Here is a 114,601-nt window from a genome sequence, read left to right as displayed (position 1 = left end):
ATATCAGTTAGACACAAATAATTTTTAAATCCTTATTACCAACACGGTGGATGTCATTAAAAGCAATGCAGCATATATCTGTGTGTGAATTACTTTTCTCCTTTCTATTTGATATTTGAAAGTTGTCAGCTTAAGAAGTAAAGGATTTATTTTGGCTCATGAGAGTATCCCATTCATTGTGATGGAAGAGGCCTAGGGCATGAGGCTGTTTTCTCACATCTGGCTAAATGAAGACACACAGAATGTTGACGGTTGCTTGGTACTCATCTAGCTTTCTTTTGGCTCATTCACTGATTCTAGATCCCTATCCCATGGGGTAGTACCACAAATTTTAGGGTGATCCTTCCCTCCTATATTAATCCTCTCTAGAAATGCCCTCACAGACATACTCAGAGGTGTGTCTTCTAATTGATTCTAAGTTCAGACAAAATGACAATGAATATTAACAATGTAAAAACTGCCAAAAGAGTTCTGCCAAGGCATGAGAAGAGCTGTCCTTCCTGCACACTCATCCTCTGTGAAGTCATCACTGCCATGCCTTCTCCACTATGATGGACTGTAGAAGAGTCCCAGCACATGACTATCTTCTACAAAGCAAGCTGCCACCATGCCTTCTCCACTTTGATGGGACGTATCTCTTCAAATATGAGCCAAATGAACTCTGCATCCCTCAGATTTCTTCTTGTTTGGCATTGGTCACATCGATTAGAAAAACAACCAATACAGAAAATTGGTACCAGGTAGTGGAATCATTGCTTTGCTAAAGCTGATGAGGTGGGTCATAGACTTTCTGAATTGGTTTGTAGGAGAAGTGAGAAAGTTTGGAACTACAGGCTAAACATGGCCAAGAATGTTCAAGAGTGTTGATCCTAATAGCTTGGAAGCTGGAATGCCAATAAAAGACAGACAATGCAAATTTGCTCATGAGCTTTCACAGGAAAATGAAGGACTACATCCGGACCTGGGATAGAGATCATTAATGGATTATGGCAAAGAATCTAACTGTGTTTCTGTCCCATATCTTAAAATTTTGAGAGAAGCTAAATTAAAAAGTAACTAAGTATTTTGGCAGAAAGAAATTTTAAGACAGCATAATATCCAGGCTGTGGCATAGTTTGTACTCACCTCTTTTAACCAGATTATGGTGAGAAAAAAAGAGCAGATATATAGGGAAATTGTGACATTTGACAAGGAAAGATATATGGACCTAAGTTAAGGACAGTGTAGTTAGTAGATGTGGTTGTTACAAATTTTAACCACTGTAGCTATAATCTAAGAGGCCCACATACATCTTGAGCTGGCACCAAACTTGATGTAGTGCTGTATTTATAGGCATGCAAGATGCAAAACTGAGGGGGCCATATAAGCTTACATCAAACTTCAGAAGCCCTTTGAGATGAGACAATATGTAGCAAGGTTAGATTCTCTACAAGAGTTCTTGAGTAGACTGTGTGTGAAGCTGTGGATATATAGCCTAAGCTACTGTGGAGTTCCTCGGGTAGTGGAGATGCCAGAAATTTGAATATCTGCTGAGGAAAGCTGAAAGTGCCACCTGGAGCTGGCCTGCAGGAGGCCATGTAGGATGCAAGCAAACTAGTTGAAGGGGAAAGACTACCTAAGCCCATTAGTGCCCAGGTGATACCACATGACCTGGACCAGGAGCTGCAATGCCTGGTACTTGCCTAGCTGTGTTCCTATCTTCCTTTGGTGTGATCTTTTCTTGTTATGTCTTTTTCCTCTCTTTTGGAATGAGAAAGTTTAGTCTGTGCCATTGTTTGATGGATGGATATGACATGTTTTGTGATTCTTTTAAACATAGGTTCATAGTTAAAAAATCACCTTGAGTCTTAGATGAGGCCTGTATCAGAACTATAAGACTAAGTTGGACTAAATACATTTTTGTATGATGAGATGGCCATAGTCCATAAGGGGCAGGGATAGAGTACTGTGATTTGAATATAAGATGTACCTCATAGACTCGTGTCCTTGAACACTTGTATATTTGAAGACACATTTGAACAGCTGGTGCTGCTCTTCTGAAGGTGGTAGAACTTTTAGGAGGTGAGGCTGAGCTGGAGGAAATATGGGGGAATCTTGAGATTTTATAACCAGGTCCATTTTCCTAACCTGTGTCTGTTTCCTAGCGGCTGACCTAGTGTAACCAATCCCTGTGTTCTCCTGCTGCAATGCTGCCAGCCATCAAACCTCCCCCAACATGGTAGACTATACTCTCTCAAACCATAAACCAGAACAAATTCTGCCCCCCAACCCTTCCCCAAAAAGAGAAAGGGCAGTTTAGATTTTAGTTATTCTCATCATAAAAAAAAAAAGTCAGTATGTGAGAAAATACATATGTAGATTGACTCAATTTAGCTATTCTACAATATATACACATTTAAAAATAGCATATTCTATATCATATATATATATATGTAAATATTTTTGTCAAATAACAAACGTTTAAAAAATATGGACTGCTTTAGCACTCTTAGATGAAGCATACAATTACATCTGATCATTAAGACAGACAGTGATCCAGATTGAATCATGCTTTGCATATTTTTAGCTACTTGATTTTGAACAAGATATAAGCATATCAGTCATTACACATACATAAAATAGGTGCATGAGAAACCTGATTTCCATTGTTATCACAGAGTGATAATAGAAGTGAAAACGTTCATCTTAAGATACAAGACTACAATGTCATAATGACATCTGAGATTACTCAAACCTATGTTATAGCTGTATGTGGTACCTCACTGTCATCTCTAAATATTTTGACAAGATTCACAGGATGAAAGCTTAGAACAGAACTTTTGAGCCTAGCACATAAAAACCTCACATCTTCTTTGGTTTTATGAAGCCCCTAGTCATCTTAATTATTGCCAAGGGAGCAAAGGGCCTTCTTAGGGGTAGAAATATGTAGGAAGAGGAAGAGCAGACTCATTTGACCTCAACAACCCATGTTGTATAACTTTAGGGAGTGCTGGGGATGTCTGGGGATTTGCTGTTTTCATCAGGAGACAGTCTAGTAATTTGAATCGAGGCACTGGAAGTGCCTGAGTTCTAACATTGGACTGACTAGCAATTCTATCATGGGGCCTGAACAGGAACACTCATTCTGCACTTCAGATTCCAGTAACAAGACAGCCATTGCTTTTACCTTGTAAGTTGTCCCTGCTGAGATCTCTCCAGGAGATTCAAGCTAAAGTGTTCTGGAAGTCGCCTATGCTATTTAAGTTAGGAAGTGTGGGAACATTAATTGGGACAGTTATATTTGAGTTGAGTGAGTGGGAGATGCCAATATCCAATTCTTTCTGTTTGAGGTCAAGTCTATGTTCTTTTTGCAAACACAGTATTTGTTTATACTCTGAAAATTAAGTGAGTAGACATGGTATCTAGGGTTTGGCAATCTGTGTTCCTAAATGTCTGAACACTTCTGAAAAAATCTAAAACTAAATTACTTTAAAATTATTTTAATGCAGCAATATTTCTAAACACTTTTGATGGGAGGATGTTAACATTTGCTTAGACTTTGCTTTGACTCAGTGGAACCCCTCAACCTGCGTTCTGGCCTCTCAATGGAGATGCTAGAGAAGCTAAAGGGGGACTTCATGTTGAAGGATATCCTAATAAAACCTGAATATCACTTATGCAAAACTGTATAATTTATGATTATCAGATATCTGCTCAAAGGAAAACAATCCTCTTATAGAAGGCGTGGTGGCATTTACCTATAGTCCCTGCACTTGTGAGGAGGGTCATGAGTTAGAGACAAGCTTGGCTTATTTACCAATTCCAGGCTAGCCTATGCAATGTTGTGCTGTCTCTAAAATCTTAATAAAAATAGTTTGAAAAATAACAAATTCTTAGAAAGTGAATGATTTCAAAATATTTAGAAACAACAGGCTTTGCCAAGAAAGAGTGAGAACCCCAAGGCCATGGAAGATCATAGATTTTCCAGCTCCTCCAGGTACCATCATTTGTCCCACAAACGAGAAAGGAACCTTGAACAAACCTAACTCATTCTATTACATGCTGAGAGACTGAATCTGTGCAACACCCTTCACTTGTCCTGTGGCTCACAGTTCACAAGGTCCTTCACATGTACCCATCACTTGATTATTATTCCTACTCTAGAAACAGATCAGGACAAGGGTTAATTATGTCCACTCCATATAAGGAAATAGAACATCCAATTAGTTAAGTTTGTAAAAACCAGAAGTAAGACTGTACCTTAGCGTCTTGGCTCCAGATGCAAAGCTCCTTCTATAGCATGCTGTTTGGTTCATCAAGAATCAAGAGCCTATCCACTAAAAGAGCTCAAACAGAACAGCTAGCTCAGTGTTCTTCAGTAGGATATACACCAAGTGGTGAAAAGATCTTCAGTCATGTCCCCAACTGGGTGAAGTTCCAAAACATAAGGTGAAATGAAAAAGCCAGGTAACTGTATGGTTACAGTTATTTATAATAGTCAAACATGGGTAATATACACAGACAGAAAACATGTTAGTGATTGTCTGGGACTGTGTGTTAGGAAGAGGGTTAATTACAAAAGGACAGAAAGAATCTTTTCGAACCTAAAGAAATGTTCAGAACTTGGTTTTTGTTGATGGTGAAACAACTTCGTTAATTTACTTTTTAAAAGAAAAAGCCACCGAACTTTAAACTTACAATAGGTGAGTTTCATAGTACATAAATTGCAACCTAAAAAGTCACTTTAAAAGAAAGCCCAGGTGGAACACATTCATCTCTGCCAGAGAATGACGGCATTTATAACCTGTTCAGGTGCCTGTCTAAACAGTGGGATCTTGTGGCTCTGAGGAAAGTGCTTGGTCCTTGTACTGGTAGCACATAATTTATTTTTTTTTTTTCTGTGCTGATAAGACCATTAAGAGCAGAAGATGAGACCCCTCAAGGGCAGCAGGTGCCTGCTGCATTCACCAATCCCATTGGTACCCAATCCCAGATCAACAGAAATGGCTTTGCTAGCCTTTGATTTGTTCATACTTGTTCTAAAAGGACATTTACATACACACACACCACCACCACCACCACCACCACCACCACCACCACCACCAAACACACCCTAATATCCAAACACGTATACATTGAAAATCTCTAAGTGAGGGTTTCCTGTCCTGTGAAGAGATGGACTGGCAAAAAATCATATAATAACCCTGAGAACCAGCTCCACATAGGACACAAAGGAAGTCGAGGATTACAGGAATGAGTGTCTGGGGAAGGATCTGTGAAAACTGGATCTCAAGAAGTCAGGAGAACTTCGGAAGGAAAGGTCGGTCACAGCTGTGAGTCTGAAAATACAGTGCTTTGGCTTTTCCTGACAGAACTGCCAGTGAAGGGCCCCGGTGTCTGTGGAGCACAAGCATTCCCCACGTTCCTGTCCTTTGGGCTGACCCCAGTGCCCTCCCACTCTCTTCACAGCAGGATCAACATACTTCAGCTGCGGGTTCCCAGCTGGACTGACTTCTGAGCAGAGACTGTCCTGAATCTGAGGAGAAGGCTGCCCAAGGAAATCATCCATGGTGTGGACAACCCATCCTCCACGCTTTCTTCCTGACACCACAAAGGAGCAAATCTGTTGCTAGGGAGATCGATGAAAGAGCTTCTCCTCCACCACAAGCAAGACTTTGTTTATTAGGACTTCAGCTGATGAGTGTACAATCTGTTTCCTGTCTCCAAAGTGGAATTTCACACGCATGGTTTGTTGTACAAGATAAAAGGCTCAGTTGGAGGAATTCAGTTACTTCTTTCTCATTTTTGGATTTTTCCCCCCTCAAAATGTTATTTTTAGCTTCACAGTTTTAATACTGTTAGTTCATCTTTTCATTTGCGTACACTACAATTACTTACATATGTTTGAGTCAGATAAACATAGCATCAGCTATATGTGACCAACTGTAGAGGCTCCATTCTAATGTTCCGTCTTTCATTGTGTCTGTCTTTCCTTTTGATACATTTTAAAATGCCAAATAGCAACACCAGAGTGTGAGAAGCAGCTTGGAGCTAGAGGACATCATCATCTATCACTTGTTAGCTGGAAGAGTGCAAAGATATTTTTTTAATTCTCAGAACCCATTTTATCTTCTATAAAATGGAATAAATCACATTTATTCATCAAGTGTTATTTCACACACAGTATTAGACTAAACATTAATAGAGGGAAATCATATTATGTTCTACTGTCTGGCACACTGGCTATAAAATCATTTTGTAAACTATAACTGTTACACAATTGTGAGATGTTATTATAAATAGCCCTAATAATTTTAAATTTGACTCACACTCTCTGCCACAAGTTGGCATAGCTGGGAGATTTGCTTGTCTGCCAAGTCTGAGAGTACACAGGCTTGATAAGGGAATCACCAGTTCTCATCTGATCCCTGGAGTATGTGTTTGCCCTCTGTCTGTCCAGAGCTTGGCTGTTCCCTGACCTTCTCCCCTGGGAGCCTTTCTCTGGTCTTCTGAAAAGCTCCAACAAACAGCCTGAGCAAAGTCGGAAGCTTCACTTCCTTAGGAACTACTACATCACTTCAGCCTGGTAACAAACCATCTGTGAGAAATGTGGAAACTGCAAGCCCTTCGGTGTAAGTGGGAAACCTGTTAGACTTATTTCAGGAGGCAACTTTGCAGATAGAAAAGGCAGGATTAGGTAAAATTTAATTATAAAGTAGGCAAAAATCCTTGACATTTCCTTGTGTTTACAAATGACAATATAACATGATTTCTGTGTCTCCAAAGCAGCTTAGGAACAATTAAAACAAAACAAAAAGTTAGTCTGGCCTGGCCAAAGTTGCCTGAACTCCCAGGTATGTAGGAAGCTAATGCACGAGGCTCACAAGTTCAAAGTCTATTGAGGCTACAGAGTGAGTTCATCACCAATCTAGAAAACTCAGTGAGATCCTATCTCAAGAGAAAATATGGCTGGGGGTGTAGCTCAGTGGTAGAGTGGCTCTTTGACATGAACAGGGTCCTGGATCCAATTCACAGACTCACTATAACATAGAATCACTATAAGTAAATAAACAAATGAATAAATAAGGCACTCATGAAATGATCAAATATACCACTCCAAGGTTGAACTGCCTACTAGGCAGCTGGGCTGGCTCTTAGCTTTGATTCACACACGATAAAGGAACAGTGACCAAAAAGCATGGACTGTGGTCCCTGTAAGTGTTTGGGTATCCAGGAGCAAAAGAAACTTAGGGGTCATTGAGATACAAATAGGCTTTCTCTGAAGGCAGTTCTGGGGGTTACACAGTGGGGGTTACAGTGACAAACACACTGTTAGTGTTTGCCTTGCAGGCAAGAAGACCTGAGTTTGATAAACGAGTAGTCTCACAATAAAATAAACAACAAAACAAAAAACTCTGAATCACCTCAGACCCAGTCATTGTCATGATGTCTGCCATTTTTAAAAACCTATGTTTTCACTTTCATGACTAATGACTCCTGTCCCAAGCTTTATGGTGCTTTGTTGTTGAAATACTCCCTGAACACTTAGTAACCATACTGGGTCTTGGAGACAGCAAGTGAAGCAGACTCCTGCCTTTGGAAAAGCATTCTTCCTGTGAAGGCCTGTTTAAAACAAGCAATCCCAAGAGCAATGTGTCTGTGAACTATGTTTAGCTCCACCTGGCCTGGGGCCTGAGCACATGTGGGCCCCAGTGCAGCCCAAGAGGCAAAAGCTTTGTAGGTGGAGAGGGGGCAAGTGCAGTGGATAATGGGCACAGCAGCTAAGAGGGGTTCAAGTTCACTCCAGCATGGCTCAAGTGTGGGTTCTGGAAGGTGATCCTAATGAAGCAGGAAAGGTGAACAGTACTCGTGGCTAGAGGTTCAGTCTGAGGAACAATGGAAGGCATTCAGGAGTTCTAGGTAGGATGACCTGGTGAGATATGTGCTCTTATTTTTTTTTCTTTTTTACTTTTTTTAAAAAAATAATTTATTTATTTATTTATTTATTTATTTATTTATTTATTTATTTATTTTTCATTTTATATACCAACCCCAGTTCCCCCTTCCTCTCCTTCTCCTGCCTCCTCACTTCCCTCCCACTCTACCCCCATCCACTCCTCAGAGTGAGTAAGGCCTCCCATGGTAGTCAACAAAGTCTGGCATACTGAGTTGAAGGAGAGCCTAGCCCCTCTCCATTGTATCAAGGCTGAGCAAGGTATCCCACCACAGGGAATGGGTTCCAAAAAGTCAGTTCATGCACCTGGGATAAGTCCTGGTCCTGCTGCCAGGGACCCCACAAACAGATCAAGCCACACAACTGTCACCCACATTCAGCAGGCCTAGTTCTGTCCCATGCAGGTTCCCGAGCTGTCAGTCCAAAGTCAGTGAGCTCCAACTAGCACTGGTCAGCTGTCTCTGTGGGTTTCCCCATCATGATCTTGATCCCTTCTTCTTCTTCTTCTTCTTCTTCTTCTTCTTCTTCTTCTTCTTCTTCTTCTTTCTTCTTCTTCTTTTAAATGCCAAATGCCGTTTATTGTAGGAGGGAGGAAGTCTTAAATACAAACTTACAGCACAATGGGAGAACCCCAGAGGACAGAAGTTTGCTTCTGATTTTTTTTTTTTTTTTTTTTAGCTGAGGATCGAACCCCGGGCCTTGAATTGAGCTAAATCTCCACCCCCCCACTCCTGACGTTTTACAATCTTGCATCTAAGCTGTTAATGCCCAATATACTGCATACACAGATAAGGAGCTTCTCTTAAGCATTCAGGAGGGTGGAATCTCGCAGGGAATTAGCATAGGGAGGATATCAAGATCAAGGTCTGCAAGCAAGTCAACAGTTACCCAAAATGAGGGCCAGGGACCTACAGGTCCCCCCTTTTACTAAAAAAATGAGCTTCTGATTTAAGTTACATGGGACATCAGCAGGTCACCTTACCCGTCATGGAGACACCTGTCCAGGCCACACAGGCATTCTGTCTTAGGTTGGTGAGCACCCCCCAGACATTACCCATCTCTGAATACTCATTATCATACAGGCTCAATCGAGTGAGAGCTGCAGAGTTAACTGTTACCAAAGATCTCTAAGTGGTGCTGGGCTTGCAATCTGTGTGTTTGACACAGAAAAGACCAACAGAAGTCTTAACCCACCCACAGCTGGTAGGCTAAAGGCAGCTGAGCCATTCCTTTCCTTAATGAGCCTTCCTGCAAATTGGAGTCCTTTTAAGATGGTATCCCAAGAGCAAATGGAACTTGAGTTTGTAAATTTATAACTTTCAAAGCCAATCAAAATGTATATAACTATTGATTTAAATTTGTCATGCCCAATAGAATGAAAGATTAATTAACTGTGGTAGCTATTTTTGCTGCCAGGGTCTCCACTGTGCTAGCTGTAGTAACCAGTTATGAAATGGCAATCCCAGAAACAGTAGTAGCGCTGGTCATCACTGTTATAACAGCAACAACAGCAGCAGTGATGTCAAATTCTCTTCTGGAGCATGTGGGTATCCATTGGCATGGACACAACTCCAGGAACATGAACCGCCGAGACCCATTATTCTTGATCCCAGCACGACTTAAGCTGGCAGCTCTGCAAAAGAACAACTAAGAATCATAAAGGAAAAACAGGCAGCTCACAAGCAGCAGAACTAATGGCCTCATAATGGCTATATTCAGACTCACAAATTTTAAGGTATCTTCAAAGGGGGCTAAATGAGTTTCAGGAGGCTAAAAAATGTTTCACAAAGCCACTCCTGAGAAGTAGGTACTGCTCCAGCATGAATAGGATTATGAGAATGAAAATGTTTAGCTGGTATGCTACTGTTAATAAATGGAGGTCAGTGATCTTCAGTGTTATCCTTAATCTCCTAGGTGTCTGGGTGACAGGTTCTTAAACATACTTGACATACTTGAAAAAACAGTTACCTCTCTTTCTCTTCCATCACTCTTGTTCCCAGGTACTGGTCTCTGCTCTCTTCTATGCCCCTTCTTTGCCCCTTCTCTCCCATCCCCTCAATAAACCTCCCACATGGGCCCTGTTGTATGGTGTGACACTTTCTCTGCTGGTTTAAAAATACATTTGGTGCCGAGATTTAGATTCAGTCTGAGACATGCTGGGACCCTGTACCTGGCCCACTGATGACAGCCCTACTTTTTTTTCCCACCTAATGAATAGCTGGGTCTCTCCATCCAACACTGACGATTGTTTTTGTTAGCCCCAGGGAGTTGACTTGGATCCACCTCAAACAGCCTGATGGTTCCACAGAGCCTGGACAGTGAAGTGTCCAGCTAGCTACCCCAGGACATGGCCAGCACCCCAGATTTCTCAGGTCCCCCAAAGATGATTGATGTCCCCCAGACCAGCAGGAAGCAGTCTCCCAAACACGATACCCTCATCCCTGCCTCACCTGCTACCCCTTTCTAACTCCTCACCTTTTATAATAAACAGAAGGGAGGAGTGTTGTCATTTAGGCGTCTGTACTGGCCTGCCCTTAGGGTCCTGTCAGGATACATCCTCAGCTGCAGACACTAAGAGCACCCCCTGGGCATTCGCTATGTTTCCTTATAAAAGGGGGCCTTGTACACCTCCCGGGATCTGTGTTCTTAAAAGTTCACTGTGACTGTGCTGTGGAAGATGGGGTTTGGGGTGGGGTGGGGCAATAGGCAAAAATGTAAGAGGGACTTTAGTCCATTGCTATCCCCAGCCAAGAAAATGGAAGCAGTGTAGACTTATGCTGAGAAAAAAGGGAATAGCCCCAAATAAAGCAGGAGTTCAGAGGCCCTTAGAGCAGAGGAGCCTAAACACCACCACACTGTGAGAGAAGCAGCTGAAACACCAAGGCCCCAGCGAAGCGTGGCTGAGGATGTGGAGCCTCCTTTGGGGTGAAGAAGCTGCAGACAGAGAATGCAAGAGGCTGAACTTAGGCAGGTTGAGGTGCTTGGAAATTATCTGGGTATTTTCACGGAGCATCGTCATTCAGCTCAAAGATTTTCACTGAGTAAGATGACACATTGGTGCCCATCTTGGACTTTTGGTGCCCCTTTGCGCTTACTAAAATGAAATACCATAATACTAAATCTCATATGATGCGGTCTATTGTACCATAAAGCCCAGGGCCCATAGAAATGGGTTTTAATTAGTAAATAGATATTACATGTCATATAACATAAATATTAAATATAATTTAAAATTAAATGCACATAATGCGTATCTTGAGCTGGTTTTTATAGTTTCAGATAGGAATGCCTGTACCAGAAATTGTTTTGAAAGATGAACAATTCCTGAAATTATCAAGTATTCCCTAAAATTTGAGCCTAAAATAAAAAGACAAACAATAATACAGTCTCTTAACACCCTAAATATAAGTCACCAATAGTACAGAAACCATCATCCAAATAGTCTTTAACAAGCAGAATTTTCCTTTATGTAGTGTCAGGCTGAGGTAGTTCTATACACATGGGTGTTTAGGAGAACAATGCTACTAACTTAATATGAGGAATCCACACTAAAAAGCAAAAATGAACACAGAAGGACTGGTGGTCAGGGGAGGCAGGAATATGACCAAAGCATGCTATGCCCATGTACGAAAATGTTATCATGGGCACTAGAAAGCTGGCTCAGTGGTTAAGGGCAGTAACTGCTCTTGCAAAGGACCCAGATTCAGTTCCCAGTACATGGTAGCTCACAACCATACTAAAAAAAAAAAGAAAATGTTACAATAATCTCCACCATGTGTGTAATATATTCAAATAAAACTCAGAAAGTAAAGAAACAAAATAATAAGTGGAATATTGGCCTTCTGGAAAGACTGGTACTACTGACTTCTGGTGGTCCTGATGACCTCCGCTCCCCGTCTCCTGGAGTCCCTATGGGTATCATGGCCCTTGCCTATACAATAGACTTTCAGGCAACATGACGCACAGCAGCTATGTAGGGTAATGGTAGAGATAAGCACACAGTGCTAGTTGATAATAAAGACCTCCTTAGCTTGACCCACAGAGCTCTTCACATCCATCAGTCAACATGTGTGAGCCCTCAGCACCGGTAGGGCACAGTGTGGATAATTAGCAGAGAATGTGGTGGGTGGCCACTTCCCAGCAATTCCTCTAATCAATTAGAGAAGTTTCTGCCTCGTTTCCACCTCGGCCCCGCCCCCACTCTCTGCCCAATGGTGTCCACTCTTGTTCTCTGTCTCCTGGGCACTTTCTCGGAGGCTGCTCGCTGCCTGGAACCTTTTCCCACCTCCCTGCCTTCTCTGACTTGGCCCACATCTTGCTCTGTGCAGGGCTCTGGCGCCTGGCTGGGCTGTTGGGCGCTGCTATTGCCAGCTGTCTACTCTTTCTCTCCCTGGAATCTCAACTCCTTGAGGGCAGAAACTGAGTTGGTTTCTATTTTCCTGTCCGCAGCCCTAGCTCTCAGCAAGTAGAGAGTGAGTGTGTGGACAAGCAGCCGGGAACATTACCAGGGAAAAACTAGAAGGGAAAAAAAACCAACAGGTTGAAAGAGAAAACTCAGTTTTCCCTTAACAAGGAATTGACAGTATCATGAGACATTATATATCTTAGTGAATCGGTAAATAAAGAACAACAAAAAATTCTCACCAAGGCAGTAATATTTTTTTTAAAATAAGACATACTAATCTTGAAAAGGTTTTGTTGTCTTATATTATCATTGTTTCTAAATACAATGAATACATTGTTTCAAAATACACCAAGTGAAAATTCCAAAATATAAAATGCTGACTCTCAGAACACATGTACAACTGGATTTTTTTCTTTTTTCTTTTTTGTTTGTTTGTTTGTTTTTCAAGACAGAGCTTCTCCTTTGGAACTCACTTTGTAGACCAGGCTGGCCTTGAACTCACAGAGATCTACCTGCCTTTGCCTCCTAAGTGCTGGGATTAAAAGCTTGAGCCACCATTGCTGGGCTGGATTTTTTTTTCCTTGATGTTAAAAAGAAAGAAAGAAAGAAAGAAAGGAAGGAAGAAAGAAAGAAAGAAAGAAAGAAAGAAAGGAAGAAAGAAAGAAAGAAAGAAAGAAAGAAAGAAAGAAAGAAAAGAAAAAAGTTTCAAGAAAATGTATACTATCCATTATAAATCAGTCAAAGTGAATGATGGGTAGCAAGCAGTGTTCAGTCACATGGCAGAATTTTAACAAATGGACTTAAAGTTGGTAGAAAATACTTCCGAGTAGATTTCATGAAGTCTGGTTGGGTGTGAGTTATGATTGCTACAATCAGACTGACTGACAGTAACTGTGCTAAGATGTTTTAAGAGGTCATTGTTCTTAAGAGACAGGTATTATCAAGAGGCAAGTGTTTTTCAGTAATGGTGCCACATGGTAAGACATTTTAATGCTAACCCTTTGCAGTCACTTTCAGAGTTTTTTACAGGACACTCAAGACACTCAAGAAACTCATGCAAGGCTATATTTATTCTGGGTCATTCAATGAGGAAACAAAAAGTAAACGGAGTGGTTTTCTAACCATTTTCAGTCCAATATGAAGAGGAGTTTTCCATAGAGCTGAGCCATTTGTCAAGGAATATTTTTATTGATGATGTTCAAATACAATACAGATAGAAATGACAGAGGATTGAATATTTCAAAGATCCTTTGAAATCCAAGTCTATTATTCTAAAGAATATCTGCAATTATTTCATAGTCACACATCATGTGTGTTGTAATATGCATGCATAGAGCCCTTTTCCAGATGTGTCCAAATGCCATCTCATTATAGAAGTCTTCTGGAATGAAATATTGCCCTCTACAAGCTTTGATTCCCCTCCAGTCTGCTGTGGGGTGTCTTCCTGTATGTTGTGAATATGTGTTGCTCTGATTGGTTGATAAATAAAGCTGTGTTAGCCTATGGCAAGGTAGCTTAGAGGCAGACAAGAAATACAAGCAGATAGACAGAAAGAAGAAAGGCAGAAGGAAAGAGATGCGAGCCAGCCGTCCAAGGAACAACATATAATGGGACACAGCTATGGAACATGTGGCAATACGTAGATTAATAGAAATGGGTTAATTTGAGATAAAAGAGTTAGCTATCAAGAAGCCTGAGCCATTAGGCCATGCAGTTTGTAAGTAATGTAAGCCTCTGTGTGTTAACTTGTTCGAGCGCTGCGGGACGGGCAGAACACAGGAAAACTTCCAGCTACAACAGTCTGATCTTCTCTGTAGCTCTTCTATTAGCTGTATTCTGTTGTTTATATGGTTATACTGTTCTCTATGAAGAACAGGACTCATATTGTTTCATTCATTGCTCTAATCCAAGTAAATCAATTAAAGTATAACATATGATGTGTATTCAGTAAGTTTCAAGACAAAAATGAGTTAAATATATCAAAAACACAAAGGAAAAGAGTGAAACACAGTTGTCCTAATTTTACGTAACTATTTACTCCCAAATATTCTGACCAATGTGCCATTTGTGTAATTGTCATTAATAATGAGTTTGTGCTACAATCTATACACATTTTAATGTCTTAAATGCAGTTGTTTTGCTGGGCAGTGGTGTTGCAATGCCTTTAATCCTAGCACTCAGGAGGCAGAACCAGGCAGATCTCTGTGAGAGTTCAGTGCCAACCTCGGCTACAGAGTGAGTTCCAGGACAGACACCAAAACTACACAGAGAAACCCTGTCTCTAAAAAACAAAACAAACAAACAAAAAAAGCAGTTGTTTTTTATTTCAGCATACTTGTGATTTAAAAAACAAAACAAACAAACAAAAAAAGCAGTTGTTTTTTATTTCACCATACTTGTGATTATTTTTTGTGCAAAATGTCATTGTTGAGCTGGATAATTCATTTCATTTACCAGATTTAAATATCTATACTAACAATGGCACTGTCAAAACTCAAATCCGTCTTTTAATTTAAAAAAAAGCACCATGTGTTCCACAAAAACCTATGCTACTGGTTCAAATACGAAAAAAATCCCAGTGCTGTTAATTACTTGACTTGACCATCACTAGGCATGTTAATGAATCACAACTACATTGACCCTCAGAAATAGGAACGAATACTCCCTGTCTTCAAAATACAAAGTAATTTTAAAAGGTTAGTTAATCATTTATCATTTCATTATTCTCTTTCTGAATATCATTTCTGGAATGTGTCCTCTGATTCTGAAGGCAGAACACTATGAATTAAACCAAAACATATTTAACTGAATCACGCAAAAGAATGGAGTTAGAGAACTCACACGCTCTAACTTCAGCTGCATCACAAAGCTACAGAAAGTGAGATGATGGAACTTTGGTAGAGACACAGATATCAACAGACCAGAACTGCCCAGAAGATTTCCTTACATCAATGCTCAGTAAATCCACAGAGGTGTCAAACAATTTACCAGAGAAGAAAGTCTTCTGGACCAATAGTGTTAAGATGAGTAGATATCTATATCTATCTATCAATATCTATAATGTATCTTACTTTACACATAAAAATTTTAATCAAAATATGTCATAAGCCTAAACCTGAAAGAAAATCTGAACTTTTGAGCAAAACATAGGAGTAAATCTTTGCACCCTGGGATTAGGAAATGGTGTTGTAACTATAAACACCAAGAAACAGCTGATTGAATAAAAAATGATAAGGAGAACTGCATAAAAATTACTCTTCTAAAAACACTAAAAGACAAAGCAAAGAATGAGAGGAAATATATACAAATCTTTTGTCGCATTAAATATTGTTTCTCAAATATATAAACAACTCACAACTGAGTAAAAAAGTCAACTTAATTTACTAATGAGCACAAAATTTGAATATTTTACCAAGGGCCAATGAACACGTGAAACTACACTCAACATCTTTAGTAACTAGGAAGCTGAAAGCCACCATTTTGTCCTCACTAAAACGGCTGTGACCAGGAAAACAAACAGTAACAGGTGCTGTAAGAAAACTGGAACTCTCCTCACTGTTGGGAATTCATGGATGAGCCATCTTAGAAAATGGTTTTGTAACTTCACTAAAAGTGAGTTTATCCTACAACCTAGTGTTTCTCCTACAGAGAAATAAAAACCATATGAATACTTAAAGACTTTCAGGTGTTACTGGCAGCATTATTCACAGCCCAACCCCAGAAATAATCCAAATATTCACCAGCAGTTCAGTTGAAGGCATAAGTATTTTATGTTGTGAAAGTGTTGGTATATCTGTATTCCTACACACACATGTTACTGTAGTTTTATACATCTGTATTCTAAAATTAGTATGAAATTCTACAAACTCCATAGATAATATAACATCTTCACAAGAATGAATGCATATGTGTAGTTAAAATTAATGTCTTTCTGACTTTCAGCCCAGATACCAACTGGGTTGAAATTCTAAACATTTCTACTTCTTAGCTTTGTTTTCCTAAGCTAGTTACTCAACCTCTCAGGGGTCTTTGCTTGTCAGATATGGGCAATAATAATATTCTTCATATGATTTGGGGATTAAATGATATAAAATAGACAGAGTGTTTAGCTTTGGGCTGTCACAGTATCAATCTTTAATAAATTAGAATAATCCAGGTTCTACTCACACGCGGGAAGGAGAAGGCAACCATTTGGTGATGCGGAGAAGACATTTTCTGCCCTTCCAGCTGTCAGCCTTCAAGACTTTCACTTAATCTCTCAGTCGCAAATTGCCAAAATCTGTAAATGAGGGTCAAACTGTTAGTCTAAAGTACATACAACTAGGGAACTGTATGGCAGGGCTTTGTATACTGCATAGCACAATAAATTATAAAATTCTGTGTTATCATAGCTTCTGTCCCCATCACACCACCCAGGATATGTTTCTAGAAGAACCAAACTACCCATAGGGCATTGTGGAGTTGTTTCTCCACCCTCAGTTCATAATGAAAGAGTCGGTTCATCACCGCAGTGTCTGTGGCAGGACATTTTCAAAACAAACTTTACCCTCCGTTTGTTTGAGCACAGAGTAAGGAGAACCATGTCACCTCCTATCTGAAACACCCTGCCTGTCCTCACCAGCTATCAGGCTCAGCTAAATATGGCTCTGGCCACTGTGCGAATAATCCCTGCTGGTTCTGAGACCTCCATCCACCACTGATGTGACATTCTTTGTGTTCAAATGTCTAGCTGACGTCTGATGCTTAAAACAGCCCATGCTTTCACCCTCTCCACATTGTCACAGCCCTGCATCACCACTCTCAAAAGGCTCCTGAGGCCACTCCTCACACCAGCTGCCGAGCAGCCTGACACTTGCCTCCCTGTCAGCCTCTGCCTGCCTTGAATGCCTGGTTCTTCAAGCTCTTGGGGGGTCTGACGAGGCTGGGACCATGTCTACATTTGGCTACAGAAGGGGACTTAGTAAATATGAATCCATCGATGAGGATGAACTTCTGGCCTCCCTCTCGGCTGAGGAGCTTAAGGAGCTTGAGAGGGAGCTGGAGGACATTGAGCCTGACCGGAACCTTCCTGTGGGCATGAGGCAAAAGAGTCTGACGGAGAAAACCCCCACAGGGAACTTCAGCAGAGAGGCGCTGATGGCTTATTGGGAAAAGGAGTCCCAAAAACTTTTGGAGAAGGAACGGCTTGGGGAATGTGGAAAGGTAGGTTCTGAAGACTGTGCCCTGGCTGTGCCCATCATCCTTATTCCCACCCCCACTCCGAAGTCAGACACCCCTGCTTTCTGTAGTGTCTCAATCTTCATCACTTAAACTTTCTTATAGCCCAAGTGTATCCATTACCGAAATATTTTCCAGGCCCAAATAGTCTTGGTGAGAGTGGTTTTACTGATTAAAAATGGGAACCTGGAGAGGAAAACATTTCACAACCAGAGTATTGGTTTGAATGAGTTGTCAAATACTCTAAAGTACTGATGTTGCATAGCACGTTTCTGGTACAGTTTTCTTTCAGTTAAGTACATTTATTTCCTGGTACTTTGACAGCAATAATGGCAGCAGTAAAAGTAGTTTTATATTTGCAGTGCCCAAGTTCAAGGCTGTGAGGAGAACATGAGAATGAACATCAAGAGTCCTCGTTCTTCCTCTAATTTTGTTTTTAAGTTGTCAGAGTTTCATAGACAATCATTCCTTCAGGATTCTCTTTCTATTTGTCCATCGAAAGAGTTCAATTTGTTTTTCTTTTGTGAATTAAGACTCTCCCACCCTATTGAGAGTTCAACAAGTTCTAGAGTTTTCCCCCAAAGAAAACACATGCTTTAGCATAGAGTTCTAAATGACAAACCCCTCCAAGGATGCAGGTTAAGTCTGTATGTACAGATGCATCTCTGAGAACCTTCCTACTTGATAGGGATTCTGAGACTAGGAAGCACACTTAGGATGGAGAACTTGGGTCTGGGAAGCCCATGTATGCTGCCCAGGGAAGAATCATTTTGAATTTCCCAATGAGTCATTGAAAGGAAGTTCAAACAACTAACCTCTGGGAAAGTCATTATAGCAGTAGAATGTTATTATAGGAAAGAAACCCTGAGTTCATGGAAGAAATCAGGATGCAAACAACTATTTACAAGCCTGTGTGCTCCACTGAAATCACTTATAATCAAAGTAAGCTGGCTCAGAGTGACCAGCTTTCCACAGTACTAATCTAGGGGCTGTGGTGATCTTGGTGATAGCTGTGTGCACCACATTTGCAGTAAGATATGTCTGAGCTTTGCCCGTGTCAATCATCATAGGAAGGGCCACTGGGACCAAGCCAGGATCTTCCAAGGCCACTGTGGCTGCAGTAGTGAGGAACTAGAGGGAGAGATGAAGAGGGAACATCTATAGCCGGTCAAGATTTGGGCTAGTCAGATCTTCTGTGACCATCACTTAAAAGTTGGATTTGCTTTCATTGGTTTCCTTATTTGTTTTTTTTTTTTAATTTGGAATGAAAATGAGCGTCAACAGTCTGAGGAAGCAGAATGACATCTTCTTATGCTTACTAAAGAATTTCCCTCAAAACAAGAATGCAGCTATCTCTAAGAAGCCAGGACACAGAGGCACCCACAACAATAACAGGACAAAGGCATCTTAATGTCAGAATGTTATGACAGCAGAGGGAACCAAAGGGCAAAGCCTGTTGTCAGCTGTTGTTGACACCCACCTCACGCTGCCAAAGGTTTTGCTGATCCTGCCAGTGGCTTATCGGACCAATTAGAGAGGCTGTCTTCTTTGCGAACTTAGATTCCTTTCCAGGCTGGTTCACTTTCCTGCCACTTCACAGTCCCAGCCAGCTGTCTCTGTAGTCACAAGGGTGCTGAGCAGAAGCCGGCTGACAGAGGGAGTAAATCTAGTCCCACCACAGGGAAAACTTCCAAGCAGCTTAGGGGAGAGGGGAGCAGGTGCTTGTCTCAGTGATGATGGCACAAAGAGGTTCCATGAGGAGGAGCTGGGGTCTGAATGGGATGGGGGTGGTGAGGCTACTAGCTTTGTGAAGGTTTGGGAATATTCTGCATAGCACCTGGTGAGAGACAGCCTTTTTTCGGTCCATCTTGGTTGACATAAGTGTGTACTACATCAGCTCTAGGCACCCTGGACATGCAACAGTTCAGCGCTCCTAACTTGAGTAGTTGCTGGGCCTAAGGCACAGGTGCCAATGACTTTTCTCACATTATCTCATCTTGGCTTACCTTTTGTCCCTTGAGAGCTGGGACCAGGAAAAGTTCAGGAACTTATGTGAGGGTAAAAGCTTGTCAGTCAAGTTGCAATTGAAACTAGAGACCCTTGGCATGAAGGCAGTTTTTCAGACATGTAGGTGCCCGCCCAGCAGGAGGAACATGGTCTGGTACTTCAAAAGGCACAAATTCTAAGCCTCTTCAGGAGGCAAACTATCAGGGTAGGCCTAACTAGCTGTGGTCTAACAACTCCATCTGGCAATTAGGACATATGCTAATGTTAGGACTATAAAGAATCACACAATTTCTTGATACCCAGAAAGGTTTAGTGATTTGTCTAAAATCAACCAGCTCTTTGTAGGGAGAACCAGGACCAGAGCTGAAAGCTTCCTTATAGATTGATGATGGTGCTGTGGACATAATCAGAAGAGGCTGGCTATTTCCTTGTTGGTGTGTTTACTCTCCATGTTCACCAGCATTTACATTCTATCTGTTCGGTCCCTCCTACCTCATCTGCCACCTCTTCCTCTATGTCACCTTTCCACCTCCATTCCCCAAAGGACCAGACCTAACTCCAAAGCAGCAGACTAGGAAACCATTGACCACTCCCCTCTGGTGTAGGACTGATCCATAAAGGAGCAGGGATTCTCCTGTGGGCCATCCTACCTCTCCCTTTCCCTTTGCTGATATTTTTCTCCTATATGCTCCCTTACTGGGGGTGATCAACAATCTCAGATTGCCATGGCCTGCTTTAGGAAATTCTTTTATCCTGGTAAAGCCCTCAGGCTTGAGCAAACAGCCAGGAGACTTGGTCACCTTAGCCCACCTGACTAAGTGTTTTCTTCTATGTATGGTCCTATGAGATGTTGTTAACCAATGTCAACTTAGCTCATCTATCCAGTAAAGAAATGTTTACTGAGTCTCCATAACATGCAAAGCACTGTGCTAGGTGAGAAAATAGACCGAGGTCTCTGCCCACTTTTAACAGTCTATTGAGAAAATGGCAGACAAGCAGTTAAAGTGTGAGCCTAGATTCTTGGGAGAAGTGTCATGTTAAAGAAGCCCTCCCAGAAGAGGACTCATTAGATATTACATGACAGCTCACATTGCTAGATAACTTACATGATTTTCAGCTGTATTTTTAAGTGGAACAGCTTTTGTAGAGAGAGACTAAAGATCTTTAAGTACTAAAAAAGATGAGATTTCATGATTGTATAAATTGCAGCATACTCTGGATTTTGAGACAGGCCAGAAAACAGGCAGGTACAGTACACACCCTTAGATAGCTAATGGGGACTCCACTTACAAGAATTTGTACATGGGGACTCCACTTACAAGAATTTGTACAAAGCAAAGGGACTTCAGTGGGAGTGTCTGAACTCTGTCTAACTGATCCATTTACTTCTTTGCATGGTGTTTTGTATCATTGAGTTATAGCTCCTGTCCCTCCAACCCTTTGACAGACAAATAGACAGACAGACAGGCAGACACACACACACACACACACACACACACACACACCCTCCCTTCTTCTTCTCCTAATACACCAAGTAAATCGAGACTGGGCAGGTCATCCCAGGAGAGGCTGACCCTTTCCCAGGCCATCACTTGGTGCCTGCCACTCCAAACAAGTGTAGCTAACTGGTAGCTATTTTGTGACAGCAACTGGGCAGACAAACCTGGAGACCAACACAGTGTTTTCCAAAGCTCCATCCACATGCACATGCCGCAGACAGCAACACCCCTTGAAGTTAAAAAAAAAAAAAAAAAAAAGTGCTTCCAGTGTAGAGGATGTGGGGGGAAGCCAGGGCCATGGGCTTCAAAAGAGATAAGGGGGGCTCACAGGATAAGGGAAAAACAGACACTTTCAGCACTTCCAAGGCTTTTGCTAATAAAAGATAACACGAAGAGGAGAAAGCACTCTCTTGGGAGTCTGTGCAGAGGGACTAGTGACCGGACGTGACAAAGCTAGAATCAAATCTTGTTTACCTGAAAGCCTTTCACAATTGATGCACGCTAAATAAGTTTACAGTATTAGGCCAGGCAAACACCTGCTTTGAACTTATCTGCTGCTGTGTGCTAATGCACACTGCTCGTTGGGTCCTAGGGAGGCTAGTCTTCTGCAGGCTGTCATGTTTTACCATGGCTTCCACCAAGGGCCTTGTTTGTTGTTTTTCCAGAGAGCAGGTTTTGATCTGCCCTGCTCAGCAGCTCTATGGGAGTGTGGCCTTTCTACATTCTTGTGCTGGGTGTCATCACACAACAGACAAATGCTAGAGGTGCAAACCTCGTGCATCTGCTTTTCTACATGGAGACAAACAGGACAGAGGGCACCTGCCTTGGTCATATCTGCGATGGATTGAACATTTGGGGAATAAACTCTCTGTTGCTTGTCTATGTTCCCAGCCCAGCAGGGCCTTCTCTTTGAGACAGAGTCTCACTAAGTTGCCTAGGCTGAATTTGAACTCTTTCTATCCTAGACAATCCTTGAACTCATTACCTACTTGCTTCAACCTCCCAATTAGCCAGGGTAACAGGTGTGTGCCAACAGGCCTGGAGAAATTTTGAGCATTAAGGACAGGGAATTCATTACCATATTGTTTATTTTTGTCGTACTTGTTTGCCGTGAAGAAATAGAGAAGGACAGTGCACTGATTTCAGAGGTATAGATTTGCACAACTGGAACAAATGAGTCATGAAGCCAACGTACTAAAGTTTTCTTATTTTATTTTGTTATTTTATTTATAATGGCACATGTGTAGGTCAAAGGACCCAGGGGTTAAACTCCACTGGGCTAATGCTGCAAGTACATTTCATCTGCTGAGACATCTTGCTAGGCCTAAAATGTTGAAAAATTTATCCAGCCTTTTCTGAAGCTGAAGCCCCGACTTCTGTGTTCAAACTAGAAAAATAACCACAATATTTTATCCAACAAATGCCTGCTACTTTGTAGAAGACAAATGTTTACAGAAAAGCCGTGAGTGGTTAAGCAATAAAATGCTGACCTTGGTCACTTAAACTAGAGATGAGGTCAGAAGCAAGGGCCTGCTAATCCTGTTCACTGCCGACCTTTGTGGTACTTACGTTACCTTTGTCAACTGATAAGTGTGCTTCCGGCGAAAGCCTTAATGGTGTCAATACACTCACCCCCCAGGTTGCAGAAGAAGACAAGGAAGAGAGCGAGGAAGACCTAATTTTCACAGAAAGCAACAGCGAAGTCTCTGAGGAGGTATGTACAGAAGAGGAGGAGGAGGAACAAGAGCAGTCTCAAGAGGAAGAGGAAGAGGAGGAAGAGGAGGACAGCGAGGTCGAGGAAACTACAACGGGAGCCACAAAACGTATTAATGGAACTATAAACCACAATAGCGTTAATTCAGATAACGCTAAGCCAAAAACATTTAAAAGTCAAATAGAAAATATAAACTTAACCAATGGCAGCAGTGGAGGAACCCAGAGGAACACAGAGTCGCCAGCTGCCATTCACCCCTGTGGAAATCCCACTGTCATTGAGGATGCCCTGGAAAAGATTAAAAACAATGACCCTGACACAACAGAAGTCAATCTAAACAATATCGAGAACATCACCACACCGACCCTATCCCGCTTTGCCGACGCTCTCAAGGAGAACACGGTAGTGAAGTCATTCAGTCTGGCCAACACACATGCCGATGATGCCGCGGCAATCGCCATTGCAGAAATGCTCAAGGTCAATGAGCACATCACCAGTGTCAACGTGGAGTCCAACTTCATCACAGGCAAGGGGATCCTGGCCATCATGAGAGCCCTGCAGCACAACACGGTGCTCACCGAGCTGCGCTTCCATAACCAGAGGCACATCATGGGCTCCCAGGTGGAGATGGAGATCGCCAAGCTGCTCAAGGAGAACACGACCCTGCTCAAGTTGGGCTACCATTTTGAGCTCCCAGGACCAAGAATGAGTATGACGAGTATATTAACAAGGAATATGGATAAACAGAGGCAAAAGCGCATGCAGGAGCAAAAACAGCAAGAGGGGTATGATGGAGGAGCTACTCTCAGGACCAAAGTCTGGCAAAGAGGGACACCAGGCTCTTCTCCATATGCATCTCCCAGGCAATCTCCCTGGTCATCTCCCAAAGTCTCCAAGAAAGTCCACACTGGGAGAAGCAGACCTCCATCTCCTGTAGCCACTCCCCCTCCTCCTCCTCCTCTGCCTCCTCACATGCTGCCTCCTCCTCCACCTCCCCCTCCTCCTCCACTCCCAGAGAAAAAGCTCATCACCAGAAACATCGCAGAAGTCATTAAACAACAGGAAAGTGCCCAGCGGGCCCTACAAAATGGACAGCGCAAGAAAAAAGGGAAAAAGGTTAAGAAACAGCCAAACAATATCCTAAAGGAAATAAAGAATTCTCTGAGGTCAGTGCAAGAGAAGAAAACGGAAGACAGCTCCCGACCCTCTACCCCACAGAGATCAGCTCATGAGAACCTCATGGAAGCGATTCGGGGGAGCAGCATAAGACAGTTACGGAGGGTAAGTCACACCAGATCTGACCCTAAGGTGGAGCTCATTCAGTGAATCAGCCTCCATGGACGGATGCTATCAAACCCACCTCTCCACATTCTTACTAATCTTTTCAATATTCGTGCCTGTGAGAGCAAGTTTGCCAAGCGTCAGCATTAGGAGCGGGTCCATTGAGTGAGAGAATGAACGCATTTCCATTGGTGCCAACTTATTGTCTCAGCCAGGATCATTTTATGACACCCCAACATACAAAAATTCCGATTTTCCTAATTAGGAACAAAACAAAGTATTATCTGCATCTAAAAAGATCCATCACTTGTCAGAATTTTCACCACACAACTGCAAGTGATTCACCACTAAATTTATAAATGTGATGCCACAGAGGCATCATAATCTACATCCAAATTCCCCTCAGGGAATACTGCTAAAGGTCAACCCTATAGGTGGTGGTGATGATGGTGGGAATTTACTTTAACATGCTTGTTGCTTTATTGAAAGGCAATCCCGTTTTTGTAGGTGGAAGTTCCCGACGCTCTGAGATAGAATGGTCTGTAGAAGAGGACCTGGAACTGCTTAGTGGTGTGACCTGAGGTGCATTGTAAGCTGTTTCCAAAATGCCTTCTTTAATTTGAAATATTCCCCGACTTCAAAGATAGTGTCACTATGGAATTCCAAAGGGAATTTTAAGACACAATCGGCATGTTTCTTCTGTAAATATGAAAATAAACTTTTTTTTTAATGTTGTAAGTTCATATGAGCAGAAGCCTCGGAAGATCTTTTTGCATCTCTGGAGTCTCTGTGACTGAGCTCAAGTCATTTAAAGAAATGTGCTATTATTTTTGTAATCCCAATAACCTTAGGTTAAAGTTTTTTCTTTTTTAAAAAAGAGAAACTAATATTTTTCTGTGAGTTAATACATCTGCTGGCTATGTATGCAATATTGCTAAATATTAAAATCATTACGTTCTCACACCAAAAGGGTTCATGCCTTCTTTCTTCATGCCCAAGAAACTCTGGCCAAATCTCTTTCCAGAGTATTAAGTTAAATAACTTTCTAAAGAGCCTCTTTGGGAAGTATGAGTCAGGTTTGGGGAAAGATTCCCATGTGGCTATTTCCCTGGATTTATTGATATGCAAACCAGATGGCAGCACTGGCTCCTGTGTTTTCATAAGTCCAACGGACAGCCAAAAGTCAGTCCAATCACATTATTAATCAACAGTTCTGGAAAAGATAAGGTAGAATGTTAGGAAGTTTTGTTAGGGAAGAAATGAGTGCGCAGGAAATGATGGAAGGCAAACATGCAGTTATCCTGGCATGGATGCTGAAGAGGATCTTCAGCTCTCCCTTTGGCACTCTCCTTGGACATCCCTGGCTCAATGAATCTCAGCTTTGTCTTTTTTTAAAAGAAATTTTGTATTCATTTTACATACCAACCATCCTTCTCATCTCTCCTCCCACTCCCCATAACCTACCCTCTCATCCCCACCTCGGAAAAAGGTAAGGCCTCCCATGGGGAGTCAGCAAAGCCTGGTACATTCAGTTGAGGCAGGTCCAAGACCCTCTCCATTGCATCAAGGCTGTGCAAGGTGTCCCATCATGGGTAATGGGCTCCAAGAAGTCAGCTCATGCACCAGGGGTAGATCCTGATCTCACTGCTAGGGGCCCCTTAAACAGACCAAGCTACACAACACTCTCCCATATGCAGAGGGCCTAGTCCAACCCCATGGAGACTCCACAGCTGTCGGCCTAAAGTTTGTGCGTTCCCATTAGCTGTCTCCGTAGGTTTCCCCATCATGATCTTGATGCCCTTAGATCACAGAATCCCTCTTCCCTCTTTGCCTGGACTAGTTTTGTCTTTTTTTTTACCCCCACCTTCCCCTTGCTCTCCCTCCTAACCTTTGATTTCTCCTTTCCCTTTCTTGCCCCATCCCTACATCTCTTCCTTTCTTTCCCTGTCTCTTTTCTCCCCATGTCTCTCTCTCCTTCTCTTCCTTCCTTTTCTTGCCTAACACAAAAATGAGTGATGTCAACATCCCATCCATAAAATTACACTTGAGAACAGAGTCTTGTTTGTTCACAGTTCAAACTACCATCCCACCTCTTCTAGTCATCCTAGAGGCATCTGAGTCTAAGTAAGAGAAACATGCTTTCCAGATCTCCTTCCCTCCAGTCTCCTGAACCTCTTTGTATTAACTCTGATTTGTGGTACCACTCATGGCCTGAAGGTACTCTGAGCCATCTAGTCAATGTTTTGCTTCCTAGGAAGATCTTTTAATTCTTTCCAATGAAGACGATCATGTTTTGCATTAAACGATCTCTAGTAATTCTCAGGATTATCTCTTCTGCTCATCCCCTCTCTTAGTAAGAATAACTGGAATCAAAGAAGATTCCACAGGCTGTAAGTTTAGTCAGTGTCTGAGATTCACATGACAAGGCAGTAGATGAGAGTCATTTGCTGAACCTAAGCTATTTCATGTATATTTCACAGCATTAAGAGGTGCTATCTCCACCTGATAGGTAAGAAATGGAGGAGCAGAGGTCAATGTGAAGCTGGGCATCATTGACTGCAAAGCCTAGGCTGATGTGTACTCCTCCTCGCTGCTTTTACCCAGATGCTAGTCTCCTGGTGGCCCTCACTCCCAGACACTCAGCGAAAACTGCTGTTTCCTGTGGTGGTGTCTTCACTATTTTTACCCTTTCTACTAGTGTGCAAAATTATGTCTTATTTAGGGTTAAAGGCATGTGCATATACATTCAGAACAGAAAGCCAGGCCTTCCTTTATTTTTACCTTTGCTTGAAGAGACAGGCTCTGGTACACCTGAGGTAAGGAGTGAGAGGGGAGAGACAGGAGGAAGGGGTCCTGCTAAACCACATAATTAGGAAGAGCACACAGGACTTCCCAAAGGAGGAGGGAACAGCTGCTATCATTTGTGTCACAGGAAATGCTTAGCTTGTGGAGGGCAAGTCTTCTCCCAGAAGCAAGGGACTAGATGCTAAGTTTCCTCTTTGCACTGCAAAAGCCTGCCTTGCTGGATCTTTGTGAACCTTGGGAGAATACAGAATGACTTATGGGGCATGCCACAAAAGTGAAATATATGGATATGGACTCTCACAGCTCACAAAACAGTATATTACAAAGTTCAGACTGAAGACAAGTATAACGGAGTTAGGCATCCAGTGAGCACATTAATTATTAGTGAAAAGTACTTGTAGAACATGTCCTATCAGGGTGCAGTGCTGCAAATAGGCAGGGCATTATGACTATCATCATTCAACAGCCTGAAAACCCACAAAGCTGGTGTCAAAACTAATTAATTCATCTTCTATAAAAAGCATTCAGCTCACTGAGGGAGATTGCCCAAGACCAGATGAAGTGTTTAGGTGGTGATTTATACGTTCACATTGGTCTCTGAAAATACACCTCATCCTGATTTGAAATGGTGCCCCAAACACCGTCTCATTCTGGTTCCCAGGCAATGCTCCATGGCCGCAGGTGTTTAATAACTCTATGTCAGCAAGATCTTGACTTACCACCTGCCCTGAGATACTTACTACCAAGGAATGAGAGAAGGCAGTAAGAAAACCCTGCCATATCTACATTGAGATGATTCAAAGGCTGGAGTAAATCAGCATGTTCTTGTAACGATTTCCTAATGACTTTCTTTTCTGAATAAGCCTTCCAGGTGTGGAATGTGAGCTTGTGTGTGTGAGTGTGTGTGTGTGTGTGTGTGTGTGTGTGTGTATGTATAAAGTTAACAGTCTCTTCCTTCTATCAGGGTCTTCAGGCAGACTTTTATTTCCATTAACCACCAAATAACATGATATAAAGGCTAAGGATTGCTCTGAAACTTAGAACAGTGGCACCACCATTGATGCACTTGATTTCCACAAATATTCTCCAAGTGTTTATTGCATATCCAGACATACTTCCAAACACTGGAGTTAGGAACCAAGAAACTAGAACCTGGTCTTGATGGAACCTGCATTCCAGTGCCTGTATTGCTTACAGCATTCCTCACACACTGTGCATTTATGTACCCAATGGTTCTAAGCATGAGCTACTCTGTTATGTGCTGGGGATATCTCTGAGTCAGAAACACCCTCTATATCAAAGCTGTGGAAATGCCAAGGACATCAACCCTTTCAGGAGGGTCAAGCCCTTCTTCAATTGACAAGTTGTTCAAAATCAGACTTTGGATGGCATTTGTTGGTGAGCCACGTTTTACCACAGACTCTTTACCTGAAACAGATAAGGAGAGAAGGAGACCCTCTCAGGCAGGATGACAACTTGAATTTTTAAATACAAATGTTACCAGGCTTAAAACAACAACAACAACAAACCCCCCACAAATGTTCAGTGATGTGGGCCGACACTTCAGTTTGAGAGTGGTATAGAAAGGTCCAGAAATCAAGATTTAACGTTATTTTGTAAAACAACAACTTGCTAAAAAGTTAGTGTTTAAGTGGATTTTCCCCCACTTAAACTTTTAAGGGAAGGGGGTAGAGTTCAGTCGAGAATGTGGTTTGGAACTCAGAGCCTGCATAAAGTCTGGTGTGGTTATCCCAGCACTGAGATACAGGGAGAGGGGAATCCTGGAGGCTTCCTGGCCAGCCATACCTACGGAACCAGCAAGGCCGTTTGCTTCTAGGAAAACGTTCACCTACAGGCATAGAGTCCAGAGCAAAACCCATCCCTGTTTGGGTTGTTCAAGAGCAAACAGCTTTGAGCTCCTTGTAATAGCTCGGTTCCTCACAGTGGAGGTTGGAATGGTACAAAAGGAAAGGAGCATAGACAAGTCTTGACACATTGTGATGAGCTGAAAACAGGTTAGTTGTGTTCAATTCACAATTTATTCAGAGCTGTTACCCTGGTTGAAAAGGATCACGATTGAAATACGAGGATGTAGCACTGGTCCCACAGTCCCACACAGAGTAAAGCCTACTGACTCCCTGTTAAGTTTTCAAGAGATTGCTGCTCGGGAGCAGCCTGGTAGGCATTCTCTGCACATGCGCACATGCGTCAGGGCCCTCTCAATGACTCCACCCTGCTTCCATGTGTGGTCTAGAGCAGTGGTCAGGACACAGCTAGGAAGCTGGGTAGGCTCCACTAGTGGAGCTGGGAGGGGCAGGCACTTTTAACTGGAAAACGAAAATCTTGTTCTCAAATGAAGCCATCCTGAGGTATGTTATCACAGTCTTTAAAGCCTTGGGTTTTGAGGCCATTCAACAAATTTGCACCCAGGGCTGAGGCTTTTGACACTGGCTCCTCTGCACTGAGTTTTGGAAGTTAACTCTGTTCCCAACTGAAACACTGTAATTGCAGGAGGGGGATTACACCAAGTTAAGTGTTTGTTAACAACATAAAATTTTGGAGTCATACATTTAAATTTGAAATATTGGGCTCCCAATTGAAAAGCATTCCAATCCACTCTCATCAGAGTAAGCAGTCATTGGCATGAGTACTAAATTTCTCTTCCTGAATGAAATCTGATGATCCATTACTCACTGTTACATAAACAGTAACAAATAGTCTAGAGTCACTTTAGGTTACAAGTTCACCAGTTGTCTTCTGTAAGTTTATCACAGAACAATCCTCATTCAACAGAGGGTTTGGAGTGCCATTACCAAGATTAAAAAGCAAAATAGGTAATAATAATAATAATAATAATTACAACAACAACAACAATAATAATAATAATAATAATAATAATAAAATATTAACAAGACCAGAAGACTCAACTAGTAGCCCAAAGTGGTCCTTGACCTAGAAGGAGAGTTGGAAAATAAATTACATTAAAAGAGAAAAGTCAGGGGAAAACACATTGTTTACTCCTATTTGTGAATATCTTCCTAGAAGTTGCTTTAGCCTTCCATAGCTTCTGCTTTTTCTTTTCATTTTCTAAGATTTATTTCATGTGCTTTAGTTCTTTGCCTGCATGTATGTCTGTGAGGTGAGGACATCAGATTCCCTGGAACTGGGGTTACAGGTAGGTAAAAGCTACCATGTGGGTGCTGGGAATTGAACCTGGGTCCTATGGAAGAGCAGCCAGTGCTCTTAACCTCTGAGCCATCTGTCCAGGCTCCAGCTTCTGCTTTTTCAACACACCTCTAGTTGAGAGATGTTCAGGCTACAAGAGACCAGCAGACAGCAGAAAATCACTCAGGAGAATCCAGACTCTATTACCCTTTCTTCTCTGGATGCCACCAAGAAGCCCTGTTGACTCTTTTCAGACACCCAAAACATGTGACTGAAGTCTTTTGTTTGTTTGTTTGTTTGTTTTTGTTTTTGTTTCTTCAAGACAGAGTTTCTCTGTAGCAGTCCCAGCTGTCCTGGATCTTACTTTGTTCACTAGTTCATGTTATAAAGGGAGAAAGGGAAGAGAAATGGAATAGGAAGGATTCAATGGCATAGGGATTGGGAGGTTAGTGTGGAGGAGGAAATGTATGAAAGGATAACACACCACTAAAGGCCTTCTGAGAAAGCCGTATGGAAAGCTACTACTAGAGAAGCTTCCCCAAATATACACATATGTAAAAGTATTTAAATGGAGGTTATAAAGTGGGGAACAGTACCCTAAGTAGATATCATATGCTGTCCCCAACCAAAAGCCTACTACCAATGGGTTACCTCTTTTTGAGTTGCTGACTAATAGGGTTCCATAGACCTCCAAACATGACACACTATTGCCACCACTACTGGAAACCCTCCAGAACTTGATGGTAACACCCTGCTGCTGAAGACACCATGTACTTGGATCACAGGGAATGGAGAAATCTAGCTGGTACTCAAGTAACTGAAAGTGCCATCCCTACTGACTATATACAGTGTTTATAGTGCTGGAATGTGTTATGCAGGCAACAGGAGAAAAGGAATCATCATTCTCAGCCAGTTATAGCTGTGAGTTACAAAACTGATCAACATGTCAAACTGTGCTCACGAGTGCAATAGTGGCATGGATGTTATGAGAATAAACAACCACTTTTTGAACATATTTAAAGCCTGTTCCATGAGACTGAATTCATGCATGAATACTGCCAATTAGGCCAAGAACCTGTTAGTAGGTCATTGGCCCCAGGGGAAAACCTACTTACTATTGTTCTACTAAAAAGACATAGATCATACATAGTTCAACCCTCATCAGACAAGCTCATTTTTCCATCAGATGGCAACTAATAAAGCAACTCTCAACTGGCCAACATGTAGAGAATGATATAGAATACTCAGCCCTAAATGGAATGTCTACTCCCCACCCCACAAGGCTCAGGGATCTATGTAGAAGAGGGGGCAAGTGAGAGGTGGTAAATGACTTTAAGGAAAACTGTTTTCTAGACACAACAGGGCAGATACACCTATGAACTCACAGAGATTATGGTAGCATGCACGACAAAAGCACACCACTACAAAAGTCCTACCCCTAGCCAAGGAGCTATTGGCATTTTATTGCTGCTGTAAGAGGGAAAGCTGGTTTTCAGTGATATGGTATCTGGTACATTGATAACCCGTTGTTTAGTTAGGGTTCCTATTGCTGTGAAAACATCACGACTAAAAGCAAGTTGGGGAGGAAAGGGTTCACCTCACAGATTACAGTCCATCGCTGATGGAAGTCAGAGCAGGAACTCAAGGCAGGAAACTGGAAGCAGGCCATACTGAAGCAGAGGCTATAGAGGAGTACTAACTTGCTTGCTTTCCATGGCTTGCTCAGCCTTTCTTAGGACCCTGAATCACCTTCCCAGGGGTAACACTGCCTTCTGTGGGATGCAATCACTAATCAAGAAAATACCTAATAGGCTTTCCCACAAGGCAATCTGGTGGGTGCCTTTTCTTAACTGAGGTTCCCACTTCGCCGATGACTAGTCTATGTCAAGTTGACATAAAAACTAGCCAGCATATCAGGACAGGTCCCATGCACAGGAGCTGTTGGCCAACACAAACTGGACTCAACAGGTTTACAAAAGGTTATGTGTATGAATATGAAGTTGAGTTGGAAGGAAAGTAGGAGGAGATCTGGTAGTTGGTAGAGGGGCATGAATATAATCAAAATACACTGTATGGGATTCTCAAAGAATAAACAAAAACAGTACTTAAAATACTTAATAATGGTGGCGAAATTGAATTTTCTGGGGAAAAGTCTCAAAAATACTCTGTAAAGGCTTTATAAGGAAAGGCCCATTTGTAAACTCCATTTTGTAGAAAATCTAATCAACATGCATATTCTGTTAAGTTTTCATAAATTGAAAACCTTCCAAAGTTTATTAACATGCTATGCAGCTAATAAGTGGAACCATAGATTACAAGCACCAAGATAAACCAATATTAGAGTCTCTATTAGCCACACAGTAGAAAGGATGAGCACATTTTTTATGCACATGATATTCTAATCTTCCCAACCCATTAAATATGATTTAGCAATAATGATTAGTAAATTAGGCTTTGCAGAATTAAAACAACTTAAGTGCACAATATATTTGTTTCTCTTAATTTACTTGGAATAATGTGAGGTTCAAAGAGATTTAGATGGTTGGGAAACAAAAAGAAACAAATTTGAGAAAGATAGGTCATTCTCTTCAAAACCTATTTTTCTGCTGTTTGGGGTCCTGGATAAGGAGATAAAAGTGCCCAGGCGTGGAAATGCTCAGGGAAGCAGAGTTGCTCTTTGCACATGCTGACTGGCTGTTTTCTTATCTAGCACACATCAGGCATACTGGATAAGGAACTAGTGGGAGCTGTGGAGTCCTGAACCATCTACCTGGCTCTGAACCTACAGTAGATGCCTACACTAGGCAGCCAGTGTATCATAGCATGTTCTGAAGCTTGAAACATGGGTTCATCTACAGACAGGTGGAGTCCACTAAAGCATTATAGGGCACCCCCATTTGCCAACAGCTTAGAGAGCAGCTGGACTTCTGTGACTATGCTCACTACACTCATACTTATCTGTTGACGTTCAACTATATCGCAACCTTAAGTACAAAAGTTGTTTGAACTTTTGGTTGGGGGAAGAACCAACATAAAACACCTTTAGTGTTCTATGGCCTGGTATCGATTAAGCTTTAACTAATAATATAGTACAACTTTAAAAGCTGGCCCTTTTACATTCACATTCTTCCTCAAACAAATCATTTTACTGGATTTTCCCTGTTACCTTTCAGGTTATAGATTCAAATACATTTTAAAATTTTATTTGTTTGACAATGTTGGGGGGGGGGACTTACAAATTCTCCTGTCAAAGTGGAGAGAGGAGGAAATGGAAGGAGGGAAAGGAACAAGCAAGTCTACTTGCTTGTAAACACAAGTCTCCTGTCTTCTAAGAAAGAGCCTAACAACTTCTAGCCCAGCTTAAAAACTTAACAAGTTTTTTGCTTTTGTTTTAAGGCCAGAGGTGATTCAGACACTATTTACACTTGCTGTCTAGAACAACATGCGAGCTACACTATCAGCACTGTTTCCTGGTAGTCACTTTCCATGATAATAATCCCTTCAGTCCACTTGTTTCTTTCAATATGACAAATACAAGGTATAGTTTCCTTCTCTTTTCTAATAAACGTGAAATGCATGCAATCAACTGAGAAGGTCCTTCTCTCAGTAAAACTAGGACATTGGGTTTAAATGCCCATGTCGCCCTTGGAAGAGCTCCCAGTCTTTGACAGTGCCTCTGCTGCTTAAAAAATATTCAGATACCCACATTTAAAACTATCTTTCTTTTAGGTTAAATTTATTATAAGAGTTCATAAAATAGTGAAGCCCAGGTAAAAACAATGTCTACTAAGAAAATAATTTAATAATTTGGATGTACAATCAAAAGCTCAACCTCATGTCAACCCCTAACTACCTTGTGATGACTGAACTTCTGGGCAATGGGGTGACCATCATCAAGCCAAAACATTACCACATGTCCCAGGAAAAGGCTGATTCCTCCAGATTTTTTGGGCAGAGATGGGCACAGGTGCTGGTGGCTTCTATCAACACGCAGTAGATGAGAAAGGTGAAATCTGTAGCCACACACCTACACAAATCAGTGTATGTGTCCCATCATATCCATAACAAGTGCTTACCAAATCTTTCTCTAGTGGCTTCCTAAATTTAAATTTCTTAAAAAAAAATTTTTTTATTTAGTCTTATATGTGTATGGTGTTGTTGCATGTATGTCTGTGCAGCACATGTGTGCTTGGTACCTGAGCAGGCAAGAAGAGTTTGTCAGATCTCTTAGAACTGGAGATCAGTTCTACGGACAGTTGTGAGCCTCCATGTGGATGCTGGGAGTTGAACCCGGGGCCTCTAGAACAGCCAGTGCTCTTAATCTCTGCCACCTGTCTCTCCAGCCTTGCGCCATTCCTTTTATTTTAAATCACAGATTAAACGACAAGAGATAATGAGAGAAACCTGTGTTGTACAGGGAGCTGTATGTCAAGCAATGTAAAACTTCTCAACTTTTCTGCAGAGGATTTCCTCGTTGGACCATTCCTTATCAACAAACTTGCCCTTCAGGAACCCCATTCCTAAAGTAGTCACTTTAGAAATCTTCATCTAGATAAAGAGAACAGGATAATTCTAAGACACACAGCCTTTGTAACAATTCTTTTGTACATTCTCAAGTGTTCACATTTGTACAACAGAAATGTTTCCACAGAACAAAGCTCTTGGAAGTTGTTCTGCAGCATCCTACACACTGGATATACCAAGCACAGCTTCATCTTCAGACTCCCACTTGGGCCAGGGTCGGTGGACCAAAACATCCCACTCATCAAAAACTAAGCTTCGTTTAAATGAACATGACCTCTAATACTGTTTATTAAAAACTATGTCCCACATGAACTACTGTGTTTGGTATTAACCTCCAGTAACCTCCAATATCATTCCAGTCTGGAAATCTTGAACACTGACATTTCGCTGTGAATGTTGTTGGAAGCACTGCACCGCATAGGAGCTCCACAGTAGATGCTGAGCAGCTGTCAGGTTTCCCAGAAAGGTGGCAGCGTTCTTTCACTCACCATGTTTATTACTTCACGGGGTACTCTACCTCTCAGGGCACGCAGTGCAGGAAATTTCAACCGTTACCCAGCACTGCTGTGCACTCTTGGCTAGACTCAACTATTAAACATTTTTGTTCTAATCTCTTGATAAACAAATAAGGCATACTATTTTATACTATTTGGGTCAAATTAATTTTATTATGCTCCATGATGAATTGCCACCAGTGCAACATCCTATTCACTATACATTTCAAAAAAAATTCACATACTAAACAAAATTTCAGTTGATAAATGGAATTGAATGATTGAAAATCTTTATGAATTTCATAATACAATATGTGGCTAGCTGAAATTGTCTATCACATAGCATTTAGATATAAAAGGCCTCATGCTAGTTTGTTAAATGCACAGGCTACCAGACAATCACGTAGCTGGATCTATCCATGAGGCTTCCAGACGATGCACAAGTAGTACCACCCACAGGGCAAGATGGTGGAGGACTGAGACGTACAGCTGATGCCTTCCTCGGCAGAATGGATTTAGTCTTCATGCCTGGACTGAATTCCACAGCTCTGTCATTTAGACTTAGCACAAAAAATAAAAAGCAAAACAAAAACAAAACCCCTCTTCTGTATGAGAAAGAAGAAACTCAATTATCTTTGGCAAATAACATACTCCCCATGTATACACAACTCAAAGAACTGAAAGTCTCTAGACAAGCTCCTGGGCAAATACCAAGTTAGTTGGATAAATCCCAAACTTCTTGGCCAAATGGTATGGGACATCAGAATTGGCAGTATCTCCAAAGACATTTCTAGGAATTTAGTTTTTTTTTATGTTAAAAAGAAAAGGAATACAAAAGCCTGATGTTATTTATTTAAAATAATCACTATTTGACAAACTCCTAATTTTATGGGTAGTAGTTGTCCAGCCTCAGGAACCCAGTCTCACAGATCTCAAGCCACATGAAGATGACAGTAAGCAGAAAAAGGCTCCCAGCAGCAGACAGCACTGTTTTTACAAGAAACACAAAATTGAGAACCTTTCCAATGTGCTGTAATTACTCTCGCAAGGAAGGTAACATTCTTTGAATAACTTAACTATCTTACTGTACCACTTAACTGCTTTCAGCAACTAAACCTTTTAAATTACTCCTGACAATAACTAGATGCATGATCACTAACGATTATGTGATAAACTGGTTAAAATTCAAGCCATATCTTGCAGGTCCAGCCTGTCAAGATCATGTCAATACTAGATTTTGGTCGGTATACTTCTAGACAGCATAATTTTTAGTTGGATATTATGACTATAATGAATACATTTGAAGCTACATTCTGCATACAACTCAATGTGAGAAAAATATGACTGTATTTAAATCAGATAACCGTCTACCTAAAATTTATTTAAAGTAGGTAGGTAAGATAATTATCATTGTAAATATGAAACAGCCACCTTTAGGCAGATTAGTGTACTGTAAAGAGGCAAGGAAAATCTAATTTTATCATACCATCTAGTATGCATAACAAGTGTACAGGCTGTAAAGTTTTATTTCTTCTTTAAAAATCTATCAAATCAGTTATGTGTTCTAAGAAATTTGCCACTGGGACCATCAATCTTTTAAGAAATATGTAACTTTTCATCAGATATTTGACAAAAACCCGGAGAAACTATCAAAGTAAAAACATACAGTATATGTGAGGTTTAGCATTTGTGCATACTTTTGCCAAAAAATCTGACATTTACAATTCGTATTTCTGAATACAACAATGCACACACTCTGCAAAATACAAAGATAACTTCATACCATTTTAGCATTGTTTTGATAACGCTTTGAGTCAAATATGGGCATGACTACAATTGTTTCTGATGCATGAAACAACCTCCATAAGTATTAACTGACACTATTTTTGGGAGTGATACCAAAAGAGTTCAATTCTTTGCTGAGAAGATCCTGTCACATGTGCTGTAACATAAAAGCAATCTTGGTCAAGTATAGATATGTGAGGGCTCATCAGGATTCCTGCCTGCAGATGCCACTGCTTACCGGTGGCAAGCAATACTACAGAAGAGGTGTGCTACTGTCTCTCTTCACTAGTGTCCTTGTAGTGATTTTAAGCAGAACATATTGCTTGAATTTGTAAAACTGCAACAGTGTAGTGATGTCTAGAGAATTGTGCAATGTATCAGCTTCAACATTCATATGTGGCATCATATTCAAAATAAAGGGGCTAAAGAAACTAAAGTTTACATCACTTGAACAAGAATGTAGTGCTATGCTAAATTTTATTAAGAAAATTTAGGTACAGAAAAAGTAGGGTATGAAAATAGTGTTCTCCTTCTGGCATTCTAAGTAAATTACATTAAGGTTTGTGTCAGTCTCACACATTAAACTCCCTTGTTGATGGAATGAAAATATTCACAAGTCACGTGAGCATCCTGCTGTAAACTTGCACACAGTAACAGGGAGTAGCTTTGTATAGGATTACAACAAACCTTTACAGATTAAATGAGGTATTGCACAGATTAATTTAAAAAAAAGCAAAAACAAGGCAACAAAAATATACAGCAAATTGGTAGAACATTTACATGATAATTTTACAGATCCATAGACAGAAAGTAGTGTTTAGTATTTCACCTTAAAAATATATATATATATATAATATATAGATCAGTCTTCCCACTCATCATCATCCTCAAAATCTTCTTCATCATCATCATCTTCATCTTCATCTAAAACCCAAAACCAAGAGTTAAACATACATAAATAAAATCACATAATTCTCCAGTGACTTCTCCCAACTAGCTAACTCCTGAAACAAATGTTTAACTTCTAAAATCTAGTTACTGAGATGGTTTAAAATTAATCCAATAAAATGAGAATAGGAGATCCAAGATTTGGGTGTTAGCCCCTTAGTACCTGTGTGGTTCTAATGAGTCAAATGAAACTTAGGTTAGCTTTTCTAGATTTTGGGTTCACGTGGTAAACACAACTACTTTCCCATTCTTTACATAAATTTGTAAGCCTGGAACTTTCGTTTTTTCTCTCTTCCCACAATCTGCTTTTCTCCATCTTAATGACATCATCATTCTGTCAGGTGAGCAGGCACGAGCCATTATTAACTCCTTTTCCTCTTCCTCCATCAAGTGTCTTCCTTTCTACCACAGTCCACACCTACTGTCAGGATTTGCCTCAACTACTGCTGTTCTCCAGTAGAGCCACCTCAGAGAAGACGGAGGGACACTTCAACTCTTAACTTTAAAGGAAAGGCCTCCTGTGGCTGGCTACTGCTGTCTAGACATGCTCCCTCTGAAACATCACACGTGACTTGGCCAGTCCTTCTGCCCTCTTTTAAGTCTTCCACCTTCCTCACCCTCCACTTTCTGCCTCTAGTGCAATTGTCTTCCTTTCTGCCCCTCACCCTCACCACACTTTTCCTCCTTGTTACAGCATTTGAAGTAGCTCTTTCCTCTTTCTGGCTGACTCATCATTTACATCCCACTCAGAAACCACCTCTTGAAAGAGGGTTTTCCTGACCATCCTGTGTAACCCTTCTCCAGAATCAGTAACTATCTATTCCATGTCCCTCTCCTTGTAATCCTACCACCTCAATTTCTTAGACTGCCTATGAATTTAATGTCTTCATAGTAGAACACAAGCTCCACAAAAACTAAGTCTTGGTCTGTTACATATCATAGGATCCTGAACAGCAGAGGAGAGCTGTACAGAGGTTGATCAGTCATTATTCTCTAAGTGTACTCAGGTTTTGATGGCATCTAGTTCTATGAGTGTACATCCACATTCTATCAATTTTCCATGACACCTATACCTCACAAAACCTATAAAAGCCAAATCTGTAAAGAAAGATGGGATTGAATACTTATGTTTAAAATGATAAAGAGCCATAAAGTAATGTGTATGTGACATTATATATGTGGGCTAGATAAAAACACAGAATATCCTCTGTTCCACCCATAAGACAGATTTCCTATAAGGAATCATTTCAGTACTAATACCAGAACTTGAAAAGTTTGAAAAGTAATAGACGGTAGAGAAAAGCAAAAGAAAGCTAATCCTCTCTCCCCAGCATTCCAAGTTTTAAATTAAGGTATTTTGACCTAGTTTGGACTGATTTTCTGTGCAGGGAGAATGGAAATAGTTTAACTCCATTTTTCTGCAAGTAGATATCCACTTACCAACATCTTTATTTAGTAGACTGCCCTTTTTCCAGTGTGTATTTTTTGTTTATTACTGTGTGTTTATGTCTGGATTCCTCTATTGTGTCCTATTGGTCTGGGTGTCCATTTTTGTACCAGTACCACACTGTGTTGTGGAAAATTAGTTGAAGATTGTTACACTTGTTTGGGCTGTGGAGTAATTGTTTAATGATGGAAAGATGTGTCGCATTTTTTTTTTTCAAGACAGGGTTTCTCTGTGTAGCTTTGTGCTTTTCCTGGAACTCGCTTTGTATACCAGGCCGGGCTTGAACTCACAAAGATTCACCTGCCTCTGCCTCCCGAGTGCTGGGATTAAAGGCGTGTGCTGCCACCACTGCCACCACCACCCGGCGTGTTGCATTCTTTTATGCTGCATTTATTTTACTCTGTGAAGCTTTGTTACTTTGCCTGTCTAAAACACCTGACTGGTCTAATGAAGAGGTGAACAGCCAATAGCTAGGCAAGAGAGAGAAATAGGTGGGGGTGGAACACAGAGAGAATAAATAGGAAGAGAAGAGAGAGAAGAAAAGGAGAAGGGAGGAGGGTGCCAGGGGCCAGCCACCCAGCCAGACATGAAATAAGAAGGAAAGAAAAGATGGACAGAAATAGAGAAAGGTAAAGGCCAGAGACAAAAGGTAGATGAGATCATTTAAGTCATGAAAAGCTGGCTAGAAATAAGTCAAGCTAAGGCTGGGCATTCATAAAAAAGAATAAGTCTCTGTATGACTATTTGGGAGCTGGGTGGCAGGCCTCCCAAGACTAGAGAGTAAAAAACAAAACTACAACACTATCTTTGTCACTATAGCTCTTATTAGTAGACTATCACAGAAATGGGACTAAGAAATCTCTATTTAGAGACTGCTTGTCAATAATTCTATAGTGTTTTACAGCACAAACAATGAATTTATCACTATATACAAAGTTTTTTCTTCTAGCTGCTGTATGGCTGTGGTGTCCTGGTGTCTATCAAATTTTAGGCAGACCAGTCATTGAGAATATAATGTGATTAAACATGTTGTAAAACTCATACCGATGAGCTGCACAATGATCAGACAAAAGGTAACAAAGAAAATCATACAAATAAACGGAAATTGCAGCACTTCCTGGTTCCTGTGAGCACACTTCCACTCCCACCCTGCCCGGGAGCACACCTGAGGAATGAATGGCTTTGCTCCTTTTCTGCATCACTTCCATCAGTGCTCCCACAATTCCTGAAGTGGGGGCAGGTGTCGGGGGCGTGGACTCTTGACCATCAGACACCTTGGAGAAGAAAAGTATCATAACTCAATTATAAATCCTTAGCAAAGAACCTTGGTGGGGCTGGGGATGGCTTGGAGGGTAGAGTACTTGCCAGCGAAGCATTTGGACCTGAGTTCTGATCTCTAGCCCCCACATACACCAAGGTAAGAGCTTATCTGCAACTAAAGTGCAATGTGGGGAGCTTTCTTAACCGTTAGAAGATGAAGAAATGATCAATTTCTCTAAGACAGAGAGTTTGTATTCCATCACTGTTGTGCATTCTAGTGCTGGAACCTCTTTCAATTTTCTGTGGAGTCTGATTTTTTATTATTTTTAATTTCAAAATGCAAAACTTCAGTGTTTAAGAGTATGCTTTCATTTTCATAATGTTACTTGTTTGAACTTACCAAGATTACTACAACTGCTTCTAAGTGGGCTATTTGTTTTGTTTTTTTGGTTTCTCAAGACAGGGTTTCTCTGTGTAGCTTTGCGCTTTTCCTGGATCTCGCTCTGTAGACCAGGCTGGCCTCAAACTCACAGAGATCCTCCTGCCTCTGCCTCCTGAGTGCTGGGATTACAGGCGTGCACCACCACCGCACGGCCCAAGTGGGCTGTTTTTAATTCCCCTCAGTTTATTAAGTAGTTTCTTTAAGGTATCTTTTATTTAAAGTCTAGAATTGCAAACATATTGTAAGATTCCATCTATGTGATATTTAGAATATACAAAGGTATCACATAGCAATCAGATTACTGACTGTTGGGAGGAAACATAAGGTGGCTTTCTATGGCGACAGATACTTCACATTTTGATATTAAGTGTGGACTACACAGCCTCAGAATGTATACATCCAAAATGTGTACATTTCACTGTACACAGACAAACATTTAAAAAATTATAAAAAGTAAAAGAATAAGATCAAAGACAGACACCTTATAATGAGGTATAGTAAAAGCCCACAGTACTAAAAAAGTCAAAATAAAAAGGGCACATTACTTACAGATTTCAGTTGAATGCCTTGTCGTATCTGGTCTAAAAGCGCATCCCTTCCTGAGCAGGACACAGGCCGACTATTCTGTTCTACTTTTTTTAGCTGAGCACCCTCTCTAATTTGATCCAAAAGAGCTGCTTTGTTTCCTGAAGGAGCTGGAACTTGATGGTCACCATCAGAAGGGAGGCCAGGGGGAGGTGGTGGCCCTGGTGGAGGCGGAGGTGGTGGGGGAGGTGGTGGTGCTGTGGACCCTGCCATAGTCAGAGGTGGAGGTGGTGGTGGGCCCGAAGGTGCCGATGAGGGCAGTGCTGGTGGTGGAGGGGGGTACATCCTGTTTGGAGGGGGCGGAGGAACAACACCACCTGGCCTGGAAGGAGGTGGAGGTGGAGGTGCAGCAGTGGGAGCTCTTGAAGGTGGGGGAGGAGGAGCCCCCCTTCCACGGGCAGGTGGGGGAGGAGGGCCTGAGCTATGAGGAGGGGGAGGAGGAGGAGGAGGTCCACCTCTTGAGGGTGGAGGAGGTGGTGGTGCTGAAATAGGAACAGAGAAAAAAAATGAAATCATAAGCAGACTAATAAAGCAACTTATTTTAACACACATAACCCCAGTATAAAATGAAGAGCAAAATTAGCAAAACTTCGCAATATATTTTACAAATATCTGAGCACTGGTAATACTCTACAATTTTATTTGGAAACAAGTATTTAGCTTAAAGACCACCTTCCTGTTGTCAATAAACAACAATAGGATCTAATTATGAGGACTCAGTACTAGTTCTGAAGCCATAAGTAAAAAACATTGTTGGAGAGACAGCTCAGGAGTTAAAAAGCTGTGCTTGCTCTTGCACAGGATCCACTGAGAACCCAGCACCCACATCAGGCAGCTCAAAACTGCCTGTACCTCAGCTGTAGAGCTTCTGACATTCTTCTGGACTCTACAGGTACCAACACATGCACACAGCACACACACACACCCCACAAATTTAAGCAAATATACATTGTTAAACACTTTGTAAGAATTATCTTACATTCTGATAGTAATAATACGTACCTTCCCTTTAGAAATAAATACATTTAAATTCTGTATAATATCAATTTAGATACAAATTCTATAGTGTGGCAAAATTTATTAGAATTTATTAATATTAATTAGAGTTAAACCCCAACATAGTGTACTTTCTTTCAAAACGCAAAGTTTCATTACCTAATTTACATAAGTCCTTCTACTTTATAATACTGTGTTTTTCATTACCTAGAACTGGTCAGTAGTTCTAGACATGGCATGACAAGAGGGTGGTTGCTTAGTTAAATGTTCAATTATTTATTTAGATCTGAATTACTATAAAACTAAGACTTTTTTTTATAAACTACAAAATTACACTGCAGTTAAGTAAGTACTACCCTGTAGTTAATATTTCTATTCTTAGTTTACTTAAGTGAATATGTAAGACACATTAGGAAAACAAATCCAAAATAATATAAGAACATACTGGGGAATATGAGTAAATCCTTTAAAGATTAAATCTTGTGTTTCTGGAGATATGAACTCACTGATGACATATACAAATCCATGTAACATTAAGCAGTATATCATTCCCCACTCGTTTACAGACTGATCAGAGACACTGACTTTATGGGTACACAGAGATCTATGGAAAGTGTACCTGGTGCTGAGTAACATTAGTCAACGCACTGCTACAAATACCTGCCTTATCACAATGTACAAAAGGAAAAGAGCCCTTACACTGCGGGCACTTCTATTTTCTTTTGTTTAAAAAAAAAAAAAAAAATTATTTACTTCGTTTCACGTGTATGAGTGTTCTGCCTACATGTTTGTCATACACCATGAGTGCCATGGAATCCAGAAGTGAGTGTCAGAGTCCCTGGAACTGGCCTTACAGCTGTGAGCTGTCACGTGGGTGCTGTGAACAAACCTGATTCCTCTGGATGAACAGCCAGTGCTTGCTCACTGAGCCATCTCTTCAGCCCCAGGACTTCCGCTGTCTTAAGCGGAAGCAAACTTCCCTGCATTTTCTTAAGGAAATAATCTATTACCAATCCTCAGCTTTTACCGTCTGTATTCTATCTACCACAAAAAACACACTACTTCACAGGGACAAATGTAAAAGTATGAACACAGGAGAGTAAAGACACATGACCCACTGTTAGGACAGGCCCAAGCGTCATCAGTGTGAAGGACTTGTAAGAGTCATCACAAACACCACAAGGAAAATGACAAGTGCTAGTTTCAATTTTTAAAACAGCAACAGAGGAAACATGAAAGATAAAATCATAAAAAGGATACTTTTATATTATATATAAAATATAGATTACATATTTAATATAAATAAATTCCTTGGTTAATCTACAGGAATACTGAATCTTATAGGGAAAAAAACTTGTGTTGATGTACATAAAAAGGCTAATGTATTTGAAAATTATTATTTCAAATCAAGATCAATATTATTAAGAATATCAGTAATTATATTTCTTATATATAATTATAATCATATAAGAATTATAAGCCGAAAATATGAAAAAAAGGCATATAGTATTATAGGAGTCATAAAACATTTAGGAATAGATGTCACATTCTCTCATGAAAATATAACAGACAAGTGTTATCTAATATAATTAAATTTATGGGAATACCATCAAGTCTCTAAGTGGATATATGTATGGCATTATGCTCACTAATATTATTCTATCCTCCTTTATCCTCATCATTGTAAACATATTTTTTACAGGTTATTGAAACAAGTATATAAAGCAATTATAAACTAGTATAATTAGTATCAGTGAAAACAACTAGAGTGCTGTGGACAAGAGGTACTGCCTAATAAATACAGAGAAGTTCAATAAAATAATCTAGATTACAGATATTTAAGCTCTGACTCAGAAATACATATATTTCTTTTTATTAAAAATGAACATTCAAAACATTAGTTTTTTTCAAGGCAGGACATATGAACTCTAGCTACTCCAAAAATCAACACAGCAAATCATGCAAAACTCAGAGCAGTGGCTCAAATACTGTTCTACATACATACCACTCCACTGTGGTGGACCTAAAGAACAGATTATTTTAAGTTAATGGACTTCAATAGCTACACACAGAGATATGGAAATCACAAATTTGTTTGCCTTTATAAATCTGATTCCATGATTGTATAAAACAAATGACAAAAGATTTAATTAAGTAGGTTAAGACAAATTACATTAACTTCTGTGTTTTCCATACTTTTACTAAAAAACAATCTATCTGGTTTGGAGAGACGAGCTCATTGGCTAAGAATATGAACTGCTTCAGAAGACCTCAGCTTAGTTCCTAATCCATGTTGAACAGCTCACAACTGAGGGATAAAACTTAAACACATAACCACACCCACCATACATAAGCACATAATTACAAATAAAATACAAAGTCCTTTTTTAAAAAAAACTTACATAAAAACATAGGTTCCACAATAAAAAAGGTTCTTGAAATATAAAAATCTTTTATCTTGACATTTTGGTTCCAATATGATTTTCTAAGCTTGTGACTTTTTGTTTTTAGGGTAACTCAATTAAGGAAAGGCCTTGTCTGTCTTTAAAATAGCTGTAATAAAGTTTAAAGAAAACCTAGTCTACTAAATATGATCCACTTTTCTTTAGGCATGAAGGACACAGGATAGCAGTGCAGCTAATAATGCTGAGTGTAATTACACACTAACAGAGCTGAGTAGCCCTAAGCACCAGTGGGTGTGGCAGAGAGCAGTCCTGAAGACCTTCCTTCACCTGGACATAACAGTCATCATGACCGTACACACTTAAAATGACACTGTATTCTTAGTATGCTTTAAAATCCCAGCATTTTAAGTGTAATTTGTCTGCTAGTAAGATAAACGAGCAGAATGCTACTTTCTGTTGAACTAGCTGTGGCTGAACAGCAGCAATGGGAGCCATAGTTGTTAGCTTCCACAGTTGGCTCTAAAGACTCTGAGACCTTACTGACTACATGAATGGGAGGAACATATTCAAAGATCAAGTGAGTGTCAGCAGTAAAAAAGCAGACAAAACTAAGTTAAATACCCACTTTCAAATGACAATCAGAATCAAGAGCATTAGCTGGAGCTCTAGCTCAGCCATACTGGTGTGAGTAGACTGGGAGAAGCTCGGTTCCAACTGCAGATGGTTCTGAAACAGGACTTGTGACTGCAAAGGCTCTCTATGCACCTGACTGTCACAGTGTTGAGTAACAACCAAAACACAAAGTTTTTTAAACTATCCAACATCACAAGGTTGGAAACTGTGGTCACAGGAACCAAGAGAGTCATAGTCTGGACAAAACAAAGTATTTATAGTTCAAAATACAAAGTTTTTACATAGTTTATATTCTGAAAATGTTGTATTACAGATTATAAGGTAACTTTTTATACCAATAATCATGTCAAGTTTTTATCTGCTTGTTGTAAAGACAGGGTCTCACTATGCAGTTATCTATGTAGTAGATGGGCTGGACACAAACTCAGAAATCTGCCTGCTCTGCCAACAGAGTACAGGGATTAAAGGCCATCTTACCATGTCTAGCTCAAAGCCAGTGATGCTGGACCAAATTTATCATACATAAATTTAAACATTCTGTTCAAGGAAGGGTGCACAGTTGTCCAATATAAGGTTGACTTTAGAAAATTCAAAAGAGAAAACCAGCCAAGTGCCAAAATAGACTGAAAGTTACCTTGCCTTCGGAGTTCATTTTTAACAGCTTCTACACCTCCTGTCTTTTCAATAAAGTCATAAATAACTTTTGATGTTTCTCTGTCTTTAAGTTGGGCTTCAGAGATCCCACACATATCAAAAAGATTCTTCAATTCTGGATCCAAATTATTAAGCTACAACAAATAAAACAACTTCTAAGTAGGCAATTCTGTTCCAAAACAAACCCGGTAAAACTTAGAATTTACCTATGTCCTTCTGAAGTTAAGTTCACAGACTTTAAAATGGTTATTTAGCTTAAATGCTAACACATTTTCTTTTATGAAAAGATAAGAACAAGAGAGATTTTCTATTTTCTCATCTTTTCCATGCCTTAAGAGAGCATTCTATTCCTATTTGTATTAATCCACTCAAGACTAGATCTTGTGTTCATCTATTCCAACCTGTCTTAAACAAGGTTTGGCTTTAATCTTGAATCACCACAGTTGGTTTGAAGATTTGAAGGCAAGGACCTCTGTGGTGTCCCAGTGCTAATCCAATGAGTGACAACAGTATTCCAAGAGTAATTAATTACAGTGGAGAAACAAATCCAACGAGTCTGTAACTGCACACTAAGGCTTGGTTATACTATTTTTCCAGTAAGTTGATAGATTATTATTTAAAATTATTATTGAAATTATTACTTAAAAATAACTTTCTCTCTGCATTCAAAACATAAAACGTACTTATTTAGCACACAATCAAGGAATAAAAAAATTTTGTCTTAAGGAACTTAGCAACTATGACAGAGTAATATTATGGATTCAAACTTCAGCAACACACACAAACACAGCTCATTCAAATTCTAATACATATTAAGCCTTAAAACTGTGAATAAAACTCCAAGGACAAGCCATAGCATTTCTATTTAATTTTGGTAATAAGAAATACAGCTTTAAAACATACTTACATCAAACCCCGTATTTGGATCCCATCCAACATGTCCAATGTGCCTAAAGTAGAAAATAGAAAAAAAATTAGAAAAGTAAATGTATACAAGGGCTTGTGAAATAATGCATAAAAATACTTGAAATCTCTTCTATACAGTTCAATTTCTTTTGCTTCTAGATACTTCCTGTAGGTGTCTTCCATGTTATTCATACATCAAAGTTAAAAAAAAAAAAATCACCTTCGCCAGGCAGTGGTGGTGCACGCCTTTAATCCCGGCCCTCAGGAGGCAGAGCCAGGCGGATCTCTGTAAGTTCGAGGCCAGCCTGGTCTACAGTGATTTCCAGGAAAGGCGCAAAGCTACACAGAGAAACCCTGTCTCGAAAAACCAAAAAAAAATACCAAAAACCAAAAAACTAAAAACAATTAGTTGAATAAAAAAAATAATCACATCTAACTTTTCTTTTCAGATGGGTAGAAAAGTAAACTGTCAGATTCATGGAACAAGCCTGGCTTGGTAGTACACGCACTCCTGGACACTTGGAATTCTAGGCCAGCTAGGGCTACATAGAAGATCCATGCTGTCTTGAGAAACAAACAACACAAACACTACCACAACATCTGCAACTATTAAAAAGAGATGAATGTGGGTATTCTTCCCTGGAAGCCTGCCTGGTCCTTCGGAGATCCTTCTCGACTTTCCCTAATAAGTCTATTCATTCTCTTTGTGTAAACAAACAAACAAACCACCAATGAATATTCACATCCTTCCTGTTGTAGTTTGAATGTGAAGTGTTCTCCATAGGCTCATGTATTTCAACACTTGTCCCCAGTGTGACAGACTCAGGTTTTACGGACTGGCCCCCACTTCCTGCCCTCTCTACATCTCTTCCACTCCTGCAGCCATGCCTTCTCCACCATGATGGCTTACATCCCCTATGGAAATGTAAACCAAACAAACACTTTCCTTTTTAACTTGCTTTTTGTTGGGATATACTACCAGAGCAACAGAGAAGTGAGTATTACATAGAACACCCTCAAACCAAACTTTTCTAACAGGTTAAAAATAAAGAGCAGGACGGAATGTGTGAAAAGAATGGAGATAAAGTTGGGTGCAGCAGTGCACACCATCAATCCCAGGTACTGCTCTGGGAGCTGAGGCAGAGGATCCTAAATTCAAGGCCAGCCCAAGCAATATAGCAAAAGCTGTCTCTTCTAAGTGCTGAGAGGACAGAAGAGAAGTCTTACTGGAAGTTACTTGGTGTTCCAATATCTGCCTTGGTTAACCTCTTCTTTTTAGCTTTTCCTTTCTTTTTTTCTTTGGTGTGGGAGATGTTGTTGACTTGCGAACCATAAAACCTATTTGTTGTGATTTCTGGATTTTTTATGTCAACTGTAGCCATGGGTAGATTGGGACCTACAAAGAAAGCCAAAACGGTATGACAGGGATACAATTTAAGAAAATAATCTTATATAAGATAATCATAACTTTTTAACTTATGCCTGCATACTTATATCTTAACATTAAATATCACAAAGTACATTAATGTCTAAAACTTTAACCCGATCCTTCAAGATTTTTTCTTTTTTTACTGTAATTCTAGTAAAATGATATACATAACACAAAAGAACAATTATAAAGAGAGTGATGACATCCTTCATCATGTCTTCTTTGTTTGAACCTTATTTATCCATAAAAGATCCTTTAAAATATTTTACTACCATCGTCCCCCAAACTGCCAGATTTAACTCCACTAATATTCTCCCAATAGTACATATGTAAGTTGTCTATCAGAAGCACAAAGCTCAAATAATTAAAGTGGAAGAAATTCTAACACTCAGAACTCCTTCAAAAGTAAAAATACCCAGGGACCTTCAGAGATATCTGTCAGTAACATCTTCAGGAGCAACACTAAATGATCTATTCCACAACTTGCATGTAATAAAAGATACTCTAAAAAAATAAAAGTCTCAATGCAACAGATTCAATTTAAAGTCTTTGCATCCCTGAACTTAAAGTCAACACATATTCTTTCAACATCCCATTTTAAACACATAATTCTGACAAAACTTCCTCTCAAAACAAGTTTCTTGGCAATCATTCCACTAACAACTTTTAAAATGTATCAAAATATCACTGCTGCCTATAGACAATTGTGTGTTGGTTTGAATGAAAATGGCCCCCACAGGCTCCTATGATTGAATACTTAGATCTCCAGTTGGCAGAATTACTTGGGAAGGATTAGGAGGTATGGCCTTGGAGCGGGTGTGTCCCTAGAGGAAGGCTTTGAGGTTTCAAAAGCCCATGCCATTCTCAGATAGCTTTCTTTGCCTCTTGCTTGTGGATCAAGATGTAAGCTCTCAGCTACTGCTCCAGCACCATGCTGGCTTACTTGCTGCCATGTTCCCCACCATGATAGGCATGGACTCTCCCTCTCCCTCTACAGTTACGAGCCCTAAATTAAACACCTTTTATAAGCTGCCTGGGTCATGGAGTTTTATCACAGCAACAGAAATGTAGTAACTAAAACAGACAGGCGGCATCTTAGCTGGCTAGTGGGGATATAAACTTTGAAAGGGCTTTCATCATTCCCTGTGAAGGTGGGCTCACTGTGCCCGAACTCTGTGCCAACAATTATTATACTTCTATTGCTTTCTTCATGTAGGAAGGGTCTGGAATTGTGGTAAAACGCTATGTGAAAACACTAGGCAATGAATCTCAAATGAGCTTTGCTAATGAGCCTTTCCTTTAGACAACACTACACACACTTCGACAATTCGCTACTGGAAGATGTAGTCCATGTCTGTGGCTCCAGAAGGAGATCTATAAAATTCATCCCATGTAGCTTTCTGTGTTTAATTTGCTTCCTATCTCTTCACTATACTGGATATTTCCAGTAAGAACAACTACATATTTAATCTTATGAGTTCTAGTAAGTCCCTAACCATGGAAGTTTTCTTGGGAATCCCCAACAGAATTATAAAACATCAAATAGAAATCCTAATAAATTACAGCAGTGGTTTTCAACTACTAATGCTTCCTAATGCTGTTACCCTTTAATATAGTTCCTCATGTTTTAGTGACCCAAACCATAAAATTATTTTTGTTGCTACTTCTTAATATTGCTACTGTTATGAATCGTAATGTAGATATATTTGTAGAAAGGTTTGTCAAAGGGATCACAACCCACAGGTTGAGAACTTCTGAATTATAGGCTGATACACAGCAAGTGATCATTTAATATCAACTTGACTGCAGTTCTTCAATTATGTTGAAATCTCAATTGTACTAGAATCATTAAAGTTTTCTGACGGCCTGGTTTATATCTTATTAGAAAGAGCAACTAGGCCGGGCGGTGGTGGCGCACGCCTTTAATCCCAGCACTGGGGAGGCAGAGCCAGGCGGTTCTCCTGTTCGAGGCCAACCTGGGCTACCACGTGAGCTCCAGAAAAGGCACAAAGCTACATAGAGAAACCCTGTCTCGAAAAACCAAAAAAAAAGGAAAGAGCAACAACTAGTGTATTTCTGAGAATGTTTAAGAAGAAACAGGAGGCTAGGAAGGCCAAACCTGGCTACATCTTGAGTTTAAGACCAGACTGTTCTACATGAATAATAACAACAAACACATAAGAAAACAAAAGCAAACAAGTAAAGAAGACAGGAAGAGGCCAGGCAGTGGTGGCGCATGCCTTAAATCCCAGCACTCGGGAGGCAGAGGCAGGCGGTTCTCTGTGAGTTTGAGGCCAGCCTGGGCTACGGAGCGAGTTCCAGGAAAGGCGCAAAGCTACACAGAGAAACCCTGTCTCGAAAAACAAACAAACAAACAAGACAGGAAGATATAAACCATCCCTTCCTAACACACAACTGTCACAAGAAAAGGGTTTAAGCATTCTTATGAACAACAGATAATTTCATTTTCATATTAATCTTAATTTCAAATTCAAATCTAAAGGACCAAGTTTCCTTTTAATTACAGTGAAAAAGAATCATACTAAGGTAAGATAGCTGAGAAACAGGTGGCACAGAGGCCTACTGAGATAGATAAGCAAATTACATTTTAGGAATACATGTAAGCTCTATATAAAGTATCTTTTTAATAGTCACAATCTGAAAAGGTCTGATAAGCTAATACATGAGAGTGCCAGCAGACAGAGCAAACCATGGTTAAGGCATCCACTGCCACCTAGTGGTGATACATCAAAACACACTAAAGCTATAACTGATCAAAACGACAGTTCTCCCACAGTGGAGAGAGCAAAACTGGTAGGACAAGGCCAAAAAATTACTAAAATTCTCATGATACACCTCATCACTGACTACTATATTGGTGATATATAGATACATATGTTTTTATAAACTGAAAAGTATTAATATATTGGCAATAGTGGATTCATAATTTCCCCCTTTAACCATACTATTTAAAAAATCCCCATTTATTTAATGAAAACAAATTAGGACTATTACACCAAAAGACTGAAAGTATAAAACCAAGGCTTATCAAGAGCAGCCGTTATTTCCAGCCCTGGAAGGCAGAAGCGGGAGGACTTCTGGGAGGTCGACATACTGAGTTCCAGGAAGTCAAGGCTGTGCAGAGACTCTTGCCAAAAAACAAAAACAAAAACAAAAACAAACAAAAAACCAAAAAAGTAAAAACCGCCACCCACCAACCCAAGCTAGACAAACAAACAAAACTAAGAGCAATTCAAGAAAGACAATTGTGAGCAACTCAATAAGAGTATTAAAATTGTATCTATTCATAGCAAGTGTTTGTTCACAAATACATACTGTGCATATCAAAATAAATGTTTCTAAAATTTTAAATATAATCCATAATCTACTTACTTAATATTTCAAGTTATTTTCTCAAAAATTAGATGGTACACCCAGAAGACCTTTACCACTCGTACTCAATATATGCTCACCAAACACAACATAATAAACATCCCAAACACTAAATACTGGTACGTACCAGGAAAGCCTTCTAAACTCCATTAAAGGTTCACAGATGAACAACCCTGATTCAGCTGTTCCTTTTGTCTCTGCCACATACCAGCTTCCTATCTTGAGATGTGTTATTTACTCTTATAGGCCTGGGTTTCACCTTCAAAGTCATCTTAACATAACAATGACTAAGGGCAACTCTTGGGTCAGGTCACTTGAGAAAGAGGCCTGACCCCAATCTTGACTGCACCATGATCCGGAGCAAATAACTTATATATTCCTATTCTTTATCTATTACATGGTAGTAAAAAAGGGGCTACATTTCAGAAGATTATTGAACAATGTCTGGCAGGAGGTAAATGATAATTAACTGGACCTGATATTATTGTCATTATCTTTATGATAATTAACATTTCTTAGCCATTATGCTAAGTATTTTGATTATCTCTTATATCCCACAGCATTCCTGTAAATTATTATAAGTAATATTTCCATTCAAAAGGCAAACTATGTCAAACTTTGTTACAGAGTAAACAATACCAAAGGTAAAATCAAAAGGTTAAGTAATGAAATTTAATACATCTTTGGTTCATGTTTTGTGTCTGGAAATTTTAAGACAAAATTAAAAGGCAATCTATCTGTGTAAAAGACACAAACCTTAATAATTATCAATGGTCATCCTATATTAAGAACTTTGTATTATGCAAATTTTCCTGAATAATTTTCTAAGTTCTGAAGGGAGGATTTGGAATGCATTTAAAAATCAGCAGTTAGGTCTCCTCTTATAATTAAGGTTCTTAGAGCAATAGGATTTTACTTTTACGGTTCATATCCACATGTGAACAAAGTAAAGGAGCCTCCCTCCAGAGAAAAGAACATGGAGGATGAGGAGGACAAGGAGGAGTTTAAGAGTTCACTACTAAACTCTAGAGGGCCATGTACATAATAGTTAGTACTAAACATACTTACACAAAGTGTGTCACCTAACACATGACAAATATCAAACATTATATGTTATATACAAAATAAAATGCAATACCTTTAGTAGAAAAGACTTAAACACATGAACTTCCTAAACAACCAACTTGGGAGTACAGAATGGAATAATACCCACCTTCACACTGTACTTTCACTTTGTGTTAGGAAACAAATTAGGAACAGTAAATTTCTACATTTTGCCTATCATTCCATAATTGAAAATAAGAATAAACTACAGTATTTGATCATAACTATGAAGCATTAACCCATGGTACACATTTCTACAATAATTAAACCTTAATTTGAAAACCTTTTATGTCAATAATCATTAAAAGCTTACCATTTGGAGCATCTCGTCTTTTTTCTGTTTAAAAAAATCAGAACATTTATTAGACACATAAAATACATCAAAACACATATATATACCAAATAAAAGTAAAACCTTGATAACATACTTCATATAAATTTTTACTCTTGAGGTGATGGCTAAGGAATCTTTTGAAGATTAGATAATTATGCAGATGTCCAAACAGAAGAAAAACTTATGCAAACGCTTAAGATTATAGTGTGAGGGAATGCCATGACAACAGGACTGGAGAGAGCAGAGAAGTCAATTAACAGGTCAGGGATTTACCAGGGTGAGACCCATAGCGGAAGGAAGGGTGAACTGGAGTTTACTCAGCACACGACAGAAAGCTCTCAGGTGGTAGAATAAGTGGCATGATAAAATCTACATTTCAAGTATAGTTTCAGATATAGCAGAAGAAATGGATAGCAACACGGGGAAACTAGTGATATGTGGATGTTAACTGTGAAGTCAATGATAACCAAGCTACAACCTATACACAGAACCACACAGGGTAGGTATAGAGTAAGGGATTAAAGGGAACAGAGAGATCTCATTAGGAAAGACATACTTATATGAGTTTCTAGGAGGATCAAGTGGGAAGAGGAGAAGAGGCAGTGGGAGGGAATATGGGGAAAGACTGCTAAAATTAAGGGGTAGGGGCATTTAAGAGGTATACAAACAAAACTGTAAAATAATGGGGATGACAGAGGACGCCCCTGCTCCTGCCCCGCAAAAAGCACTTTTAACAACTTTTTGTTTGTTTGTTGGAGCACTGGCTGACCTAGAAATTGCTATGTAGGTCAGGCTGGCTGCAATTTAATGGACAATTCTCCTGCATCTGCATCCCAAGTGCTGAGGTTACAGGCATGCACCACCATGACTAGCTGTGTTTAAAGAATTTTAAACAAATGTAATTTCTACATATTTTTCTAATATAAACTTGTCTGAAATTGTGAAAGAAACATTAATGACTAATGTAGTAAAATAATTAGCTTGTAAATAATAACAAACACAATCAATAAAATTCAATTGGTGGACAAATTAAAAATCCTACCAATGGGAACCACAGATATAACATTCCATCTTGTGATCAGATGAAGTAACAATTTGATCATTTAAAGAAAGCAATTTCTATGTTGTCAATCTTTAGTTTTCAAAATGTATTAATCTCTGTATGCATAGTGGTGACCACTTAAAATATAAAATATATTGAGAGAAATAAAAGGTTCAAAATGTAAGTGTTTCACTTTGTTTGAGACAGGGTTTCTTTCCTCTGTGTAGCTTTGGAGCTTTTCCTGGAACTCATTCTGTAGCCTAGGCTGGCCTCGAACTCACAGAGATCCACCTGCCCCTGCCTCCTGAGTGCTGGGATTAACGGCGTGCACCACCACTGCCTGGCCTCAAAATTTAAGTTTTAAGAGCAATTCCTGAAGAAATATATCCTTGGTTAGAAGTCATTTCGGTGAAAGAAAAAAGCAGAAAAGTTTGGCTAAAGAGACAAAATCTGAGGTTCACCTGAAACACTTACTAAAAATATTAACAGAACAGTGTGTCTGGAGTTTGGGATGCTTTAGTATCATAGGAATAGTCATACTACAATGTGGAGTACTATGTTCAAATCCTAATACATACTGAAAAAGACATATAACCCAGTGAACTGCACACACAGTACTCAGGACAATTTAATCTATACACTGTATCACTACTTCAAAAACCTTAGAGTATGTGATCAAGGGCTACAAATGGTATATAGTGAGGGAAAGAAAACATATCAAGGTATAGGGAGACAGAGTTTGACTTAGTATGAAGAGCCAGCCAAAAGTGACCAACACAGCTATGTCCTTAATGTCATGTTCTCTGTGCAACTGAAACATTTTACCTAAAAGTTTAGATAGTCCACTATATGCAGGAGAATATCCTATACTAGGTAAAAGGCATCGTGAACTTACCTACCTGCTTCAAAAAAATTATTTTTAACAAATGCTTTGCATTCTTTTTCTTTTCAGAAATGTTACTTGTTCTGACTAAAGGTTTTCCCAAAAGTACACTAGATGACCACCACAAAATCTCACTAAAAATGACACCAAAGGCCCACAGAGATCGAACTCTGGAGAACATGCTTGCCCAGCTAGTGTGAGGTCTGGAGGTACGATTCCAGAATTCATAAAAAAAAAAAAAAAAGCTTTGCAGGTGTGGCTTATAAACCCAATAGTCAGGAGGCAGAGACAGGGGAACCCCAGAATTAAACTGGTTAGCTGGACTACCAGAACTGAGCAGCTCTGGGTTCAGACAGAGACCCTGACTCCTAAAGTAGAAATGATCAAGAAAGCCTTTAATCCCAACACTTGGGAGGCAGAAGCAGGCAGATCTGAGTTCAAGGCCAGCTTGGTCTACAAAGTGAGTTCCAGAACAGCAAGGACTAAACAGAGATACCCTGTCTTGAAAAACCAAAAAACAAAAAAACCCCAAAAAATACCAAAAAAAAAAAACAAACCCAAAACACCCAACGTCACAAGACACCATTTTCATGCCTCTACACACCAGGTACATCTGGGAACAAATATGCAGCCCCCCCACACACACACCCATACCCACGCACGAAGGGGATGTTTGTGTGAAAAAGCAAACAAACAAACAAACAGAAAGAAGACAATGAGCCATAATGCCTAAAAGTTAGGTTTCAGTGTCAGAATACTAAATACTTTCTGAACCAGAGACAAGTAAGCTGCTTTTGACTGTACAATTGCAGGGCCCTGATTAACCTACTTATTCATCATAAATAGAAGATATAGTGAAGCAACAGCTTGGTTTACTTTATCTCAACGGATTTTTTTTTAAACTGTGTGTGTGTATGTGTGTGTGTGTGTGTGTGTGTGTGTGTGTGTGTGTGACAGAGAGAGAGAGAGACAGAGACAGAGACAGAGAGACAGAGGGAGAGCATTTGTAGAAATTAAAGGAAACTTGGGGAAGTTCTCTCCTTATACCAAATCAGTGTCTTCCTTCTTGGAACTCATTAACGAACAATAAAAATACATAAAAGAGTGTTTTCTTTTCTACTGCTATTTCAGATCCAGTGCGTTCCTCTGTCTATTGGGAAACACATTTATCTTCAATCTGGGGTAACATGTACCCTTAGAAGTACACAAAGATGTTCCGAGTGGTTCCTCTTAAGCCATCTGCTCAGCTGTCGCTCCTGTGAGACCCCTAAGACTGATATGCTTAGCAGGGTAGTTTTAGGGAGGCTCATCTTTTCTTCAGCCTTTATTTCACTGCAGCAAGGCTGGGCACAGCTGTCAAACGACGGCTCTATGCTTATTAAAGCTCCTACAGTACCGTGAATTACTCCTAATTGGAGTATATATGTTAAGAGTTGTCTTATGCATTAAATTAAGTTCCTTATGACTGTACAGTGTATAGCATTTGTGGACTTAGTCTGCAATTCTGATAATTTGTTCTTAAGCCTCTTAAAAGTATTTGCTTACCACACATAAAGTATTTAAATTTGTTTAAAAATAGCATTAATAATGCAAATTTAAGAGTCAGTGAACATGGAATTTCAACAGCAAAAACATTATTAGAGTAAAAATATTTCCTTTGAGGTATTGTGGAACTTTGTTGTAGAGAGGGCTAGACAGTAAATATTTCAGCCTTTGATTATTACATGGACTCTGTCACAATACCTCAACTGTGCTGTGACAAAAACTAGCCAAAGACAGTATTCATCTGAATGAATGGAGCCAGATTTCTATGGTTTATACAGTAACAGCCAATGACTCACATTGATTGGTAACCGGTGTGCTGGCTCATTTTATGTACAGAAAGGAAAAAGAAGAGCAAGGAATGTTTACCAGACTTCCTCTGTCGTCGGCCCAACAGGTCTGTAACTGCTTTTCGGAACTTTTTTGCTTCTTCTTCATTGGCAAAATTAAGAGCAACTTGACAAGTCTGAAATATTTCCATCAAAAAGAATAAAGTGCATGAATTTAGCTTTATGTAATAACAATAATGGCAACCCACAGAAGCACACTTCAAAGAAGAAAGTTTTGCTTTCTGACAGTTTAAAAAAAAAAAAAAAATCACTGTATGATTTAAGTAACTTTTAAGCAAAAAAGCCCAGAGAAGGGCTTCTAGACTATTAGAAGGACTTTAAGACTATTAGAAAAGCCTCCTTACATGGCAGAAACTGAATAATTTGTCTTCACGAAAAACATCATTAAGTTTGATTTCAAAAGAGCTTTATAAATAATGTAGATTGAAAAAGGGCAACTGCGGTGGTATGAATACAAATGGCCCCATAAGCTCATAGGTTTAAGTGCTTGGTGCCCAGTGGGTAGAACTGTTTGGGAAGGATTAAGAAAGTATAGCCTGGGGCTGGAGAGATGGCTCAGAGGTTAAGAACACTGACTGCTCTTCCAGAGGTCCTGAGTTCAGTTCCCAGCAAACACATGGTGGCTCACAACCATCTGTAATGAGATCTGGTGCCTCTTCTGGCCTGTAGTCATACATGCTGTGATGAAATAAATAAATGAATGAATGAATGAATGATTGAATGAATGAATAAATGAATAAATAAATAAAAGAAAGTTTAGCCTAGTTGAACAGGCTGTGATACTGGGAGTGGGCTTTGAGGTTTCAAACGACTTGTGCCACTCCCAGCTTGTTCTCTCTGTCTCTTGCTTGTGGGTCAGATACTGCTCCAGAGCCATGCCTGACTGCCTGCTACTGTGATCACTGCCATGATGGTCAGGGACTCAACCTCTGAAACTGTAAGCTCCAAATAAACTCTTTCCTCTACAAGTTGTCTTGGTCATGGTGTCTCTTCACAGCAAGATAAAAGTAACTAAGACAGCAGCCTGTACAGTAATCATTATCAAGACAAAAAGAAAATAGGACTTACATCTCCAGCAAAGGTATGAAAATATCCTCTAGGACTATTATATACAAAATTATTGTATAGCTCTTGTTCCCACAGTAATTTCCCATCCTAGAAAAAGAGGAAAAGTTAAAATTTACTAAAAAATACCTCTAGGACTAAAAGTAGACAACTCATTAAAGGAACTGTTTCTATAAACAAAGATTTTTAGGGACATATATATGCCATATACATATAACATAGATAATACAGTATCATACAATTTAATGAACTCTGTATATAAGGGGTTCATTCAATAGGGCAAGCATTTCCAAGTATACCACATAGCCAAGTGCATAACTGTGCTCACTAGATTACCAATACTACCATGAACAAGTGAGATGCACCCATGACCATTGTGTAGCTCCATTAGCCATGTTTTGGGCTATGCTTTATCAAACACTGCAGTAATATCTTTTGCTCTTTTCCTCAATTTACAAATGTAGAATAATCAAAGACATCTTCCCTGGGCTGTGCAACAGTAAGTTTAAACAAGAGATGAGAAATCCACATAATACTGTCATATCTATAGCCACAGTGTAAGAAATATATTTATTCTTCATGCCAAAGGTGGCTGGCTAATTGTGAGTGGTAAGCAATGGCTACCTTCAGGCAGAATAGTGAGAAAAATGTAAACACTGCCCAATTCTGAAATCTAAGACTCTACCTACAAAACAAATTTAAAATACGAAAAATCGACAGCTCAGGTTGGCTAGTGCTTAGGAGCTTTGCCCATGTACATATGTCACTGTTTCTGGAGGAATGTACTGGGTTTAGCAGCTGCCCAACCTGAAGCTAAGGAGAAGAGCTGCTGAAGAAGGCAGGCAACAAGTGCATCACTGAAAAAGAACACTGTGGATATCTCATTGAGGCCCACAGGAGTATACGAGTGCACTGGGATTTAAGATATGACATGGTGGCCTACTTTGTGAATGAATACTCCTTGAAGAATGAAGATTAAATATTTTGGAAGTTCTTTGATGAACTTTAGTAAGTGGATAAAGTATAATTTATTCAAAAATGAAAGGAAAAATATGAAAGAAACTGCTCTAAATACATTAAGACCACAATAATGGGCATTTCTTCTTAGTGTATTTGTGTAATAGTCATTCTATTTTGAGACAGTACTTCCTGGTGTTGGTAAGAAATATAAAGCTACTTTCAGGACACTGCAGTCTACAACATTGGAGGTATACAATCTAAGACATTTCCCTCATGTCTAGAACCTATATACAGCTTTCCCTGTACAAAACACACTTACAATAATGTTTAATTATACTTGAAGTATAGTAAGAAGTGCAATAATACAGACTAACTACAGTAAAGGTCTGTAATAAAAGTTATGTAAAACTAATGAATTGTTTGCTTCAGGATTTGTTCTTTCAGTTTTATGTCAAGACCATGTCTAACAGCAGACAACTAAAAGACAGAAAACAAAGTCATAGGCAAGACGGAGGTCACAATATCCTTATCTGGGTTCCCACTCAGTTCCAACATCCTGAACTATCTACAATAAATTTCACTCCTCTAGTGTATCAATTTAAACACACACAAGACAATCAGAACATCTAGACTAAATTATAATCAAGGCAGATAGTCAACTACAAATTAAAAGGAAGTCAAAACAAAACTTACCTTAATGTCAAATATTCTTAAAAAATAAGATCTCTGAGGATTGTCCTTAACAAGACAAGCAACGCCACTGCACTTCTTTGACCACATACAGTTCCGATCGGCTGCATACAACTGCACCACTGCCGAAGACATAGTCTGCAAAAAATACCAAGTGCACAACCATTACCTTCAAAACAACTGGACTCACAGCCCCTGCTGATGTTCTGACTGCAACCTCCCAAAGCACCAAGCCAAGACCACCCAACTGAGCTAGCTTCCAGGAACAGAACACAATGAACATTGCATTATCTCAATTACTTTTTTTTGAAGTCGTAACTAATATAATACCAATAATTATTTAAAAAGTAACATCTATTGATTCTTAAAATGTATCTAGAAACATGCATAGAAAAATACTAACCCAATGTAATTATTACTGTTATTCTAACTTCACATTACACTAAAAAAAACCCACACCACTAAAGAGGATAAATAATACGTCTTATAGAAAAACTGCTAAGTGAGAAAGCTGAAATGTGTGACTTAAGGAGATACTCTAACATCTCCTTAATCACACTGCATTTTGAGGACACAAACATTTAAACAGTGGAACAATCCTATCAGGGGATGGCTAACTTCCATAAAACAACTGTCCCTTTATAGCAAAGGAACTAAATCAAGCCTGAAAGCAAGATTCAGGATTACTAATAATAAGCACACCAAGACAGATGATATCTCCTTTTTTAAAAATGGTAAAAGCACAGCAAGGATTTAAAGTGACTAGCATAGGTAGGACAGGGATTAAAAAGCTATTCTGAGGGTAAAAACCAATCTGACTGACCACTGAATCTCCCATGAACCAGATGCAGTGGAGCTCTCAGCTGACAGAAGAGGAGTTATCTCACCACCTGCAAGGGACATCTTGGGCTGACAGGTACTCCAGGGCACCTGGTGCCATCTTTCCTGTGAGTATGAACCAATGCAAACTCTCATTTCTTCTGAAGTAAGTTTTTTTTGAAGGCAGCTATGTAATCTATTTCTCTTAAAGTGGCACTCACAAAAAGACAGCACTAACAAATGAGAAAATAACAAGTAGTTTCCAGACCACTAATCTCATTCCTAAACTAAAATTTAAGGAAATAGTTACCCAGTTATATTTCAATGTAAATATAAAAGTAAATTACTTCATGAGCCTTCCTTAGTTTTAATTTGCATATATTATATATAATAATGGGTTTCACTGTGATATTTTCATATAGGCACATAATGTACTTTCCTATTTACCTCCTATGGCCCTTCCTTGCCCTCCCTACTCCCAATGATGCTCTTCTTTCCAATCAGTCCCCTTCCATTGACATGAATCATGGGATTTTATACATATACAATCTAAATAACCAAAATTATTACTTAGGATCTGATCAAGTAAATGATATCTAAATTCAATAAAATAGTGGCACTGTATTAATTTAGCAGACTATATTAAGACTTGGAGGTGTGGTATTTTGGTATCATCTAATTATGGCAGGGGACTGCCCTCTGGCAAAAGAATTCCTTTGAACTGTTATATAAATAAATCTTTAATTATGTCAAAATCAGGAATGTAAGATCAGTATACTACTAGGGACGAAAAGTTCATAAACATATTCTGGGTTACAATGTTCAATGTTGTATTTTTAATTAAAAACTTTATTTTTTTTTTAACTTTTAAAGCTTCATGGAAGGAATTGGGAGATTTCCACAAGAAACATTATTAAAAATTATGAAGATACCCTAGGAACATGAAGAATCTATACTCTGGGACCCTGGTTTAAATGATGACACTGAAGAATAGGGGTAGACACTAGCCCAATGGGGACTTGCCTGCATTGCTGTGTAGCACAATTACTGTTGTCTGGTTAACAACTCCAGAGGCTGCTTGCCTCTACACCAGCAGTTCTCAGCCCATAGGGTCACAATCCCTTCCTTTGGGGGTCACACACCATATTGTGCATATCAGATATTTACATTACAGTTCATAACAATAGCAAAATTACAGTTATGAATCAGCAATGAAATCATTTGATGGTTGGAGGATCACCACAACATGAGGGCCGCAGTGTTAGGAAGGGTGAGAACCACTTGCATCCTCAGCAAAGAAAACTTCAACAAAGGAAGAGCACAAAATACCAATGGGGGGGGGGGGACCCAAACCAAATTAAAAAAAATACTAAAATTTGTGTTCTAGTGAAAATTTAGAGATTACAGCCTTGTAATATAGCGCTGCCCAGACATATTTCTGGAGAAAACAAAACCAAAACCAAAACAAAACAAAACAAATCGGATACCAAGACTGTAGTAAGTAGCCATTCCAGCCTTGGCCTGGAAGTTCCAACCCCCACTAAGGCTTTGGTAACGGTCACACCTACAAGGCGGGGCTGAGAGAGGAAGCTGAAGACACATGATCCAGAGGAGAGGCTTCTCTTTGGTTCCTGGACCCCTGGATGCTGGAGGTAGATGGAGCAGAGTTCTCCAAAGAACACCGCGGACTGTGCCATACCTTTGCCAGACCCTACAACCTACCTATCCCTTCATTTGTAAGTTATGCCACTAAATAAACCTCCCTTTTAACTATGTGGAGTGGCCTTAATAATTTCACCAATACAAGACACTTGACACTCTCTCTGTTTAACCTGTTACCAAAAAGTAACAGCTTTAGAAAAGTAAAAAAGAACCTTCTACCTGATGCTGAAATTCTGTCAGAACCCTTTACTGAAGCATCAGTACTAACACTGCAGGACACTATCTGGATGTGGATGAAAACACAAAGAAAATAACAAAAGTTTAAAACATCTGCTTATGCAATCAAGACTCAACTACGCTGTAAGTTTCTACACACAGTTTGACACTTTAAAAAAACTAAGGAAAACCCAACAATAAGCAATTTTCAGAACTATTTCCAAAAGTTTGCAATCAATATAAATTTACTGACTCCATCTTCTATTTTAAGCTGTCAAAGCTTGAAAATGACACACTACATGCATAACTACAGAATATGTAAAAGCAGTTTGGACACAAAACATTTAATATATAAATTTTAGACAATAAGATAAACCACCAAGTATCCCTCTTAAAATCAGATTGACAGTGCCTTAATTAAATTTTTATAAACATTCCTTCCATTCCTTTAAAGTAATTGAAGTTAATCAACTATCTGACTCTTGTCTTTCACAATCGAGAAGATATTAATGAAAAACAACCTAGGGACAAGTGCTTTGGAATAAGAAATCCATTTCTTAACAGCCCAATAAAGGCCATGAATCTGTTAAGGCGAAGAAGACAAATGTACCACAATCATGTTTACAGAACCAGAACCATCAGACTACAGGCACTCCAGATATCTCAGCACTGAGTAACTGAGCAATGCCTTCCCACTCAGAACTCTCAGTGTCAGCGGCAATGAGAGGGGAGGTATACCCTGGCAAGTGAGGCAATTCCCTTCCCACTGCCCTTCAGCAAAACACTATCATACTCCAGGGTTAGCTTTGCAGGCTCCCATCATTGCCTGCCTGCTTTTCCTTCTGTTTCTCCAGAAATTTGTTATGGACCTACTCCTATTGTTATACCACAAATCTCACCCCAAGGTAGACTAACTTTCCATATTGATTTCTTACCCAGTAAAATATTATAATTTCCCATAGCACCTGAAATACTTTTGCAAACCTGTATTTACAGCCTAGCCATACTCTGTTCCCAAACAAGTATTTAATTAAAAATTAGCTTTCATTTTGATACTGATACAATGCTTGACACCTTCACATGAAATAACCTCATCATTGTTGAGAATGAAACTTTGCTCTATAGTATAGAAGTACAGAAGAAGCAGAAAAGTAAAGAAATACAAAATATTTGGTTGAATTCTTATAATTTTGAAGTGATCTCAATGAAGAAGTTTTAAAATAAATATTACTTTTGTTCAACATCAACCTCAAAACAGAATCTGGAAATTTAAAACATAAACAAAAGTAAAGCTGAAACTATGGTGGGAAGAGGAAAAACAGGACAACATGAACAAAAATAACAAATAGAATCCCAAATGAAGAAAATGAAGCCAGATGAAAACAGCCACTAACTTAGGACCAAACACCATGGGCAAAGTGACCTCCAAACACTCAATCACTGCATACTAGCTATGTAGAAACTACTGTGGAAGAATATTGATGTATCAAATGTTTATTAAGTATCTACTCCATATGAGGCATGGTAACAAGAGTAGGTGAAGGTAAGGCTCAAAACAGAATTGAGAAGAGAAATGAACGGGACAGACTTGGTCTTCATGAAGCATGCAGTCTAAGAGTACCGTAACTGTTAGAGGGAAAATGTCGTAATGCAAGGAAAAGACAAAAACCTAAATATCACAGAAGGGCTTCCTAAAGTATTATTTTACCCAAACATGAAAAGAGATGGATCAGGGGCACAAAGCAGGGAAGGCACTAGGGCAGTCTGGGCACTGTGTGGGGTTGGGTATGAAGGAACACGGAAGGGAAACTCCTAGACTTACTACAAAATAACATCAAACTCAGTTCAACTCCACGATTCTGACAGATAACCAGCCCTACAGTTTGGTAATCTTAGCTGGAGATACAGTGTTCGTGCAGTGGCCCCTGGTGCCTCGCTAGTCAAGCTCCCAACTGTCTTCCTTCATGCCCACTCTGTAACTGTCTGTATCATTTGCTTTGACCAAAAGGACATCAGCAAATAAACCAGTCTGGAAAGTGTTTATACACTGATCTGTTTTTCTGGAAGGCAGGGTTGCTCTAAAGACCTGGGATCAAAGTCTAGAAGCCACCAGTGCTGAGCTTATTTGCCAACTGGTGAGAAACCAATTTACACTGTTTTAAGTCATAAAGGAGTAAGGTGGCTTGTTTGCAGCAATGGGTGACAGACACTCAAGATTGCTTACACTAAAGAGCCACCTGTAACAAACAGTTCTAGTTTTTTTGTTTTTTGTTTCTCAATTTTAGTTATAACAGACATATACTTTAAATTGGCAGTAAAAGACAAAAATTTTAGGCTTTACTATCATTACCAAAGCAGATTTGTGGAGAGAAGGCATTTTAAAAAAAACACTGAGGCCACCATGGTCTACAGAGCTAGTTCGAGGACAGTCAGGGCTGCACAAACCCTGTCAAAGTAAAACAAAACAAACAAACAAACAACAACAACAACAAACCTCAAACACTTTATAGACAAAAAAAAAAAAAAAAAAAAATCACACTGACAGGAATATGTTGAGTAGACCAAGATCACTCAAAAGTTACAATCCTTACTCAAGTCTCAGGAGGAGCCTAATATGCAAATTCATAAACTACAAATCATCTGCACAGATTTTTTAGAATTATCTGAACCCACAATGACAGTCACTATAACTACAATTGGCAAGGCTTGCTGTAGTCTGGAGTCTCCCTCTTGAGGTCTGTTGGCTTATGGTAAATCCACATACTGGGATTAGAAGTTTCAGGGAATGAGGGTGGTCTCCTAGGGTTCCAACTCAGCTCACCTAAGGTTAGCATTACCAGCTAGGATTTAAATCCGATAATACGAAAGGAAAATAGGCTGACAACACATAAGTACTACTGCTTCTCTCATTCATTCCCTGTGGGAACAGTTTGGGACAACAAAGAGAAAAGGCAGGCACTGTGGCTGCTGGAAGGATCTGGTTTATGCAGAATTCCAGAGTCAAACCACTAGGTATCATTTCATCATAAATTTTATCAAGCACATATCCACTTCCATTTAATAAGAACAGTGATATATAATAGGTTTTTCTCTGAATTTTGAATTTGTTTTTTTATTTGTTCTAGTTGTTTCTTGTGCTAAATAAATGCTTACTTTGTATTTAACCTTGATATCTTTTCTTGAGAGGAGCCCCTCCAAATTATACAAACTTCAAGACACAAAACTTAATTGGCTTAAGACAAAAATGATGCAATCAGAAAAACAGGATTTTGTATCTAAAGAAAAAACTAAACCACTATGTTCCACTTTCTAAAGCGCACTTACTGAAATGACACCAAGTGACCTCACCCACTTAGGGAACAAAAGCCAGCGATTTCAAAATCAACTAGATAAAGACAGGCAGGAGCCACAGATGGGTGTCTGTAGGAGGGGATTCTTCCCTACTTGTGTAAGAATCTTAATGATTACACTGCATTTGCTTAAATGCTTGATATGTACTGGAGGCTCAATACTCAAGGGAAAATACCTTTCTCTTTCAACAATTAGAGTACTTTGCAGTGAAGTTAGAAAACACTTATTATTGAGTCTTAGCTGTTTTCTTGGCAATTCCCACCCACAGACATTATATTCTTTATTTTTGTTTCCATTTCTATAAAGCATCTGCTCTGTGGCAGACGTAGTTGCTGTAGAGAACAGCAAAACAGCTGATACACAGCCCTCCCCTATTTACAGCGTGCTTCTTACTATGCAAGGGCATAACATGCTGACTTCTACAAAGATGGACCCTGAAGAAGTTTATTTATTAGGACATCTCATCAACTCCAACTATTTTAATAACTCCCCATCTAACTGGAGTTATGTATGAATCCTCTACCAATCTGGTGGCCCTTATTAAAATGAACTTTCATGTGTCTGGTAAGTATAGAGTATAAGAGAAATGATAATGGAAACAATTAGGTTCCAATCATAAAAATAATTTTATGTTGCAGCCCCATTCCCACAGAGCTTAAGATACAAGGAATTGTATCAGGAGTCATTAAGGTCCTCTCTCATGTTCTGATCCTTCCTCTCAAAAATATGTGCTCCCAAATGTGAAACGCATACCCTTGTTTTGCCTGGGAGAGGTTTGTTCTCTATGTTCCTGTTCCGTATCATCTTTATTACATAATCTATTTACTTAGGTCTTATTACCAGATTGTCATCTCCTTGATGATGGGGGCCCTACAGGCACATGGCATGCAATTATACAAAGGTTAAAAGACATATTAAAACTGAGAAGATACCCAGCATAAGCGTGTCTAACGAGACAATTTCATCCGCTCCAATCATAAGACATTAGGAAGTTCTGCGACAGCCCTTATCTGCTGCAAAAGTTATCTTTCTCTACTCTAGTCTATAAGCAATTCCACTCAAAAGTTGACTACTTCCTGCCATATTAGTGGCCAGTAAGGAGAGCAGTAACCTCAACTATCTTACATTTCTCCTGACTCAAGCCTTGGGCCACCTGCTCCTATACGTACCTGAGACCACCTTGGGAAGTGAGTGATTTGGTCACCTCTAGGAACTGTCTTCTCTACCTGGGGCCAGAGTCACTGCAATCTTCTAAGCTTCTCTGTTACACAGATAACTCCTGTAGCCCTAGAACCAGTTCTTTTAAAAAGGCCTTTCAGTGGAAGGGCACTCCTCCCTTGGTACAGTAGTTTATTTAAATGAGGAATGTCCTTGACAGGCTGGGTATTTCAATACTTAGTCCCCAGTTCAGTGGCACTGTTCGGGGTACAGGTGGTGCAGCCTTGCTAGAGAAAGGACGGACTATTGATGGGCTTTGAGAGTATATAGCCTTGTCCTACTTCAGTTTTCTCTTTGCTTCAGACCTCCAGCTAAGGAGCTTTCAGCTTCCTGTTGCAGCCACCATGCCTGCTGCTTTCTACTATGCCTCCCTGCCAGGATGGACCTGTTCCTCTGAAATCAAAAGCCAAAATAAACTCCTTCTGCAAGTGGCTTCTAGTCATAGTGTTTTATCACAGAAAAACAACAACAAAACTATATAATCAGTAACCCAAGATCTCTGGCCAAGGCAATTCTCTGGTGTGATCTGAAGGCCTGAAACAGGGTGGCCCTACTGCTCTTAACCTCTACAAAAGGGCTGACTTCTTTTTCTCTGGCAATTTCTGTTCTCACTGTGTACTGAGCAGCAGGACAGACACTTTTTTATACCTGTTCTAGTTTCATGACAAACACCATGACCAAAAGTAACCTATGGAAAAGTTTTATTTGGCTTACACAAGGTCCATATCTAAGAGAAGCCAGGGCAGAATCTCCAGCAAGACTGTGAGCAGAAACCATGGAGGATCACTGCTTGTGGGCTTGCTCACAGGCTCACGCTAGCTTTCTTATACAGCTTAAGACCACCTGTCTAGAGATGAAACTAGCCACAGTGAGCAGTGGACCCCCCCTTCATCAAATTAACAATCAAAACATGCTCATAGGCCAATCTGATCTAAGCAATTCTCTGATGAGTCTAGGATTATGATTATATCAAGTTAACAAAACTAACAAGGACAACACCCTACAGTGTGGGAAGTGAGTGTACCCCAGATTGAATGAGCATTCATGACATGAACATTGTCATGTCAAGGATTCAATATCTCAGATGGGAATGTCAAGGCCTTCCCTGGTCCTAGTATAGATGTTGACAAACAAGTTTAGCTAAAATCAGTATGTGATGGAACCAAAGCTTCCTGGTCCAGATGACTACATGACCATGTTCCCCTAAAGCTAACACAAAGATTATCTAACATGCTTCCCTGTTAATATAAACATAATGCATATCCAAGCAGCTAGTACATCTCCATCCAAATGCACAGCCCACCAGATCTCAGCTTTATGTTACTTATGTCTTTCTTAATCTCCTATAACACCCAGAAAGGTATCTGTCTTTCTTAATCTTCTACCACTCCCAGTACAGTTTCTAGACTCTGCCACACAGGCTAGAGTACTATAGTTTCTCTTTTTCTTCTGGCCAGACCTCCTGAGACTGATTTTGTTCATCCAAGCACTTGCCCAGAATGGACATCATACCAGGTTCAACAGTTCCATCTCCAAATGGTGCTCTCACAAGCCATCATGAGAATTCCCAGATCCCTTAAGCTTCCTGAGCCAGCTAAGAAGGCATTCTAAAGTATAGTTCTCTTTTGACAGTTCCCCAGAGCCCTTGCCAGTGTTAACAAATGATACATAGGGATGGCCCTTGTTGCCCCTGCTCGGTTCCAAGAAACTACTGAAGAAAACACCTCCAATTAGTTTCCTCAAATTGAATTAATTACACTGTTGGAGGAATGGAGAACAGCTGAAAAAGGATGAAACAGAACAAGCCCCTACCAGGAAGTTTTCAGTCTGAGTTTGCCCAGAAAGAGTCCCTAAATGCAGAACAGAGGCTTCTTTACCACCAACTCTGAGCAGCTGAATGATATACTGAATGCAGCCAATCAAAAGTAACCATGACCTGTTATTATCACATAATTACCCAGTCTCTACCCCCAAACAAATGTCCACCTAGCAAGTCTGCCCTCCTTTGCATGGCAGAGACTGTATTCAGGAGTTGCCTGGTGGGTTGTCCTAACCAAAAGAGGTAGTTCCCACCCATCCTCTCTGAGGCAATTCTGCTATGTCTTTGCCTCTACTTTCTTGCAGCATACTCAACAAACCTATCTGGGGGGGGGGGGGAGTGAGAACAATGGGAGTGGAGGAGTTCTCTTTTATTGAACTTTTTCCAGGGGACTGGTTTGTTAGAAAGGGTTAGGGTTAAAGTTAGGCTAAATTTTTAGTGGGTAGGAAATATCAAGAATAGATGAGACAAAAAGCTATCATGGAGAAATAAACATGCTCAGAAACAAAACTAATTTCATTTGGGGGGGAAAATGATGATCATTGATAAAGTCAGTCAGGGTTTTCACACCAGGGACACAGACACTAGCGATTTCTGGGAACAGGGCACAATTAAGATCTTCCCGCCACCTTACAGTCATGTCTGGACTTCAGAAAACACAGGAATCACACTGCAACAATACTTGTTTTTATAGGACAGCATCAAAACTACAAAACACTAAAACTGAAGCTTCTGAGTGTTGAGACATGTTACAGAAGCAAAATACCATATAGTATATGGTATAAAAAAAAAAAAGTTACAACTGTCCAGCAAGAACCCTACAAGTCAAGTCAGTCAAAAAAAAAAAATGTATACAAAAAATACCATGATAAGATTGTTTGTGTCCAACAAGAAAAAAAAAAGGACTTTGGACCAAGTAAATATTGCATAAAATGGATAGTATCCAAGTGCTTACATAGACAATGTAGTCTTTTTTTAAAGATTTATTTATTTATTATGTATACAGTGTTCTGTTTGTATGTTGTATCTGCACACCAGAAAAGGGCATCAGATCTCATTACAGATGGTTGTGAGCAACCATGTGGTTGCTGGGAATTGAACTCAGGACCTCTGGCAGTCAGTGCTCTTAACCTCTGAGCCATCTCTCCAGCCCGACAATGTAGTCTTATTATGTAAGTGTTAAAATGAGTTCAATGAAATATTTGGTCTATTTAAGCAAGAGTAAATTTTAGAAAGATTTTTAGTAAAATCATTAGGGATTTAAAAACATTACACTAATTTAAATCTTTAAACCTTAAAATAATCCAAAATTATAGATACAATGAAAGTTTTCTCTATCAACATGAAAAATACTTGCTTAATCCATTAAACAAACCAGTTTAGCTATACAACAGGATATTACACAATGGCGTTAAAGGAATGAAGGAAAGAAGAGAAGTGCTTCTTAAGTAATGATAAAGGTAGTTCTATGAAGAAAGAAAGATGTAAAATGAAGGGCAAGAGTATGCTAACAAATGTACAGAAGGTGAAAGAAAATAAAGTCATTTGCCTTTGCCCCAAGTAAGCATAAAGGTGAAACATCTAGTTCCAGGTGCCACCTACCTAGTCCTTTTGTGTGTGCATGTGTTTGAAGAGGGGAGGAACAGCTGGGAAATGCAGACTAACACAAAAGAAACTTTGTTAATTTTTACATACCTATTTTTGCTCTTAAATCAGGTTATGTTTTAGCTTTCTAAAACTTAATGACCTGTTTAAGTCACATCATAGTATTAACCTTGGAAAAGTCCATCTTTCTGATAAACTGCAATCTAGGAAAATTTTAAATAGCTGCATGCTTAGAAATGAAAAGTTAGGATTCCTTAATGCCATGCTATGTAGCTACAGAGGCGTCCAGTCACAAGCTAGCTTTGTCTTCTACAGGGAAAGGCCCATCTACAATGAAAGCCAAGTCTTTTAAACTCTTAAATGTGATTAACCAGCAACTGACTGGCTTTGTATTCTAATTCTATACTTGCCACTCTATGTTCTGTAACTCTCTATTATCCAAGCCCTTAAAGAAAGTCACAGACAGGTATCTATGTAGTATATGTATAACCATGTTTAATTTGCTGGACTTCCACATAAACAATGAGAGTGGAAGGGCAGAGAAAAGAGATGTTAACCTGAGAGCAATCACAAAATAAGAGAATCATGAATGGCACTGAATAAAGGCAAGGGCTTGCTTTCTTCCTTCCTTTTCTTTCTTCCCATTCAACTCAGTTCACCTCCCAGGAACTTAATTCTAGCACTGATGGGTTGTGGGAAGTGATGTAGGGAACTGATGAAGGTTCCATTGGTTCCTGCTGTTTTGTTCAGAGCGTCCCAGGCTTCTGCTGTTGCTGAAGATTTACTGTTCCTCTGTTTTGGATTCCATGAAATCCTCTGGTGACCAATAAATTCCTTTCTGATTAAGCCAGTCAGTCAGTTTCACTATTTGTTTTAAAAACTACCTTACCTAACACTACACTTCTTAGAGACTTCCTAAAGTACACACGTTCTTGTACTTCTGAACTCTTGAAAGAAACCAATGATAACAAAATGCTTTTGCATCCTGTCTATGCTGCTTAATTTTATTTGTATTTTGTATTTAACTAGCAGCCCTAGAAAGAGCAAACTTCATACAAGAGGAAATTAAAACAGATGTGTAGTAAACAAATGGGAGCTGACATTCAAATCGCCTCATGATGGAGCCCACAATGCCAAGCACTCTTGTATTACCCTGCTTTCTAAAGGGGTTAGAAGACCTCAGTTCTCCCCTAAGCTGTATACCAATCAATGGGTCCTGGAGTGTGCACCCCCTTGCCGGAGGCGTTACACCAGCCCCTGCAGAGCCACTCTTCCTCCAGCTTATTCTGCTGCATGATTTCACCTGCCTGATTCCTGTTAATACACAGATCCATGTTGGAAAAACCACACACAACAGGTATGCATATGATAAAACTGTATTTAAAGGAAGGAAAGGAATTAAATGAAAAGCATGCCATTTCCATTTTCTTCCTGTGGTGCTGCTGGGTACTGAACCTAGGGTCTCAGGTCTGTTAGGCAAGTGTACTGCCACTGTGGATACATACTCAGGTATAGAACATGTACATGCAGAACATGAGATTTATGTCCTCTTTACACTTAGGAAGCATTGCTTTTAATTTACTTTGTGGTATTTCTTAAAAAGAAAATGAAATTACTTCTTTAAAATATCTTACGACTTCTCTACAGAATCCCAATAAAATTATTAAAGTATTTAGAATGGAATATTTGTATCAAGCAGTGCTGAAAAACTACTTGTATTTCTTATTTATTAGCCTTAGAAGGAACTGGTGTCATACAAGAGGAAATTAAAACATGTTTACTAAACTTCTCAGCCATACAGAGAAATACCACCTTAAGTGAATGAGTCTGAAAGCCAAACTGACTCACAATGAAGCCCACAATTCTGTACCAAAATAGAAAAACAATAATAATAACCATGAGGGGTTTACTTATCCAGGAATACAAGCTGCCTCAACATTTTAAGTCTTCACATTAACAACAAAAGGACAAAGAAAAAATAATATAGTTATCTCAGTAACAACAAGAAAATAGTAGGACAAAATTTAACATGTATTCATGACAAGACAGAGCTATATTAATTTGATGGAGGAAATCAGACACACATTGCTTTACCCATTTAAACTGAGAAAGTGTGTGCTCTACCACTTTTATTCTTATTACAAGTCCAGTAAAAATGATAAATGAAAGTCACAAAGATCAGAAAAAAAGTAAAATTCTTCACAGGAGACATGGTTATGTGGATTAAAAAATATAAAACCTACCAAAACCTATTACAACTAATTATTTTAGGATTCCATGCTGCTAGGAATCAAACTCAGGTCCTCTTCAAGAGCTGCCAGCATTCTTAACCACTAAGCCATCGCGGTAGTCCACAGAACTAATTATTCCAGTTTAGCTAGGTTAAAGATACACAGTCAATACATTGTGTAGTACTTTATATCAGTGAACAAAAATAAAATAAGTTAAATACCACCTATACCAACAATCAACAATTTTTCAAAGTAAATAATGAGCTACTATGTTTATAAACTAGAAGACTTGGCAATGTTATAATAGCTGCTCTCAACTGATAAGTAGATTATCACAATGCCAATCAAACCACTAGCTTCTGAAAAAGTCTGAGAGATGAATTTTAAATTTTAGATGGATGTTCAAATCACCTAGAATTGCTAAGACAACCTTCAATAGAAAAAAAAAAAAAGCTGCAGGGTGGTGGTGGCGCACACCTTTAATCCCAGCATTTGGGAGGCAGAGGCAGGCGGATCTCTGTGAGTTTGAGGACAGCCTGGTCTCCAAATCGAGTTCCAGGAAAGGCGCAAAGCTACACAAGAAATTGTCTCTAAAAAACCAAAAAGGGGGGAGGGGGGAGCTGACTCACCATAACTAATTTTAAGATTTAAGATAAGTATGCAATAATCAAATTAATAATATACTAACAAAAAATCGTAAAACACGAATTAAGAGAGCAAATTAAGTCCATTAAATGAGAGACAAGGCTCCAGGACAATTCAATGAGGAAAGCTTAACAAACTGTGCTGTATTGAATGACTTAGCAAATAGAAAAAACCTGAATCTGTAATGACAAAGTCCTACAGTCACCCCACAGTATTCTTTTCCTTAACTCTGTATGAAAAGAAAAAGGTGAATCATAAGACTAAACAGAAAAACTCAGGATCACAAAACTTCTAGGAAGGGACTGTCGTGGTCAGCATAGGCCAAGTTCTCTTAGAAATCAAAAAAATATTTTTTTTTAAAAGAAAAAACTTAGTCTTTATGTTATTAAAATGAACAGACAACTAAAAGACATCACTGGAACAACTCAGGCAAGACTGTAGAAGTGCACATTTCTCAGTGCTGCCTTATGCTCAAATACACAAAGAATGGCTACAAAGCATTATAACAGCAGATAAGCCAACCAAACAAGAACAAAATGCCCAAATGGCCAACAGCCATATGATAGGGTGTTCAACATCAGTAGTGTCCTTAAGGGAGTACAAGTAAGAGTCACTTGAGACCATTCCACATTCACTACTACCAACCAAATCACAGCCCACACCAAATGTTGAAAAGAAATTAGCTCAAATTCACTGAAAAGTCAAAACTGGCAGGGTTATTGGCTGACAGTTCTTCATAAAGATAAATTCACATCTACCCTTTGATAATACAACTCTTCCAGGTATTCACTGGAAACAAAAGATGTGCATAAACAGAAGAGTGTAACAATTATGGCAGTCTCTTCTGTAATAGTCAAAAACACCATAAGCAACCCAACTCAAAATTATAAATGATTTAAATACGAGAATAAACATATCGTTGTATATTTATCAATGAAATACTACTGAGCAAAGAATGAAAACCTAGGTAGTAACATAGATGAGTATCAAAATATGCTGAATGAAAATGTCTAAGCAGCCTAACAAAGTAATTATAACAGAAAAAGAAAACAACTGGAAAGAAACATTATTGAGGCATTAGATACTCTTAAGCTTATTTTGAAGATTATATATATATATATAAGGTATATAGCATATCACTTGTCAAACTTAATATTTAAGATCAGAATATTTTCCTTTGTAAATTACACCTTAATATAAATTTTTGCATGTGTGCAGTATGCATGTTTGCATGTATATGCACATGGACACCAGAGGTTGACAATTGGGTGACTTCTTTGATCCTTTCCCATTGTATTACATGAGGTAGGGTCACCCACTGCAGCCTGAGCTTACTGACTCAGCTAGTCTAGCTAGCCAGTTTGCCTTCCCTCACTTCTATCACACACCTCCTCTCCCACCACACACATATCCTTAGATGTGGGATTACTGACAAGCCAGACCAGCTCTTATGTGAGTAGTGGGGTGCTGCAGATGTGTTATATTCAATTATGCTGTGGAATATTTGTTTAATGATGCAAAGATGTGTTGCATCCTTTTGTGTTTAATCTGTTTAACTCTGTAAAGCTATGTTATTTTGCCTGTCTAAGACACCTGATTGGTCTAATAAAGAGCTGACTGGCCAATGGTAGGCAGGAGAGAGAAACAGGCAAAGATGGTGTGCAGAGCGAATAAATACGAGGAGAAATTTAGGGAAAGGAGTGAGGAGCTAGAAAAGGAGAAGAGGAGGACCCCAGGGGCTAGCAACCCAGCCCACCACAGAGTAAGAAGGAAAGAAAGATATATAAAATAAAAGCAAAAGGCCCAGAGGCAAAACATAGTTAAAGAGAAATGGGATAATTTAAGTTAGAAAAGCTGGCTAGAAACAAGCCAAGCCAAGGCCAAGCATTCATAAGTGAGAATAAGTCTCTGTGTATTTATTTGGGAGCTGGGTAGTGAATCTCCAAAGAGTTAAAAAAACAACTACATGGGGATCCAAAACTGAACTCGTCCTTAAGCTAAGCCATCTTCCCCGGCCCTACTTTGGCTTTTTTTTTTTTTTTTTTTTTTTTGTCTTTTGTTCTTTGGAAACAAGGTCTTTCTATATAGTTCTGGCTATCGTGGAACTTGTATGTAAACTAGGGTGGCCTGAAACTCAGAGATCTGCCTGCCTCTGCCTCCTGAGTGCTGGGATTAAAGCTGTGCACCACCATACCCAACCTGTACAGCTTAACTTTTAAAATAATGAGTGTCTTAATATGAAAGAGGTAAAAGCAAATCACAGAACACTGACCACTTCTTTGGTACATCCTACTTCAAAGTAACTAATTTCAAGAGAAGTTCCTTTTAACAATAAATATTAATCTATTTTTATTTTCTTTTTAGGAGAGAAACATCACTCCTCACTTACCAGAAAAATGTATAAACTTGATTGAAAGTATATTGCTATATCTACCTCATTTGTTCATTTTCTAAAATTAGGTATCTTTAAGAATGCTCAGAAAAAGCATTTCCGGCATTCAGTAAATGTTTTAAAACGCCAAACATTTCAATAGGATAAAATAAAAGAATATTGGCCAAATATTTCAATAGGATAAAAGAATATTGGTCCTCATATTTGCTTGCTATTACATGGGGCTTAGGGACTATCAAGAACTATAAAGGACATACTAGGATGTCATTGTAAGAGGCACAACTTAGCATGTTGTACAATTTGGCAATGCAAAGTCAAATTTTAAAAGTTCTTATCCTTTAAATAGACAGGCCTATTTCTTGAAAATTATCATTGTAAAATAATCGAAGTCTGTCATTGGATACATGCCAGTAATCCCAACAACTTGGAAAGCTGAGGCAGGGGAGTTATAGGTTCAAAAACAGCTTTCACTACCCCTCGCCCAACACACATTCATACCTCCCTACAACACAACTTTGTTTTAGAATGTTAATGTTTTCCCCAGGAAGCATTAAGTCCCCATATTAATTATGACCTTTGTTAGTGACATGCTCACTGACATGAAATAATGTCCATAAGAGAATGTGTGTGCCTCCAAGGTGTGTCAGCTGAGAGTAAGTGCATGTGTGGGCAATTATTTATTTAGTAATTCATGCATAACAAAATCTATTAATAAGATTTGGACAAAAATATAAGTACTATTTCTGCATAAGATTTCATGGGTTATTACTACTTTGATCTTGACTACTCTGCAACCTACCTATGTATGCACTGCTCAGTAGAAATGACAGCTAAGAGATTTCAAATGCTTAAGTAGTCACTATGTAAACACAGTAAGCAAAATGAGTTTTAGCAAACTTTATTTAAATAAAATCAAAGTTCTTACAATGTTAGCATTAATTAAATGTAATGATATAGCATGATGCATTCTTTCTGTACTCAGTCTTGAAGTCCAGAGCACATTTCACCTTACTGAACATCTCAGCTGAATTAATCACCTTTCAACTGTCTAACAGCCACATGGCTAGTAGCTACCAGGCACTATATGGCTATCACCATAGAAAATCTTTAATACTCAGCACTGTTTTTAATGAGAAAGAAGCCATTTTTAAAATAAGTCACTTGACTGTTATCAGAGCCTTTCCAAAAACTCCACAGCTGTGTATTATGTAACTTTCTGGATTACTTTGAGCTGTTTCCTAGCACTCTGTGAAGAAGCTTGTTTTTAGAAATGAACAGGTTGGGCTGAGAAAGCTTATGGAACAATACCAAAAGTCAGTTTAAAATGCTACACTAACATGAGTCCTCTGGTGATGTAATTGAGTACATGCATGAATCTAATTCTGATCTCCACGTATTCCAGCAGTGATTCCTGACAGCCAAATTCAATAGACACTGGCTGGGCATGTATTATGAGCATAAATTTGGGCTACAAATAAAATTATAGTCAATACAATTAGTCAAAGAGATTTAAAAAAAAAGGTTCACAAACTCCCCTGTATCTTTCTCAAAAAAATAGGAAAATATAATGATTATTAGATAGGTTCAAAAGTTAAGAGTTCCCTAAATGTGCTTCAAATAATTGTAAGAGTTCATACTGAAGAATGTTCTCTCATGATGGCAGCTGGAGCAATTTAAATGAAATGGTCCCCATAAGTTCATGTCAATGCTTGGACCCAAGTTCGCAGAACTATTTTGGGAAGAACTAGGTATGGCCTTCGAAGTATGTTACTGGGGCTTTGAGGTTTAAACGGCCAATGCCAGTCTTAGTCTCTCTCCCTCTGTCTTCAACTTGTCTATAAGATGTAACCTCTTAGCTACTGTTCTGGTACCATGACTACCATCTGCTATCATGCTCTCCACCATGATGGTCATGGACTCACCCTCTGAAACTGTAAGCACGCTCCCAATTAAATGCTTTCTTTGTAAGTTGCTTTGGCCATGCTGTCTCTTACTAGCAACAGAACAGTGACTAAGACAGCAGCAAATTTATATGGTGGTGATAGAAAAACTCTTTAAGGGCTCCCCGCTGTCCATGAAGCAATACAGTGTTATGTGAAGCAGGACCTTGATAACGTGTAAATGTATACTGCAGTCACATAAAACCCAGCATAGCAACATTACTATGGGTGTGGAGAAAAGCTGATGCCCAGAGCTCACTACCTTTCCAGTCTAGCAGAAATGATGAACCCTGGTTCAGTCAGATGAGTCCCTGGTTCAGTAAAAAACACGGTAAAAAGTGACTGAGAAAGACTCAAAGTGACCTCTGGCCTCCATACACACACAGCTACACAAAAATTTTAAAAAACAACATTATCAAAAATTTAAGGATAGTTAAACTTTAGAATAGTTGGTATTAACTAAAAATTCCCAAGCATGCAAAAAAAGCAAGAATATAGTTCCACAGTGAAGACAAGATCGAGTCAAGAAAAACTAGCCTTAGGATACAATCAGTAAAGGAATACAATTACATTGTTTTCCATATATTAACACAACAGTAAGATTAAACATGCTATAGAAACATGGGCTAAGAACCAAATTAAGCTTCCAGCTATAAAAACACAGTGCTGAAATGGCAAGTTAGATACTACAGATGAAGAATGTATGACATAGTATCAGCCATTAGACATAGAATGAGAGGAAAACAAGGACTAGAACAGCAGTCATGTACAGCACAACCTTTAAGCATTCCATGGCACATGCCACTGAAGTCCATGAGGGCAGGGTGGCATTTAAAAACAAAGCCAGAAAAGTTTCCGAAGTTGGCAAACCAGTGTAAGCCCATATACTCAAGAAACAAACCACCACCACCACCCAGCACAAAAACATTAAGCAATCTACACAAAAGCACACCATTATCAGATCCCTTAAAAATACAACTCATAACAGAACAATCTGAAAAGTAGTCAGTAGAACAGATATTATGTGTGGAACAAAGCACTCTTCCACAGATATTACGGACAACTATTAGCATGCCTGCAAGAAATACCTATCGGGAATAAAGACAGTGAGAGAGAGGAAAAAGAATGCAAGAAGACTCTAACTCCATGCTAAAGAAAGCTGAAGTGGTGATATTATTTCAGACAAGGCTGATTTTAGAGAAAAATATTATGAGGCACAAAGGAGGTCACTTCACAATAACAAAAGGGTCAATTCACCAAGACATAACAACTGCAAATATTTATACACCTAATAAAGTTTTAAAATATTTGAGGCCAAAAAATTACAGGAAGCAGCTTTATTCATAATTACAGTCAAAGAGCTTAGTAGGTAGAAGACTAGCAAGGGTAAAGCAGCCTTGAGCACTATTGGTCAACTTGATACATTACAGAGTGAGGGGTTTATACGACCCCACTACAACAGCTCTTAGAAGAAAATATGTGACAGTAAATTCCTACTTGAAAAAAATACTTATTTTATCTTATGTATATTTGCTTTAATGTATGTATGTATACCATGCACTTGCAGAAGCCCAAGGAATTCAGAAGAGGGCACTGGATCCCCTAAAAGTAGAGTGACAGGTAGTTATGAGCTGCCATATGGGTCCTAAGAAATGAACTCAAGACTTCTGCAAGAGCAGTTAATACTTTTAACTGATAAGCCAGCTCTCCTGCTCCATATTTACTTTTTAAAAATAAGAATATAAGCCACTGAGAAGCTTTTGTAAGGCAAAGGACACGGTAAATAAGACAAAATGACAGCCTACAGAATGGAAAAAAATCTTCACCAAACCCACACCTGACAAGAGGGCTGATCTCCAAAATATATAAAGAACACAAGAAACTAGACATCAAAATACCAAACAATCCAATTAAAAAATAGGCTACAGATCTAAACAGAGAGAATTCTCAACAGAAGAATCTCAAATGGCCGACATTTAAGGAATTGCTCAACATTCTTAGTCAGCAGGGAAATGCAAATCAAAATGACTGAGATACCATCTTACACCTGTCAGAATGGCTAAGGTCAAAAACAAAGATGGCAGCTTATGCTGGAGAGGATGTGGAGCAAGGGGAACACTCCTCCACCATTGGTGGGAGTACAAACTTGTACAGCCACTTTAGAAATCAGTATGACAACTTCTCAGAAAATTGGGCATCAATTTACCTCAAGACCCAATGATACCACTCTTGGGTATATACTCAATGATTGCTCAATCATATCACAAGAACACATGCTCAACTATGTTCATAGCAGCATTATTTGTAATAGCCAGAACCTGGAAACAACCTAGATGCCCTTCAACTGAAGAATGAATAAAGAAAATGTGCTGCATATACACAATGAAGTTCTACTCAGCAATAAAAAAGAATGACATCATGAAATTTTCACGCAAATGGATGGAAATATCATCTTGAGTGAGGTAATCAAGATTCAGAAAGACAAATATAGAATGTACTCACTCATAAGTGGGTACTAGATGTAAAGCAAAGGATAACTAGACTACAACCTACAGCTCCAGAGAGGCTAGATAACAAGGAGGACCCTAAGAGGGACGCATGGATCGCCCTGGGAAGGAGAAATAGATGGGATCTCCTGGGTAAACTAGGGATGGGAGTGAGCAATAGAGGGTAGGGGGTAGGGGATGAGGAGGTAAGAAAACAGGATGGTCGAGCTAGAACAGGGATGCAGTAGGAGAGCAATGAAAGAGATATCTTGATAAAGGGACACATCATAGTGATAGGGAGAAACCTGGTGCTAGGGAAGTTCCCAGGAATCCACAAGGATGACCCCAGCTAAGACTAATAGCAATAACAGAGAGGGTGCCTGAGCTGGCTTACCCTGGTAATCAGATTGGTGAATACCCTGTCATCATAGAGCTTTCATCCAGGAACTGACGGAAGCGGATGCAGAGATCCACAGCCAAGCACCAAGAAGAGCTCTGGGAGTCCAAGATCATGATGGGGAAACCTACAGAGACAACCAAACCAAGCTAGTGGGAACTCATGAACTTTAGACCAACAGCTGAGAAGGCCTCAATGGTACTGGTCTAGGCCCTCTGCATAAGCAAGACAGTTGTATAGCTTGGTCTGCTTAATGGGTCCCCTGGTAGTAGGATCAGAATCTATCCCTGGTGTATGAGCTGGCTTTTTGGAGCCCATTACCTATGAGGGGACACCATGCACAGCCTTGATGGGGTCTTGGACCTGCCTCAACTGAATGTACCAGGCTTTGCTGACTTCCCATGGGAGGCCTTACCTTTTCAGAGGAGAGAATGGGGGGTGAGTTGGGAGAGGGGATGCTGAGGGGGAGGGAGTGGAAAGAGGGAAGAGAGGAGGATCTGTGGTTGGTATGTAAAATGAATAAAAAATTTCTTAATAAAGAAGAAAGAAAAACAAATATAGGCCATAAGTCAGTTTAATAATTGCTACCTTCTGAAAACCTGGAAAATGCAAGGTAAGCACAAGGAAATAATAGGACCAGAACAAAAATTAATAAAATAGAAAACAAAACTATAGAAATCAAATCAATGAAAATAAAAGGTGATTATTTTAAAAGATAATAACCTTCCTTGATAAACCTTTTACCAGAATGATTGGATGATAGACAGATGATGCCGAAGAGTCCCTTTAAAAACAATCCAGGAAGCCGGGAGGTGGTAGTGGTGCACGCCTTTAATCCCAGCACTTGGAGGCAGAGGGAGGCGGATCTCTGAGTTTAAGGCCAGCCTGGTCTACAGAGGGAGTTCCAGGAAAGGTGTAAAGCTACTCAGAGAAACCCTGTCTCGGAAAACAAAAACAAAAAACAAAAACAAAACAACAACAACAAAAAAAAAAACAACTAGGAAAGGATGAGAATAGTTACAGAACAATCAAGACAGGCTGTCTATCTGTTGATCACAATGGTACATGTTAGATTTGTTACTCTAGCCTATTTTTCATCAATTTAAGACCTCATAATAAAAAAAAACATGAGATAGATATATCTGTTCTTCACAAAACCTCCTAGTGACTCCTTTTAGATAAAATGCAGACATACATATACATATGTAGGTATTCACAAAAAAGGATAGGACTCAAGCCACTGAGAAGAGCTTAATGTGGAACCTAATCGTACTAGGGAAAACCAGGAACTCTGCAATGCAGTGTGTGTACATACATATATATTTAAATATTATTTAAACAAGCATATCTGAGCAATACTCTTGTACTTTAAAAAAAGACGACTAGTGCCTAGAAAATTATAAAATTGTGAAGGAAATTCAGTTTTAATTATCAACTTGGCACAATCTACAATCACTTGAGAAGAGAGTCTAGATGAGGCACTGTCTAGATTGGTTTGGCCTGTGGGCATGTCTATTGGGACAGTCTTAATTATGTTAATTGGTATGAGAAGACTGTCTCAAAGTATGTGGCACCATTCTCTGGGTTTGGGTCCTGAATTAGGGTAGAGTAGAGGAAGCAAGCTAAGCAGCTAGTGTGTATGCATTGATTTCTCTCTGCTCTTGACATAGATCTAATGTGACTACCGGCTGTTCTATATATCTGCCGACTTGACTTCCCTGCTAGGATGATCTGTAATATAAACTGATCTAAAATAAATTCTTTTTCCCCAAGAATGCTTTTTGTCACAGCAACAAGAAACTAAACCAACAGGAAACCTCAGTGTATCAATTCTTTCTAGTTAACCTAAAATCCAATGCTATTATAAATCAAAACAACTATTTTCTGGTGATGGGTAGAAAGAGCACAGTTTTCCTTGGTACTAAGCAGAAGCAAAATCAAAGTCATAGAAAACACTGAGGTAAAAAAAGCCTTATTCTAATCCAGCTCTATCATCACTGTACAACTACACTCACTGAAACTGTGTACTAGACAGGCAGCAGGCTAAAGAAAACAGAAGAGAATATAAAATTAGTTTCAAGTACACCTGGAAACTCAAAGGACTGTTTCAAACCGGTAAAAAGTATAAATTATTAAATATATTTAACCAGTTAATTAATTAATAAACTTGATGTAACAAGATAGTTCACACCAAGGTCCTAGATCTGTGTCTTATTTCAACAGTGTTTCTATAGAACAGACCTGGAGACTCCTTCCTTTTAAATTTTCAACTGCCTTCTAAATCTCTCCAGCAGTACCTTCTCACCAGCCCCAGAAACAGCCACCACCACCTATTTGTGATCATCTCCCATACTGCTGATCATCCAAGATCTGAGGTGGAGGCACAGTAAACTGCCTGGTTATTTCGAACTTTCAGGAACCCTACAGCTGCCTTTCTCCAGGCAACAATTTCTTTCACGCAATGTAGTTCTAGATGGATGGTGTAAGGATTCTGTCCTTAATTATGTCATCAGCCTGCCATGGTGGCCCAGCCTAAAAAACAGGTGGGGCCCTCACTCTCCCCCCTCCCCCCCATCACCCACCCTTCTCTCTCCCAATAAAGCTCTAAAAGGTAACTATGGTGCACTGACTCTTCCATGGCCGCCGTGGCCAGCGCCACGAGCAGCGCTGTCTAAACCAACAGTCACTTCTTCCTAAACTCCTGAGAAGAAAAGATGGCTCCAGGCTTGTCTATACAAGATGGAAAACTAGCTCCATAGCTGGGCTGTGCAGGAGGTACAGAAGCTTTCTCAAGATTGAGTGGGGGTAAAACCAGAGCCCATGGAGACGACGCTGGGGAATAATAACCGGAACCAAGGCTTTCTGGACCTTTTTCTCCTGGGTTCTGTCTTAAGGATCTCTCATCTTTGTGACTTCCACAAGAGCCACTTCTGGATGAGGAGATGAAGCTTATTAATATGACAGGGTTGGCTAGGCCCCAGTTGTCTCTGGGGAAGTTTGAGAAGCAAACCTTAAGTAGAAGTCCTGGAGGCCTACCAGAGACTCCTGAACTCTGTAGCAGTCAGCTGATGTCTGAGCCTCTCCTGCCACTAAACAACTTTATAAGAATCCTGGAGTCCTTTACTCACAAACCTTGAACCAAATGAAAATAAAGCTTTTGAAACAGGGGGGAAGATATAAGAAGACAATACCCATAGGAAAATTTAAGATTTATAGAGTGACTACAAACATCAAGATAATTTTAACAAAAGGTAAACAGTAAGTTTCCAAAATATGATGATAGGAACTATTATCCAGTACTCATAAACAGTTCTTCCAAATCACTAAAAGAAAAATGAATGGCCTAAGAACAATATGCATGCTCAACAGATAACTATTCAATTTCACAAGAACTACAAATACAACAATGAGACTCTTTCATCAGTAAGACATTTTTTAAATACCCCATGCTGATGAAAACGTAGCTTGGAACAACTGTTTGGAGGGCAGTTAGGCAGGTATCTACCCTCATGGGACTTTTAATGCGCATGTCCTAGTTTTCTTCCTTACAACTTATTTTATATATAAAAACTGGAAAGAACACATTTGAATGTTTATTACATTACTGAACCTTTCTTTTGAAAGTCAAAATACATATGGATATTAGGCTGAACTGTGTCATCCAGAAAGCTACCTTGAAATCCTAACCCTCATACTTGTGAAGTAATCCTACTTGGAAAAGGGCTCTTTAGAAATATAACCAAGATAAAATAAGGTCATTAGGACTGCCCCTAATGCAATATGACTGGTGTCCTTATAAAGAAGAAGACAGAGTGAGTACACTATGCCATGTTATTTGTACAGGCAGAGACTAGAGTCAAGGAACCTTAAGGATTGCCAGTAACTGCTATAAGCTAGAAGAGAGGTATGAAATAGATTCATTCTCTGTTTCTTATAAGGAACTAACTAAACTTTGCTAGTACTTTGATTTTAGATTTTTAGGTCCAGAACAATGAGAGAATAAATTCTTGTATAAACTACCTGGTTTGTGGTATTTTGTTATAACATCTGTAGTATTATCAATAAAGACTAATAAATCACATATAACTCTAACTTCATATAATGTGGTAATACAGCATTAAATGCAAGAATAAAAAGAATGCAGTAAGAATAAATAGACAAGGAAATATACCACTAACATAAAAAAAAGGTAAGTTGAACAGTATGTAAAATACCGCTTTTTGGGTAAACTAAGCATCTCTCTAGCCCTTCAACTCAGTTGGAAAAACCATTCTGATGGTTAATCTTCACTGTCAACTTCACGGAATTTGGAATGATTTTGGAGAGACATTCTAGGCATACCTGTAAGGGCATTTCCTGACCCAGATAGGGAAGAACCGTACTAAATGAGCAGCAACATCCAAGGGCTTGGGGGTCCCTAACTGAATAAACATGACAGAAGGAGAAAGCAAGCCAAGAACTAGCATGTGCACACACGTCCTCACTCTTACTGCCTTACCGGTAGGTCTGCTACCACAGCTAAACCTGCTCTGACTGACGTGCCTTTCTAGGATAGGCTGAAACCTCAAACTGTTAGCCAAGATAAACCTTTGTGCTGCAAGGTGCTTTGTCAGGCATTCTGTCCTAGCAACCGGCAGTAATATGCCATCCTTCTCTAACGTAGGCCAAGCCAAACAAGGCCTAGATTGGTCCCTCAGTAACCTTGGAACCTTCTAGACTTCAATAATCAATACTATGTAACAGATTTAATTTTTTTTTTTTTTTTAAATTTGGAACTACAGGTCTGGTAAATACTTTGTAAATAGTTCTAGCTTCTTTAAACCTAAGATAAATGTTTAACCTTGTAAATAAAAAGACTTAAACTGCCACTAAACATATAGCTTTGTGATAATCCCAAAACATTAGCATGTATTCTTACACTTCTTTTTCATTTCCCCTTTGCTTCAATCTAGCAAATCTTCAATGAGCATTTCTTTTACAGATATGATTCCTTTAGTAAATCTTCAATGACAAGTCAAAAATAAGTCTAAATGAATTAATACTACAATGGAACCCTAGAGTCTAGGATACTGAATTAAATGTTAATGATAATTAAAATAAAAACTTAACTACCTAACTTTCACTTGACTCTACCTTCTAAAGTGACTTTTCTTATTTTTGGCCATCCTAAGATTCCAGAACCTGCCATATGCTAGGCAAGTTACCACTGTGTCACACACAACACAAAATGAAAAGTGAGGTTGGAGCTTTCTATTTATTTGTTCACTATCATTTATCACCATTAAAATGATGGAATCATCTAGGAGGACTAACAGTGATGCAGTAAATAAACATGAGATTTATTTCTGTTATGTAGCATTTATGGATACAGTTGAAGATGTCAAACAGCTTGTAATTAATAACTAATAGCAATTAAAGAGTTAAAATAGCTATTTTAGGTTATTAGTAAGCCAGTAAGAATTACATTTATAAATTGCAGTGCACACTTTATAAAGGTGAATAAGAATGTATTGAGTGGTGTTCCCTCCAGATTCTTTATAGTAAAAATGAGTTGCATTCATAATACTAGATTATCGCATGTGGGGGGGAAAAAAGCTGTGACTTCTAGACATACAAAATAATATATAACAAAGCCTAACTCTATCTGCTCTTTTAAAATTATTTTCCTACCTAAAATTAAAAAGGCTAGCATATTTCCATTAAAATTATTTATTGAAAATATGTGGATTATGGACAGAAATAAAATAAAGGAGATACTATCAGCATATGTTTCATCTGAATCTTATTCTTCCCAGTTTTTATAAACTTGAAATAAATCATGCTTTACGCCCTGAAGGTTAGGCTGTGATGGCATTTATCAGCAATCCCATAACTAACTCTGGAGCTGGAGGCAAAAGATCAGGAATTAAAGTTCAACCACACCAACATTGCAAGCTTGCGGCTAGTCAGAGGCCTTTTCTCAATAAATAAATAAATACATATTGTTTCTAAAGGCTACAATACTGGTTTCAGCAGCACTACAGGTGGAATTCCTCTCTTCAGGGCACTTCCAACATTCTAAGATGAGTGATAATGAAGTTCCTAGCCAAGTCTGCTGAATTATTCTAGTAAACTTCATTTTCTTTCTAGACTGGGTAAGTTGGTATTAACCATTAAGTAGTATTTTTTTACACTAAATAAAGGATAACTTTTGCAATGACGTATTTTATATAAAACACCCAACACTGTCCTATAACAGAAGAGACTTGGCCAAACAGTGGCAGAACTAGTGGGTGAGGATGGGCTTAAAAGGCTCAGAAACTCTTCAGAGAGGTGTATTCAAAAGCTCATCTTTATAGACTTCATACCTAACTTTAAACAAAATTGTTAGAACTGATTTACCTAAATCAAAGCAATTTTTATCCTAAGATCTCCTTGCCATCAAAGGGAAATGTAATAAACAAACATTGAATAGTATCAATAATAAAAATCTTCATATGTTTCTACAAATTCCTTAAGTATTTCATAGGTGGCAGCCATTCCTACATGATTTATGTAACTATGGAATTCTCTAAAACCCATTAGTAAGACCCTTTTATAGATCTACATGCTTGGGTTGAGAAATGTGCCCACCCTAAGAACTAAAAATGACCAGATTTACAAGTAGGCTATATTCTCCCCATCGCCTCTGCTCATGTAATCTACATTGCACCATACTTTGGTGCTAACCTTCTTCCTACACCAGAGGAGGGTATTTTTCATGGTTGTGTATTACAAATCCAGTGAATTTTAGTGTTTTCTGTCTTCACTGCTCAAGGTGAAAGGCGTTTCCCACTTTCATTCTACCTCTATAGCCTTAATTCAGGCCATCTTCTAGAAGATATCTCCTAACTATATCTCTGCCTCTACACCTATTTAAGAACTGCTACATACAAGGTATGGCTTAAACAAAACAACTTTAGACAGCCCCACTCCTACCACCTATATTAGCTTAGCAAGGGAATAAAACCATTTTGCTTAATAAAGAAAGAATGAACTCCAGATAACATCTGCCAAGAGTATGACTTTTTTTCAACTTGATCAAGCAGTTAAGAAATGCTGACTGGGTTCCTTAAGCTGAATCAAAAGAGTAATTATAATTATTCAACCACCAAGTATTCATTCACCTGTGACAGATGTGAAAATTATAGAAAAGTACTAAGGTGTTAGGTCCATCTCTCAGAACTGCATACAAAGTGGAGAAACACAATTTAACTAATGAAGTTGAGTAATAAAAACAAGGGCTGAGGAAGTAATAGAAATAAAAGTTTAAAAAAAAACACTAATTATTCAAAAAATTCTAAAGGTCACTAATAGTGAAAACAAGACAAAACAGAACCAAACCAAAACAAAAACCAAAATGGATGAGTATGGTAGGAAAAAAAAAGGCAAATCCTTACCAGCCTCAATCCATTCTGAACAAAGAGGGTGGGACAGAACTAGCTACAGGTTTTATTTTCCCTACTCACTCCCTACTTATTTGAGACTACACATACTAAACTCCACATGGCAAGAATTAAACAAGTTAGCTATCACACTACTTGAAAATCAACAGAAATTCACAATAAGATAAGTGAATGTTGCTGGGCACAGTGTGCACACCTTTAATCTCAGCACTCGGGAGGCAGAGGTAGAAGGTCTCAGTGAGTTCAAGACCAGTCTGGTCTACAGAGCAAGTTCCAGGACAGCCAAGACACAGAGAAACCCTGTCAAATAATAAGTGAATCTTGCTTTTTAAGTTTGAGACAATACTCCAGGTAATGATATCATCAGGACTATTAACCCAATGTTAAGTTATCACACATATTCACATATTACATTTAACTTTAAATGAAACCCTAATTTACATAAAGTCTAACTATTCAAACTATACCATAACAACAGATTTCTAAGATTCGCTTCCTCCATAAAACCAGTCGGTTTCCAGCGAATAGGATATGTACATTTCTACATACCTTTCTGCTCTTCTTCAATGTCTGCCTTCATTGCAATTCCTCCCCTTACCTTCTCCATCTGATTGGAACTTAGCCATTCTGGGATTCTTTTTAATCATACTTGAATCCTCTACCAAAAACTGCTTTAATTCAGCCCTCCTTAGTATTTTATGGGAGCATCTATAAACACCTGTGGGATTGCCTGTCACCCCTCTCATTACCCACAGCACATGTCTATACTGCCTCCACCTTACCCAAATATACTCTCCAAGTAAAACCTGGTCTGTAGCTCCCCACCAACATCTACATCTGCCTCTTGGTTATGAAATCCATCTTGACAGACAAAGAAATGCTGTACTAAAAGAATCTGTTCTAACTTTACTCACAAAATACAAACTCCATCAAAAGCAATTCTAACTTTACTCACAAAATACAAACTCCATCAAAAGCAAGCTATTATCGCCAATATGATGTCCAATGTTTCCAATGTGACATGTCTAGAATTAGCCATCAGAAATGGACTTCTACCCTCAAGCTATAATGCACATTTGAATCTTCCCACAAAACTTGATAAAAACAAATGACCAAGCTCTACCTCAGACCTAGAAAATGTAATTATCAAGAAGTTGAACCTAACCACACACATCTAATATCTACCATGATTCCAAAACATACACAAACGTGAAAATACAGGCAAAACCTCTGTTCCCTAACAAACTCTCCTAATTTTCCAAATACTTCCATATCCTTTATCAACCTAATTAGTACCCATTAATCTTATTCAGGTATTGTCCATTCTACAAAGCTTTTCCTTATATACTCTCATCTAGGGTTCTCATCCTTTCATGATAGCTTTTCAGATTTCTATATACTCCTAACCAACACAACCACTCCATGAGATAGCAATCTAATTTGACAGGTAGGAAAAGCAAATATAGAACAGGAGGGTTAAAGGCCTTGTCCAAAGAGATCCTGAGCTTAAACCCACATTTCCTGACTACAAGGCTATAGTTCTGTTTGTGACAGGCAACTCTTGCATATTTACTCTTAAGTACTGACTTATTCATCACTTTACATATTGTTTCCCTCATCAGACACTAAATTCCCCAAAGACAAGCATCAACCTTGATTTTTGGCCTTAACATTCAATTACTCAATACATGTTTGTTCGATCAAACAAGGAATGAAGAACTTGCTTATAATCTGGCACCACAGAACTAGTTTCATTTCTGGACTTCACAGATAGAGCTCTGAATGTATCACATCAGCTTACTACATTTGATCTGACAATGCATTTCACTGTTGTTTTAAACAAAAAAAAGAGAGCAAGGCCTACAAAGATTATTCCAAAACATCGATTTTACATTGCTATTAAACCAAAGTCTCCAAATTTTAGTTAATTTTCACAATAATTTCATCTTACAAAAGAAGGCAACAATGTGGTTTTACATTACTGCAATTCAAAAGGTAAAGTTGATTAATAATATATGTAAAGAAATTGAGCACTGACTACTTGTAACTGATTCAGCAACCCACTTATGCTTACTGTGAGCCATGCTATCTTTATCTATCAAAATATACTCCCACATCTGTCATTTCCTTGAAGCCCTGGGTAAACAACACAGTTAAGCTCTGAGCAATGAGTACACTAGCACATAAATGCAATGTCCTCCATGCCTGAAGTTCATGGGCCTGGTATGTGAACACAGCTACTTATACTAAATACTAAACCGCAGGCAGCTCACATTAAAAAAGCTGGAGATTGTCCTAATCTGAAAACATGGAAAAAATTAATGCTTTTAGAGACTTGCTGGCTGTTTGGAACCTTGGGCTTACACAGGGACACTTTGCTCAGCCTGGAAGGAGGGGACTGGACCTGCCTGTACTGAATCCACTAGGTTTAAATGAATCCCTAGGGGAGTCTTGGCCCTGGAGGAGATGGAAATGGAGGGGAGGGGGGGATGGTGGGGGCAAGAGGGGGGAGGACAGGGGAACCCACGGCTAATGTGTAAAATTATAACACAAATATAATAAAAAAAAAGAAACTTACATTTTAATGGTATTAGTTTTATGTAAAAAATGAAGTTACTCCTTTAACACCACTTTGACAACCAAATCATTAAGGGGGGAAAAAACCCTCACGAAACAACATGATGTAGTGGAAAGTACAAAGAGACCGGACATACAGTTCCAGTTACATTCCTAAATTACTGTGTGACTTGGGGCCAAGGGCTCCATTTTCTCATTTGTTTAAAATACTATATAGAGGAAAGAAGGCCTTGGTTCACCTTTAAAGTTGTCTCCTCATCTTTTTTTTTTTTTTTTTTGACCACTGTTTGCTACTTTGGTTGTGGACTTAGTGTTCTTTACAGTCTAAATTTTAGAACAAGAAATACATCTTAAGTACTGTGGAATGATTTAGTTTCCAAAAGTAGATACAAAGAGTAAGCTCATAAAGTTAACAATTAAGCTGGTAACTCTCCAGAAATTGTCTACTCTTAACTTCTTAAGCAGGTGTAGTCTGATTTGACATACCTAACATTGCTAAGGAAACAATATAGAGTGGTCCTGCTCAGCTGAAACTTCTGTGTGTCCTGGGTGTCAGGGGCAAAGCAAGGGACTAGTCAGCATTTCAACAATCCCCGTTTCAACTCAAGAGTCACCTCGGTAAGATCAAGATAAGGCCTTCACCAGGGAGAACCTTTCCAGCCCAGAAGCGCCTGCAGCCAACGTGATGAATGCTTCCGTCAACAACAAGCATCCCCCCCCCCCCTTCCTCCCACAGTACGCTCGCTCCCAATCCGCCAGCTGGGGCTGGGATTGGCCCCATAGGACCAAACTCAGAATCACTTTTGACTCCAATGGCCAAGAACTACTAGAAATTGTGGCTTCTCTACACATGGCTTCGGAGAGAACGGCAACCCTTCTTATCAATGCAAGGGGGAGGTAAAAAAAAAAACAAACAAAAAAACAGTGTGGCGGAGAACAGAAACTAGGCCTAGGCATAAAGGCTGGAGAAATAAACCCTGTTTCTTTGCAATGGGGAGCAGGCAAAGTATTTCCTGCCCCTTACTCTGATCCGGTGTCCATGAACCTGCACTCCACTTTATCTTCTCCTGGAATCCTAAAAGGGGATCGAAAATCCGATGCGCTTCTCTCCCCATCTGTTCACTCCTAAGACCTCTAAGCATTGTTAAGGAAGATAGCCCAGATCCAGAAGTAGGAAGTAAAGCAAGGGCCAGTGCTGGGATCTGTTCTGAGATTAAGCTGCTGATGCACGAAGGAAATTCCCTTGTGGTCTAGAGTAAAGTTTGAACCTGCTGCAAGGGCGCGGACCCCGACTTGGACTTCTGGGCAGGCCTGCAGAGGTGACACTCCCTTGTTCTCCAGCAGCTCCGGGAGGCGGCTCCTGGCAGGGCCGGCCTGCACCCGGGGAGCAGGGCGAGGGCAGTACCAGGGCCCGGGAGGCTGGAGGCCTGGCCCGCAGCGGGACCCCAGCCTCGCCGCGCCCGCCCCCCCTTCTCCCTCCTACTCTCCAGTCCCCCAGCCCGAACCCGCCAGGGGACGTTGGGGGTGGCGACAGGGGTCTCGGCCACTGACCACACATTTCTTGCCGAGGAAGGAGAAGAGCGACTCGTTCTCCTGCGGGGTGAGCAGCAGGGAGCCGACGTTGGTGACTCTCCGCGTAGGCTGCTGGCCCGAGCTCATGGTGTCGCCGGCGGGGTGGAGCGTCCAGGGCTGACTCCTCAGGAGGTGGGCGAGCACTGGGTCCCACTCTGGGTGACAGGGGCGCGGGCCGGCAGTCACAGGCGCAGCATCCCGCCGCTCCTCCGGCGCGCGGAGGCCGAGGGAAGGAGCTGACGGCGGGCGCCCCGGGACCGCGTGCCGACAGGGAAGCTCCCGGCTCCCGCCCGGCTCGGCTCGGCTCGGGCCGGATGGTCGTTGTCCTCGCACTCCCGGCGGCTGCGCTGAACTCGCTACTCCCCCAGTCGTCCGGCGGCGGCGGCGGCGGCGGCGGCTGCCGCACAATCCAACATGGCAGCGGGGGCGGGCGAGACCACGGGACGCGGGACGCGGGGGAGCGCGCCGGAAACGCGGCGCGGCCGGACACCCCCTCGCTGGCTGCGCGCCGGGGCGTGTCCAGACACGGCCCCGCCCCCTTCCGGGTGCAGCGAGGCCCGCGCCCGGCTCTGCAGGGATCGGGGTCCTGTTGTGGGCTCGGGCCCCCCCCCCCCCCCCGGGCCGCCGCGCGCGTGCGCAGACTCTGACCCAGGCGGGGAGGCGGAGTCCGGCGCACCCCCGGAGCTGGACTCTTCCTTGCCGCAGCGCACACCTTTGCGGGGCGTCCGATCCGCGTGGTCAGTGTTTGTCAGGCACCGAAGTGGGACTCTCGGACCGCCTGTCAGGTCTTGATTAGCTGGAGCGGTCGGCCAGCGTCAGGTGCCTCGGGTTTCTCGAACGCAGTGCCGCCTGCCACCGGGGGCGTGGAGGAAGGGACCTTTGCCGGGAGGTGGAAAGACGTCTTCAGAGATGTCAAAAACGGACCCACTTACAAAAGACTCCACCACCCGCCTGGCGGATCTCGTGGGATAAACGTGTGTAGTATTTACACTCGAATTTTCTGAGCCCCGAATGCCACGTTTTTTTTTTTCTTGTCTTGTGAATTGGAAACTACCCCTCCCCATCTTTCTCTGTCTCGAATTCCAAAGATCTTCTTGTCTTTTTATTCAAGATAAATATGCGCATTTGGGAATGTACAGGAATATGCCTTGCTTCTTTTATACTTAAGAGTTAATTTCATGGTTCTGTTGGTGCTGGGACTTAGGCCTGGTGTGTACTCAGCCAACTGAGCAATATTCCCAGCACAAGTAAATACTGAGAATTTTTCATTACTGTGTTGTAGAATATCAAAGATTAATAGCAAATAATATGGTTTAAAGAAAAACGAAAAAATAAACTTTTAAAATTTGGAATATAGAAATGGTCAATCAGATTGCAGTGAATTATATAAAATGTACATCTAACCATTCTTCACATTAAGGATACAATTTATCAGATAAATTGTACTAACGGTGTTTGCTAATTATTCAATTTCAAACACTTGCATATTAAAATTTTTATGACAAACTAGTAAATCTATGATAGCTCTCAATACATTGGTAAACCATTACCAATGAAGCGAAAACATAAAAGTTTTAAGGCTGCCTATAATACTGTGAAATTGAGTGAACAGGAACAATCTGCAAAGGTAGATGAGAGCATATACTCTTAGGAGTACTCATAATATATAGATATTTCAAATTAAACAAATTTTACAATTTTAAGGGGAAAATTAACCTTTAAAAGTGGCAAGACTTTATAAAATAATTAGGTGTAAAACATACACTGGTGGAAGTGCAAACCACTTTTGAATCACAGAGCTAACAAACCTGAAAGACATCAGCTTGTGTTTTATTAAAAATGCACCTCTTATTTACTGGAAGCACAGTGACAACTAATATCATTAGAAATTCTTGGGAAATGATTCTGCCCTGACGTTTTCAAACATATGAACTTAGTATAGGCTGTGTAGGCTACAGTTGGTTCAAGGTTAAAGTTCCAGTTAGATCTTTCAAATATATGCAGGAATTGCTTTTCTCTCTCAGGTTCCTCATCTGTAAAATGAAATTACTCTTTCACAAAGGTAACATAGTGGAAATTGGGAGTTACACCTACTTAAAACTGTAAAGTAAGATAGCCTGATACACAGGGTTTACTCAACTCCTGCCTGTCATTTGCCGTCATTGCTTATGATTCTTAGACTAGAGCAGTGGTTCTCAACCTGGGTCCCGACCCTTTCAGGAATCCGATATTATGACTCATGACAGGAGCATAACTATAGTTATGAAGTAACAACAAAATAATTTTATAGTTGTGGGGTCACAATTCTCAAATTTATGCCAGTGAGTTTGGAGTATAATCTCTCTTCCTTAGTGATCGGTCTACATGTTTCGCCAAACAGGTTGTTTTATCCCATTATGATAAAATACCAAAACTGTTAATACTATAATTCTAGACAGGCCTGTTAATTAGTAAAATCCAAGAAGCTTGGATATAGCCCCAAAAATGCCTGCTTAATGTGTGCAAGGTCCTGGATTCAATCCTCTTCACCGACAAACAAACAAAGAAGTCAAAAAAAAAAAGGAATAAATATTTTGAGAGTGTCTGTAGGAGGGTTTGGAGGGAAGATACCTGGGAGGGGCTGGAGGAAGGGAAGGGAGAAAGTGATGTAATTCTACTTTCATTTAAAAAGGTGTACAAAATTAGAAAGAACAATTTTTGAACTAAAAATACCAGCTCTCATAGACCACTGAACTGCTTTGAAAACAGACATGAGGGAAAACTGGAAACAAACGCTGTGGACTGGTAAGTGAATGGCAGTAGGTGTGTGTCTCAGAACTTGTTGGGAAGGACCTATTGAGTTCCAGTCATTTCACGTACTTTTACTAGCCTGTGTTTCTTGTTTGTATTGTCTGCTTGTTTTCCTTCTCAGTTAATCTTTAACCCAAGAACAGCTTTCATTCACCGTTGTCTGTTTTCTTTAGACTTGAAGGTGAAAAATTAGGATGACTATAGGGCTTTTTTTCTCAATCCCAAATTATTTCTTTATGTCCTTCACAAAATTTTAAATCTAGTACTTTGTCCACAGAATTACAACTTCAGTTCTTATTTCCAACCCTTTATTTTTCTCTCAGGACTTTCCCGATACCTTGACAGTCTTAAAGCACAAAAATTTAAGAATGAATATTTCATTGGAAATGAGACCTCCTTATTTATTTGAACATGTGAACAGAGTATTGGGGAAGTTCCTCTTTATAGTACACAAAGGGTACTATTTTCTACATTCAATTGAGATCAAGAAGTATTAGCAATATTTGTTTCCAAAGCCCAGCAAGTCCTGACTTTTATTTTTGATAGTATAACTCTAGCAGAGCACAAGACAGCTTTCATTGTTTGCTCTGACAAGTCATTTTCTTATCTTACATTCTTTTTGCCCAGTTTGAGATACTGGATTTGGTCCAGGAAATAAGCATCTGATTTTCCTTCAACTACATGTTCTGAAGTTTGTTAGCTAGGCTAAAAAAAGTAGGGATTTTTATCTTCATACATCTGCTATATTAAAATGTATAAAAATAGAACAAATAAAAAAGTAACTCTTGCATTTACTTCTTTCATGTGGTTTTCCTTCCCTAAACTAAAATCTCTCCTAGTACTTTATTTTCTGCTGTCTTGCTTTGCTATGATCCTTTAAAGTGAACCCTTCATTTTGACGGAAAACCTTGGAGTAATATATTTATAGAAGCGAGGGCATATTTTCAGATGTCTTCCATGCTACTGTAACTATACTTTGCACATTTTTCTTGTTCTGTTCTTCAGTTATCCATTTTTCTTCTTTACAGATGTCAGTATGCATGTACTGTTACAAGTCTCTGAAACACACTACTGCCCTGGTTAATGTCAATAATTTAAAATGTACCGACACCCTTCTCAGTGGGAGAATGTGATAATAGCAGCACACAGGGATCTATGGCATTCAGCCATTGTAGCCATAATTGCTGGTACTTACGTGCTGCCTAGCTGTGGGAGAACTGATTTATAGAGACACAACAGCAGATCTGGATGCTGCAGAGAAGATGAATACGGCTCCTTTCACTGCAGCCTCCAAGTGGCATGGGTGTAAAACATCCACGTCGCAGAATGTCTATGCATGTTTTTGTGTAAGCATTATGTAAGTGGGGAAACTTTAGAGGATCTGTTCTAGTACATATTTTCTCCAGTTAAATGTGGAATGCTTTGTTTGTTATCAAAAACAAAGCTGACAAACTAATTTTTTCTCCTGTTCAAATTCATTTTAAGTACAACATACTTTGTGAATTACTTTTAAAGAATTGACAGATTATCTGCAACCCATTCACATTCTTCATTGATTTTAGTGGGAAATTGAGTTCTTACTCAGTGTTAATGAATTACCTGTGATAGCTCTTGCAGCTCTATGGCCTGGTCCCCAGACACCTAAAACATACTTTTACTTATGAAGTGATTTGAAGAAGCGTGCTATAGCTCCCATGATGCTGCTTACTTCTGTTCCAGCTGCTGGTCTTTAACTTTAATGAATATTCAATAGCTATTACTTTAATTATTCCAAACGAGAGAGGGGAGATATTAGTTCTTTATTATAATGGTTCTTAGATAACTTGAAGATCCCGTATGTCTCCATAGCTTGGCTGATAGATAGCTTTAGGTAAAGGATATTACCTCATCTGCATATAACTTAAAACTTCATTTGTTTTTTTTTTAATTTTTATTATTCCTCTGAGACTTTCATACAATGTGTTTTGATTGATATGCACCCTCTCCTCCAACTCTTCCCAGATCTACCTCCCCTTCCCCACCCACCCAACTTTGTATCCTCTTTCAAATTATCATTTTTAAGCCCACCAAGACCAAATTTTGCTGCCCAAATAGTCTTGGATGAATGGCTTTCTACTGGTGCATAGTCAACTTACCAGGGGCTACACTCTTAAAAGAAATTCTCCTCCCAGCAGTTAACAATTGCCAATAGCTCAATGGTTAGGGGTGGGATGTCATGCCTAACACTCATCTCTGTGCGGGGATTTGGCATATAAGCTTACACAGGTTTCATGCTGTCTCAATTGACTGTGAGTTCATATGTGCAGATGCCCTGCTATCTAGAACATACTGTTTCCTTATAGTCATCTATCAGCCCTGATTCTTAAACTCTTCCCACCCTCCACTACCACAATGAAAACTGAGCATTGGGAGGAGTAGATGGTTGATGACTGAGCATTCTATAGTCTCTTATTTCCTGCACTTTGACAGGTCTCAATAGTTAACCATCTACTGCAAATGGAAGCTTCTCAGATAAGGGTTGAGAGATAAAGTATCTAAGAATGTAAAGATAAGTCATTAGGAGCTGTTTAATTATACATCCATTTATGAAAATAATAGTAGTAGATTCACCCTTAGTGCCCATAGCCTGTGTAGCCATAGGTTCTTGGTCCATCGAAGGTACCAGGTATGGGATTCAGCTTATTGAGAGGGTGTTAAATCCAATCAGACTGGTTGGTTACTCCCATGATTTGATACCACTATTACACTATCTAATAGAAAGGTCTTGCCAGGTCAGTCATTATGGTAGCTCACAAGATTTACACCTGGATATGCTTGATGATTATTTATCTCCTGCACTAGCATGCATGGGACTATGAGAGCTAGCTAGTAGTGATGAATTGGGTCAGTACCAACTTGATTTCTCCATGTTCTATGAGTCAAATACCTGGTGTCTTCAGTGATAGGCTGAAGCAATAGGTCAAATTCTGGAGGGTAATGAAGAACCATCGAAATAGCCTGTAAAGTTTGGGTGTTTATGGGATCACAATGGCCAACAGTTTCAAAAGAAGTAACTGATTTCCTGGCAATTTTTTTTTTTTTTTTTTTTTTTTTTTGGTTAACTTCTGGTGTCTACTAGGGGAATCATTGCTGTTATAGGGTGTAATGGTTTAAATAAGAACGGCCCCAATAGGTCATATATTTGGACACTTAGTCACCAGGGAGTGGTGCTGCTTGAGATGAATCAGGAGGTATGGCCATGTTAGAGTAGGTGAGACCTCATTGGAGGAAGTGTGTCACTGTGGGTGGGCCTTGAGGTTTCAGAAGCCCAAGTCAGGCCCAGTGTTGCCTCTTCCTGCTGCCTGCAGATCAAAATGTAGAACTGCTAGTTACTTTTCCAGCAACATGTCTGCCTAAGTGTCACCATGCTCCCTGTCATGAGGATAATGAACTAAACTTCTGAAACCATAAGCAAGCCCCAATTAAATGTTTTCTTTTATAAGAGTTGCCTTGGTCATGGTGTCTTTTCATAGCAATGGAACACTGACTAATGCAATTCACAATAGCCTCAAAAAGTTTTTTGCAATAAATCTAATTGAGGAAGTGAAAGACTTGTACAGAAAAAACATTGAGAAACTAAAAAATAAAATAAAATAAAGTAAATAATAAATTGAAGAAGGTACTAAAGTTACCAGAAGATGAAAAGACCTCCCATTCTCATGTGTTGACAGGATAACATTGTGAAAATGGCCATTCTACCAAAAGCAATCTACAGATTTAACACTATCCCCACCTAAATTCCAATGCAGTTCCTCACAGAAATTGGAGAAATAATCTTAAACTTCATATGGAAGTACAAAAGACTTGGGATAGCCAAGGCAATTCTAAATAACAGCACAACTGCTAGAGTTGCCACCCTTAAGGATTTCAAGTAATACCTACAGAGCTAGATGAAAACAACATGGTGCTAGCATAAAAACAGACTCGTTCTTCAATGGGATAGAATTGAGAGCCTATGTATACACCCACACTCCTACTGTCACATGAGTTTTGATGAAGAAGCCAACAATACATACTGGAGAAAAGACAGCATTTTCAACAAATTGTGTTGGCCAAGCTTGATAGCTACAGGTAGAAAAATGAAACTTGACTTGCACCTCTGAACAAAACTCAACTCCAGAGGATCAAAGACCTCAACATAAAACCTTATATCTGACTCTAGTAAAGGAAAAAGCAAGGGGTATATTTGAATTCATTGGCGTAGGAAAGTATTTTCAAAATAGTAACTCAACATCATAGACATTAAGATCAACAATTCATACATGACTTCATGAAACTAAACTTTATTTAAAAGCAAAAGACATCACTCGAGTTAACATACAGCTTACAGAATGAGAAAAAATACTATATCAGCTATATATCTGACAGGATTAGTATCTGGAATATATAAAAAAAACTAAACATTGAGAAAAAACAATTTTTGAAATGAGGCACAGAATTAAACAATGTTCTCAAAAGATGAAGCAGAAATGTCTGAAAACCATTTTTTAAAAAACATTCAACATCCTTAACCATCAGGTCAAATTAAAACTACTTTGAGTTTAATCTCATCCTGGTCAGAATGGCTAAGGAAAACAAAATAAAACAATAAATACTGGTATGGATGTAAGGAAAGGGGAAGACTTACTCACTGCTAGTGGGAGTGCAAACTTCTGTAGTCACTATGGAAATCAATGTGGAGATTCCTCAAAACTGCTAAAAATAAATGTACCACATTATCCAGCTATATCACTCATGAACATTCATAACTGCTCTCATGTTCATTGCTTCTCTATTCACAATATCTAGGAAAGGGAAACAGCCTTGATGTTTGTGATAGTTTGAATAAAAATGGCTCCATAGGCTCTTAGGGACTGACACAATTGGGAGGTGTGACCTTGGAATAGGCATGGCATTGTTGGAGGAAGGATGTCACTGGGGGTGGGCTTTAAGGTCTAAGAAGTACAAGCCGCCTTGTTTCATCCCTTTTGCAGCTAGAAACTATACCTAAGTTTCATTGCTCCAATGAAGTCTCAACTGTTGTCATGTTTGGGTTCAGAGACTATAAGTCCACCACTAATATTAGGAGCTGCAAATGAGAACCCCAAAAGTATTGGAAATGAGTAAATGAAAAAAACAAACAAACTTGGATTTGAGGAGAAATAGATGAGTAGTTTTGAAATAAGATTGCCCTAGCACCATTAGCATCACCTGAAAACTTGCAAGAAATTCAAATTCACATGCTCACACTGGACCTGAATTAGTAACTCTCAGATAGGATTCACTAATCTATGCACAACAAAAAAAGCTCCTAGAGATTTTGATGATGTCCTGCATGAGGACATCCCAAGGACTTGAGTTTACCACCTCCCAAGCTTGTAAAGCATATAGCTATACACTAGCTATGTCTGTATCTCATTACTTCTGTAGAGTGGGTCTTCATGATAAATCACTGGGATTCTTGTCAGGCTTAAGTCTTGGATAGAGTAGAATCTACAGGCCACATATCAGGTGAAACAGGTGCTAGAGTAAGCGGAACTCATTGTTCTAAGCTCATATAGTAACAAGACCCACAATCTTAATAATGTGCCTGAACCATTTTTATTATTCTATTTAATAATTTGTGGAATTAGTAACCACTAGTGTCATTTCCAGCTCTAAATTCTATGGCCAACCTCATAGTTTTTGGATTTAGAATGTAACCAACATTTGAAACATAATGGGTAAAAGTAATGCATGAGAGAATGTAAATAATATTACATCTATCATTATTACTGTAAGCCCCTTGAGGCACGTGAGTAGCCAGGACTCACCCCTGAGGACCTCCAACTGCCAGGCTTTGTCCATAGAACACTCTTAAGTCCATTCGGGCCAGACCCATCCCTAGCAGGTGGCCACCCTACAGAGCAAAAAGCCCAAGATCAGGCCACAAAACCCCATGAATCCTAGGTACCCTGGAAAGCTGTGCTCCTAAGAAACCTTATACAAAGCCTGCTTCTGGCTCTGTTCTTTGCTGCTTCTCTCTGAGCAGAGGGAGCCACCCTCCTGTGTCTTTCCCAATAAATTTCTTGTGTGAGGTTTGTTGTACAATGTGACTTTGTGGTATTCCTTGACTCCTGACTGATTTTCTCCTTTGAGCTGTAACACTTACAAATACTTTTTTGACTGTATAAAATGAATATATAAACCCTACTTTATGCCTGGACTCCACTGTTGCGTGGGATAGTAAGAATTACAGTCTACCCAATTTAAATGCCCTCTGTTTAGTTAGTTCAGAGCAGAAATGAATGGGCATTTGGTAACTAATATTTGATGAAATTCTTTGTCTAGTATGTGTCATGCATATTAAGTTCTAGGTTTTGTGCAGACCTGTGCCCCATCTTCAAGAGAGCCTGAGATTCTAAACTCAACATCAGGGATCTACAATTTCCTAGGTCAGAAATTCCCCAGGGGAAGGAAGGATATTCAAAAGGGACCCAACAGCTAATTGATTTAATTGAGAGCAGATGAAGCTCCAAGATACTGAATGACTGAGGAGATCTTTTTTTGCAGAAAAAGCAGTAAGAGAGAGTAGCGAACACAAATACCTGTTTTCCAGTTGTGTCTGCCTGATGACATTTTGTATTCCTCCTTACATGCATATTACATGCATAGCATTTGACAATCACTAAATCAGTGAGAATGTGTCAATTCATTGTGACTAGAATGTAACATTATTCATTGTTTTTTTGTGATTGTTTTAAATAAATATATAACATGTTGACCATATTAAATATATATAACATGATTTAGTCAGAGTCAGTGACCATGTTGAAGCAGTTTCCTTATTCTTATTCAGAACTCATTTGACCCAGTGTCTTTATTTAGAAACAATGCATTAGAGTAGGCAGGGACCTTAGCAATTATGCAGTCCAAACTCCTCATTTACCTGTCTCTAAAAATGGAAAAGACAGAAAAGTGGATAGGCATATGTGGATGTCTTTGGTTTGTTGCACAGCGACAACTGTTGATTACAGATCTCTAAAATTTCTTTAAAAGGCAGCATAATGTAAAGTAACAAATGTAGACAGTATAGCCAGATCTGGGTTGAAGATTAGCTCTGTTAGTGGTCACATTACTAAATTTCATTGTAAACCATGGAGATAAACTCATTTCACAAGATTCTTGTGAACATAAAGTTGTAGGAAATAAAGTTGCAACAAAATAGTAGCACCTGCTACAAAGCCTAGCTGGTACTCAGCAATCAAATCTAAGAGCCTACCACATAGAAGATGTACTACCATTCAACCATATACATTTGTACTCTGAACATATAAACACATAGAACCAGAAGACCAGAACCCAGAGCAGAACAAGTTTGAAAACTCATTTAAAAAAAAAAAAAAAAAAAAAAGAAGAAGAAGAAGAAGAAGAAGAAAGAAAGAAAACTCATTTTCTCCTATTTTTCTGCTGTTGGCCCTTTGATAGTCACAGGTTTGAGATATTAGGATTAGACCTCTGAATCTTAAACCTAGATTGCCAAGCATAACTGATTTGTTGACACTCCTTTCTCTTTGTTCTTTGCTAGGATTTGGAAAGGAATCACACTGAGCACTTGGATAAGCTTCCTTAGAGCAGTGGTTCTCATCCTTCCTAACGCTTGCGACTCTTTCATGTAATTCCTTATGTTGCAATGACCCCCAACCATAAAGTTATTTTCGTTGCTACTTCATAACTTATTTTGCTACTGTTATGAATCATATGTAAATATTTGTGCTTTTCGATGGTCTTAGGCGACCCCTGTGTAAGGGTCATTAGACACCCCCCCCCCCTCAAGGGTTCTCAACCCATGGCTCAGAGGCAGACTCTGTAGTCAGGCACACATATTTATTGAGTAAATGTTTTTCAGAAACGTAAGGAAAGAAACGAAAGAACGTGGATAGTGGAGGGAAAAGCAACACAGATGACATGGTCTTGGATAAATTCTTGTAGCTCTGGCATGAATCACTCAGCAGAATCATCTTGAGGCAAGAAGGTCAGTATGCAGGAGGAGCAGCCTGGGGAGTGGCTTCCATTAGACAAGCCTCCAACAGCCAGACCATAAGCAGGAAGCACTCAGAGCTTTAGCAAGTAGGTGATGGAGTAGGCAAGGCGATCCAACTGGCACTGTAATTTCTTTGCAAGGTTGGTTTCCCAATCTGTTCTTTATTTGCATCCAAAATGTGCCAAATTATGGTTTTGAAAATTTATAGGGACATAAATTTGCTCGTTTCTGCCCGCCAAAGTGTTGGACTCTGGCACTTAGGTGGTGGTGGTAGGAAGAGCTGTATGTGGCTAATTCCCACAAGAGTTTTGAGTAGCGTAGTGACACCCCGAGGCCTAAGGTGTCAAGAAGGGGTTCTGTCAGCTGCCGCTCTGCAGGGCAAGGATGGCGATATACACAAGTGCTTAAGGAAAAAGAATATTTGAGTAGACACTGTCCTTTCACCAAATCAATTCATGGCTTTTCTCAGCTCAATAATTACAGGAACTTGACATCACTTACTACCAGTGATTACTAAAGCATAATCCTTTATGAAGACCCCGAAGCATTGGAGGCTTCTGCTCTATTAAGGTTTACATTCTTGCTATCAGTTCTAGCTTTCTAACATCTGAGACTTTGAAAAAGGAACTTAAAAGCTGCTTTTGCTAAAAGAGCCTTGGCCCCTTACTTGGGCTCACAGTGTAACCAAAAGCAGGATGAAAGCCGGGCACGTGTGTGCTTATTTTGTGTCTGTCTATTCCCTTTACTTCCACTGCAAACACAGAGCTATGTTGCTGTCTTTCAGCTTTCCTTTTGGGTCACCTTGGGTTCCCCAAACACAACTTTGTAGAACAGATCACCTTTTAAATGAGAGTCGTTATCTACAAATGTGAGGTCATACTCTGGAGCAAAAGCGGCCATCTTCAAGGAACCAGACTGATTGCCCTCCAGGCATGATACTGATAAGGACAGGTGGGCCACCTTGTAGAACTAGAACTGAGACAAGATCAGCCAGACCACACCTTGGCCAGGACTGCTCAATCATGTATTCTAGCCTCTCAATTCTTTCTCTTCTATAAGTACTTTAGAGGTAGACTTGGATTTTTTTTCTTCCCAAAGTGGCTGCATTGAATAAATCTTCCTTTAAAATGACCATCATGTGTCATTTTAAATTGGCATATTGGGGACAAGTAGCCTAACCTAGTTTTGGAGGGGCTTTCTGGAGGTCAAGGTGTTGTCCCCAAAACCCTAGTTACAACCATAGAGAAATGTGGATATCAAAAAAGAAAAAGAAAGTCAGTTGACATAGGATGTGTTGATTGGGTTGCAGTTGAGAAGTCACAGAATATTTTACATAGTATAAAAAATGAATTTAATCCAGAACTTTGTTTTCATAAATGATAGGAATGAGGCCACATGGAGACCACAAAGAAACTCAGAGATCAGCAAGAGAAAGTCACTGCGACACTGAAGCTGGACGGAGAGCTGGAGTTGCTGAACAGAAAGTAGATGCTTAGTGGTTTATGCAGTGGACTCGTGCAAGAGGAAACACATTCAGGCAAGAAGAGAGAAAAGTTTCCTGGTTTCTTTCTTTATCTGGTCCTCCAGTACCCTGCTGGAGCCCAGGGGCTTAGCCCAGCTGGAATGCACCTTACTTAAATGCTGGGAAGTGTGCTGTGTAGGGTCAGACCCTCTACAATCCACTTCAGAGAAGAGGAAGGTGAGAAACCACTACAGCAGGGAAGAGTCAAGGACAGATGCAATAATGATTGCTAAGATAAGAGTGGAGGGCTGCATTTTTGCCTTCTGAGTTCCCAGTACCCAAATGTCATTCAGAGTAGAGTGTGTCCTATCTCCCAATTCATTTCCTTATGGCTCTTCAGAGCTTCTGTTCATTACTAGCTTTTTAAATCATGTGTTGATAACAAGATTCCATATGTGATGTTCCTTGTGCATTTCCTGTAATAGAGACCTACTGTTCTGTAATTTAATGTCCACAATCCCAGACAGTAGTAGCCTCCTTTATATTTTGTTGCTTTACCCTCTAGCCACAGAATACCGACAGAGGAGGGTATACACCCAACCCTTATCTGAGCAATCAGAATAGTCTCCCTAGATCTGTGAATCACATGCACTATAGACGTTCTGTTTGCCAGATACATTTAATTGCAGTGGGCTGGCACAAGGAAACTTGGGGGATATGCTCTGACTGTTTTCTGTGCACTTGAATGAATGAGGAAGCAATGTTAACCCAGAAAGCACAATGGGGTAAACTCACAGGAAGAGGCAGAGAAGGGAGGAGAGTCAAGTGAGAGCCACCCAAAGCTGTGCAGTTCCAGGTTCCAGTTCTTCAGAAGACCTGCTTTCACTTTCTGCCCCCGATTAGGAGAAATGCTGTGCAAATATTCCACGGCCTACACAAATCCTTCCTCATTTGTTATTTTCCATCACATACAAGCAAAACGATCCTTACCAAGGTAATGTTTTCACAAACAGTTTAAAAATGAAACTGGGTGGTGGTGGCACATTACTTTATTCCCAGCACTTGGAGACAGAGCCAGGTGGATCTCTGTGAGTTTGAGGCCAGCCTGGGCTACAGAGTGAGTTACAGGAAAAGGCTCCAAAACTACCCTGAGAAACCTTGTCTCCAAAAACAAAAAAAATTAAATTATGAGCTATGGACCAGCAAGATGGCTCAGTGGATAAAGGCACTTTCCACCAAACCTGACAACCTGGGACCCACCTAGCAGAAGAAGAGAATCTATTGGTGAAATTATTAAGGCCACTCCACGTAGTTAAAAGGGAGGTTTATTTTGTGGGGTAACTTACAAGTGAAGGGATAGGTTGGAGGGTCTAGCAAAGGTATGGCGCAGTCTGGCGGTGTTCTCTGGAGAACTCTGCTCAGTCTACCTCCTGCATCCAGCGTCCCCCAACCAAGAGAGTGCGACCCTCCTCTCTATCTTGGGTCTTCCCTTCCTCCTCCGCCCCGCCTTCTGGGCGTGACCATTACAGAAGCCTCAATGGGGGTTGGAACTTCCAGGCCAATGATGGGATGGCTATCCACTACAAGAATCCATTCCTGCAAGTTGTCCTTTACCCTCCACTTGTATGCTGTGGCACATATGCACCCCCACACATACACACACACACACACACACACACACACACACACACACACACACACGAGCAAGTAAATGTCACCAAGGATTTCATTACAGTTAAACTACACTCCCTGTTTCACGGTTCCCTTTTCCTCTAAGAGAGTGAAAAAGTCAAGTGGGTAATACTTACCATTTTCCAGAGACACTCCTGTACTGAAATGATTTTGCATTGATGTTAGTTTGAAGAGAACAGCTAACAGGGCACCAGAACTGACTTGACGTGTTGACCTGGTTCTTATGCATGATGGGATGGATACACATACACTTTATAATATTTGACGCATATGAGAAGAATGTGACCCCTTCACAATTTTCTGTTTTAGGACAAGCCTCTGATACTGATAGACCTTCCATGTCTTAAGGGACTATTGACAGACTACTTTAACATATGGCCTTATTCTGCTCTTGCCTCCACTCCTAAAATAGCAGTTTTGTGATCATTGGATAAACAGGTTGAATCATAACTGAACCTGTTGTCATAGCTATCAAAAGAGCTGCATGTGTTTTTAGGCGCCTCCAAACACTGGCCCTCCAGAAATGTTTACAAGGTACCTGAGTCCTGTGCCCATTGCAATTTATAGTATACCCCCTAGAAAATCATTTAGCTGATCAAGAACCTAATACATTTACCACTTCTGGCATTACAGGTAATTTCAGCATGATGTTATTTTAGCAATGAACTAGGATGATGGCAAGATGATAGATGCGCCAGGAGAGCTGCCCTTCGCACTAAAATGAGCTGACCCATGTCTTACCATAACCTTCTGATAAATGCCTTTTTGCCCTAGTTAGCTTGAGTCAGTTTCTGTTGTTTTCAAGTAAGCTGTATATATAATTATTGCTGTTTATTTCCAGTGGTAGACTGATTTATAGTTGTGTGATGGCTATTCTTTGTCATCAACTTGACTACATCTGGAATTAACTAAAGCCCAAATGGCTGGGAACACCTGTGAAGGATGTTTCCTTATTTAAGTCGTATGAAGTGGGAAGAGCTACTTTTAAGCCTGATCTTTTGAGGCAGGAAGACACACCTTTAATCCAGATTTTATGAGGTTGGGAAGATCCACCTTTAATCTGGGCCATACCTTCTGCTGACAGCGTATATAAGGGACATGAAAGAAGGAAGTTAGCTCTCTTTCCCTGCTTGTTCTCACTGGCATTAAAGCCCACTTCTTCAAGATTCTGGTGTGTACTGAAGACCAGCTGAGACATACAGTTTTATGGATTGAACAACAGCTGTGTTCTTAGACCTTTTGTTGGGTAAACAGTCATTGTTGGATAGACCACAGCCTGTCAGCCATTCTAATAAATCCACCCTCCCCTCTACTTCCCCCATCTCTCTCTTTATTCTGTAAGTTTTGTTCCTCTAGAGAACCCTGACTAATACAATTAGTTCTCAGGCATACTTTATCTTCTGTATCATGCTTTAAATAGAACACTACCAGGTTAGAACTCCATAATTCTTTGAGATCCCTTGTAATTCTTCAAGTGGATAAAAGAAACTTGAGCAACCAGCTGGTCTGCCTTCTCCATGTTCACTGGGAGATACACTAAGTTTCTTCAAACCTTCTGTTTTGCTATACTCCAGATTTCTCTGTATCTTGCTCCATCCAAAGCTTCAGGCTTACCTCTTTTACTTTCTATCATTAAAAAAATCTAATGGTTCTTTCTTATAAATGTATTGTATAAGTGTGTTCAAATACCTCTCACATTAAAATAAAACTATTTCTTAAAATAACTAAGGCAGTTAAATAAATAAATAAATGAACTACCTTGGTTAACCTGTATTTTTCCATGCATAGACAATTTCTAAAGAGTAATCTACCCCCTTGTCCATTTTTTCTTTAATTAAGCAATGTAATCTTATTTCTACTACCAATATTCCATTAACTAAGAGCACTAATGTTGATGATGGCTACAAGACCATTAAAAGTGTTTAAGACTTCAGTTATGTGGCATTGATAAACAACAGTTTCTTCTTTGCATGCAATCTACCATCTATCAATATGATGTCTGTTTCTGATAATCAAATGTTCACTCACTTTGTCTTCTCTGTGGCATTACATCTTGAATATTGATAACCATGGAATTCTATCATCTTGCTTTTTATTTGGCTTTGAATAAAGAAGGCCCAAAACAGTATTTCATGAGAAATCAGTTTGTTAATTCTACTTGACAGAAGAACATGCCCCATGTACCCGACTCTACACTGAATGCCTTAGGTACATTCTCACTGAATTTATCCTTCCATGGCCTTCTACAGGCTTTATTAGTAACATTTTTTTCAATAACTCACCAAATGTCAACAAGAGAGCTGATTCAAGTCTGGCTCTGTTGACAGCAGAACCTACACTCTCTTATCAGTAACCATATTAAATGCTTGATTCCCAAATCTCTTTCCAGATACCTCTCCTGAGGACTAGAGTAACAGCCACAAATTGATAGACCTCTCAGTGGCATCATATAAAAATATGTACTAATGCACTTTATCCAAAATCATCCCTTTCCAGTATGCTATATCTTATTGAACACCAAATACCACCAAGCCTTACAATTAGAAGCTTTAAAGTCGCCCCATCCTCCTATCCCTCACACCATCCCTGTCTTTTAATTACCAGTTACCAAATCATGTCAAATGTACTTATTTGCTTTTTGCCAATGCTTCTTTTCATTTATTCTTATAACCCCAATCAAACTATGTTGAAAACTTAACTAGAATCCTATTTTTGGTCTCTATATACTGCCCCCAATTTATCTTGCATATTTCATCTATACTTGTAAGTATATCTAATGTATAGGTATTTTTTCTTAAAGTTGACACTGTTCTGCCTAGCGCAGATTCTTAATATGAATTTTGAGTAATAGCCAAAGAATTATGCTAAAGAAGAGAGGGGTATGTGTGTATGTGTGTGAGAGTGAGAGAGAGAGAGAGAGAGACAGACAGACAGAGACAGAGACAGAAAAACAGAGATTTGCAGAGCTCTAAGAACTATCCCACATTCCTGTGGCACCTTGGTTCCTTTTGTGATAAATAATCTTGGGTCTCCCAGTGCTAAACACTTGAATCATGACTGAGATTTCTTTCTGTTCCCACATGTTTGGCTATAAATGTCAAAGTTATCCCCTGAAGCCAGATAAGTGACCTCATAATTCTCTTTCCTTCCCTGGATATTTTTGTCAGCTATCACTTTTCCCTTTAATCTTTGCTTCTTTTCAGTGACTCTCCTGATATATAAAAATCTTATAAGCAAATAAAATTTTTTGAAAGTGACAGTGGCATTTCAAGACAGATACACATTTAATAATAGTGCCACATTGCCCAGAAAGAACAAATCACATTTAAATAATTTGATCAATACTCTAGTCATTCAAAAGTACATTAAATACTTAGAATCTACATGTTTTGAACATATTATTCTTCATTAAAAGTATATTTAGCCTTTAAAAGTTGCCAGTTTTTCTTGGAAAAAAATAAATTGATTTCTAGAAAATTTTGGGTTTAATTTATGCATCAATGAAAGAAATAATTATTACTCTGTGGATAATAAAAGATGGCAACTAAGAGCTGATTTGTTTACATATTTTATTTTCTAAGTAAGTTGAGGCAGGTAGGAAAGAGAGGACCGTGTCAGTATATGTAAGGAGAAAATTTGACAATATACAGGTATATATTTGAGGTTTTTATAAGTCAAGGATTTAAAGTGAAATCGCACATTACAAAGAAAATTCATTGCTTTTCACAGCACCAGATATATGTTGATTTAATGGGAAATGTAGGGCGAAAAGGACCTATGGCCTGATTTTCTAATATCTACCCTTTAATTCCCTTCTCGGTTTCCACAAATTTCTCAGAAATAATGACTGCTAATAAAATTACTTATCTGTTCAAAATTAAAACAGCCAAATACAACTGCTTGTTTAGTAAAAGAAAATATGTTTTTTAGATATTTATTTTATCAGAAACTTGGAATCACAGAGCAACTGCTTTTGTGATCACCCTTTCTACAGTCAACATTTCTTCAAGCATTTCACAACCTCAACAGTGCACGCCTTCCCCTGGATCATCACATTCACTGAAATGAAGACTATGAGTAAATCTGCTTTCTACCTAAAAATGCAAACAAGGCACTCCTGCTTCCTGAATAAGGCAAGCATCATCCCAAGGACATACATTCTCTAGATGCGTTCACTCTAATACATCCTGTCATCGTTCATGCTGCTTGGGTTCTGTTTTCTGTTGTTCTTACTTAAGCTATTTTCATTTCCTTCCCAACATATTCCATACAAGGCCAACTGCTGGTCACTCCCTTCCTTGCCTCTTGCTGGGGTTCCACAGCTAGACCCTATTTTCCCTCTTTCCAATGCTTCCTATGATCCCTAGTTGAAAAGATCTATTGCACCCAGCTTTCTCACAATTTATGTTCTGTTCTAAAGGACATTATGTTTGTATTATACCTAGTAGGGAAGACTTCTGACTGTACTTGCTACAGAACTCTCTGAGCTGAAAAAAAAAGCGGGGGGGGGGGGGGAGGCTTTTTTCTTATCTTCAGTAATAGTTGTTTTTGTTCTCTTGATTTCTAAAGCACGTGTGTCAGTCCTCAATTACCAATATAGAATACCAGCATTCCAAGACCCACAAACAGCAAACCCCCTAATTACACCTATTTAGCTACTTTCAAAACCCAGTAAGGGATGAAGCCTTTACAGAACTTTTCAATAGAAGTGCTCTCCCCTGGACTCCCTAGGTAGCCTAAGTTTGGGTTTTTTGGTTTTTTTTCCTTTGATTTACATCCTGGGAAAGCTGCATGGTTGTACCACATTAACTTACATCTCTTATAGAAACAAAATGCACTAAGGTATAATTTAAACATTCTGGACTTTAATAGATGATTGCTATTAAATTCACCTTTATATAGGTTATTTTTATCTTTTTATAATGCCATTGTGGAGGATATTCTAGAGTAATATAAGTTAACACCCTCTCTGTAAAAGTGCAAAATAAGATACTTGTTTTGAAACTTAGTTGCAGATAGTGAGCCTTCCAGCAGCATTGGGATGATTTCTTTGCTGTTAACAGCTATAAAGCATTGTGTCTCTCCCCATTTGCCTACCATATTACTGTCTGCCAGGATGCTAACAGCAAAATCTGATGCACAATAATGTGAGCACTTTTAAAATTTTGATCTCTTTTTATAATGCCTTTGCAACGTTTGACCTGTCTTTATATACCTGAAATAACAATTCGTTGTATAACAAAATCTTTGTTTATACTAACAAATACCTTTGAAAAAGTCCTGGATTTGGTATGCTAGATACATTGAAATTTTTTTATTACAGTAATTTAAAATCACCAACATGAAAAAGTTGTTATGTGTACTTAAGATGCATTTCACATATTATCATTGCAACATGTCATGTGTTAGAAAACAGTCAGCTATGTTAACCTTCAGGATTGGTTTACATTGTTGTCCAGGATATGGTTCTAATTTCCTTTTGTTATGGTTGTTTTTGAGGGCTGGGTATCGAACCTAGGATTTTGGACATACTGGGCAAGTACTTCTACCATTGAGCTATATCCTTAGCCCCCTAATTTTCTCTTTAATAATGCCATTGTATGTATTTTTAGTTTCTCAAAATATCTTTTTAAAGGAGATTCATGACTGTAGCTGGGGGAAATCTAAGTACAGCTAGTGTAGCTTAAAAATAAAAGAAGGTGAACCTAGTCTATTGGTTCTTATACCCAACTGTCAGTATCTTTCTATGTAGCTTGGATTCATGAGCAGGATCTCCCCATATGCTAACAGCTCTAACTAGCTCCAGGATTTACAATTACCCATCTATTTCACAAAAACAAAAGGAACAAGATGACAAACATCAACCCTAAGAAAAACTCTTCAAGGGGTGGAGAGATGGCTTAGTGGTTGAGATCACTTGCTGCTGTTATATAGGACCTGAGTTCAGTTCCCAGCACTGATGTTCTGTGGTTACATTATCCAGTAACTATAGCTTTAGAGGACCCAATGCCATCTTATGGCTTCAGTGTGTATGTGTACACATACACACACACACTAAAATAAAATCTTGAAGAAACAAAGAAAATACTTCTCTTTTCTACTTGTAGAGTAAGAGTCTGAACTCAGACTTTCATTGTCTGTAACATGTACATGCTGGTTACTGACCTATTCACTGTTGCAGGCCACTTGCAATGTTCTCATAGCTAAAACTTAAGGCATGCATCCTGGGAGCTTGGTTAGTTCTACCCATACTATACACACTTCTAAAGCAGTAGATAGCTTTCTAAAAGGAAAATAGGCTGTGCTTACCAGCAGTCAGGAAAATGAATGCTACATAAAAAGTGTCATGCATGTTTCATAAAACAGGGATGCCAAATTGAGAACAAGAAAGCAGGACACCTAAAGTAAATTTCAAATAGAAAACAGCATAGTCTTTAGTATTGAGTACATGTCCTTTTGTGTTTGGGAGAGTTTATACTAAAAAAATCATTTTCCATTGATTTAAAATTAAAGTTTAATTGGATATTGTATACTTTATCTGGTGCTCCCAATACTTAGTATATAAATAAATTCAGTAAGCAAGTTAGAGTAAGTAATTTTATGCCAGGAAGTCACCTGAGCCTATATAGAATTATGAGTGATACAAATATTACATGATTGCAGCAAAGATAAATGTTAGGTTTATGATTAAAATTACCATTATCAAAACCCACAATTTTGACCTCAATAATTTAAGCATGTGTCCTCATGTTTTTTCATGGGTTTAGTTGATAAAATTTAAGTATTTTTGTTTTCTATCTTGTTTGTCCATCTGATACAAACCTATTTTAGGAACACAGGTTTGCCTGCTGTGGAAGAATACATGACTCTGTGTAGACATTTGGTTATGTCTCCTGGGCAATGGCTGCTACAAGGCTGCCTCGATTCATCTTGGGAGCAAGCGTCTTGGGATGTTATTAAGAGTCTCGGAATGTATTTTGCTCATGTCGCTGGGCAAACTTGTGGAAGGCAGGCAGATTCATCAGTGCTACCCTAATCTTTCTAGGGACACTTTAACTGCCATCTCTGTTGCGTGTAGTCTGGGTAAGAAATGTCTATACAGGGGTACTTCTGTCTGTAAACAGGCGGGTATGTGACCCAAGTCAGCCAAGCAGACACTTTTCCATGAAATTTGTGTTTTACAAGGAGACATTAGTTCCAAACCAAAGGAGAAACTGATTTATCCCAGGGGTGGTTTTGGTGGTTGTCTGGGGATAGTGGTCTAAGCTCCTTTTAGTTATGATACCAAGCAAACAAAGGTACTCTCATTTCTATTCTAAGATTTGTATGAACTTTCCAATTTTTCTGAGTTTTCTTTTTATATACTAGAGGGCTTTTTTTGAGACTCACATGCCTTTCTAAGTATATGGCATATCATTTGGACACTTTAAATTATATATCAGTGTATAAATCCAACATAACAATCAAGCAGTGTTACAGTAGAATTGCTATGACATAGTCACAATGAGGACACACAATGAAGTTTTAAACCTGTTTCTTTAGTCCCTTATTTCCCTTAAGGAGAACTATGGGTTCGAGTAAGTATATTCCTTTGTTAACCTGTCTCACTGAATCAAGTGTCTACTGTGTTCAAAATATAGTGTAATAATGTTCGTTAAGAACATGGTTTTGAATTTCAAAAAGTTAACACTGCAAGTTGTATTCCATGGAAAGTCAATCCTGAAATGGAGTTTCATGATTAGGCCATCATAGAAGAGTGACCATAAATAAAATCTGTATTGTGGAAGAGAAGAGAGGGAAGCAGAAGGGGGTCACAGTCGGCCTCGAGCAATGAAACAATCCCAACAGTCAGTGGTCCCTCCAGGAGACATAATGGTCCTTCAGTGCATTCTCAAGATGGCAGTAATCATTACGAATGCCAGCAGCCAAGTGGGGTACAGCCTTGAACAAAGGGGCTATCTGCGACCAGAGGAATCCTGAGGGTACTGGCAATGGATCCTTCAATTATCTGGAACAACAAGTTCTGGAGAGAAGAGCTGGGTGATGGGTTCCTGTGTCCACTGTGGTTGGTCATTAGCACAAGGCATTCTGAGGTGCAGACATACGACTGCACTACAGTTTCAAACAATCCTTTTGCAAAGAAGCTCATCATAAGGACAGCTACCTCAAATGCATATGGCCAAGAAGTCTGAAAACAAACTCAAATGCTTACATTAGAAGGCAAAGGATGGTATGTAGTGTGCTGCTCTCTCTCTCTCTCTCTCTCTCTCTCCCTCCCTCCCTCCCTTCCTTCCTTCTTTCCTTCCTTGCCTTCTTTCCTTTTTCAGAGACAGGTTTTTTCTGTATAGTTTTGGTGCCTGTCCTG

The 114,601-nt window shown here is 39.4% G+C and overlaps 2 protein-coding genes and 1 long non-coding RNA gene across 4 annotated transcripts; 2 read left to right on the top strand and 1 right to left on the bottom strand.

The window, feature by feature from the left end:
* Positions 1 to 17,172: 17,172 nt before the first annotated feature.
* Positions 17,173 to 24,789, top strand: Lmod2 (leiomodin 2). 2 transcript variants are annotated; one of them, XM_036180335.1, is made up of 3 exons: positions 17,173 to 17,540; positions 22,701 to 24,056; positions 24,564 to 24,789. In XM_036180335.1, the coding sequence occupies exons 1-3, from the start codon at positions 17,268 to 17,270 to the stop codon at positions 24,588 to 24,590; spliced, it is 1,656 nt and encodes a 551-aa protein (XP_036036228.1). In that variant the 5' UTR covers positions 17,173 to 17,267; the 3' UTR covers positions 24,591 to 24,789. The 2 variants fall into 2 exon arrangements, with proteins under 2 accessions (XP_036036228.1, XP_036036229.1); XM_036180336.1 differs by having other exon boundaries at positions 17,268 to 17,544; positions 22,708 to 24,056; positions 24,564 to 24,590.
* Positions 24,790 to 35,193: 10,404 nt separating this feature from the next.
* Wasl (WASP like actin nucleation promoting factor) lies at positions 35,194 to 92,680 on the bottom strand. Its single transcript, XM_036180999.1, has 11 exons — positions 92,231 to 92,680; positions 59,901 to 60,035; positions 58,251 to 58,337; positions 57,202 to 57,298; positions 53,345 to 53,368; positions 48,333 to 48,501; positions 47,107 to 47,149; positions 46,180 to 46,333; positions 41,476 to 41,993; positions 40,390 to 40,498; positions 35,194 to 37,753 (listed from the first exon to the last, which is right to left on the bottom strand). The coding sequence occupies exons 1-11, from the start codon at positions 92,336 to 92,338 to the stop codon at positions 37,692 to 37,694; spliced, it is 1,506 nt and encodes a 501-aa protein (XP_036036892.1). The 5' UTR covers positions 92,339 to 92,680; the 3' UTR covers positions 35,194 to 37,691.
* Positions 92,681 to 92,864: 184 nt separating this feature from the next.
* On the top strand, positions 92,865 to 105,602 carry LOC118579600. Its single transcript, XR_004944482.1, has 3 exons — positions 92,865 to 93,225; positions 102,948 to 103,073; positions 104,466 to 105,602. It is a non-coding gene; the product is annotated as an uncharacterized LOC118579600 (long non-coding RNA).
* Positions 105,603 to 114,601: the final 8,999 nt, after the last annotated feature.

This window comes from Onychomys torridus, chromosome 3, assembly GCF_903995425.1.
Source record: "Onychomys torridus chromosome 3, mOncTor1.1, whole genome shotgun sequence".
NCBI classification, from domain to species: domain Eukaryota; kingdom Metazoa; phylum Chordata; class Mammalia; order Rodentia; family Cricetidae; genus Onychomys; species Onychomys torridus.
The sequence above is the reverse complement of the archived record's forward strand: the minus strand, read 5'-3'. Positions and strand labels throughout refer to the sequence as shown.

What these genes read in the sequence shown, in the direction of transcription:
- Lmod2 (XM_036180335.1), top strand. Translation starts at nt 17,268, where the DNA reads ATGTCTACATTTGGCTACAGAAGGGGACTTAGTAAATATGAATCCATC. An exon ending in GGCTTGGGGAATGTGGAAAG is followed by an intron (nt 17,541 to 22,700) that starts GTAGGTTCTGAA and finishes CTCACCCCCCAG; the next exon opens with GTTGCAGAAGAAGACAAGGA. An exon ending in GCATAAGACAGTTACGGAGG is followed by an intron (nt 24,057 to 24,563) that starts GTAAGTCACACC and finishes CCGTTTTTGTAG; the next exon opens with GTGGAAGTTCCCGACGCTCT.
- Wasl (XM_036180999.1), bottom strand. Translation starts at nt 92,338, where the DNA reads ATGAGCTCGGGCCAGCAGCCTACGCGGAGAGTCACCAACGTCGGCTCC. An exon ending in TCCTCGGCAAGAAATGTGTG is followed by an intron (nt 60,036 to 92,230) that starts GTCAGTGGCCGA and finishes TATTTTTTGCAG; the next exon opens with ACTATGTCTTCGGCAGTGGT. An exon ending in TTCATACCTTTGCTGGAGAT is followed by an intron (nt 57,299 to 58,250) that starts GTAAGTCCTATT and finishes GAAATATTTCAG; the next exon opens with ACTTGTCAAGTTGCTCTTAA.